A 144,179-nucleotide genomic window follows, 5' to 3' on the forward strand; every position below is an offset into this window, starting at 1 on the left:
CAATGGTTCACAATTATTTTGCAATATCTAGATCCTGATACTACCACGACACAAAATTTTAACTATGTTCACCTAACCTAACCACATGTCAATGGTTCGCAATAATTTTGCAATTTTTAGACGTTTTATCGTCACATTCGTCATTAGCAGGCCTCAATTAGTAAGTATGCTATATATGAAGAAAATCGGAGAGGGGTCCGGTCATCTTAAGTCATACCAATTTAGGAATGTAATACCCCTCTATACTTATGTAATGCTACATTACCAGCACTAATGTGCACAGAAAATGTACTTGTTGTCCATATGAAAATAAATGCACTCTGTTTCAAGCTTGATAATAGCATGCATCAACAACTAAAGAATGCACACATACATGTACTAGGCCAGGGTGAAGATCATGTACATGCGCGGTTTAAAAATCCGGTGAAAATAGTTTGCAAGCTAACTTCACCACCTAGTGAAAATAGTCATTCCGATTTAATAGACCAGCCAGCATAGCATGTAACTGGTATTCATATAGTTTGCAGGAAACTAATATATTTATATAACTGTGTACTTTCTTGTATGTGTATAACAATTTGGATATAATCTCACCCAGTGTACTCACTGCAAGCAGCAATTAGATCTACAATATCTGGATGATACGGCAACAATCTTGACAATATTATCAAGGCAACCTTTGCATCTTTAAAGTACAAGCATTCATTCCTATCAGGGATCAAGACCAGAACCCTTCATTACAAAAAAAAATATTATACAGTCCACTTTTATGATGAAAATATTGTTGGTTATCATGGGTTATTTATTTTTAATTTTTGGGGAGATTCAAAAAGTGCAATATAAAATTCAGAACAATAACAACAATAAGAACATAGTTATACAAATAGTTTGCTTTTGCAAACTGTAATTGACTTCATTATATATCCGAGAACGTAGTTTTAGAAATTTGTGCTATTATTATATCATCATACGATGTTAAACCGGCCAGCAATTGCACTGCCTGTAAATCGTTCATAAATGCTTTCCCATAAAAAAAATAAAAAGAATAATCCAATGAAATAAATAAAAAATGAATAAATACAACAGTGGACTTACGTTAATTTGCAGTTTATTTTCATCAAGTACAAGGTAGACATTTTACAGCCAAGTCACGATTAAAAATGCACAGTCCTTAACACCAATGTTCTACTTACCAATCGACACGAATGTAAAGCAATTTGTTGATAGAGATGACAAGGTACATCCTAATCGGCTATTTGAACTCCATGGAATATGAAATTAAATTTTTTTCGAATATCTGCATTTTGGGAAAATGACTTCATAATATGTACGCCAGCAAAATTTTTTTCTCTTTCATGACACTATTTCAATTTTATTAGTATACAAAAATAAACTTGTGTACACAATCCAACGTTTGACGTCCAGCCGCACATGCGATATGTTGATGCTCATGTTGCGTTGCACATAAAACGTATTTATGTTACTTTTCTGTGTAAATTAATGCCATTTCGTGACTGTAAATCACTCCACAAATATAACTGTTTACATCAATTCACTTACCGCCTTTCTAGAGAAACGAATCTACACAATATATTCCAAAAACTAACTAAGCCGCATTACTTTCATAACAAAATTAGCACCGGGGTCGATCGCACTGCCATCTACTTGTCATCGTCTCGGGGAACCAGTTTCTTGGGTTGTTTTCCACACTACGTTATTCAAGGCGCTCATATAGCATTACAACACCTTAAAATGTCTTGTGACACTTGGTTTTATTTGATGTGAACTTCTCTCTAGACACAGAGGATGCAAATAAAAGTTTTTGAAATGTTGCAAGAATTTTAAAAGTGTTGTAGTCACATAAAAAATCGGTGGAATGTGTGCCTCCTTCAATTTCATGTAAACACTAATTCTTCATCTGTCTGAAGAACTCTGGGAAGCATCCAAATTGGCAGCAGATGCCACCTAGAGCATTGTTCCACCAGCAGAATCTGCCTACCAAAATTGTTTAAATTGGCAAAATACATGAAGTTGGAGGGAAGAGCTGAAAGGTGCATGTTTAAACTTGCTGTTGCCCTGCACTTGGCAGCCATACTGCAATTGCAATGTTTACTTTGATGAAACAACATTTACTGAATAGACTATGTAAAACTCTGTGCTACTTGGACATTTTATCAACAACACTGTACGTAGAAAAGTTGTAAAAGAATAAATCACATGCCACATATGTAATATGAGTACTACATTGGTGGAAATCATTGTGATGTTTGCTTCATGTTTGCCTTCTGCTTCTGTAGTGTACGCCTGCACCCCAGATCGCTGTAGGTGATGTTAGAGCTGACACCTGGTGGGGAAAGTGGCAACTGTACTTCAAGGGGACACGTAGATTCGAAGGACTAAATGGGAAAGACCGTTTGTCAATTCGAACACAGCCCTGCAATCATCTGGCCAGGAAACAACCCAGCATGATAGTAATGCTGGTTTCAGAAACTTTCACCTTTCTTACTGCAAGAGTGTGTGAGCAGGAATTGGAAATTAAAGCTTTACTTTATTTACACACAACCTTTACATGTCAAAAATAAGTTTGGTTGCAGCTTTTGATCTTGTCAATCATCTGGTTCCCACAAGGGTGGGGATTTGTTCAGCATTTCCCAGATGTCACAAGGAAGGGTGAATGAACCTTTGAAACGGAACACATGTTGCTCTTGGACAAGCTGCTAATGAATCAAAAACAATGGTATCAGTGGAAAATTTCAACGGATAGATTGGTATTGGCTCAGCCCTAGTTCTGACACAGTAATGGTTCCGATTGATTCATAATTTCTCCTAGCACAAAGACTAATTATCGTAGAATTTTGGAAATCATTTTCACACGAAATTTGAACCTTTCTTAAAGTAATGAGCACTGTTTGGACTCAAAAAAAGTTATTGATGTTGAAAAAAAACAACTTGATAATTACCTTACACACTTCTCATGGTCAAGATATCCTCTGTCAAGAAGCGACAGTAAATATCATAGAAGCGTGGGAATGAATGTAGAAGTAAATCGGAATGTTAGTAGAATGCATTTAGGGACTTTATTTTAATGCTAAGGGAACCAAACCTAACCTGCCTAACCTAACCACGAAAGCATATACCTTACAAAACCTTAAGTAATCACTAAAACTCTGCAGTATGTGTTTACAGACGTACATCGAAATCGAACCATGTAAAAATTGCATTCATAGCATGATGAAATCGCAATAAAACAAAAGGAACTTGGGCCCACACAGGTTCTTCAAATTTTCTGTTTCCAAAATCACTTGGGCTCAGAACATATCCTCCTGCACAGTGTATTATTGTTTTCATTCACTTTTGTTACAAGATGATGAGCCCTTATGGTCTTTTATATTTGCACATCGTACAAACATACATGATGTTCCCTTGAAATACACACTTAACCCAAGCAATTTACTCATACATAATGTCATATAAGTTATGGAACCTACTAACAAAGTCACATAAATTTCTATCCAGTGTCCACACTTTATTTAACCTACCTTGTAGGGAACTGTCAGTCACTCCTGTCAATTCAGCAGCTCCAGCATATCTCTTGAAGAATGCAGTTGCAAAGTCAAAATTTGAAATGCAAATTTAATAACTGTTATCACTGGGTTACAAGGGGCATACGTTAACATGCAGAAGTGATACAAACATTAGAATGTGTTGTAATATGTAATTTGTTCAGGGTGAATTTCGTATTTCAACATGAACAAAATGTTACCACACTATTTTTTGCGTGACATACCATATTTATTAGCACCAAGCATTTGGAAACTGACACAATATGCACACAATTTTCAATTGTGTTGAAAGATAAATAATTCACACAATAGTATCCAGGCTCAAACCATCCATTCATCTCATTGGCACGTATTTGCATGTGAGTGTATGAAGCCTCTATTGCCTATACACACTACATGGTTGTTTGTGTCAAAACAATGCATGCACATATGTATGGGATGTATACATGCATAAGGCGTCTTTTCTACAAAAAAACTGAAAACTTGCTAAGAAAAAATATGATCCTTTCCAAGCAAGTATTCTCTTGTGTTTGTTTTGAAGCTGAGAAAAAAATGAAATAAGGTTGCACGAGCACGCGTTTAAACAGGAATATACGACAATATTTTACTAGTATTTATTATTAACTTTTTCACAATAATCATCTAAATGATCGGAATATCCCTCCCCTTCTGATTATAAAAAAAACTCTCTTCTTAAACAGTGCATTTCTTGATATGGCGCAGCACTAAAAATAATATAATGTATTTCGCACAGGAAATAGTCTCGATATGTGATGTCAATCTTCCTTGCAAAAGAAGCTGGACACATACATGAAGGGACATTCACAAATGATATCCATGCCCATACTGGGACTCGGGCCCAGGAACTTGGGTAGCAAGATCTCAAGTCGACCACATATTACACTCGGCCACAATATGGACACGTATTTGCATGAGCATGCTTAACCGTTTCACAAAAAATTAATGTTGTGAACAGTGCTGGATTCATAAATTATTTAACTGCAGTATTTGGTTGGTGATAACTCCGAGAATAAAGTGGCGGGAAAGATGCTACTATTTAAGTATACTGTATGCGCAGCCTGAAGGTGCACTTGATCACTCGTGAATATCTTCCAGCTCCGTTACTGAATACCTTAATCCATCAAATTCTTATTCAACGCACATAATTTCCATCATCTTACTTGCAACTAGCAGACGTCAGAGGAATATGTTGACCAGAGGCAGTGAGAGAATTTTATGTTGAGTGAAGCCGCGATAGCTCCGTCTCGACAACCAGGTAGCAAGCGCCTCCAGGATTCTTGCTACTCAACACTGTTGGGTTGCTGAGTGATCCTGGAGGCGCCCCTCGATTAGGAGGCAATTGACCTCCTTGCGCCCCAGTGTGTATACCTGTCCACCCCCACCCACAGAGAAAGTTGTTCATCCACTACTTGCAGATCTTATGGTTCCCCAAGGAACAATCTCCCAATTATTTCAAGTCTGATCCAGCAACACTGTCCCGAGAATAGTGGGGAAGGTGCGTGAATACTTTTGGCCAAACGTTCTTTTTCTTGTGGTCCGTCTATAGCTAACAACATACGTACACTTATACTGTTTGTGATGTTCCTTATTCTGCTTTTCTGCTTAAAAGTGGATTCCGAAACATCCAATGTGCCAGAAGGTTGGCATGTTTGGAACAAAAGTGTTTGAAACAGCTTGTGTTAATTATTAAAACACACTACTTCACTTTTTAATGAAAGTTTAATACACAGCATTTTAAACATTTTTGTTAGTTTCAAACACATTTTAATACTAGATATTTGATAGTCTGTTGTTATTTGCATGTTTTGTAACTTTGCTTTTTTATTCAATCTGTGTTATTTTGTAATATTCACACAAATCTGTTCGTGGATAAATATGTATATTCAGTTAACAAAGAAGCCTATCTTCATGAATACCCATGGAATAACGTTCAGGGTTGGCAAATTATCTTCATTAAAGAAAAAAAAAACAGTTTTTATTGTTGTAAACAAGTTTTAAATGTTATAAACGGGGTTTTAATCAAGAACAAAAAAAACAGGTTTTAAACAAATCAAACATTTAAAACATTGTGCCAAGAAGACTTATTTTCTAAGAATAATAATGATTCTTGTATATTGTATATCTTTCTTGTACATCCCACCAAGATCATTAGATATTTGATTGATTGATTTGCTATATTTTACTTCGCTTCTTGTGTCACTTCTAGCTAATTTGCGAAGTTGGGGATAAGTGACGATATTTGTGAATGGACAATCACAAACATCCATGCCCAAGCCAGTATTTGAATCCGGGACTCCTGGCATTGTAGCGCAATGTGCTAACCACTGCAGCACAAGGGGCGGCTATTAATCAGATGAAACAGAAATAAAACACCAATGCAGGCATGCTAGTAAAAAGAAAACAGAAGTTCCACAACTTCAAATTTTCCAGCAAATTCTAAATTATTCATAAAATCTCCTTTCTTACCTTAAATGGGACTTAACGTTTTCCTGCACCAAGGAACATTTTTCACTTGAGCTCATATCTCATTACACACCCACATGCTTTGGCTCCCTCACCATCCTTGTGTACAATTAGGGAAGAAACCAGGTGACCAGAAGGGTGACAATCAGTGACGCACACAAATGAAGTTCTTTAAGTAAGTTACTTAAATTCTGATTTAGAAGCTTGTTTCAATAGTTTGCATAATCAATAGTGAGCAATTACTAATTTGAAAAATATAATTTTTAAATATGTATGAAAAAAGTTGGTTTACCAATGGTAAATATGGTAAGATGGAGAATACACCACTGGCGTAATACAAGTGATGAGTGGCCACACAAAGACTTACTACGGCTTGTGTAAAGGTCAAGGGAAAATGATAGGTGCTTTAAGTTCACAATGCATGAATTATTACAATATCTTAAAATAATCTTCTGTTATTTAATTTAAAACCTTTTGACAGTATCTGTGGTAAGACAAACAGAAGTGTAATATCAACTAATCAGTGATGCAAATTTAATGTAAACTGATGATTTTCACTGAGAATTTATTACATTTTTTAAATTACCTGAGATTTCCAGGTTCTATAAGTGGGTGAGACCTTCCCAAATAGTCACAATGTTATTTCATGAAGAGTTTTAGGCAGTCTTTCTTGTTGCAAAAATGCTTATTTGCCAGCATCGCAGCAATCGTGAAGTGAATATGCATAATCACATAACACTATATGTAGTCGTAATCCCAAAGCTTGTTGACAACCAGATTTCGAGTTTTCTCTTTCGAAATATGTCTTGTTACAAAAAACCAGGCAGTGAAAACTATTTGACAACAGGATGGAAATTAAGATCATTGACAGTTTCTACAGATGCTATGTCATAAATAGAGGACAACAAAGAAATGACTTCACAAGATTTCTTTTCTTTTGAAAAATGAAGACTGGAAGTGAAAATTAACCTAAATAACCTTCTATGACTTCTTGGAATCTTGTGCTTTAGTATAATACTACATTTTCTTGGATTTTGATGTAATTTGGAACTAATAGAATCCTATGTAAGCTGCAAACTTCTACATCACTTGGCTATAGAAAATAAACATTTCCATAAAATGGCTCATTTACTACTTGAACAGTGGGTCGAATTAAATATTTTTAAGTTTGTACATTTTCAGTCAGTTTTGAGCCCCATTAAAATGTTCTCAATATGTTTACTTCAGTTTTGCAATCCGTGTCTCAGGAGTAATGCACAAGATAAGCTATTTTCAATTATGCATATATATGTATAACACAGTTTTATGCATTTACGAACATAGCAAAAATTGGCCTAAAGACTAGTGAAGTTATAGTTTTTACTAGTCTATGAAATGCATAGTGTTTAGTACAAAGGAACTGCATCTCATCAGAAATAGGAAGGTATAGTATCAGGGTGGCTACAAACAAGCAGAAATTAAATTCCCTGACTTTTCCAGGTTTTCCAGGACAAAATTTACGTTTTTCCCTGACAATTACAAAGTAAACTAAATCGATCTTTTTGCAAATAGAAATAATAAACTCACACAGATCCACGTATGGTTTTGTTAAGTACCAATATTATCGTCTATGAAATTAACTTAATTTCTCTATTCTCTATGATTTGAATTCAAACTGCAAAATAGTGAATTTGGAAAATTATTACAATTCACAAGCTAGGGAACAATTACGGAATTTTTCATACGCAGTAAGTTTAAAATAAAATACTTGATTATTTTCAAAGTTACGACTAAATGCGTTAAGAGTGAAGAGCGATTGATTAAGAAATACAATTTGTAATTTATCAGTCTCCTTAGCTATACATTCTCCGTATTATATGTTGATATTTCCACTGAGATTTGGAACCCTCTGCTTGCAAGAACCATGAGTGCGGACTCATTTTTCAATGCACAAAGCTACTTCTGTCTTCTCTGTAAAGCAAACAACTTAACTCTTGCATATAAGTGAAACAATTGAATCGAACAAAGTAAAGTGTCATATTTCCTTACATTATCAATGGGATTTCTGCTTCAGTACAATGTATCCAAGTGAAGTACTGTGAAACACACAATATGCAGTTATACCATTAATACTGACGAAAAGGGTATGTAGGTATTAGAAATTGAACGCAAGGAATTTATAGAATTGCATTGTATAGGTACCTGATTTAGCTAACCACACATTAAAACAGGAACACTCTAATAAAAAGGGTTCTGAAAGTTCATATACGAGGGGCATCCTGAAAGAAACTCATCCAAAGGTGCCTATACGCAGCACTAGTGGTTGGAGAGCTACACACACACATGCAGGCAGGAAGAAGTGGCATGTAGCTGTAATCTGGTACAGTTGCAATGCAGCCGCTTTAGGACAGTTCTAGGTTAAAGATTGCAGCTCTCATACAGTCTCCCACCGACTGCGATATAGCCTAGATTGCACGCTCAGAATTTGGCACAAAGCCACCAGCAATCGTATCAGGTGGGCAGACCGGAAGTCGTGAGTGATAGTAAGGTCAGAAGATGGTGCAGACAATTCACGGAAGGCCAATCGAATGTGCACAACCCCATACAGCTGAGTACCCACGGGTACTTTGCATCACTTCGGGTGAGAGATCTTGGACAACTCCCTGTACAGCCCTGGCCTTGAATGTACCAACTTTCATCTCTTTGTTTAACTGAAGAGGTTTCTGGCAGGGCAAGGATTTGACAGCTACACTGCGGTAGAGATAGTTCCAGGCTTTGCTGTCAGACACATATACCATGGGAATACAAAATTTAGTGCCATGCTACGACAAAAGCCAGAACAACATTGGTGATTATGCCGAAAATTAGGTTAGGACTCACTGTTACTAATGCAATAAATTACAACTGATATTCTTGTTTTATTTATGCCTAATCGGTAGGGAACTTGATATTTTGTTATTTTTTTAAAATTGGTGAATTTTCTTATTTTTTTATTTTTTACTACAAGGTGTTATTTTCCCCAAAATTCAAATTTTCATTTTAGCCCATTTTCTGGCAAATATCTGAAATTATACCTTCATGGTGTTTTAAACTACTGTTTCAAAGTAAGTCAAATGGCTTACGCCTCTTCGTGAGAGTTTGATATCTTGAAAGTTTTTTCGGGAAAGTTATTTTTCATACCCCTTTTTTAATTTTAAGGTAAGGATTTTAGATAATGGAATTTTCCCCATATATACTGAAGGGTGCATAATGATGATAAGTGGCAACGCACCCAAAAAATTAAAATCAATCAATCTCACGTGACAGATACAGATATATTATGGCACCAAAAATTGGCATTATCTCTTTTTGACTTGTTAAGTTTAAAAAATTGTGGGAAATGCATGATTTAATGTGGCTGTCGGAATTATTCCATGTACGTATAACTCTATAGTTTACTCTTGAGTAAAATGTTGGAAACCTTGCATGTTCTATGTACACAAACATGGTCTAGAAAAGACAAGAATGTTGAATTTCATTGAACTTTTCGTTGATTTAGGACATTTCTTTTAAAAAAATCGCTAAAAATGCCAACAATTTGCATTTTATGCCAAATTCATATTATTTCCAACGGGCGAAAAATGTGTCCAGACATCATCACTGCACATTCCTAAACATAACTTCGCAGCAATTACCATTTTTCGAAAAAAAATCAATGTTCCTACTAATTGGAAATTACTTTCTGGCCACCCCTCGTATAAATCAGTAGATGGAAAGTGAAAATTTAGCAGGGCTGGCAGAGAAAAGTCAGTTCTTGAAGAAAGTGATTTGCTTTTATGATTGAATGATTCGAGTAAATATGATATTAAAATATTTACGTATCTATTATTAGTATTTTATTTCATAATATTGGACATTAACCTTACTCAGTGAGAGATTAATGACCATTTCTCATGAGTTTAAACAGACAGGAATTATTTTCTTGTAGTTTACGGTTATTACAAGCATAAGAAAACAGTTTTTTCTTTGTGACGTTTCAGGAGAACACACGCTCCTTTCATCAGACATTTATTTTCATTTTGACTAAAGATACAGTTATAACAATGGTTAGTAATTTTTAAACAAAAAGAATCCGTTATATAATGGATGTTGTCAATGTTACATTGTTGTAATATAGCAACTTAACTGTGAAAAAAGCAGTCTGTTGTATTTTTATTTGAGATTTTTTAAATTATGAATCCCAAATATCATCAGGCAATTCAAATTCATCACTGTTTTCACAAAGTCTTTTGATGTTTTCTGTTACATTAAATTTCAAAGATGGTGGCTTACGCCATTTGTGAAAAAGAAAACTCCATACTGGATCTACGTTACCATTTTCATTATTTAATTTATTCCAGTGTTCTTCTGCAATGAACGAAGCTTCCCAGACATTCAACTCTGTGTTTCCCGTTAATCTTTTTAAAACCCTTCTCTTTTTAATCAAATGTTTCTCTTCGATGATATGAGTTGACAAACCTGTTCTTGAGTTTAGGTTTATAATGTCCAAATCGTGTTCGTGCCATCTTATTGCCATTTTCCTTGCTGTTTGTCCCACATAATCCTTTGAACATGAACAACTTATATTATATATTCCTGTGGTTTCCGCATCTGGTAGAGAGTTTCTCATTTTGAATTCATTAAATGTACCTTCCAAACTTCTTGGTGATTTAAAAACAAATTTGAAATCAAAACTTCTGAAAATTTTTGCAATTTTATGTGAGAATCCCTTGTGGAATGGAATGCACACAAATTTCTTTTCAACAGATTTTTCATCTTTGTCTGTATATCTCTTTTCCTTTAGTTTTCTTGCTACTTGTTTTTTGATTTGGTTTATTCTGTTAGTGTGAAAGCCATTTACTTTTGCTATATTAAAAAGCCTTTCTTCTTCATTTTTGATATCCTCATTATTAGAACATAGTCTTTGTGCTCTCAGGAAAAAAATTAAAAATATGTTATCCATTGTTATACGTGAATGTTCTGAATTGGTATGGATGTATTTTTCCCCCGCTAATTTTTTTCTATGGACTGATGTTTGAATTGTTGAGTCAGTTGTCTTAATTTGCAGATCAAGGAAAGAAATTACATTGTTATTCATGGGTTCACAAGTGAATTTTATGCGACGATTTGATTCATTTAACAATTTAAATACGTCCATGATGGTGTTATCATTTTTAGCAATAATTAGCACATCATCTACATATCTGATGTAGAGTTTGATATCCGCACCTATTGCATTAACAATTGGAGATTCTATGTAATGAAGGAAAATGCTGGAGATGATTCCGGATACTGGGTTTCCCATTGATAGACCATTACTTTGCTGATAGATTTTGCCATCAAATATAAAGTAATTGTAATTTGCACATACAGTAAACCATCGAACCATTTCCCATGATTCTACTGGGTTAACCTTCATCTCAATAAGCCATCTGCGTAATGCATCTGTGGCACCTTCTATTGGGACACTTGGATATAAATTTTCAACATCAAAACTTGCAATACGATACTCATTATTCCAAACAATATTTTTTAGTTTCTTTTTTCTTTTTCACAAATGGAGTAAGCCACCATCTTTGAAATTTAATGTAACAGAAAACATCAAAAGACTTTGTGAAAACAATGATGAATTTGAATTGCCTGATGATATTTGGGATTCATAATTTAAAAAATCTCAAATAAAAATACAACAGACTGCTTTTTTCACAGTTAAGTTGCTATATTACAACAATGTAACATTGACAACATCCATTATATAACGGATTCTTTTTGTTTAAAAATTACTAACCATTGTTATAACTGTATCTTTAGTCAAAATGAAAATAAATGTCTGATGAAAGGAGCGTGTGTTCTCCTGAAACGTCACAAAGAAAAAAACTGTTTTCTTATGCTTGTAATAACCGTAAACTACAAGAAAATAATTCTATAATGCAAGCAATGCGTACATACAAGAAAAACTATCAGACAGGAATTTACAGTGTTGCAGTAAATTTGAGGTTGGGAGCATGTAATTGCCAATTTTTATAACGTTCACTAATGCAGATTTATGTTTCACTTTTTCGTGATAGTATTCAATATATATTCCATTTGGTTGGATTCTTCTTGATATCTAAGAATAGTGCAATGTCATTGTAAACGTATGTTAACTTGTGCGAAACCAGTAATACGTCAGGATGATGAAAGAAAACCTTCGTAAGCACTGCTACATTTAATAAGGTGAAGTGAGCCAGAAGAGTAATAAACTTCCAGCAGCATATTTGCAGTCTAAAGCTCTTCTTGTTTAAGCATTCAATATTTGTTGGATGTTGCAGTCCATGCAATTTCTGTCGCATGTTGTAGTGAGATACTTTGTCGGGTGGCGATATTCGAGTAAAATCGTATGTATCAATGGAACCTATTTGTTTCCATGTTCCTTCCGTTTGCCCAACAAAATGCCTTACTACGACGTCCGACAACTATCGGACGGCGCCACCCGCTCTTATCCCCTCCATCTGTTGACAAGTCCCCTTACTACTCCCATATGGACAAGAAAAAAAATGATAATTCAATGCATTTTCCGCGTAATATTTAGAGGCTTAACATTTACTCCCCCGATGATACCATATGGTACTAGGGACGTTCAATATATAAGTTTCCCTGTGCTATAAAATATTGTATAAAGCAATGCCATTAAAAAGAAGCACATGGTTGACAAGAGCCATCCTTCGTCTACAAGGAACAACAATCAATTCACTATCAGACGTGAAGGCGCATGCGCTCAAGGGCGAAAAGTAAATGCTTGTTCGGAAAACGCGGGCTCGCGTCATAAGGAGTTCAGAAGCATGGATGCTAAGAGCGTTCTGCTTATTGACTTTTTGGAACGAGGAAGAATAATTAATGCTGACCGTTATTGTCAACCATTGGATAAACTGAAAAATGCAATTCCGACACAAGCGACCAGGTCTCCTGTAAGCTGGTGTCATTCTTCTTGACGATAACGCTCGCCCCCACTCAGCAGTGCAAACGCAACACAAAATTGAAGAATTGAGGTGGAAACGGCTGCCCCGATTTAGTGCCGAGTGATTTCCATCTTTTTCCGGTGTTAAAGTCTGAATGGCAAGGTTACCGTTTCGAAAGAGATGAAGAAGTGAAGCGGAATGTGAGAATAGTGCTCAATAGCCAGAGCCCTGATTTTCTTGCAAAGGGTATGGACAAATTGGTGCAACGGTGGGACAAATGCCTGAATCTCTATGGGGATTATGTGGAGAAGTGAGGAAGGATCGTCCTACACATGTATGTATGTATAGTTTTCTCATGTATCTTAAAAATATTTTTTTTTTACAGCATAGGGAAACTTATATATTGAAAGACCCACGTATCATGGTGCTGATTACGAAATGAATGTGCTTTTTGGACCTTCATACTCTTATGTTTGGGTGGAAACTCTGACACAGGTCTGGAGCAAGGCTGGGAAATTCATATTGATGACCAACCTCCCCCTCTCTGCAACATATCCATGCCACATTTCCGAACAGAGTTTCACATTTTGGCTCATTATTCAACTTGTATGGCAACAGGAACATGAAACATGTTTCAATCTCTTTGGAAACGTCAATTCTTTGAAGAGAATACTAAGGTTTGCACCTTCTTCCCAAAATAGCGGCAGAAGAGGGGGCAAACTCCAGATTTTGTTTCTTTTTTCATCAAAATTCGGTGGTCGCGCCCCCAAACCCCCCTTCCTTGGTTCGGCATTCTGAATTATACATGGTTGCATGCTATGATGATTTAGCTCCAAACAAAACTTATCCGAAGTAGATTGCTTCTATAGTGCCCAAGTTATAACAATTTTACTCCAAAAATGCAAATTACCTATATTTTGTAAAAAAAAAAATCAAAAAAAAAAATCACATTTTGGCTTATTATTCATCTTGTATGGCACACAAGAACATGAAACATGTTACGTTCTCTTCAGAAATGTCCATTCTTTGAAAATAACACTTAAGTTCACGCCTTCTTCCCAAATAGCAAGGAAGAGGGGGCAAACTCCAGATTCTTATGGTTTCTTCATTGAAATAAGGGGGCTGCGCCCCAAACCCCCTTTCCTCGGTTCAGCGTTCTAAATTGTACACGGGTGCATGCTCTGATGTTTTAGCTGCAAATTAAAACTTATCCGAAGTAGACTGCTCGCATAGTGCACGAGTTAAAACAATTTTCTGAGCAATATGCAAATTACCTATTTTTAGTAAAAAAAAACAACAGTGTTTCACATTTTGGCTTATGGCACCCAAGAACATGAAACATGTTTCATTCTCTTTGGAAACGTCCATTCTTTGAAGAGAATACTAAGGTTTGCGCCTTATCCCCAAAATCGCGGGAGAAGAGGGGGCAAACTACAGATTTTTATGTTTTTTTCATTGAAATTCGGGGGTTGGGCTCCCCCAAACCCCCTTCCTCGGTCAGGCATTCTGAATTGTACACCGTTGTATGCTGTAATGTTCTATCTGAAAAACAAAACTTATCTGAAGTAGATTGCTCCCATAGTGCCCGAGTTATAACAATTTACCTCTAAAAATTCAAATTACATATTTTTCAAAAAAAAAAAAAATCACATTCTGGCTTATTATTCAACTTGTATGACACCCAAGAACATGAAACATGTTTCATTCTCTTAAGAAATGTCCATTCTTTGAAAAGAATACTAAAGTTAGGGCCTTCTTCCCAAAATAGTGGGAGAAGAGGGGGCAAACTACAGATTTTTGTTTTTTCTTTTGAAATTCGGGGGTCGCGCCTCCCAAACCCCCTCCTCGGTCCGGCGTTCTGAATTGTACATGGTTGCATGCGCTAATGTTTCAGCTGCAAATTAAAACTTATCCGAAGTAGACTGCTCCCACAGTCCCCGAGTTATAACAATTTTCTGTTCCCGTGCAGAGTTCCATAACGATATCTTTAAATTTAAAAAAAACAAAGTCAATGAAGATGAAATTCCCTGACATTTCCCTGACTATTTTTGACACCTCAAATTCCCTGACTTTTCCCGGTTTTCCAGGTCTGTCGCCACCCTGAGTATGTATTTTTACTTACATATTATTTTAAAGTTCCACATATATAAGTCGTTAGCGTTGTGTGAAATACAATGTTTAATCAATTGTGTATTGGAAGTATTGAAGTATAATGTACATATAAAGAGAGCTGATTCATGGAAGCCTGCTAGTTACTCAACTTATGTATCACTCACAAAATGTATTAATGATCTAAAATTACAAGAGTTGTTAAATTTGATTAAGAGTCCATTCTTACTGTTTCCTAATCTGAAGATATACAATTCTAAAACAACGTCACATAGTTGTAATTATATTTTATCTGTCATGCTAGATGTTGGGTGCCCCGAAAACTAATTCAAAATTCCTCTTTCTAGGAAGTTGGTATCTACATGCTGGAAGTATCAATCAGGACAGCCAGAGAACTAGGGGTTCCATGCTTAAGGTGGCATAGTGGCTGTTGATCCTCGAGTGGTCCCAGCCAAAGAAGATAAGTTGCAGTCTGATGAAAGAACCACTCAGTAAGGTGAAAGAACTAATGGATTGGGACACAAAATTCTTTACATTACAAAATCTTTTAAAATTTTTCATTCTTCAAATTATTTATTGCACATGAAATGCATGCCAGAAAATAAAAGGTTTGCATCTAGTATGAAACCTTGAATATCTTGAAATAATTGGATTCTGTTGAAAAATTTATTAAATGTTGAATAAAAATGGGACTTTTAAGATATATGAATTTCTGAATGTCGTCTAAGATCTCCCTTCTGTACAAATGATTTGTTACATGTTGAACTCACGTATATGAATTCTTAAATGCCTTGCAAGATGCTCCTTCTGTGTAAATGATTTGTTACATGTTGAACACATGTAGGTCCTCTCTCCAGTATGAATTGTTAAATATCTTGCAAGATTTTTCTTTAGTATAAATGATTTGTTACATGTTGAACACTCAAAGGGTCCCTCTTCAGTATGAATTCTTAAATGTCTTACAAGATCTACCTTCCGTGTAAATCATTTGTTACATGTTGAACGCATGTAGGGCCTCTCTCCAGTATGAATTCTTAAATGTTTTGCAAGATTTTGCTTCCGTATAAATGATTTGTTACATGTTGAACACTCAAAGGGTCTCTCTCCAGTATGAATTCTTAAATGTCTTAAAAGATCTACATTCTGTGTAAATAATTTGTTACATGTTGAACACATGTAGGGCCTCTCTCCAGTATGAATTCTTAAATGTTTTGCAAGATCATCCTTCTTCATAAATGACTTGCTACATGCTGAACACATGTAGGGCCTCTCTCCAGTATGAATTCTTAAATGTTTTGCAAGATTATCCTTCAGTATAAATGATTTGTTACATGTTGAACACTCAAAGGGTCTCTCCCCAGTATGAATTCTGATATGTTTTGAAAGATTTTCCTTCCCTGTAAATGATTTGTTACATGTTGAACACTCAAAGGGTCTCTCTCCAGTATGAATTCTTAAATGTTTTGCAAGATCATCCTTCTTCATAAATGACTTGCTACATGCTGAACACATGTAGGGCCTCTCTCCAGTATGAATTCTTAAATGTTTTGCAAGATTATCCTTCAGTATAAATGATTTGTTACATGTTGAACACTCAAAGGGTCTCTCCCCAGTATGAATTCTGATATGTTTTGAAAGATTTTCCTTCCCTGTAAATGATTTGTTACATGTTGAACACTCAAAGGGTCTCTCTCCAGTATGAATTCTTAAATGTTTTGCAAGATCATCCTTCTTTATAAATGACTTGCTACATGTTGAACACATGTAGGGGCTCTCTCCAGTATGAATTCTTAAATGTTTTGCAAGATTATCCTTCAGTATAAATGATTTGTTACATGTTGAACACTCAAAGGGTCTCTCTCCAGTATGAATTCTTAAATGTTTTGCAAGATCATCCTTCTTTATAAATGACTTGCTACATGTTGAACACATGTAGGGCCTCTCTCCAGTATGAATTCTTAAATGTTTTGCAAGATTTTGCTTCCATATAAATGATTTGTTACATGTTGAACACTCAAAGGGTCTTTCCCCAGTATGAATTCTGATATGTTTTGAAAGATTTTCCTTCCGTATAAATGATTTGTTACATGTTGAACACTCAAAGGGTCTCTCTCCAGTATGAATTCTTAAATGGTTTGCAAGATCATCCTTCTTTATAAATGACTTACTACATGTTGAACACATGTAGGGCCTCTCTCCAGTATGAATTCTTAAATGTTTTGCAAGATTATCCTTCAGTATAAATGATTTGTTACATGTTGAACACTCAAAGGGTCTCTCTCCAGTATGAATTCTTAAATGTTTTGCAAGATCTTCCTTCTGCATAAATGACTTGCTACATGTTGAACACATGTAGGGCCTCTCCCCAGTATGAATTCTTAAATGTTTTTCAAGATGTTCCTTCCATATAAATGATTTGATACATGTTGAACACATGTAGGGCCTCTCTAAAGTATGAATTCTTAAATGTCTTGCAAGATTTTCCTTCCATATAAATGATTTGTTACATGTTGAACACACGTAGGGCCTCTCTCCAGTATGAATTCTTAAATGTTTTGCAAGATCATGCTTCCTTACAAATGACTTGCTGCATGTTGAACACATGAAGGACCTCTCCCCAGTATGAATTCTTAAATGTTTTGCAAGATATTCCTTCTGCGTAAATGACTTGCTACATTTTGAACACATGTAGGTCCTCTCTCCAGTATGAATTCTTAAATGTTTTTCAAGATTTTGCTTCCGTATAAATGATTTGTTACATGTTGAACACATGTAGGGCCTCTCTAAAGTATGAATTCTTAAATGTCTTAAAAGATCTACATTATGTGTAAATAATTTGTTACATGTTGAACACTTAAAGGGTCTCCCTCCATGAATTCTTAAATGTCTTCCAAGATCTTCCTTCTGTGTAAATGATTTGTTACATGTTGAACTCATGTAGGGCCTTTCTTCAGTATGAATTTGTAAATGTTTTTCAAGATCTTCCTTCCATATAAATGATTTGTTACATGTTGAACCTTCAGTGTTTGAAGATTTTGTAGATTCTCCTTCCCTTGTAGATTCTAGATTAGTTTCACTGGTCTTTGATGCAGAGCAGAATGTTGTTGCTAGTGTCAAGCTGGAAGAAAGAAATCCTATTTGAAGCGATTTGGGTCTGAAATTTTGATTTGAAACATAATGAGTGTAAGATATGAATGTGTAGCATTATCTAAGAATTTTTTTTTGAAGAGCACATCTAATTTCTAATTGATATATATACATATATACCAGTGATAACCTGTAAGGAGATATATATGTTATTAACCCTTAAGTAGGCATGTGGGGGTAAATTTGACTTCCAGGTAGATCCTCCTATGCCCCGACATTTGTGGGCTGGTGACACTGCTAGCCTACTAGTACCTTCCTAAATTAGTCTAATTCACATGTCAAGATCACTTCCTTCAATATGTGAGTAACTGAAGCAAGGTGAAACTGTTCCAAAGTTGCTGGGGGTCAAATTTACCCCTGTGTGCCTGCTAACGTGTGTGACTTTTTTGTTGCTAATACCTTTAAAACTTTTGCTTACTGTGCTTTATGAGTGAATTATTTTAACAATTTTTTCTTGCTGTGTTTGGTGACCACATTTTAAATTTGATGTTTCATTTTTTAAGAAATCCATCAAAACAATCGCTTATAAAAGACAGGTGGAGTGTACACGGTGGCAGTTGGTCGATATTTCAAACGAGGATGAACATACTTCATCTGAAGCATTTTAAGATGAAAAATTGACTCAAGAATCAGATCGTGATGCAAGAGATCATGTAAGAGAGTCAGAACATGATAGTAATTATGAGACAAGTGGAGACAAGAGAAAAATATCCTGAAAGAAGATGGACATTACTTACTGGGAAACGACAAGATAACTCGCTGGGAAAAGTTTCCTGCTCATGTTCGAATGCTTGTACATAAAGTATTAACATTTTTTTGGCTTCCTGGACCATGAGTAGCTGCCAAAATTACCAAGTCCACTATCAAGACTTTATAGCTTTTCATAAATGGCACTACTGTGAGAATCATTGTAGAAAATGCAAATTTGTACCTAGAAATGATACAGAGAGAGAATTTAAGGAAAAGGATGCCAAATAGACCAAAGCAACAAAGTTTATGTGGCGTATTATACAGGGTGGCACACAAAATGATCCCTATTTGTATTTTTTCACATCTGAGATAAAGAATGGCATCATGTGTGTCAACAGCAGTTGCAATAGCCATTGGAAATGTTGGATCATGAAATGTGAAGCATAATACAAGGTGCTGTCACTAGGGATCTAGGGTAGACAACATGGCAGACTAAGGAAGACTTGCAAAAAAAAAAGCGATCTGCAACTGTGCTATTTTTTTCTGAAACAAAAAGCATTGTTTTGACTAAGACGCATATTCATGCACATTTCCATATTCGGTGGGCACCCTCTAGAAAAACGATCCACAAACTGCATGAAAAGTTTCAAATGGAAGGACCAGTACTGGAATCGAAGTGTGATCGTTCCAAACATGTTAGCCTTTGCCTGAGAATATTGAAGCTGTTTGAGTCACTATGCAGAGGAGTCCCAGCAAATCAAACAGCAAGCAATACAACTAGGGATATCAAGACGTTTCGTTCAACGGATTTTTAAAAATAATCTCCATATATATATCCGTAAAAGATTTCCATGTTATAAAAATAAACAAATGAAAAGAAACAGCAGAGAATGGTTGGGCTGAGGATAACAATGCAACACTGAACATCTTTTTGTTTTCTGAATAGGCACACTTTCATTTGGATGGTGGGGGAAAAGATTTTACGAAAAAAGCAGAAATATTTAATGGTAGTTTTTCTTGTATGTAGACATTGCTTGCATTGTAGAATGATTTTCATGTACTTTACGGTTATTACAAGCATAAGAAAACAGTTTTTCATTGTGGCGTTTCACGAGAACACACGCTTTCTTCATCAGACATTTATTTTCATTTTGACTAAAGAGAAAGTTATACCAATGGTTAGCAATTTTTCAAACAAAAATAATCCGTTATATAATGGATGTTGTCAATGTTACATTGTTGTAATATAGCAACCTAACTGTGAAAAGAAGCAGTCTGTTTTATTTTTTTTTCAGACATATATTATTTTTTACAATGTAACATTGACAACATCCATTATATAATGGATTCCTTTCGTTTAAAAAATTGCTAACCATTGTTATAACTGTATCTAGTCAAAATGAAAATAAATATCTGATGAAAGGAACGTGTGTTCTCCTGAAACGTCACAACGAAAAACTGCTTCCTTATTCTTGTAATAACAGTAAACTACAGGAAAATAATATTTAATGGCACTGAGAAGACTTATGGTTCAAGCTTGCAGTGGAATTATGGAACTCATGTGTCATAAGGTAATTGGTAACATTGGTGTTTCCATGACTGAGGTTACCAATAACAAAGGTGGTCATATTGAACATGTATTGCAGTAGTATATTTTTCCAAAATGTAACCTTCTTGTGATGTATGTTTCACTGAAAGCTTCTTTACAATATAGGTGCTATCTAAGAACAAAATGGGGAATCATTTCATGCGCCACCCTGTATGATGTAGGAAAATAATACAATTGTCACATTTAGTTACACGTATTTAAAAAAATGATTGTGAAAATTGATATGCATTAGAAACTCAGTTTTTTCAATGAAAAATGTTCTAATTAAAGACGTGCATTATCTTCTTTAAATTTGAACATTGCTAAATTTACACAAATATTTGATGTGTATGATGATTTTTTGTTCTTGCATTCACTATTATATACTTGCCTCATTAATAGTGTTTGGTTTCACTATTGCAATGAAAGATTATGTGCTGGTGAAAACACAATATCTGTTCATATTATATTAGGAACTAATTGCCACCCTTATTTACATTTGAAAACTATTTTAAGTTGTTAAAAATGGTAAATTTAATCACATAAAGATTCTCTATTATCCATATGAATTTTACTTTATTACACATAATATTTTATGTTTAGGGGTCAAATTTACTCTCAAAAGATGAAAGACACGTACCTGGTTAAGGGTTCAAGACAATTTATGACAGGATATTTGAGAAAAAGTGTGCTACTACTTCACACGGTTTTAAACTTTCTTATGCCAATTCCACAATGAAAATTACCAATTACTAAGTATAACACAATTATTCGACATTTGAAAATGATACAAATGATGAAGAATGAAATATTTTTTGAAAATAAAAATACTGTTTGTATAACACTAACAATACCTTAAAATACAGTATATATTGATGAAGGAATTGGGAGCATAAAAGTCGAAACATTAATTTTCCTCAAACATCGCTCAGAAGCTCGCAAGTTGAACGCTCATTCACCCCACATTCCACCGGATGCAGAGCCGAGCAACTAGAATTTTCCACTCGGCTCTGCACAGTCAGCAAGGCAACGGCCCTCACCAGCGGTGAGTGCACCTCCACTGTAAATTTCCATCTCCATCCAGGGATACCCCAGGTGCACAGTGGAGGTGCAAAGTCCACCAACCTATGACTCAAACCCAATGTATAAAACCGCTGGAGACAGTAAATCGATCTCTCACTTCGCTCCAATATCACCACCAAACTGATCGACGAGAAGAGGACGACGGCCTGCTGAGAGATCGCGACAGTACGAGGCGGCAACAAGCGAGAAGTCCATAGCAGTCCGGATTAAGCCAACCGAAGAATCTGCAAGAATAAAACAAGTCGCCGAATTGCCTGCCGTCTCTTATCGTCATCTTCGATCTCTCCAGCGGACACCTGTCACCGTCGCCGACGCCAGAAGCCGAGGGCCAGACCAACAGCAAGGGGTGAGTAGCGTTCAACAACACAGGCTCCCAACAATCCTTCATCAGCCTCCTTAAGGGTAGAGGTGGTTAGCCAAGTCAAACTTAAGACCTACTGTATTTATCTGAGCTACGTCCCGGCGTGACTCGATCCCGTACCTTACCCGACGTCACGCTACATGGTGGAGATAGCCGGCTCCACTCCGTGGATTTCCATAAAATTTTAATTTTTTTTTACGTCACTCAAAACCCCATAATCTAAAATCCCCGCCGCACACAGCAGCAACCCTAGAAATTCTTCTTTTTCGATAATACACTTCGTATTATAAACTCCCCACTTCTAATTTTTTTTCTTCCGCTCACTATCTTTCATTTCTTGTGAATAAGTGCATAAAAATTCCCCCTTCCTAAATTCGCATGAACGAATCCCAAATTATTCTTCACGAAGAGCTAGACCGTTCTCTTGACCAGATTCTCTCCTTAGCCTCCGCTATTAATTCGCCCGCTCCTTCCCCCAGAATAACCAGATCCAAGGCTCAACATCCCGATTATCCCCAGTTTCTAGGTGGTCTAGAAACACCCAAACGAAAAAAGAAACACCCAGAACCCCAAACCAGTACACCTAAAACTAACACCCCTACCATCAATCCATCCCCGTCAATAATGTCCGTAAATATACCCCATGGTTTATACCCCGCCCCCTTCACAGGAAAAAACCCTCAAGAAGTTGAGCAGTTTTTTGAAAAGTTCGATAGCATTGCGGGCGCTTTGGCGTGGGAGGAAAATAAAAAACGCGAAATGTTGCCATTGTTCCTCGCAGACATAGCGCTCACATTTTTGAACGATCTCAAGAAGCAGCCAAACTTCAACACCCTCACCTTTCCGCAAATCAAAAAAGAATTAATTTCATTATTTAAAGGCAGTCACTTAGTCAGCATGCCAATCCAAATTTTATTAGAGACAAAACAGGAAATTAACCAGCCCATTCATGATTATGTCATTCGTAAGAAAAATCTCGTCCTTCAATTCTTCCCGCAAGCGACGAACCCTCAAATCCTTTCTTATGTTGTGTCGGGACTTCGATCTAAACACATCGCTGCGATAGGAGACAAAGAGTTCACCGACACAAGTTCTCTTATTGCACATCTGCAGAATCAAGAAAGGCAAGACATGCTGATTCAAGCTAGACGCAATGAGGAACAAAGTGAAGCGATGAAACTGATAGATGCCGCTAAGTACATGCATTCCATTTACGCATCAGCCTCCCCTCAGTTTCCCAGCTGTACGCAACCACAGGTCAGCAACACTCATCCTTTCCCCACACCTCAGCCTGCTTCGTCATTTGTGACGTATTCCCCCCCACCCCCCTCCCGCAGATCTCTCAAGCTCCATACAACTTTCTTCCGCAGCAACCTTATCAAGCAACAGCAGCTCTCCCGCCCAACTCGTGGCAGGTACAAACCACGCCCACAGTCTCTCCTTCCCTCCCCTCAAGTCAAACTCCAAACACGCAGTCTGCTAGTTCTCCCAGCGCGGCCGTTTCCCAGTCTTGCAACGCAATTTTGCCATCTGGCGGTTCAACAGCGAATCAACTAGATACAGTCACAAATCAATTGCAAACCTTGACATTAGAAAATAAAGTTGAAGCGTTGTGTCACACTGTCCAGAACCTGGCAGATCAAATACAATCGAATAACAGTAATCAATTTCAGACCCGGCCTACTTTTTACGGCCAGGGGAATGGTAATCGCAGAGGTTCTACTCGCGGCATGAGACGTAATTTCAGATCTCGAGGTGGAAATAATAATTCAGACGGGGGGCGACAAAATTTACAGTTTTCGCAATGCCAGATCTGTTTCCGTTCAAATCACTCTACCAGGGACTGTTTTTATAATCCCAACAATGAAAACAAGGGCGATTTAAACTGAAAAACCGTGTGAATCGATGGGACGGATCCACACGCAAGACAAAATTTGACACAGTTCCTATCCTTGAAAAAAACAACCTATTCTTCATTCAAGCTCATGTAAATAATAACCCCCTAGAAATTATGATTGACAACGCAAGCCAAATTAGTATTTGTCCTCAGCATTTAATTCCACCCAATGCAAAGAAAATTCAAATGCACAGCATTATTAAAGGCGTCACTGGCAACAGACTTCCTATCTCAGAAATTGTAATACTCCCCCTTCACATAGGAAGATATAGGTACTCCCACCCTTTTAGAGTTGTGCAATCCAAAGAATTACCTCCTCTCCTTGGCAATGACTTCTTGAAGACACAAAATTGTGACATTTCACTTAGTACTAACCTGTTAACTCTTAGACGCTTAGGCCATATTCCGAACTATAACCTTCCCACAAAATCACACACCTACACCATCCCTGATGTAATTTTTTCTAAACTACACCCTACTAGCAACCAACACAGTTTAGTAACAATCCCAGAAAATGTAACCCTAAAACCTAGAACCCGAACATATGTTCCAGTTTCCATCACTCCCCCCCTCCCCCACAATATCCTACTCACACCCTCTCAGGAAACACTCCTTACATACAATATCCTCATACCCCATGCTCTCCTTAACATTTCTTCCCCTCTGTTACTAATTCATAACCCCTCAGAGAAACCAGTCACACTCAAATCCAACACCCCACTTGGCCAAGCAACCCCATGTGACATTCTAGTAGACATGACAGACACATCCAACACTGATATGACTACCACGACATACGCATGCACAGAAGACAATACAGACAACACAAGACTGAAGGAAAGTCAGAAAAAATTTGACCCATCTTGCATCAGTATTAACCCTGACTTATCAGAGGCAGACAAACAGAAAATCATACAGTTAGTATTTGATTATGCTGATGTTTTAGCTTGGAAAGGCGATAAACTCACCACAACCCCAATTTATGAGTACGACATTGACATTGGCAACAATCACCCTCCTTATATGAGACAATACCCCATCCCTTTGAATCTTAGAGAGCAAATGAAAATTGAGCTTAACAAGCTCTTACAAGATGGCATCATTCGCAGGTCAGAAGGTAGTCCATTCCGACACCCAGTTCTCTTAGTGCGCAAGCGAGACAATTCGTTCCGCGTGGTGTCTGACCTTCGGGCACTGAATAAAATTATTCAGCCCTCTTCTCTCCCAACACCTAACATTGACAACATTTTAGCAGACATGGCAGGCAAGAAATATTACACAACCCTTGACCTTAAATCGGCATTTTTTCAGGTAAAATTAACAGAAAGGTCAAAGAAAATGACCTCATTTGCAATTAGTAATTGTGGAAATTACGAGTATGAAGTACTGCCAATGGGATTGAAGACAAGTAGTCAGGTCATGAACAATGTAATGTCTATGGCTCTATCTGGCATAGATAGTTCCGAGATATCAGCATATACGGATGACATAATTTGCTACACAAACTCAGTTGATGCAATGCTACAAGTTTTACATAAAGTCTTTGCTAAATTACGTGCAGCCAATTTGAAACTAGGGCCAAATAAATGTAAATTTTGCTTTGAGGAAATTCCAGTCTTAGGCCATCTTGTGTCGCAAAAGGGATTTAAAATTTCTGATCACATCCTGCGTGCAATCAAAGAATTCCCTCCACCTAAATCTAAGAAGAATTTGAAATCTTTCCTAGGCATATGCAATTTCATCAGACGCTATGTACAAGGGTTTGCGGAACCCGCAGAATGTCTGTTCAAATTACTCAAAAAGAAAGTAAACTTTCATTGGCATGAAGAGCATCAGAAAAGCTTTGAGGCATTAAAAGACAAAATTATTTCCGCACCCATTCTTAGACCTTATGACCCAAAGCAAACTTCATGCGTATACATCGACGCGTCCTACCAGGGTATGGGAGGTTGTCTTATGCAGGGGGATACTGATGGAGTACTACATCCGATAGCCTTCTGCAGCAGACACCTTACAGACACTGAGAAAAAAGCAGACGTCTTTTCTCTTGAAATTGCAGCTGCCTTTTATGTCCTGAAATCATTCAAATTCTTCTTAATCAACACACCTTTTATAGTTTTCACAGATAACCATGCATTGTCTTACCTTAGAACAACAAAACAGTTGTCCGGGGTCCTTGCTCGAAGATCACTCTTCTTCCAAGAGTTCGACTTCCAAATCCACCATATCCCATCATCACAGAATGGTATTGCTGATGCATTATCGAGGAATCCTGTAGACCCAGCCCCTTCCTTGCCCAACGACACAGCACAAGACACTTCACTTGACACAGACGAGGAGGACATACTAAATCAAGTCTTCATGTTACAATCCGATGACTTTGACATAGGTACGGCACAAAGAGAGGACCCATACTTACAAGCATTAATCAAAATTCATGAAAACCACCCAGATGCCGATCACAAATTAGAGAAAACAGCCTACTCATTTGTTCTTGACAACGGAATCCTTTATAGGAACACTAAATTTTCACCAGGCTATAGAAGACAGTTATGTATTCCCCAAAAACTAAGAAAAGAAGTGTTTCAATTAATTCACTGTAACAAAATGATGGCCGCACATCAAGGTGCTGCTAAAACATACTCCCATCTCTCTTTACGCTACTATTGGCCTAATCTAAAGAAATATGTGTATGCTGCAGTACGCAAATGCAATGAATGTCAAGTAGCAAAAAGAGCTCACGGAGCCGTACAACATACACTGCAAACGAGCCCACCCGCTAGTCATCCCTTTAGCCAAATACATATTGACGTGTGTGGACCACTGACTTCAACCTCTGACACAGGACACAAATATTTTCTATCCGTTGTTGACAATTGTACCAGATTTGCCATAACTACAACCCTCCCCAACCATGATGCCAACTCAATAGCTAACGCCCTTGTCTCGCATGTTTTTCTCATTTTTGGTCTTCCAGAGACGATTATGCTTGACAGGAGCTCCCCCAACTGTAGCAAATTAATACAGGAATTATCCAAAATTACTGGTGTCACATTAAAATTTGTTGATACCGCTGCCCACTTCAGAAATGGTGTAGTCGAATCATCTTTTCACTACTTGAAATCCATCATGAAAACTTATGTGGTACAAAAACAAGGTAAATGGCATGAACTTTTGGCTAGCGCGACCCATGCTCACAATGTAAGTACACATCTTGGTATGAACAACTCACCCTATTTTTTGCTATTTGGACAACACCCTAGATTAATTGCAGATGCTGTTCTCCCTACTAATCCCAACACCACTATCCACTCTAATGAACAGAGAATAGAACAACTCCAGGCCGCTCGAGAACTAGCACACAAACATTTAGCAAAGCGATTTGAGCAGCAAAAACAATGTGCCGACAAAAAGACACAACAAACAACCTACTCCCCTGGACAATTAGTGTATATTTTGGACACTACCCCTCATCCCCACGTACCCAAGGCATTTTCCTCCTCCTACAAATTTCAAGGGAAAATAATTTCACAAAACGACGCCAATTCCTATTTGGTGGAATACACCGATGGTCGTGGCAAACTGAAAACCGATGCTATCACGATTCACCGTTTGAAAACAAGGCACCTTGACTCGGACGAGTCTGTCACTTAAATATTCAATTTTTCCATTTTTCACCGTTGCATAGTCCATTCACGCTTTATAACTATACTTTTCGCACCCACATGTCAATATAATACTTGTATTTTCGCATTTTTTTTCGCAACGTGATTTTTTCACCAAGCCGCACACAAGAACAAGCACATGTAAAAACGGAAGTTCCGCCATTTTGATTCACGTAGTACCCTCTTCTTCCTGTTCCCTCCTCCTCAACACTGTACACATAAAAGAGTCGGGAATTAACTTTAAAAGCAAGTTCGAAGACTAAAATAAACTTTTAATATTCCACAAAGTATTAATAATAAAGAAGTAGAAAGTAAAAACGGTCAATCAGGAACGTAGTCTCTCAACTGACTACTGGTTGAGTACGTGAATTTTCCACTCGCTAGAGACAACGCGATTTTTTTTTCTGTCTGCAGCAAGCAGATTGTACAAAAAAAAAAACTCGCACAAGTATCTGCGCATGCGCGACCTACCCGTAGACGAATCTCGCACAGCTGACGATTTAGTAATCGCTTCGGCTCGAGCAAATACATCGCGGAGCGCAAAACTTAAACAAATGGTAATAAAATACAAACAAATAAAAATGCAGAAGTTTATATTATAAACTATTCAGTCTCGAGAATCTCTTGCATTACAATTTGTTAATCCTTCTCTTTTATAATTTTTCATTAGTGATCTTTTACCACTTTATTTGAGTAGCTTACTCGGAAAACAATTTTTTTTTTCATCACAAATCTCATGCTTAATACATGATATTTTTTTTTTATGCAAACTCAGTTTTAAAATTGTATCTTTGTCCCTTTCAGGGTTCACTAACGACAATGGCAGTAATGTTACTACTTTCCCTTTTTCCCCTCATTTTTTCGGTCACCACGGCGACTGAACATGTGAAAATTATCTCGGGAATTTATCTGAAAGAACTACCAGGCACCATCCCTTATCATTATACCATCCCCATCTACTATAATGTGAAATTAGAAATGCCTAAACCCCAGCACTTCCCATCAACACTACATAATGCCATGTGCAACAAAGGCGAAGAAGATTCCAACCAATGTAAACTTGCGGTCCAACTCCAAAATTTTCATTCACACCTTTTTTCACACCTTTCCCTCTTCACACGCCCCACCCCCAACACTTCCGTAGTTAGACAAAAGCGTGCACTCCTTGGCTTTATCAGTAGCATTGCTAACTATTGCTGTGATTTTGCCACTACTAAGCAACTAGAACCCCTATTCCAAAATGCTCATGAAGTAAAACAAACGATATCTAACATTAAATTACAACTGCAAGCTAATCATATTTTTTATCAAAATTTAACTGGTGAAATTCACTCTTTCCAACATCAAATTGAGGATGTTTTTACTGAATATGCTAACCACTCTGATAGTTTGGCTAGAAATCAGGAAGCATTGATTAATAAACTCAAAAATTTAACAATCAAAGATGCGCATCAAGCACAGGCATATCTCATCGAATTTATGACCCTAACCTTGCAGCTTAGCCAATTTTTCACCCTTTTTGAATATGAGAATACCATTAGCAATTGTAAACATCATTTTCTCTCTGAACATGTTGTATCTAAAACAACACTGCACCGAGACTTGAAAAAGATTCAAAAAAATATTCTTCCTACTGGATTTGATATAGCGATTCCTCTCACACTTATTGACATGTATTATCAGATACCACTGTCCCAATGCAGAATTTCTGCTGATGCTGTCAGTATTGAGTTGAAAGTGCCTATCACTTCCACTCAGAAGAAATATAAACTTTATTTAGCAATCCCTGTCCCCTTTTCATATCAAAATTTAACATGCGTAGTGTCGCATAATCCATCGTATATCGCCATCGATGATACTCATAATGTTGTCACTATTAGTGGTACAGACCTTGAAAATTGTCAGGTCCATACACAGAAATTGTGCCTTCTGCCTTCTCACACAGGAAGACACGATGGGCTCAATTTCTGTTTTTCCAAATTGATTCAAGCAACAACCGTGGCTGATACGATGAATGGGTGTACCTACACATGTCACGAATCCCACCTCACTGATGTGGTCAAATTAGATTTAAATATTTATGCAATAATTAATCCTCCTCCTACCATCACCTTTTTTTACGCTAATGGCTCCACTTTACATTATAATCTTACCACTTTTCACGAACCCGGTGCAGTATTGTTACACGTGGCTTGCCGTACAGATGTACTTATCACCCCCGATATCAAAATTCATGCTATCTTTCCCTGTGGTTTCGATCATTCAACAATCCACCGAACAATTCATATCCTTCCTGCTGCCTGGACTAACAATCCCAATTTTCTACTCGACACCCATTATAAAATTTCCCCCCTTGTGAATGCAACGGCTCTTTATCATAAACAATGGACATTTCATATCCCTCACCTTAACCTCTCCCAATATAAAGTTCTTGACATCCCTCCCATAACTCCACTTTACAGACATGCGGATTTTCCTATCATTATAATTTTTGTCTGGCTCACATGTCTCACTCTAGGTGTCATATACCAATTTAAACTTCTCCACATTCCCCTTTTCTTATGTTTTACTTCTAAGGCTCGTGCACTTACCCCTCATGACCTTGTAAAATCTCCTGCACATACAACCTCCTATCTCTTCTTAATTTTCATAGCTCTCCTGCTTCTTTGTATTTGCATCACTTACATGTACTTACGTCTAAAACGTCACACTTCTTGCTGTTCATGTTGTCACCGGCGAACCCCATCTCCTCCTAAGACATGTTCCATCCCTATTATTAGTCCTCCTATTTCCGTAACTGCTATATCTCAACGTCCCGCACATTCCCCACCACCCCCTCCCACTCTTCGTCAACTTACAACTCCCACTCGCTTAGCTCCTCCTCTTCCCACACGTATCACTTTCGATGATGGCTACTGTCTACCCACCCCTGTCATTTCACTTATGTCACCTTCGCCTCCAACCTTTACTCTTCCGCACTTAGGCGAACACCTTTTATTATAACTTCCCCTTCCCTACGCTTGTCGGCTCCCCCTTGCACAACGTCACCATCTGGCCATACTACACTCACGGCGTTCTCAAGCATCTCTTCGGCAGTTCCGCATACAGCCAGACACCCAGCAGTCGGTCAGTAAGGAATCATCATGGCGCAGCAGTCATCCTGGAGCAGCTGTACAAGCAGCCAGCCAGCCAGCAGCCATCTATTCCAGACATCATGCAGCCCGCCAGTCGGCCAGTAGACATCATGCAGACACCATGCAGCCAGCCTACCAGCTGACATCTATTGCAGACATCATGCAGCCAGCAGGCATCCTATTGCAGCCAGCCAGACATCATGCAGACACCATGCAGCTAGCCAACCAGCTGACACCATGCAGACATCACGCAGCCAGCAGATATCTTATTTCAGCTCATCATGCAGCCACCATGCAGCCAGCCCACCAGCTGACATCTTATTGCAGACATCATGCAGTCTTCATGCGGCTCATCATGCAGCCAGCCAGCCAGCAGGCATCCTATTGCAGCCAACCAGACACCATGCAGCTAGCCCACCAGCTGACACCATGCAGACATCATGCAGCTAGCAGATATCTTATTTCAGCTCATCATGCAGCCACCATGCAGCCAGCCCACCAGCTGACATCTTATTGCAGACATCATGCAGTCTTCATGCGGCTCATCATGCAGCCAGCCAGCCAGACACCATGCAGACATCATGCAGCCCGCCAGCCAGCAGGCATCATATTGCAGCCAGCCAGACACCATGCAGACATCATGCAGCCAGCCAGCCAGGAGACCTCCTATTGCAGCAGACATCATGATGCAGACATCATGTAGCCAGCCAGCCAGGAGCCTTCCTATTGCAGCAGACATCATGCAGCCGGCCAACCAGCAGATATCTTATTGCAGCACACCATGCAGACATCATGCAGCCAGCCAGACACCATGCCGCCATCCTGCAGCAAGCACATAAACATGTAGCAAGCAGACCACAGGCAGCCTGCAGCTCAGCATACCACCAGCGGTCAGCATTCCAGCTGAACATGCAGCCAGACCCGTGCAGTACCAGCTATACCGACAGCTCCAACTTTTTTTTTTATTTTTATTTTTACACATTATTATATACAGGGTTTTTATTTTTCTTTACTCAATGTACCTTCAATTATTATTTCAAATATACTCTCCATAACCATCTCTACTCTGCTTCGTAACCACTCACAGTGGATACATCTTGGCCAGGGGAATGATGAAGGAATTGGGAGCATAAAAGTCGAAACATTAATTTTCCTCAAACATCGCTCAGAAGCTCGCAAGTTGAACGCTCATTCACCCCACATTCCACCGGATGCAGAGCCGAGCAACTAGAATTTTCCACTCGGCTCTGCACAGTCAGCAAGGCAACGGCCCTCACCAGCGGTGAGTGCACCTCCACTGTAAATTTCCATCTCCATCCAGGGATACCCCAGGTGCACAGTGGAGGTGCAAAGTCCACCAACCTATGACTCAAACCCAATGTATAAAACCGCTGGAGACAGTAAATCGATCTCTCACTTCGCTCCAATATCACCACCAAACTGATCGACGAGAAGAGGACGACGGCCTGCTGAGAGATCGCGACAGTACGAGGCGGCAACAAGCGAGAAGTCCATAGCAGTCCGGATTAAGCCAACCGAAGAATCTGCAAGAATAAAACAAGTCGCCGAATTGCCTGCCGTCTCTTATCGTCATCTTCGATCTCTCCAGCGGACACCTGTCACCGTCGCCGACGCCAGAAGCCGAGGGCCAGACCAACAGCAAGGGGTGAGTAGCGTTCAACAACACAGGCTCCCAACAATCCTTCATCAGCCTCCTTAAGGGTAGAGGTGGTTAGCCAAGTCAAACTTAAGACCTACTGTATTTATCTGAGCTACGTCCCGGCGTGACTCGATCCCGTACCTTACCCGACGTCACGCTACAATATATCTCTCGTATGGTTTTCATTGTAGAGTCAGTCAAAATTTGTGTTGTGCAACTATTTAAACACATTGTATAAGGCATTCCATATCTGGAGTACCCCACTATGCTTGCAAGGTGAAGCACCCTAAAATATAAATTTGCGTTTGATGTTTTAAAATGTCTTAAAACGATTGCCATGATGATAATAAAAAAAACGTTGGTTCTTTGCAGTAACAATATTAAAGATGATGGAAATATTCTAAGCCTGCTTTCCCTAGGTCTATTTGAGACTGATTGCTTAATACTACGTTATTCTATGTTGCCTTTCTGCCAATTTTGGAAATTCACAACAATGAGGATGAGTGGTGATATTATGAAATTGCTCAAGCAACACTCACGAAGAACAATCATCTCCAGCCCAGGATTCAAAAACTCGGGACCCCTGCCATTGTGGCATGCTGTGGTAACAAGTGCACCACGAAGGTTCGCAATTAAGCCTACCTGAATTGAAATTGGTATATTTTGGGAATCTTGTACACACAGCATAGTGCCAAGTACAGTCTTTTTTACAATAAAGTTATGTTATCTTTGGTACAATAATACAGAATCTTTTACAAACACACTCTTATCACAATACAGATATTGGCGTGTCCAAAGAGGGTTGGCTGGTGGGGATCATAAACCCACTTTTGCCCAGAAAAAAGAATTTAAAAGGCAGGAAAAAACTGCTAAGAGATGGCTGGCTACTAAAAAAATGTATAGTCTCCCTCCCCCCTTCGAAAGTCTTTGGTATGCCACTCTATATAGAGGTTGGTAGAGCTTTTTTTCTAAGCCCACTTTATGCACATTAAGGCTAATTGCGACTGGGGACTTGCAGTTTAAAGTGGGATCAGAACATTTCTTACCTCAACCTTGCATCAAACCCAGGACACCTTGATTATAAGGAGGCAACATTACCACTATACTATCCGTCAAAGGAAGAAAAACTAAAAATGTTCCACAACTTCTCAAGGCATGGACTGCTCCACTGGGAACAAAGAAAGGGAGGAGAACGGGCTGTCCCACATTCTGATAGGGGAGGAAATGTGATAATTTACATTGATATTTCTTAATATTTATTTTTTCTTAGGAATGGAAAGAGGCCTCAATGGTTTTTTAAATTTTTTTTTTTCCATTTCCATGTATTAGTACAATTATTCAGCTACAAGATGGCATACTTAGTTTAATTTTTGCTTGATGCTGTTTTGGGATATGACTAATTCTGGAGTTGAGGATTTCCCAATTTTTTAGTATTTAAAGGGTTATATCTGCTAACAGCATCAATATCCAAGTAATGTGCTGTTCTAATAGTGAGCTTCAATCCCAGTAAACAATCTTTGGGGTACTGTTGCTTAAGATAATAAGAACCAAAAACATTGCATTTTGGACCCTCTTTGTTGCTACATAACAATGGAAAGCCACAATGTCCCATCAAAACAATTGAATGTATATAAGCAAACAGTCTTATATTAACAGTATAGCAAAATAAATGTTTGGAATGGTGTTGCTTTGCAAAGATACAGCACTCCAAACTTACTCATGTTTCACTTTTCATGAAAAATGGAGCGTGTGACCTTGAACTTCAACATTTTCTACAGGGGAGGGAAAATTATTTCAGGGGTTCAAATTTGCACAATATTAATTTATCATTACCTACTTCTTCAACATGTAAGGAAATGAAGCTAAACAAAAAAATACAACTATCTCACTTAGTTCGAATTTCAAAATAATGGCTCCTCACAACATATATTGATTGATTGATTTGTTGTATTAAGTCCACTTTATGCACTGAAAGGCTAATCGGGACTGGACCTACAGTTCAAAGTGGGATTCAAACTACTTGTGCCTCCACCGGGCATCAAACCCGTGACCCCTTGATTACAAGTCAACGACGCTAACAACAGATATCTATGTCATAAATTCTTAATGTATATTAACATAATTTACGACAGCTGAATTAAAAAAAAATGGTCTAGCCTAATTCCTTCAAATCACTGAATAATCATTGAACTTGTGATGAGTACTGCACAAGAGAAAAATCAGGCAAGCTGAGCAGAAGCATTCCTTGGGGAATGCTTAAATACTTACAGATTTAACATAATCTTACATTACATTATTGCTACACTTTGCACTCGGTAAAGAAGAAGAAAAAAAGAAACAGGAGAGGGAAGGACATGAACCTACGATGTACGATTGTATTGTATTGTGCAAGATATCTTTACTGATATCTCACCTAAAATTGTACGAAATTTGTCTCATTGCAATCAAATGTAACAACAATTATTTCCAGGTGGAAGAGAACCTGTTCAGTGTTTCAAACTGCACAAATTTTTGTGCCACTTATTTTATATTTGTGAAATAGGTAACACACAGCAAAGGGACTGACAGACTGGTTTATGATTTATTTGATAACATCCACAATGTGTTTCCACAATTCTACCCCCAACTAATCATGACATATATGTATCAAATGATATTGCACTAAGCATGGAAAAAAAATCAACTCCCAAGTTTAAAGAAATTGGTGGCATACAACAACATTCCTCTTGAAACAATCTGTTCATGAAATAAGTTTTCTTGTGTTGTATTAATTAATTCAAAACACGTTTGCTGTTGACTAAAAAACTGTTTAACATGTTTACAATAAAAATAATATTGCTCTTTCTTTGGAACAAACAAAGTTTTACCAACACTAACCTTGAGTTGTAGCTACAGAACATTAGCTTACAAGCTAATGAAAGTATCATTTCCAAGGTTGATGTTGGCAAAATTCAGATGTTTGCAGTAGAAGCTAAAATGGAATGCTGAATCTTGTGATGCATTTGCACATTTTTTTTATTTGCTATATTTTAGTAAAGTACAAAAGTAAAGTGCTCCCCTGTGCATAGCACCACGCCATGAAGGCGTATAGGGTGTGTGGGGGTAACACCCCACACTTTCTTGATCCAGTCGTGAGTGGGGGTGATGTGATCAGCATCAAGCCCTTGACTGCCTTTACCCCCCAGGTATCCATGTTATTCGACACTGGGTGGGCGCCGGGGCCACTTCTAACGTTAGAAAAGTTCCCGGATTTGAACCGGCTGGGGATGGAACCTGGGACATTTAGCATGGTAGTCAGACACGTTACCGACTGAGCCACAGTGGCCACTTTTATTTTGCTATATTTTAGTAGCAATTTAATCTTACAATATTGAGATACAACTTAGGGGCCAGTGATCGATTGTTTCTCCTAGAACAGTGGTTTCCAAAGTGTGCACCTCGGTGCCCTGGGGGCATCTTGGCTGGCTGACAGGGGCACCGCAAAATGTTCCAATATATTCAATCAATCATGTGATGTTTTCAAATATGTGGTTATTTAGTTCTTTTTACACATAAAATGTTTCTGAATTGTAAATATGTGTCTATTTCTGAACTTAAGGCAAGCAACCTAACCACAGTAACTGAGCGTTGCAAGTATTAGATAGGCATACATTCTGATTTGGGTACCGTGGGAAAATCTTCAAACCGTAATGGTGCCATGAAATGAAAAAGTTTGGGAACATGAGTCCTAGAATATAGTGATGAATACTTTTAAATCAGTGAACTTAGATGTGTTTTTTAAAATAACATTCACCTAAAGGAACACAAAGCACAATTAGCAGAGACAATTTATCCAAATGTGATCCACATAGGAAAATGTATTCCAGAATATTTTCACCTTTTTTTAAATCTCAAAACCTGGTTCTATACACACTCAAAAGTGAAAAGTAGTGTAAATGCAAATGGCACAAAACCAAATATTAGAATCCTAAAAAATATATAAAATTAATCAAACCTAACACACCTAACCTCATATAAAGTAAAATTATGATTGGCATTGAACATAACAACATGAATGTGTTAGCACTTTTTAATCTAACACTCCCTAAGAAGAGAAAAACAATTATATGTTAGAAGGGTATCTTTCAGTGACACGCTGAAGGATATTTAAGAATATCTGCCAGTGTCCATGTGAGAAGAAATTGACAAATTAAGTTTATCTGAAAGCACTTTCACATTTCTTCTGAATAAAATATCATTGCATGTGCATGCTGAACTCCTAACAGAATTATACTAACATTTGTGAATAACATGAAAGTACTATCAGCACTGCAGTCACTCTAATACAAGGAATTTGCCTGCACAAATAAATTCCTTTGAAATCAAGCTTACTGATGCAAGAACAATAATCCACATTACCACCTACAGCATGTTTGAAAATGATTTGAACTATAAAAACATGTTTCATGAACAATGCAATATAATACCCAATTGAATATCCTGAGAAATACATGAAGCACATCCTTAAGTATTTTTTTAATGGCCCCAGCAGTTCTAAATTCTGAATTCTGCCTACAAGTTACAAGCTGACGAGTTGTGAAATGGTTGCCCGTGGTGTGGAAAAACCATCTTGCGAGAGTAGGTTGGTCGTGAGTGTGCAACATGTTTCATACACACTTTCATTAAGATCCAATATCTCAGAACTCTATTGTATTAGTGCTGAGGTGCAAACCATTGAAGAGAACATCCTGAAACCTGTCTGGATGGAGTTAGATTACCATATTGACGTGTGCAGAGTAATGCACACATTGAGAATTTGTAAGGTAACTTTGCAATAACCATTGGCACTTAACTTGGACGGTTACGTAACACTTGTGTGTAATGCCATCTTATTTTGAAAATTTATGAACAAAATATAATAAGCTGAAATCATTCAAATAATTTTGAAACACAGTGTATAATAAGTAATAGTCCACACGCAGAACATATCACAAAGATTTGGCAATGATGTCATGACATGATAAATAGTATAACATAAAATAAAAACACTCATTGCTTTGCTACAACACACCTCCGTGAACTAAAACAACAGAGGCAGACCTCCGTGCCGAAGTGGTTAGTTAGGTCCCGGGTTCAAATTCCTGACTGGGAATGGGCGTTCATTGTGAGCGTGACTTCATCATTCATCTTCACAATTAGCCAAATGTGGAAAAAAGTGATGTAATATACCAAATCAATCTATGAAAAACAACAGAAAGAGTTCATATGCAACAAAATATTCATAAAACAACCATATTTTGATCTTGAAGAATGGAAACCGGGGGACTTGGAATCCATGCTTCATTGTTTAAGTCCTACATGTAAGTATTCATAACTCTGTCCATATACAAGAAGCAATTCTGAAATTTACAAAATATTTAAGTTGAGGAAATTTGAGGAGGAAGTATAGCCTCCGTGGCAATTCAGTCTAAGTTTCTGTGCTTTGGACTCCAACTGTGGGACAGCATGGGTTGGAGTCTACCTGGGTTCTCGGTTTGTGTACAGGGACCAGTGGCAAGCCACCATCGTGACGAAATTGGGGAGTTATGAGTGAGTAGCATAACCAAGTCCCAAATATCTCCTTTAACCGCTGAGGTTTCAATGTGCCGACCACACGTCACCCCATTACCGGTTAAAGATCACAACACCTGTAGGTATGATTGTGGGAGGGAGACTGGCAGTCAGGATAAATGCCAAGGCCCTTCCAGTCACATGTTACATTATTTTATTATTATGATTCAAGTATTGTGGTACTCAATTTCATTAATTTGAAAATACTTCATGCACTCACCTTTCTGTCTCTGCAGATTGACCTTCATGTTCAATTGTGAGCCCACTCTTCACATCTTCAGACTCTACATTAACATTGTCACTCTCATCACTTTTGCATCTAACAGCAACAAACTTTGCAATGTCATCACTCGTATCCAAATCTTTACTATCCTCCTGCAAAAATGCATTCATCCCAGCACAAGAGTTCAAGTAAATGTGAAATGAGCTGCGAGCAAAATCATTTGGCTCTTCGACTTTCATTTGTCCCTTCTCTGGTTCAGATTGAATAACTGATGATGATGATGCTGGCTGCCAAGTGTTTTCGGTTGACTCTTCATTTGGATCACTCTTGACTGAACAACTCATGGCGTCAGGTTCTACCTTCAGTAGGTTGGAAAAAGAGAGATTGTGAAACTCCATTAGTGTTGATGAAGTAAAGGCACTTGCTATCTGAAAATACATTTTACACACAAATATCAGATGGTGTTCTAATTGAAGGTAATATACAATACATACAATACAATACAATATACAATACATACATAAATATGTATGCATGTGTGTGGAAACATGCACCAGAAACTGGAAAAATTCAAATTTTCGCAGCTGCGAGTGACATCTTCAGTGGTAGAAAAAAAAATGAAGATTTGTTAATGTGATGGTTAGGAAGGGTTGGCAACTGGGTGTGGTCGCACTCATGGCTGATGTGTAGTCCTTCTCATCCTTTTCATACTGACGTGTTGGCAGATTCGGATAAGGAGAGGATGATCGCTACCCGGAAACAATAATTGAAAGGCATATTGTGATGGTTGGTATGGATGGCAAAGGTTAAGTCCAGGTTGTGGGTGGAGTGACAGTTGTTGATCCTGATGTTTGAGTGTTGTGAATGATTCACCCAGGAAAAAGACACCACACATGTTCCAGGTGAGGACATAGAGAAGGTTTGAGGTATGGTAGGTCCCTTTGGGGTGGAAGGTAAAGGACCAGGTTTCATGAAGGCAGAAGTTGTAGTTCTGTCAGGAGATTGGTTAAGTGTTCAGGTGTTGCCTCCTGAGGGACATATATAATGGGATGGCTTTCTTGGTGTGGAATGGGTGGGAACTGGAGAAGTGTAGGTGTTACAGATGCTTGGTGGGTTTGGCATGTATGGGTGTTTTCAAATGACCTTCCTCAATGTGCATATGCAGGAAGGCAATTTGGATGGTGCAGTGGGCCCAGGTGAACTTGATGGAGCAGAAGTGGTTGAGTTGGTCCAGGATAGGGATGGTTCTGCATGTGTCCAGAGCATGAAGATGTTCTCTATAAAATGGAGCCATATGAGCGGGTTTTAGTGGTTGGGTCACTAGGAACTCTTGTTCGAGTTTGACCATGAAGAGGTTGGCACAGGATGGAGTCATTGTAATGGTCATGGCTGTGTCTCGGATTTATAGGTCATGTTGGTCTTCAAAGGTGGAGCTGTTGCACATGAAGACAAGGTGGCTAGATGGATGAAGAAGTTAGTGCTGGGGTTGTGGGGGTTTTCGTCTGCTCCTGAGGAGGTTGAGGGCTTTGATTAATTTGGTTTATTTTAATTCATTTTCTGTCACTTTTGGCTAATCCTGACAATGAATGATATGTTGAAATTGACACTCACAAACGACATCCATGCCCAGGTCTGGATTCAAACCCAGGACACTTGGTGTCATAACACAATGTGCTAACTACTCCACCATGGAGGGCAGCCAGAGTACGAGGGAAATAGATATGTTGGTGTAAAGGGAAGTTACATCGATTGTAGCAAGGATTGTTTTGGGAGGCAATAGTGTAAGGATGTTGATTTTTGTGGAGTAAATTGTTGGTGTCATAAAGATAGGAGGCAGTTCGTTCGCAAAAGGCTGGATATGGAAATCCACAAATACTGAACTTTCTTTGGATGGTGAGTTGTAGCTGGGACCTAAGTTTTGATCAGTGCAATCTTTAACTTCTTACAAACTTCTCAATAAAGGTCAATGAATACCACTAAATGTAGTCTTCACTCTTTCATTAATGTGTAAGGTAATGGAGGTGCAAAAGAAAATGACTGGAAACCAGTTACAGGAGGGGCACCTACCAAGTTCATTAAAAGCAGGATGTACTGACAAGATAAAAGCTCCATAAATACATTATGTTAGTAGATGTTAATATTACTGTGTTTGAACACAGTAGCAAGGACAATTGGGATAATTGTGTATGGGAATTATGTACACAGTGTATTGTGAATCGTTCGCATGAGATACCTAATAAATTGAAGACTTGGTGCTATTTTCCTCTTTAATGATGATTACATTGTTCATGTACTTTGTAAGAATTAAATGTACACAGTGTTGACATCTTTGCAGCATTATTTCATTGCTAAATAAAATAGTACTGCAAAATATGTAGTAATTTGATACAGGTATGAAATGCATCCTAGATAAAATCAGGGTGGATAAAAATCATAAATTTTATTTAAAAAAATAATTTTTGATTATTTCTTATATCTACTTAAAAAAACAACTTAAAATTGCTTGTATGATATATGGCACCATACACATAAATATATGTTTTTTTTTATAGAAAAGCATCTTCTGGCCCTGTAACATATTTGAACAGTTTGATAAAAACAAATAAAAAAAATATGTTTAAATATACATTTATCTGTTTCTGATACTGTATATACACTGCGCGAAATATCTTCGAGGGCATCTGTGTATGTGTCGAGCACACGGAAAAGAAAAAAAAAAACAAAGGTAAAAGTAAACGACAGGCCCCTAATGAATTTAATGAGTTATTGTTCGTTTCGAAAGAAAGAAATTTATGAAAATCTTGGTTGCTTCGTACGCAATACATATGTTACTATAAGATACATGCCTTTCAAGTTTATACTACCAAAAAAGCATGATTTGTTATTGGTGATATATACAATGTAGTGAATTGTCTGCTATTATTTCTCTGGTTTCAATTTATGAATCACTTCACTAAACTAGGAGCCAAACGTTGGTCTGTCCATTTCTTGGTGATAAACACCCTTCCCTTTCTTTGCCCAGAATAGTAAACATGTCTCCAACAAAGCCTTCATTGCCGCAAGTGCATGAAACAATAAGCCTACCCCTTCCACGTCGTTGGTTACTTCAGCCCTGGTGGTGGGTTTGCATGCTCCCACAGTTGAATCAATGTACGACCCAGGTTGATCGATGTCTCGTCCTTTTTTTCTTTTTGCAGCTTTTTTTGTCTTAAAACAACAAACAATCATTTTCTACTCCTAAACTCAACCGGAAATCATTCAACATCTGAGACAGTTTGTGCGTGCATTGACAGCAAACCACCTCATGGCCTGTTTTATTTTGGTCTTGTAGCTGTAAGGAGGAATATGTATTTAAAACAACTAGTTTAACTTTGAAGAACTTTCTCCTTCAGATGATGCTCAAAATAACACTCGGGCAAAGTCGGAAACTGAACAGGAGAACTCGATTCAGCCATTCTCGCCGCTGTACAGTACGAATAGCACTGAATCACGATAAAAATAGGGTTAAAATAGTGGGATGTGCAACACTGATATAACTGATTCCACATGCTTTGCAACATATTCAGTCTCACTCGACTCGCTCTTGAGCTTTTGTATTCCTTCAGTGCTACCGGACAGGCCAGTTGACGAATCTGCAGATTCAAGTTCATCTGCACAGTGATTGCAACCAATCAAGTCCATACCTGCTAATGGGTGTATCATTTTGTCTGTGTATTAGGCTAACCACACACCAGATCTGAAACGATGCAATGCACCACGACGAGTCACAACGCGATGATATGCAACATGATGGGACACAAAGCGACACAACAAGAGAAAATGAGGAATAAAAAGTTACATCAGCGTTTCATTAAAAAATGTAAACACTGATGAAGTTTTATAGTGGATAAAAGAACCTAATTTGCTTGTCAGAACCTATTTTAGGTTTTTGTGCCCAAATCAAACCTTTTCTTAGGTTTTTGTATATTTTTAAGGTTTTATATTTTTGTTACATCACACAGAGGTATTTGTTCTGTTTCGTAATGAAAAAAAAATCAATGACTAACTTGTTTGACACATACTCTAGAGAGCAAAATTGCTAATGATACAAGTATTAGTTTTACAACAATTAGTGTATCATCTTGAAAATGATGCATAGAAATAAACATTTGGTTAGAAAATTAATATTTTTGATGGTTATATATCTATTACAATTTCTCACGGTCCCTTTGAAATTTTGTTTTTAACAATTGTATCTAATTAGTACTTTTCAGGAACTATGAACAATTTTAAGTTTTTTGGAACCTACTTCAGGATTCTTTTAGTCTAATTTAATATTTTTAAAACCTACTTTAGGATTTTTAGAACCTATTTTAAAATTTTTCGAACCTATTTCAGGATTTTTTGAACCTATTTTAGGAACCTAAAAGTACATTTTGGAACCTAAAAATCCGAGGTCTAATGATCATGCATACATGTACTCTCTCACACACACACACACACACACACACACACACAAACACACACTTCTTTCATTAAAATAAGATTCTTTTACTTTCATTCTCACATATAAAGGTTACCAGTATGGCGTGCTGTTGCATACCGTCTGAAAAAAGCATTGATTTTTATTACTACTGCATCTAAAGTAAATGTATAAACACAAGATCTATGACATCTGTCATTTCAGGAATTTAGGTTCTTATTTGTATGACTCGAGTCAAATGTTTCGTCCGGTGTGCGGCAGCTCATAAGAGTACCATGTTAAACGTTCCCTCGAGTCGGTTTGCAACAAAATGAGTCGTCGCGTCGGATCCGGTGAGCGGCTGGCCTTACACATTAAATTACTGTTTTGTTGCAAGTGTGCAATTGTGTAGGGAATGGATCCCATCTCAGCGGATCTATATTCTGCGCGCACGTTTGGATCTACATATGCAAAAACCTGCTGCAAACTTTACCTGACGTGAGGTTTAGGTGCTTCATCTGTGCTCTTGAAATAGCATAAATGCGAGGATTTCGTGCAAGAATCATCACACTTTCGTTGAAGACACCAGCATTCTGAAGGATTTGAGGTGCATTTAAAAGCTGATATTAAGTGTTTATAACTTTTGTAGGACTATTTTTAATAATATTCTTGTTTCTACGATTGAAAGGAAACAAATGACAGATAGTGAGCGCTGGCGTGCTCTCAGATGCATTGAAGCAGGACAGTCAATCAAAGATGTCGCTGTTTTCTTTGGCGTTGATCATTCGGAAAATTCTCGATTATGGAAACAATTCCAAACAAGTCAAATAGTTGTCCGGAGACCTATGCCCCGTGGTCCAAGGTTTACCACCCCCCTCTGATGATCGATATATTGCTATAGTAGCCAAGCGGAATTAACGAGCGACCTCCACAACTGTTACATCCATGGTTGCAGTGGCACTTGGTAAGACAACATCTGTCAGTACTGTTCGCCAAAGGCTCCACATGAAGGGATTGAATGCCAGAGTGCATTGTGTTTGTGTTGCACTGACCATCCAAGCCAGAGAGGCAAGATTAAAGTGGTGTCGCCAACATGTCAATTGGACTGTCTCGGATTGGTGCATTGTTCTGTTCACGGACGAGTCCAGATTTGGCCTGGAATCAGATGATAAGCATGTAAGGGTCTGGAGAGAATGAGCCACGGGCAATCAGGCTAAGAACATAATTGAATATCACACATTCAGAGGTGGGAACATCATGGTGTGGGCTGGAAATTCAATGGAATATCGCACAGATCTGCACATCTGTAAAGGTGGTTCTGTGACTGTTGCATGGTATTGGGATGAAATCTTAGTCTCTATTGTGAGACTCTACATTGCAGCAGTTGGTGCTGACTTCCCCCTTATGGACGATAATGCCCATCCCATCGAGCCAAATTTGTTGACAAGTACCTGGAAAGTGAGGGCATTTCTCGTATGGAGTGGCCGGCATATTCCCCCAACATTAATCCCATTGAAAATCTTTCAGATGCCCTTGGGTGTGCTCTTTCTGCATGTTTACCTCCTCCAGCAAATCTCAGAGAGTTGGAAACTGCCCTAATAGAGGAATGGCCATTGCTTGCATCTGTGATGGTTGATCACCTCATCGAAAGCATGGAAAATCATTGTAAAGTTTGTGTGAAGGTCCGGGGTGGTCACATACCATATTAATGTAAGTTTTATTTTGGTCACATACTATATTACTGTAAGTTTTGTTTGGTTTGTTTGCCTTTAAACATCATTATGTTATTGACCCAAATGTGACGTCATCATATAACTTTCGAAGAGTAAATATTTTTTTAAAAATATTTGTACACAATTCTTGTTTTCTTTAATGCACAAAAACATTTGGTACCTTCATGTGCAATTTTCTGTTAATCAAAGCTTTACTATTACATGTTTGTTGATTTTACCATCGCATGCTTAACTTTTGGCAGAGTGTTTATAAATCTACCATGAAAATGTTTATTCAGTGTGTTAATGGAACTATAATAAATATTTGAGTAACTTTTTGCTAGTGAATATAAGACATTCTGGATGTACTCTATAATTGTAACCTAAAATATTTCTTTATAGTTTTTGTAACTTAATTTTGGTGATTTTTTTTATTTGAGATTGTAAAATATCAGCTGGCATGCTTATTTACAGCATGTTTACCTGGTAACATGATTAGTATTTTGTATATTATTCTGCACAAAATATTGGCTATTTTACATATTATTGATTTTTAAATCAAGATATTTTAAGTGTGATTACAGTTTACATATTAGATTTCCTTTCATATGAGCTTCACCCCATCAGTACATATATGTTGTTTCCTTTCTTAGACCCTAATATACACCATTAAATGATTACGAGATTAATGAACTATCACAAAAAGTGATTTGGATGTCGACAAATTTCTTGTGTACATTATTCAGTAAATTATTTCTTTAAAGTGATTAAATCAGTGGATTTTTATTTTCAAAAAAATACCTGATTTAAATCAATCCACCTTGCATAAAATATACTCTACCCATGTAATATAAAAATGTAAAATAACGATGCTGCACAAAAGTGAGTTTATTTTCTGCAAGATATTGTCCTGCTGTGACGAATTCATGAAATTATGGCAGTTTATATTTCTTCAATTAGGCTCCACTTCCATATGTAAAGTATGTTCACCGTGAAATAAAATATTGCACATGGCATGATTTGTAATGGAAAGATTTTAAAGGCAAATCAGAGACTACCTCTAAGTTGTTGTAGTTTAAAGCCAAGGATATCAAACGACTCCCTCGAATTTCGAGGAAAAAGTTCCCACAGAAGATTAAATGATTATAAAATGATATCAGATGTTTCTGGGCATGGAAAAGACATTTGCAGAGTAGCAGGCATTAGAATCAATTCAGAGATGGTATTCTTTTTATTACAATGGGACCATAAGAATCAATTTATTTAATATAATTCTTGAATAATTTCACCACTTGTCACAAAATCATAACTGTATTCATTTTTATGTTGGACATAATGACACAAATTAATTTTCACGACAGACTTGCAGCCTATCTGCCTAATCTAAGAAGCACCAACAAAAGTGGTTGAAAGTATATTCCCTTCATTCCCCAGACAGTGGAGAGAGAAAAAAAATATAGCAAAAATGTTGAAGTAATGTGTAGGTGGGAGTTTAGTATTCATAGTTTTGCCAGAGTCTACCATACGTTTTAAGGGGGAAATAATTTTCTCTAGTTAACAAAAGCTAATCAGCATAATGTACTGAAGGTAGCCCAAGTGACTGCTGTTATATAATGATACAGTAGGAAGGAGAGTACTCCAATGAGCATTTTTTTGCTTAGTGCCAAACAGTTCACATGGACGATGCTAGATAGCATACAGAATTGAGTTTCTTCGCTCGAGCGAATAATGCTCCGTGGCAAAACAATTGGTAAACATTTGAAGCCCAGTAGTAAACATATAACCATAACTTGTCTGTGATAGTAGGCCTCAAATATGGAAAATGAGGTGAAAGATACAGTGAAATTTAAGTGAGCACAGTCATCATCTCCATGTTAAAATATAGTTTAGTCTATCTTACCAATACATGATGAAACGTGAAAATTAATACACACTTATGGGCTGAAACTGCAATGTAGATTTTTACACATATATTTGGTCTAGGAATTAATTCGTGCTGTTGTTACTCACCCATTGAAGCTGTAGTTCAAACACAAAATACATAAATATCTTAAGAAAAATATTGTCCATCGTGAGCCACCACTTTCGCCCATCTGGCAGGCAAGTTACGGATTCCGTGGCGAAAGAAGTCCTCATCCTTTGAAGCGATGCAGTCAAAGACCCATTTTTCGATATCTTCTGAAGAAGTGAACCGCTGCCCAATCAGATTGTTATTCATGCAATCAAACAAGTAGTAGTCCGAAGGAGCAACGTCTGATGAATATGGCAGGTGGGGTAAAACTTCCCATCCGACATTTTCTAAATCGGTTTTGACCGGTTTTGAGACATGTGGGCGAGCGTTATCATGTTGAAAAATAAGTTTATCATGTCTGTTCACCCATTCTGGTCGTTTCCTGGCCAGAGCTTGCTTCAAACGCATTAATTGTCGTCAATAACGTTCTCCATTAATAGTTTCACCCGGTTGCAGCAGCTCATAGTACACCACACCCTTCATAGCCCACCATATGCACAGCATAACCTTTGCACAGTGAATATCTCGTTTCAGTTGTGATGGACCTGGTTCACCTGGCTTCACCCAGGTCTTTTTTCGTTTCGGGTTCTCGTAATGGATCCACTTCTTATCGCCAGTAACAATGCAATGCAAAAACCCCTTTCTTTCCTGTCTTTGAAGCAGCAATTCACAAATGGTTTTTTGTCTTTCAACGTCTCTGTCTTTCAATTCATGTGGAACCCAATGTGACATATTTTCAATCATTCCCATGGCTTTGAGGTGTTTGGAAACTGTTGTTTGATCAACGCCTAATGCTTCTGCAAGTTCTTCCTGCGTTTGACAGTAATCCTGATCGAGCAATGCTCTCAATTCTTTGTCTTCAAATGTTTTTGGCTGTCGAGGTCGCTCTTGGTCTTCCAGGCCGAAATCACCACTTCTAAACCATGCAAACCACTTCTGACACGTTCGCTCAGCTAGCGCATGGTCACCATACACTTCCACCAAAATATGATGACTTTCGGTAGCACTTTTCTGCATGTTAAAGTAATGAATCAGAACACCCCGCAAAAATACTTTATCTGGCACGAACTGCACCATGTTCAGTTGACTTCAAAATGCTGTTGTTGACGCGTCAATCAACTGCCCTATACTATGAACGATGCACGCTGACAGGAGTTTTCAACGCATGTGTGGATACACGGAACTGTGGAACGATATGCTCGTTATGCCATCTCTTGTCCAGGTGCACGAATTAATTCCTAGACCAAATATTTCTATGATTATTGTGACATTGAAATGTGCGGGACACCCGATCAAGTATGTATGAGCGAAAGTGGTACCTTGAAGTACTCTAGTGGCTAGCATGAAGTCAATCTATGCATGAAAAGCATTTAGTGGAAACTGATAACACCCAAGTAACCAGAATAGATTTTACGTGGGGAAGGTTGGCAAATTAAAGTTGGTCTTAAGACAACAGTTGTTGCCAATGCTTCACCAACCATGGAAAAGTGAATCAAAATCAGTTATAAAACAAACTTTCTCCTGTCAAGGCAACTTTCTAGGGTCTGCTGTCAATTCTAGAGTGTAAAATAAATTACATGTAGCTGCTTCATCCAGAATATTTCAGTCACAGCACATGCTGAAAATATATTTTGTTAATGAGAGTAGAATCTGATTGTAACTTGTCACTCACCTTCTTCAGTTGTCATGGATGGAGGATAAATCTGTGTTGGGAATTGCTTATGGTTTGCCTGTTTAGTTGTAGCAGAACAAGAACATTCTTACAGGTCTTCTTCTGAAAGTGATTCATTACCTACAAGTATATAAAAAAACAAAAAAAAAAAACAATGCTATGTTGCAGACTAGAGTACTGCATCGAACCGCATTTGCTTTCAAATCTACCATGCTCAAGCGTGCAAGCTCAATCGTAGCACATCCATAGTGGAATGATTGGATTGTAATATTTCAGAACGTAAAGAGCAGCATTGTCAACCTAAAACCCATACATGGAAGGAAGCTACTCTATGCAATTACAATTCTAAATCATAATAGGCACATATGAAAGTATGCAATATCTACAGACCAAATCGTAAAATGGATACACATGCTCGGAGACCTGCCTAACCAATTACAAATATCGTATCACAGTGCAAGAAGTACATGTACATCAATGTTCACTTACCGAAAAGGATAATCATATTCTGTGAAAAAATAAAATGCAGTTAGAACATTTAATCGAACATCATTTTAATGTGACGATAATCATAGAAACATAAAATGTCAGCCTAAGCAGTTTCAGCCTATAATCATCAATTTTATTTTCCCATATCTCGGTAAGACACACAAAACTACATATTAACATGGAGATGATGATTATGTTCACTTCACGATCCATATTTGAGGGCCCACAACCATAGAAAATTATGGAAATATGCCTACTAATAGGCTTCAAGAGTTTGAATGTGTTTCGCTTGAACGAAAAAAATATCAATTCAGTTTGTGCGAAATATTTGCTGCTCGAGCGAAAAACACTCACTGCAGCACTCTAGTGCAGACTAAATGTGTAAAACTGAGTAAACTCTAAATATATATATATATATATATATATATATATATATATATATATATATTGTGCTAGCAATTGAAGGTTCCTTGAAAACAATGACAGGGTGGCTACAAACAAGCAGAAATGAAATTCCCTGACTTTTCCAGGTTTTCCAGGACAAAATTTACATTTTCCCCTGACAATTACAAACTAAACTAAATCGATGTTTTTGCAAATGGAAATAATGAACTGATATGGATCCAGGTATGAATTGACTTAATTTCTCTATTCTCTATGATTTGAATTCAAACAGCAAAATAGTGAATTTGGAAAATTATTACAATTCACAAGCTAGGGAAGTATTATGGAATTTTATCTAACGCAGTCAGCTTAAAATAAAATACTTGATTATTTTTAAAGTTACGACTAAATGAGACAAGAGTGATTGATTAAGAAATACAATTTGTTATTTATCAGTCTCCTTATACATTCTCGGTATTATATGTAGATATTTCGACTGAGGTTTGGAACCCTCTGCTTGCAAGAACCATGAGTGCAGACACATTTTTCGATGCATAAAGCTACTTCTCTCTTCTCTGTAAAGCAAACGTATAAGTGAAACAATTGAATTGAACAAAAGAAAGTGTCAAATTTTCTTACATTATAAATGGGATTTCTGCTTCAGTACAGTAAATCCAACTGAAGAACTGTGAAACTGACAACATGCAGTTATACCATTATTGCTGAAAAAAAGGGTATGTAGATGTTAGAAATTTAACGCAAGGAATTTATAGAATTGCATTGTATAGGTACCTGATTAACTAACCAAACATTATTAACTCTGTTAATAACAGCTTCTGAAAGATCGTATACGAGGGGCATCCTGAAAAAAGCTCCAATGGTGCCTAGACGCAGCACTAGTGGTCGGAGAGCGACACACACACATGCAGGCAGGAAGAAGTGGCATGTAGCTGTAATCTTTTATAGTTGCAATGCAGTAGTTTTAGGACGGTTCTAGGTTAAAAATTGCAGCTCTCATACAGTCTCCCACTGACTGCGATGTAGCCTACGTGTAGTAATCAGAGTTTTGTCCCATCAGAATTTGGCACAGAGCCACTAGCAATCGTGTGAGGTGTGCAGACTGGACGTCGTGAGTGATAGTATGGTCAGACGATGGTGTAGACAATTCACGGAAAGCCAATCGAATGTGCACAACCCCATACAGCTGAGTACATGCGGGCCCTTTGCATCACTTCAGGTGAGAGATCTTGGACAACTCTCTGTACAGCCCCGGCCTTGCATGTACCTACTTTGATCTCTTTGTTTAACTGAAGAGGTTTCTGGCAGGACAAGGATTTGACAGCTACACTGCGGTAGATAGTTCCAGTCTTTGCTGTCAGACACATATGCCATGGGCATACGACATTTAGTGCAATCCTACGACAAATGCCAGAACAACGGTGGTGATTATGCTGAAAGTTAGGTTATGACTCACTGTTACTAATGCAATAAATTACAACTGATATTCTTGTTTTATTTATGCCTATTTATACCTAGGGACCTTCATTTTTTGTAATTTTTTTTCAGATTGGTGTATTTTTTTATTTTCTACTATTTGGTGTTATTTTTCCCAAAATTCACATTTTCATTTTAGCACATTTTCTGGCAAATAAACCTTCATGGTGTTTTTAAACTACTGTTTCAAATTGTAAGTCACATGTCATACGCCTCTTTGTGGGAGTTTGATATCTTGAAAGTTATTCTGGGAAAGTTATTTTTCAGATATATACCCCCTTTTTAATTTTAAGGTAAGGGCTTTAGATAATAGAATTGGTATTGGTAAATGTCTGTTATATCGGAGACACATTAAAATCGGATATTTTGTGTTTTGGATGGTTCGTACTTACCAATTATGTATTGCAGGACATAGTTGAAGGTGCCATTATGCTTTTACATGAAAATAACATCGATTTTTCACATTACGAGTAATTCTTTTGGTTCCTTTCTTCCATGGCGGAACACACAATATGGTACGCACAGCTGTGGATCATCGCGCGTCGTGCTTGTGTTTTGTCGATTTGGAGTGGGTATGCAGTGTTTCAACCTTCTTCACCGAAAATACCTACTTTCGTGTTCATTATGTCATCACAAACCATTGACGGATAGCCCCAAAATCATTCACGACAGCCCCATGTTCCATTGATGGATAGCCCCACGAACCGTTGACGGATAGCCCCAAAAACCATTTACGATAACACCACGATCCATTGACGGATAGGTAAGCATAGTTCAAAAAAATCTCGTAAAAAAAAAAGGCATGTTTGGAAACACTGGCGAGACCGCGTGACTTTCGACAATTGTGCTATCTACAGGTACATAATGGAAACAATGGCATAATGTCGCTTTGCACAAAATGCAAGTTTATTATATTAAAAATGCTTACTTCTTGTTGTGCAGCATTCTACGTTGAGAAAATACCTCCACAAACTTTCAAAATGCTACAGAAACTCATTTCCGTAAGTAGTTTCTTCTGTAAAAATGAAGAAATGTGTCTCAAATATAACAGACATTTACCATGGAATTTTCCCCATATATACTGAAGGGTGCATAATGACCATAAATGGCGACACACCCAAAAATTTAAATTAATTAATCAAATCAATCAATTTCATGTGACAGATACTGATATACTATTGCATTTTTATTTCAGCCTCCGATGGTGATGCCAGGATGCCCATGAAGCACTAGAAAGCATTGGCATCTCGCCTGCCACTACCACCACCACTGCAAAGTCCAATGCTTCAGTTGAAGCTGAGCGACGGGCACGTAAAGATGTCTGCTACAATGGACTCTTCCGCCAAGTCCGAGGTGCATTGTGTGATACAATTTCTACAGGCAGAAGAGCAAAATGCAGAGGAAATTCACCATCGAATGAGCTGTGTGCCGGAGAGGCATGCTGTCTTCGGGTATTGTCTTGCGTCATGACAATGCACGACCACATGTTGCTGCATCAACCCAAGGCCTTCTTTATCGAATCCACTGGGAAGTGTTTGATCACCCTCCCTACAACCCACACCTGGCACCGTGACTTCCCACCTTCGCCAGGCGATGAAGAAGTGATTGGGAGGATGGTGCTTCCAAACCAATGCGGAGCTTCGGCAGACCTGGCTCAACAGACAGGCGGCACTTTACTTTGCAAAGGGTATTGGAAAGCTCGTGCATTGGTACGAAAAATGTCTGAATCTTCTTGGTGATTATGTTGAAAAGTATATTATACGTGTATGTAATAAACCCATTTTGCTATTCACTTTGGTTATGATTTCATGTTCCATCGGAGGTTGAAAAAAAATAGCCCTCGTATTATGGCACCAAAAATTGGCATTATATTTTTTGACTTGTTAGTGTTACAATTCCCAAAATACGCATTTTTGTTTTAGAACATTTTTCTGCCAAATATACCAAAACTTAATGCTCCATTGTGCTTTTAAACTATTATTTTAAATTGTAGGTCACATGTTCTATGTATTTTCATGGCAGTTTGATATGTTGGAACAGATTTTTGAGAAAGTAAATATAAAATGCTCCCCTGCACTTTGTATAGGGGGTGTGGAGTTAGGTCCCTTCACTTTATTGATCACCGCTGAAGGTGGGGGTGATGTGATCAACACCATGCTCCAGGCTACCTTTATCCCACAAAGTTTCCTCCAGGTACCCACTTGATATGATGCTGGGTGGGCACCGGAGCAATTTGAATAGGTGGAAAAGATCCTGGTTCTCCCCGCAAAGGATCAACCCTGGGTCTCTCACATGGTAGTCAGACACCCTAATGACTGAGCTCCATTATTTCTTGCTCGACAAATGCCAATGGTGTGCAGTTAGCTTGGTAATTCAAAACACATCTCGCACAACAAATACTGCATGTTGTATGTACACAAACATGGCCTAGAAAAGACAAGAATGTTGGATTTCATGTAATTTTTTGTTGTTTTAGGACATTTCTTGAAAAAAATCACTAAAAACGCCAACAATTCGCATTTTATGCCAAATCCGCATTATTTCGATATTTCAAAGGGACGAAAAATGTGTCAAGACATCACTGCACATTCATAAACACAAATTCACAGCAATTACCATTTTTCACGTTTGCAAAAAAGCAATCTCCCTACTAATTGGAAATTACTTTCTGGCCACCCCTCTTTTAAATCAGTAGATGGAAAGTGAAAATTTAACAGGGCTGGCAGAGAAAAGTAAATTCTTGAAGAAAAACATTTGATTTTATGATTGAATGATTCGAGTAAATATATTAAAATATTTACGTATTTATTATTAGTATTTTATTTCATGATACTGGACATTGAGAGATTAATGACCACTTAAATCACAATAAATTACATACATTATACAGGTTGTCACAAAACTCTTTCAACGCTTGGGTGCTGGTAGATATCATGAAAATAAGTAACTTTTCCCTATAAAGTTTACCTCGAAAGTGCTTAGTTTCTGTGCTATGCGGGCTTAAAATCTATCCTGTACATATGCAACCCAACACAGCAAATTCTTACACTGACATAACTACCAGGGGCGCATGGCAAGGTTGCCACTAGTATTCCTCGTTAAGAAAGACGAATTCAAAACAACAACTTGGGAGTCTTGCCTGAGCAAGATCCAAAACATTAATGATACTTACGATGTTGTAAGATTCATTGACAGTATTTATAAACTGACCAAGACAAATAATGGACAGACTGAAATTCAAGATTACTCATTCTACAATATTTCCATAATTGATTGATTGATTGATTGATTTGGTTTATTTGAATTCACTTTTCTGCCACCTTTGGCTAATCACGAAGATGAGGATGATATGATGAAATAAAAAATTATACCAATGTCTAGGCCAGGATTTAAACCCGAGACACCTAGCACCATAGTGAGCTGTGCTAACCACATCACCACGGAGTGTTTCGTGTATCATGTAATATCAACAATTGCAAGAGACAAGTGAGATAGGGGAAATCCACGAAGGAACAAATGTAAACATGATGTGTTTGCTGCCTCGTTTCAAAAACGCAGACTGTAATGTTAATACAATTTATTTGAAAATTATTCCTATCTGTGCTAGCATTATTGCTAATCGTGTTCGTGTCATAAAGAAATCATTGCAAGGCTCTTTTAATTTAATGATTGATTGATTTGCTTTATTTTACTTCATTTTTGGTGCCACTTTTGGCTAATTTGCGAAGATGGGAATGAGTGATGACGTGATGAAAATTGATGAATGGACACTCACAAACATCCATGCCTTCGCGACAAATCCAACACCCTGGAAAAATTTCAGAAAGGTACACCATCGTGCTGGAACCACATTATCTGTCTAATGTTTAACGGAACTTCCTCAAGGCAGCAAATAGGGACCTACTAAATGGTTGTCAATGATACCTGCCCACATATTTACACTGTAATGATGTTGATGCCCATGTGCGAATGTTGCATAAGGATTTCTTCTTGCCTACATATGGCTATTGTGCATGTTAAATATGCCTTCCCGCGTGAAGATTGCCTCGTCAGTGAAGAGGATTCTTGAAGGAAAATCGGGCAATAGTGCACATTGATCTAAAAACCAAGAATAAAATCAAACTTGATTACCAAAATCTTGTGGACATATTGATACGGGTGAAGTCCTTCGTCATGAAAAACTGTCCACACTAACCAATGATCCAATACAAACTCGTACTAGTCTCGGAGTTATCGCCAAATCCTCATAATATACTCTTTTCATGTGTGGGAATTAGTTCTCTCATTTTGTCTTTGTTTCGCATTCTTATCATCGAACATGAAAAAATATAATCAAAAGGAAACCATTGAATACACGTCATAAATTGTACATATTTATCATTCATTGTAGCAACTCGATATGAACATTGAAATATAAGAGTAACATTTTCAGTAGGCACAGAAATGTGAACTTTTAGTTCACCCGGGAAACAATGTTTTGTAGCAAATAAGCGAGATTCTGACATCTAGATGAATTTCCGGGATAATTCTTGTGAATTTCTATTCTTCTCATTGTACGTAATTTTGCTGCATTTTCAGGCAAATAGTAAATACGAGGACAAAAGATCCAGCAACATCTCTGTCCAGGTCGGAACTTGTGCCCGGAACATTCCGTAGAGGGATCATGTGTTGCTTACTAAACATACTCAGTCACCGAAGGGGCTCAAGAATATTCATCTGCCTGAGATTTTTGTTTCTCTTCAGTATAGAGGTTTGCCTGCTTTTTATAATAAACCCGATTCGGCATAAAGCTAGTTCATAATTTTCCAATAAATAAATAACAATAACATTACAGTCTGCATGTTCGAAACGAGGCAGCAAACACATCATGTTTACATTTGTTCATTCATGGATTTCCCCTATCTCACGTGTCCCTTGCAATTGTTGATACTGAATGATAGACGAAACACTCCGTGGTGATGTAGTTAGCACAGCTCGCTACGGCGCCAGGTGTCTCGGGTTTAAATCCTGGCCTAGACATTGGTGTCATTTGTTATTTCATCATATCATCCTCATCTTCGCGATTAGTCAAAGGTGGCAGAAAAGTGAATTAAAATCAACCAAATCAATCAATCAATTATAGAGATATTTTAGAATGAGTAATCTTGAATTTCAATCTGTCCATTATTTGTCTTGGTCAGTTTATAAATACTGTCAATGAATCTTACAACATCGTAAGTATCATTATTGTTTTGGATTTTGTTCTGACAAAACTCCCAAGTAGTTGTTTTCATGTCCTCTCTCTTAACGAGGAACGCTAGTGGGAACCCTGCCACATGCGCCTGGTAGTTATGTCAGAGCAAGTGTTTGCTGTATTGGGTTGCATATGTACAGGATTGATTTTAAGTGCTAATAGAGCAGAAACTAAGCACTTTCGAGGTAAACTTTATAGGGAAAAGTTACTTGTTTTTATGATATCTACCAGCACCCAAGAGTTGTTGAAAGAGTTTTGCGACACCCTGTATATACATACGTATACTTTAGTTTTCAGTACATTGGCCCAAAGCAAAAACCACCCATTGGTCTAACGTAGGAACCGAAGACAAAATCACCATTCCCCAATGATATGGCTGAAAGATAGGTCAACCACTTTTTTTTATTTGGGAAGTTTCCTTGTCAAAGAATTTATAATTTTTATCTGAAATAATTTTCTAGTGCAAGCAGCTCTCAGTCTTCACATGAAGTTAGCAGATGATTACAGGCCAATATTAAGTTTTCGGCATCAGCCAGAAATCCACCAGCCATCATTCTCCTGTGCTCACTGAAAATTGATCTTCCAGTATTAATAGAGAAGTCTAATTTACTCACCATATATCTGCATGACCTCCTTTCAAAATAATACCTACCCATCTAAATCTATATAAAGTTAAGACACAACTACCATGTACATCTTTGAATGGGAAAGGTTTCATTCTTACTGACCATTTGTAACATTGAAAAACTACATTAATTACGAAAATAATGTCCTTGACCTTGGAACAACTGTAACCTGCACGGAATGGGAGAAATAAATGGAAATAGATATATTGTTCATTGACAGAAGCCTTTCAATTTTCAAGATGTTACGTTTTGAAGTGCGATGCATGGGACACAAAACTATTTGAACTTGTGTTTCAGTGGCTTCTATGAAATTGCATATCACTTATATCTCCAAATCTTTGTGCTATATATTGAAAGAATATTTTACCTTTACTTTCAAATTCAATATGCAGCTAAGTAACCCTATACTTGATAAATAAAAGAGTTTTTCACTTATAAAATGACATTCAAATTTACAGATGTTTTAAAAACATTTGTTTTACATATTTATCTGTTCTTTCTCTTCATGATGGTTTAGATTACACTCTAAATAGTGTATAAATACCATGAATAAAAAATTATTATTGTAACCTCAATTATTTTATATCCTGGTTTCACTTTTCGCAGAAATGCCCAAATAACTTCAGACTGTGGTAAGGACAGACAATTTAAACTTTAGGGGAAATCTGGGCAGGACAGACACCATGTGACTGGAATTAACATCGCACTTCTTCAAAACTACACATAATATTTCAGAAAATTTTCTTCAAATTAAGTTTTTCAAATGTTGCATAATTTTTGTTTTTGGGGGCGGAGATCTGGTGGCCTAGGTTACAATTGTTTATTCCGATTTCATCATGGTACACAGTTGAGTACTGCATTGAACCACATTTGCTCAAAAACACTCGATCGAATCTCCCACGCTCAAGCGTCATTCGCTCGAATATATAGAATATCAAATATCTTTTTAATGGGACAATAATCGTACAAATATATGCGAAAAAATCCATCCTGGTAGTTTCAGCCCATAATCATCTATTCACTTACATACATTGCTATGTGTTGTAAAGATGGACTAAATTACATTTTAACATGAAAATGATGACTATGTTCACTTCAGTCTCAATTTCACTGTGTCTTTAACTTTACGATCCATGTTTGAAGGGCCAATACTACAGAAAAGTTACGGTTACACGTGAACTACTGGATTTCGAGCGTATACTGATCGTTTTGCCTGTTCGAGCGAAATTCGCTCGTGAAGTCATGGTGATCGAACAGCTGTCAGTTCCTAATGCTATCTAGCGTCGTCCGTGCGAACTATTTGCCGGTCGAGCAAAAAATGCACATTGCAGCACTCTAGTACACAGGCACTTTTTTTTTTTTCATGGTTCGATTTCTATTGATGTCTGTTAACATATACTTCGGAGTTTTAGGGATCACTTACTGCAGGTATGCTTGAGAATGTTTTTCACTTCTTCATACTCCTACATGATTCTTCTCTTGCAACTAGGGCCTCCCCGATGGCGCAGTGGTAGCATCTTCGCCTTGTAATCAAGGGGTACTGGGTTCAATACCCAGTGGAGGCACATAGTGGTACAGATCCGACTTTAAACTGTAGGTTCAGTCCCGATTAGCCTTACTGTGCATAAAGTGGACTTAAATTACCAAATCAATCTTGCAACTAGGCACTTCTTTACTGTCTTCTTGGTTACGGACTGCTATTGCCATCTAGGACATATGTGTGGCGAGAAGGGGTTTCGTAGTTAGGTTTAGTGTTCTTAGTATTAAAAAATCATCTGTAAATGCTTTCGTGGTTAGGTTAGATTTATCCAGGTTTAGTGCTCCTAGTGTTACAGTAATTTTCTTAAATGTTTGCAACATCTTACCATGTTGGTCCTGGTCTCAAGCACAACATCCCTTCGAGCCTCATGTCTTTTAGTAGTGTGTGAATGCCTTGTCGATGGAAAGCGGGGATATTTGCGTAACGTACCTTTTACAACATCATTTCACCAATAAATAAGACTTTTTAGAACTGCAAACAGTGCTAATTACTTTCAGAAAGCTTCGAATTTACTTTTATAATCATTTCCACTATTCTGCGATACTTTCTCTTTCTTCCGTGAATAAAAATGCCTTGTCAATAGGAAGAGCAGATCCTTGCGTACGGTACTTTTTAGATATTTTTCTCACTGATAAATTGCATTTCTTGAAACTCCAAGCAGTGATAATAACTTTCACCAAGGTTCAAATTTGCTGCAACAATTATGTTTACAATTCTACAACAATTTGTCTTCCTACTATAAATCTTTGAAAAATCATTCAACATTCGGAACTTTTACCGAGCTGACACAAAAAAAATATGATTTTTTAAAAATGTAGCTAGAAGATTGTTGTACTTAACTACTGATTTCAATCTGAAGAATTTTTAATAAATTGTGAGCATTGAACTAGTCATGTTTTTTTTAATACAATACAATTTCTTCCACTGATTGAAAAGGATAAGATATAACCCTTTTGCATATTAATTAATTGGAGAAACAAGAGAAGTAAGGAAATATACACTCCATTACTTATTTCTGAATATGTCCACACAATATTTTTCCTGTGTCATAAACTGCTGGTAAATATTTTCCCATCAGGTAAAGCATTTTGCTGTTGAACCAGTCTTCACTTAAAGAAATTCATTTCATCTAGATGGTGTACTCTCTGTTAAAAGGTATGGATACGCATCACCAAGTTTTGCTCTGTTACATGTTTGCAATGGAGGTTAACAATAGTTATTGAAAGAAAGTACACCTGCCACTGAATAACTTTTTATAACTACACAGAAAGGAGCAAAATGGCTTTTGCCTATAACTACTTCTACCCTGTGTACGTACAAGTGTCCCATGAAGAGAATTTTAATTCCAAATGTAATTCTGAATGGAGGACATAAACAAACACTCATTTGTTATGTTTGAACTGGGATTCTTAACTGTCTTCTTGGTAAACTGTTAAGATCAAAATCAAATGATTAAGATGCCTACCATTTTTAATACTGAAGAACCAGTTAAGGTTGGGTCAAAAAATGAAAAATAAGACATGTTCTGAAGGTACACATACCGTGCGTCCATTTCGATCTTCAGCCGAGAGATCGGGAGAAGCGTGGCGGGCGGCGCTGACGGAGATGCCGACATTTGCGGCCTGTAATGCCCGCTTATTTTTATGGACATATACAGACATTTATATAAATATTGCAAAACGAGCACTAACCTGTGTTATAAGAGTTGTTCAAACTGATATCCACCTACATTCACACATTCCTGGCATCATTTGATGAAATTTTGATACACACGCAAAAGTTCTTCTTCCGTAATTCTTCCAAGTTCTGCCCTTATATTGTCTTTTAGTTCGTCGATGCTATGAGGGTTATTTTGGTAGACTCTATTTCTTAAGGTTCCCCACAAATAATAGTCACATACAGTAAGATCTGGCGAACGTGAAGGCCATAAACCTCTAAAAATTATTCTGTCATTAAACACCTCCCTTATAGCGTCCAAAGAATCAGTGGCGGTATGGGCTGTGGCCGAATCTTGTTGAAAATACCCACATTGTCTCTCATTATCTGATAACTGAAAAAACGGCATGACTATTTGTGTGCGGTACCTTTTTCAATTTATTGGGTCTTCAAACAATATAGGCCCTATTATTCTTTTTGCACTTACAGCACAGCACACACCAATTTTTGCATCATGTAACTGAACTTCGTGTATTATTCGGGGATTTTCAGTGCTCCAGTATCTATTGTTCTGTGAACAAACATGATCACGCAAGTGAAACCATGCCCCATCCGAAAAAAATATTAACTATGGATCAACAATACCATCTACAATATTCTGCTAAACCCAATTACAGAAATTTACTCTACTTACGTTGTCAGAGGGCCGGAATTCTTGCACTATACAAACTCTGTACAGTTTTAATTTTAATAGCTTAGTGACTGTATGATTTTGACATGCCCATCTCCTGTGAAACACGGTGTACAGGAGAACGTTCTAACGCTGCACCAATTTCATCGAGTTTTGCTTCGGTTAGAATCTGTTGTTTTTGCTTAGGTGTTTTACAATTTAACGATCAAGTTTCTCGTAATTTAAGGACAAGATGTCTAACCGTATCTCTATGTGGATGTGAAATGCCTGGGAATTTCTGTACAAATTGCCTACACACGTCTCGACACGAGTCTGTTTTCACGTAAGTGTCATACATAAAAATTATTTGTTCTACGAGGGGATGGGGGGCTGATAAGTTCTCAGCCTGACCCCCTTCCGCACTTGCATCCTGAAATCATGCATTGCATTTGAACTATTGATCTTTTGGAAGTTTAAGTGCCAGCTGGGATGATCGTATCACTTCCTTTACAGGCCATTGATTGAAGCATGGAGCAGTCAAATGTGGAATATACCAAGGTGGAGTTGCCAGGTGTCATGAAGTTCTTCTTCCTGTATCAGAAGTCGCCGAAGGAAATCCATGATGGCATGCTAGACACATGGGTGTACATTGACCTTCACACTCCACTGTGAAGAAATGGTGCTCAAACTTTAAGCGTGGTGATTTTTCCACAAAAGATGGTGAAAGGTGTGGGAGGCCAGTGTCAGTGGCAACTCTGGAAAAAGTGGATGAGGTTCATGACCTGATTTTGAGTAACAGACGAATTTGTCTTCAAGCGACAGCTGAGACCTTGCACATATCCAAAGAACGTGTCTGGTCAATAAGCCATTATCAGTTGGACATGCACAAGCTTTCCGCGAAATGGGTGCTTCAACCTATGATGCCGATGAGAAACCCAAACGTGTGGCATCTTCTCAGGTGATTTTGCGAACTCTAAGGACGATTTTTTGAATCGGCTTGTTACCCAGAATGAAAGTTAGTTCCACTACTTTGATCCTAAAACCAAACAGCAATCATGCGAGTGGCGCCACTCAGGATCTCCCAGCCAAAGAAATTCAAAGCACAGAGGTTCACAGGTCTGCTTGCCTCAATATTCTGGAATAAGGATGGTGTTTTGATATCAGAATACCTTCCAAAGGGACAAACCATACATAACATCAGAGTATTACTGCAGTCTTCTGGCTAAGTTAAAGGATGCTATTAAAGAAAAGCGCCAGGGAAAATTGAGAAGTGTGTTGTTTCTGCAGGACAATGCTCCCCTTCACAAGGCTTTGGAAGAACAATAAACTTTCTGAAGGACCTAGGGTATCAGTGCATTGACCACCCACCTTACTCACCAGACCTTGCACCCTCTGATTATTATCTCTTCCCTAGACTGAAAAAAGTTCTGAAAGGACAGAAATTTAGAAGTGATAACGAGGTTATAGCAGCTGCCGAACAGGTTTTTGCAGACCAGGAGAAATCTTTTTTTCTCTTTCTTTTTTTTTCCGGAGGGGTTAGAGAAGTTGGAGCAACAAAGTGCCACGGGTGTAGACTTTCAAGGAGAATACGTTTAATAGCCTGAAACTTTCGTGCCTGTAGCTAAAGTACTTCTGGGTCAGGCCGAGAACTTATCACCCCCCTCGTAACGTGAACCTTGCAGCTAGCATTCCAATCGTCTCACTGACAAAACACACATACACACTGCAATAACACAAACAAGTAACAGCAAGTAACCAAGAATAACACTCTTGCGCACAGTATGAAATTAACACGCTCTTGGTTTACATCTGCTTGCCACTATATTCACAGCTTTGTCTTCACCTAGTCGCGAAGGAACAAAAAACTCGAGCTCGGAGATTTCGGATAGCAAGGAAGCTCACGAACACCATTGACTTATAACGGTTTCGTCTACAGCGTAATCTTGATACAGTGTTGCACATTCGAAACCTCCAAACGATCCCCATTGACACAAAACTCTTTTAAGGATATAAACTTAAGCAGGACATTACTGGTTAAAAAAAAAATATTAAAATGTTTTACTCTCTGTGGCTCTTAACATCGTTTCTAAAGCGTATTTTTTTTGTGTATATAAGGGCAGAACTTGGATAAATTACAGATGATAAATTATAACACACGTTAGTGCTCGTTTTGTAATATTTATATAAATGTATGCATATGTCCATAAAATAAGCGGACATTACAGGCCGAAAATGTCGGCATCTCCGTCAGCGCCGCCCACCACGCTTCACCCGATCTCTCGGCTGAATATCGAAATGGACGCACTGTATTATCTCCCAGTATGCAGATACAGTCCATCACAAAAAAATAGCACCACTCTAAAAAATTGCATGTTTAGCATGATTTAATAAAAAATCATGATTTTCATTCACACTGTACGTGACCATGGCTCCGCCCTAATTCTTGTCTGGTTTACAGGCTTGCAACAAAATTAATTGTTTTCTATATCGTCCAGTTGCCGGAAGATCACATAATTATTCATAGCGGAGCACAAACACAGTAGTGCTAGTTTCTTGTGATGGTATGTATATACAATTGGAAAACGAATACACCTTAAATGTCATGGTTATGATTCATCCAAAGAAGAAACACAAGAGATATATAATTATTGGTACTAGAAAATGAAAAATGTACTGCAGTCATAAAGTATTACTGCTTTAAAAATGCATTGGTTAGGTTTGGTTAGAATGTCATAAGAGTTTCTCTCAGGTGCTACAACTCACTTTTCTCATGTCATATTTTGCCAGAATTAATGCTTCCTGCAGCTTCATTAAGGTGTATTAACTTTAAACAGAAGTTCAAATCCCTTTGCATATTTTGTAACACTTTCTCTCGTCTCTCTATACATGTAGTAAATAGCAACCAACACTCACAACTAAAATTATTTCTCTTGCTGTTTCAATTTCAATGATCTTTATTCTTGGGCATGGTTTAGTAAATGCTGAACTTTTACAAGCACAAATATATATATATATATATATATATATATATATATATATATATATATATATATATATATATATATATATATATATATTATAATTAATGTTATGTTTAGCAAAGCATTCAGGCTGGTTTGTATCAGGCTAACTTAATAGTAGTAACATTCATTGCATTCACTTTTAACGTGAATACGTGATATAACTATAACATTATTCAAACTAAAAACAAATGCCTGATCAAAGGAGCATGTGTTCTTCCGAAATATGACACCAAAATTGTGTTTATGTGTTTCTAAAAACAGTAAACAGCAAGAGGAATAATTCTGCAATGCAAGCAGTATGTACACAAGAAAAATTATACACAAGCAAGACCACTTCATTCTCACTATTCAAATGATTATTACTCTATACTGGAATGCATGATAATATAACTTACAGTTGAGTATTTTTCATGAAATGTCCTTCGTAGTTCTTGCTATTCATAGGTTTCAATTTCTAGATTTCACATCCTTAGCATCTACATAATGTTTGTAATTGTTGGGGTTATTTTGGGCTAGAATCAATTTGCCGTTCTTCTGTCCTTTCGGTGGTAAGCGATGGGGGTTAACGCCACTGCAGGCTCATGTTTGCTGCGTTGTGAATGTGTGTGCTTCGCTCATTTGCGTTCGGGATGGTGATTGGTTTTTTGCGTTCGTTGTGTGTGTACGTCTGGTTGGATGGCTTCTGGAACAGGAAGCGCTTGGCAATTACTTTCGGAACCAGAGATAAGGGTCTGACATGGTGCAAGGAAAATGCATTGTTGAAGAAGGACAAAATTTCCAGAATAGATAGGTGCGAGATGATTCTGGAAGTAAATTATGGATCTGTAGGAAGGTTTCGATGTCAATAATTAGGGCATGTTACAGGATATGTTGTGCACAGAATACACAACGGACTGAATCCATTTGGCGAGTGGCTAAGGTTTTCTTCCAAAACAAAAAAAGATCCTTCGAATTCTCTTGCGGACCACATAGTGGAGTTCTAATGGAAATGGAGTGTGAAAAAAAAATAATTATTAAAGGTTCCAAAAACTTGTTTCCAAATACGTTTTTCCCCAGTAACAATTTAGTGCATCGTTGAAAACCATTATTGTTCATTTGTTTCCAGACTGCAGCATTTCTTTTGGTAAGTACTTTTTTTTCCTTCTTTCCGGTTTCTGTTTACGATAGCCCCATGAACCATTCACGCTAGCCCCAAAAACCTTGCATGGGTAGCTCCACAAACCATGCATAGGGAAGAGGTATGCCTACATTAGGTTCCATTAGCACTCTATTCATCAAAAAATGCTCTCCATTCATTCATTTCTGCATATCCGGACAACGGTTTATCTCAATTTCCTCCTACATCGTTGTTCTTCCTCGCGTCAGGGATGACGTTTTTTCATTCCTTATACAACAAGCTTTTCAACGATATATGACGTGCCAACCCGATGGGGTAATGGTAGCGTCCTCCCATTGTAATCAAGGGGTCCCGGGTTCGATTCCTGGTGGAGGCACATAGTGGTTCAGATCCCACTTTAAACTGTAGGTTCATTTCCGATTAGCCTTACTGTGCATAAAGTGGACTAAAACAACAAATCAATCAATCAACGATATATGACATGTATCCCTTAGGAAAATAATCTAATATAGACTCTTACCTTATCTTGTTTGAGTTATTTTCCACGCATAGATTAAGCTGTGTCTAAATTTGAATAGCAAAACAAAGATTTTTCCCTCTTTGGACTGTGATTTGTTGTTTACATTTGTTCTCGGTACAGGAAATGTAGACAGATCATCGCTTGCTATCTTGAGTCAGGATTTCACTAAATGTCTTTCACCACATCTCAAAATCATAAATTATAATTTTCTCTCTCACGGAGATTTATAATTATTATTTTTTTTCCTTTTATTTACAATAGAGGACATTTTGTGAAACATTTTGATAAAGCCACCCCAGAGGGATACCAAAATCAATATGTTGTATCATATTACTATATCATACCCAATTTACTACAAGGCCTCCCTGATGGCACAGCGGTAGCGTCATTGCCTTCTGATCAAGGGGTCCCGGGTTCGATACCGGGTAGATAGCGGCACATATTGGTTTGGATCCCACTTTTGACTGCAGGTGTAGATCCGATTAGCCTATCTGTGCCATAAAGTGGACTAAAAACACAAACAGGGTAACATTATCGTATGAGGGAAACGGATTCCTTCAAATTTACAGGAGAAAGTACTTACGGAAATCATTTTCTTTAGCATTGTGGAAGTTCCCAAATATAGATTTGATCCATTTTAATGTGAATGCGTGTTGTTTTCTGCGAAAATCTCTGTCTGACACACTGTTTCTGCTCCTGCCATTTGCTTTCTGCATGAGAGTGCAATGTTCCGTGTGTTAAGACGATTCAACCCCGTAGCCAGTGTTTCAGCCTCGCCGTGTTTTCACTAGAACCACGTTTTTTTAATTTTTTTTGGAACGCGTTTACAATACCGGAACACTCTCCAATTGCTATGAAATTTCGCCTACTCACTAATTGAGACCTCCTAATCACGAATCTGCATGTAATAATTAGCGGTCAAGTATGGAAATCGATAAAAAAATGAAATAAACTATGTTTTCTTAACGTAACGTAACCCTACCATAAGAACAGCAGCTCCACGGAACAAGCCATTTTCCCCGAATGGGTGCCACTTATCGCACAACACTGTAGCAACATTGTGTTCTGACGTCACAGGAGAGACCTTTTTCATGTTAGGCAATACAAGGTAACGTGTCTCTTAGCGAAAATATTAATTTTTCTTTGTATTTATGCTAATTGAACCTAACCACGTAGGCATTCCTCGTCTGACGTCAATATTCAAGGTAGCAAGATTGGTGTGCGTAATGGAAGAGCATTAACACTTATTGCACAACATTCTAGCAACATTGTGTTCTGACGTCACAGGAAACCTTTTTCATGTTGGGCAATACAAGGTCACGCGTTTCTTAGCGAAAATATTAATTTTTCTTTGTATTTATGCTAATGGAACCTAACCTAACCGCGTAGGCATTCCTCGTCTCACGTCAATATTGATGGTTGCAAGAGTGTTGTGCGAAAAGGAAGAGCATTAACGAATTGCGAAAGAAAGATGGTTCCGAATTGCTGTGTATGGACAATGAACGTGGTAAATTGCAAGGTTATTTTACAAGTTCTACACGTAAATGCGACGTATTAGCATAATTTCAAATACGGGCACGAAAGTAGATATTTTCCGGTGAACGAGGTTGCACCACTGCATAAATCGACAAAACACTCTCAGAACGCCCCCTAAACGAGTATGCTATCACGGCCATAATGTGTTACAGATTAGAAACAACAAGTAACAGTAAGTACTCGTAAATAGAAAAAATAAACATTATCTTAGTTAGAAATGCATTATTTCGCCTTAAGAAATGTTCCGCAACACGTTAGCAATGTAAAGAAGTCCGAAATATATGATTCGTAGGTGTTTCCCCCATACGATAATAGTACCCACAAACATTGTTCTTACCTCTGTATATATGAAGGTAACACTTTACTATACCAGAGACGGATTTCTTCAAATTTATAGCAGAAAGTACTTACGCAAATCATTTTCTGTAGCATTGTTAATGTTCGGGAATGTAGTTTTGATCCATTTTAATGCGAATGCATGTGGTTTTCTACGAAAATCTATTTCCGACGCGCTATTGCTGCTGCCGCCATTTGCTTTCTGCACGAGGACACAATACGCTCTCCTATTGTCCGTATATGCTAAATTGAACGAAATGAGGGGTCGGGTACCCTATTCTACACCCTCGATTTTTGAATTTTTTTTTCTTTCATTATGAAGGTTATGTGATCCTATTTCTGAATAAAAAAACATTGGAGCGCGGAAAGAAGTATTTACGACTCTACAGCCGTTTGAAGTGGCGATTTTGTCGTTTGCAATAGTTCGGACGTATTTTTAACTATGTTCGCCGCGCTTTCTTTCTTCGATGAATTTAGGGGTGAAATGAGTGCTAATGGAACCTAACCTAACAGGCCTAACCTAACCTTGTGTGAATGGTTTGTGGGGCTATCCGTGGATGGTTTTTGGGGCTACGAGTGAAAGGTTTGGGCGTTATCGCACATTTACCAAGGCATGTTAGAAATTAGCCGGAGTCACCTGCCCCCAACACTATTTCTCACTTTTGTCGCATTGACACATGAAGAAACAAAAATTAGCCAAATTTAATGCTAAAAGTAAAGCTGAGAAGGTAACTTACCTCTTTTCCCCAAGGCCAGGCATTGCAGGTGGAAGTTGAAACTAAAAGTCGGTAAGTGAAGTCAGTCCTATGCAATAAGTCGTCTTTTTTTCCTTTTCCACAGAATATTGCCCTACCCCGTCGTTCCATGATAAAAATAAGAAGTCGCAAATTATCCCAGCCCACAAGTCATTCAGAAAACGGCCTACAGTTGCCGAAAAGAAATGTGCACGATGTTCCACAAGATAACGTATTTACACACGCTGAGGATACCGTTCAACAATATGTTGAATGATATTCCTCATCGTGTCTCGTCGCTGTTTTCCATACCTGTCAAACCACATGAACTCATCCAGATAAGAGACGCGTTAGCTTGTATTGCCTAACATGAAAAAGATATTTTCTGTGACGTCAGAACACAATGTTGCTACAGTGTTGTGCGATAAGTGACACCCATTTGGGTCGGAACTATCTTTCTTTCGTAATTCGTTAATTCTCTTCCTTTACGCACAACAATCTTGCAACCTTGAATATTGACGTCAGACGAGGAATGCCTACGTGGTTAGGTTAGGCCTGGGTACTATTATCGCATGGGTGAAACACCTACGAATCATATATTTCGGACTTCTTTACATTGCTAACGTGTTGCGGAACATTTCTTAAGGCGAAATAATGCATTTCTAACTAAGATAATGTTTATTTTCTCTATTTACGAGTACTTACTGTTACTTGTTGTTTCGAATCTGTAACACATTATGGCCGTGATAGCATACTGGTTTAGGGGGCGTTCTGAGAGTGTTTTGTCGATTTATGCAGTGGTGCAACCTCGTTCACCGGAAAATATCTACTTTCGTGCCCCTATTTGAAATTATGCTAATACGTCGCATTTACGTGTAGAACTTGTAAAATAACCTTGCGATTTACCACGTTCATTGTCCATAAACAGCAATTCAGAACCATCTACCTTTCGCAATTCGGAACCATCTTTCTTTCGCAATTCGTTAATGCTCTTCCTTTATGCACAACACTCTTGCAACCTTGAATATTGACGTCAGACGAGGAATGCCTACGTGGTTAGGTTAGGCCTGTTAGGTTAGGTTACATTAGCATAAATACAAAGAAAAAATAATATTTTCGCTAAGAGACGCGTTACCTTCGTATTGCCTAACATGAAAAAGGTCTCTCCTCTGACGTCAGAACACAATGTTGCTAGAGTGTTGCGATAAGTGACACCCATTCGGGTCAGAACCATCTTTCTTTCGAAATTCGTTAATGCTCTTCCTTTATGCACAACACTCTTGCAACCTTGAATATTGACGTCAGACGAGGAATGCCTACGTGGTTAGGTTAGGCCTGTTAGGTTAGGTTACATTAGCATAAATACAAAGAAAAAATAATATTTTCGCTAAGAGACGCGTTACCTTCGTATTGCCTAACATGAAAAAGGTCTCTCCTCTGACGTCAGAACACAATGTTGCTAGAGTGTTGCGATAAGTGACACCCATTCGGGTCAGAACCATCTTTCTTTCGAAATTCGTTAATGCTCTTCCTTTATGCACAACACTCTTGCAACCTTGAATATTGACGTCAGACGAGGAATGCCTACGTGGTTAGGTTAGGCCTGTTAGGTTAGGTTACATTAGCATAAATACAAAGAAAAAATAATATTTTCGCTAAGAGACGCGTTACCTTCGTATTGCCTAACATGAAAAAGGTCTCTCCTCTGACGTCAGAACACAATGTTGCTAGAGTGTTGCGATAAGTGACACCCATTCGGGTCAGAACCATCTTTCTTTCGAAATTTGTTAATGCTCTTCCTTTACGCACAACACTCTTGCAACCTTGAATATTGACGTCAGATGAGGAATGCCTACGTGCACGTGGTTAGGTTAGGCCTGTTGGGTTAGGTTTCATTAACATAGATACAAAGAAAAATTATTATTTTCGCTAAGAGAGGCGTTAGCTTGTATTGTAAGTGACACCCATTCGGGTCGGAACCTCTTTCTTTCTTAACCGTTAATTCTCTTCCTTTACGCACAACAATCTTGCAACCTTGAATATTGACGTCAGACGAGGAATGCCTACGTGGTTAGGTTAGGCCTGTTGGGTTAGGTTCCATTAGCATAAATACAAAGAAAAATTGTAAAAACAGCTCTCTCCTGTGACGTCCGAACACAATGTTGCTACAATGTTGTGCGATAAATGACACCCATTCGGGAAAAATGGCTTGTTTCGAACTCGACAGGTGGTTCTAGTGAAAACCCGGCGAGGCTGAAACACTGGCTACGGGGTTGCATCGTCTTAACACACGGAACATTGCACTCTCATGCAAAAAGCAAATGGCGGGAGCAGAAACAGCGTGTCGGACAGAGATTTTCGCAGAAAACAAAACGCATTCACATTAAAATGGATCAAATCTACATTCAGGACCTTCCAAAACGCTCAAGAAAATGATTTCCGTAAGTACTTTCTCCTGTAAATTTACGTCTGTGAAGTTAGCCACATTTTCCTCAGCCACAAATACAAGCCACGCCCACGCCGCGCTCCTTACGGCAGGGTTGCAATCCCAGAAACCAGACCTTCCCAGGCAATATGTAAATGAACATTTCGGATAGTAGTAAATCATAAAAGTTTCATTTCATGATTGAAATACAAAGAATAAACATCAAAGAACACAAGGAAATGAAGTTTCACGATAATTTTCTACAAATAACGAAGATATAACCACCCGAAGAATGACTCTTTTATCGCCATATGCAACCGTGACCGTTCCAGACGTGACTTGCATTTTCGACCCCTAAGACCAATGAAAGTTCCATTTCATGACTTTACAAATAAAGAATAAACACCAAGGAACACAACCAAAAAAAGTTTATACGGTGACTGTCCACAAATAACGAAGATATAACCATCCCAAAAATGACTTATTTCTCGCGATATGCGACCGTTACCGGTCCAGCCACGAATTGCATTTTGGGTTCTTAGAACGAATCAAAATTCCATTTCATGACTTTACAAATAAAGAATAAACATCAAGGAACACAACCAAAAAAATTTATACGGTGACTGTCCACAAATAACGAAGATATAACCATCCCAAAAATGACTTATTTCTCGAGATATGCGACCGTTACCGGTCCAGCCACGAATTGCATTTTCGGCGCCTAAGACCAATCAAAGTTCAATTTAATGATTTTAATACAAAGAATAAACATCAAGGAACACAACCAAAAAAAGTTTATACGGTGACTGTCAACAAATAACGAAGATATAACCATCCCAAAAATGACTTATTTCTCGAGATATGCGACCGTTACCGGTCCAGCCACGAATTGCATTTTCAGCGCCTAAGACCAATCAAAGTTCAATTTCATGATTTTAATACAAAGAATAAACATCAAGGAACACAACCAAAAAAAGTTTATACGGTGACTGTCAACAAATAACGAAGATATAACCATCCCAAAAATGACTTATTTCTCGCGATATGCGACCGTTACCGGTCCAGCCACGAATTGCATTTTGGGTTCTTAGAACGAATCAAAATTCCATTTCATGACTTTACAAATAAAGAATAAACATCAAGGAACACAACCAAAAAAAGTTTATACGGTGACTGTCCACAAATAACGAAGATATAACCATCCCAAAAATGACTTATTTCTCGAGATATGCGACCGTTACCGGTCCAGCCACGAATTGCATTTTCGGCGCCTAAGACCAATCAAAGTTCAATTTAATGATTTTAATACAAAGAATAAACATCAAGGAACACAACCAAAAAAAGTTTATACGGTGACTGTCCACAAATAACGAAGATATAACCATCCCAAAAATGACTTATTTCTCGCGATATGCGACCGTTACCGGTCCAGCCACGAATTGCATTTTGGGTTCTTAGAACGAATCAAAATTCCATTTCATGACTTTACAAATAAAGAATAAACATCAAGGAACACAACCAAAAAAATTTATACGGTGACTGTCCACAAATAACGAAGATATAACCATCCCAAAAATGACTTATTTCTCGAGATATGCGACCGTTACCGGTCCAGCCACGAATTGCATTTTCGGCGCCTAAGACCAATCAAAGTTCAATTTAATGATTTTAATACAAAGAATAAACATCAAGGAACACAACCAAAAAAAGTTTATACGGTGACTGTCAACAAATAACGAAGATATAACCATCCCAAAAATGACTTATTTCTCGAGATATGCGACCGTTACCGGTCCAGCCACGAATTGCATTTTCAGCGCCTAAGACCAATCAAAGTTCAATTTCATGATTTTAATACAAAGAATAAACATCAAGGAACACAACCAAAAAAAGTTTATACGGTGACTGTCAACAAATAACGAAGATATAACCATCCCAAAAATGACTTATTTCTCGCGATATGCGACCGTTACCGGTCCAGCCACGAATTGCATTTTGGGTTCTTAGAACGAATCAAAATTCCATTTCATGACTTTACAAATAAAGAATAAACATCAAGGAACACAACCAAAAAAAGTTTATACGGTGACTGTCCACAAATAACGAAGATATAACCATCCCAAAAATGACTTATTTCTCGAGATATGCGACCGTTACCGGTCCAGCCACGAATTGCATTTTCGGCGCCTAAGACCAATCAAAGTTCAATTTAATGATTTTAATACAAAGAATAAACATCAAGGAACACAACCAAAAAAAGTTTATACGGTGACTGTCAACAAATAACGAAGATATAACCATCCCAAAAATGACTTATTTCTCGAGATATGCGACCGTTACCGGTCCAGCCACGAATTGCATTTTCAGCGCCTAAGACCAATCAAAGTTCAATTTCATGATTTTAATACAAAGAATAAACATCAAGGAACACAACCAAAAAAAGTTTATACGGTGACTGTCAACAAATAACGAAGATATAACCATCCCAAAAATGACTTATTTCTCGCGATATGCGACCGTTACCGGTCCAGCCACGAATTGCATTTTGGGTTCTTAGAACGAATCAAAATTCCATTTCATGACTTTACAAATAAAGAATAAACATCAAGGAACACAACCAAAAAAAGTTTATACGGTGACTGTCAACAAATAACGAAGATATAACCATCCCAAAAATGACTTATTTCTCGCGATATGCGACCGTTACCGGTCCAGCCACGAATTGCATTTTGGGTTCTTAGAACGAATCAAAATTCCATTTCATGACTTTACAAATAAAGAATAAACATCAAGGAACACAACCAAAAAAAGTTTATACGGTGACTGTCAACAAATAACGAAGATATAACCATCCCAAAAATGACTTATTTCTCGCGATATGCGACCGTTACCGGTCCAGCCACGACTTGCATTTTGGGTTCTTAGATTGAATCAAAATTCCATTTCATGACTTTACAAATAAAGAATAAACATCAAGGAACACAACCAAAAAACGTTTATACGGTGACTGTCAACAAATAACGAAGATATACCCATCCCAAAAATGACTTATTTCTCGCGATATGCGACCGTTACTGGTCCAGCCACGAATTGCATTTTGGGTTCTTAGAACGAATCAAAATTCCATTTCATGACTTTACAAATAAAGAATAAACATCAAGGAACACAACCAAAAAACGTTTATACGGTGACTGTCAACAAATAACGAAGATATAACCATCCCAAAAATGACTTATTTCTCGCGATATGCGACCGTTACCGGTCTAGCCACGAATTGCATTTTGGGTTCTTAGAACGAATCAAAATTCCATTTCATGACTTTACAAATAAAGAATAAACATCAATGAACACAACCAAAAAAAGTTTATACGGTGACTGTCCACAAATAACGAAGATATAACCATCCCAAAAATGACTTATTTCTCGAGATATGCGACCGTTACCGGTCCAGCCACGAATTGCATTTTCGGCGCCTAAGACCAATCAAAGTTCAATTTAATGATTTTAATACAAAGAATAAACATCAAGGAACACAACCAAAAAAAGTTTATACGGTGACTGTCAACAAATAACGAAGATATAACCATCCCAAAAATGACTTATTTCTCGAGATATGCGACCGTTACCGGTCCAGCCACGAATTGCATTTTGGGTTCTTAGAACGAATCAAAATTCCATTTCATGACTTTACAAATAAAGAATAAACATCAAGGAACACAACCAAAAAAAGTTTATACGGTGACTGTCAACAAATAACGAAGATATAACCATCCCAAAAATGACTTATTTCTCGCGATATGCGACTTTTACCGGTCCAGCCACGAAATGCATTTTGGGTTCCTAGAACGAATCAAAATTCCATTTCATGACTTTACAAATAAAGAATAAACATCAAGGAACACAACCAATAAAAGTTTATACGGTGACTGTCCACAAATAACGAAGATATAACCATCCCAAAAATGACTTATTTCTCGAGATATGCGACCGTTACCGGTCCAGCCACGAATTGCATTTTCGGCGCCTAAGACCAATCAAAGTTCAATTTAATGATTTTAATACAAAGAATAAACATCAAGGAACACAACCAAAAAAAGTTTATACGGTGACTGTCCACAAATAACGAAGATATAACCATCCCAAAAATGACTTATTTCTCGCGATATGCGACCGTTACCGGTCCAGCCATGAATTGCATTTTGGGTTCTTAGAACGAATCAAAATTCCATTTCATGACTTTACAAATAAAGAATAAACATCAAGGAACACAACCAAAAAAAGTTTATACGGTGACTGACCACAAATAACGAAGATATAACCATCCCAAAAATGACTTATTTCTCGCGATATGCGACCGTTACCGGTCCAGCCACGAATTGCATTTTGGGCCCCTAAGACCAATCGAAGTTCCATTTAGTGATTTAATACAAAGAATATTAGTTTCATAACAGGAATAAAATTCTTCCTAGTTAATCAAACAGAATTCCGAAGCCAAAAAATCTTTAAATAACAGTACTACAACTTACATTAACCAGCTTACGTTTTCATATTGGACCATTGCAAGGAAAGAACATTTGGTTTCACAGTTTTCAAAATTCCAAATCACTTGCCAGAGGTATCAACTACAGGTTCATTGCACAGAGGAGGAAAAAGAAAGAGGCTTACTCCAATCCCCTTAACCTGTCATGGTAATCTCAGTATCTCTCCCTTGTATGCTCCTTGCAGCCACCAGCCCAGGGGGAAATAGGAAAACTGGTGCATTCCTTTCACATGGCAGCCTGTGGAGCGAGTGACCTTGGGGTATTCTCAACTCTTCCCTCCTCTTAACTTGGATGTTTACTTTAGGTTAATTAAAGAGTTCATATACTCTACTTTAAGTGAACGAAATTTGTAAGGAAAATTCACATACCTTTCATCCATGACCACACATGATTTACTGAAAAGGAAAATCATGCATGAGCGACGACAAAACTGGTGATCAGGAAGGGGTTTAGATGAGCAACCGACTGTTACAAAGTTAACAATTAATAAGCGTCAATTTCCATCTCATCTATCCACGTTCGCGAGATTCTGTTGTACCTCGAAAGCAACAAGGGATTAAAGAAAACTCGTTTCTCGCCATATGGAACCGTTACCGACCCAGCCACGAATTACATTCAGAAACTTTCATTTCTTGCTTTTAAAATAAAGAACAAAAATCAAGGAACACATTTAAAAGAGAGTAAGCCGTCACCTTTAAAAATTAAGAAACATAAACATCCCACAAAAAAAACCTCTTTTCTCGTCGTATAGAACCGTTAGTGATCCTGCCGCGTATTTTTTTTTCCGCGGTTGAGCGCAGACGTGATCGGGCGGAGGGGCTGTTGTTAAATGTATCTTTCCATCCTTTGATCAAAATCGACAATATTGGGACAGAGTAATCTGTAAGCTTGTTATTTGTTAGTGTTTGTAAAGTCCAGGATACATAAAGGAAGTTCATTACTTTTTTTCAGGTGTTCTCTTTCTCTTTGCAGCTTTCTTAGACTGATGGGAGGGCGGGGGAGTTCTCTTGATATGTTGCTCCGAGGGCCACCTGCAAGGTGAAGTGACCTTGTGGAATTTCCTTCCCCATGCAGGTTTTCACCTCCAATAATGAAAGCTGTTTACAGACTTTGAGTTTGCTAACTTTATGGCATGTGGCTGAAACTTGTGCCTGTTTGGTGTTTTCTCCTTTATAAGATGAATTAAATTAGCACACACAAATAAATTAAATGAAGCAAGTAATGTATGTCATAGATGCAAAACTTTTCGATTTTCCTCCCTCCCCCAAAGATAAGCCTCAAGTCCTATTCTACCCTCTTCCCTCCAAAGTAAGTTTTCAGCTATGCACACTGAAATTGGTGGCAATTGTAATGGAGGCGGTTGCATCCATCACTTAGTGTTTGTCGATTTTTTAAACCCTTCAGTCCTCCTCTGTGGTGGAGTAGTTAGCACAGTGTGCTACAACTCCAGGGGTCCTGGGTTTGAATTCTGGGATGGGTCTAATGTTCTTTGAAACTTCGTCGCTCTCATCCTCATCTGCACAATTAGCCAAAATAGGTAGGAAATTAAAGGAAAACGATCTAAATCAATCACAGAATTTACTACTACTTTCATTTTAAAATTTGGCTTTCACAAAAACTTCGGGGGGGGGGAGGGTTGTATCTCCATCGGAACTTTCCCAGACGGCCCGCCCCCCAATGGAAGGATGGGATTAATTTGGTGATTGAAGTCCACTTTACGCACAGTAAGGCTAATCGGGACTGGACCTACAGTTTAAAGTGGGATCCAAACCACTATGTGCCCCCACCGGGTATCGAACCCGGGACCCCTTGATTACAAGGCGAGGACGCTACCACTACGCCATCGGGGAGGCCCCAATGGTAGGATTTCATTAATTTTACTTCCATTTTTGTGCCACTTTTGGCTAATTTGCAAAGATGGGGATGAGTGATGATATGATGAATGGACATTCACAAAGATCCATGCCGACCCGGGACCGCTGCCGCTGTAGTGCGATGTGGCAACTGCTCCGCCACGGGGGTCAGCGCCCGTAAGGAAAAAGGGTGGAGGTCAACCTGCGTACTCAAATATCAAAACTAACTGACCACCAAGGGCGTGTCCCACTTTAAACTGTAGGTCCAGTCCCGATTAGCCTTCCTGTGCATAAAGTGTACTTAAAACAGGAAAGCAATCTATCTTTTCTGCATCCTGCCTGACGTAATGGCAGACGAATTCTAAGCACAGAGCATTACAACGCCAGAATCCCGGCATGGATGTTCTTTTAGTGAGTGTCCCTTCATCAATTTCATCATAACATCCTCACCCTCGCGATTAGCCAAAAGTGCCAGAAAAGTGAAGTAAAGTAAAACAAAATTTGTTTGCCAGATTTGGGTCCAAAACTTAGAAGAGGGCTTTAACCCTGTCTGCTCATTCACAGAGTAGTACGCCAGTCTCCCCCCTCCCCAGGACCCGAGAGAATTGGGACAGGGTTTCATTTGCATACTCGGGTGTCATATAAAATGGACCCACTGGTGTCGGGAGGGGATCAAACAGGTACGACGACCCTATCCCCTGGAAATTAACATTGGTTACTTAAACTTGCCAAAACACTACAGTGCATTGTACAAGAAATCGTAATTTCTAGTTTCCATAATAGAAAAAAAAAGCACTGTAATTTACAGGGGCCAGTTTACGTTTTCAATTGAACCAGTTAAACCAAATTTCATTTAGTTTCACAGTTTTCAAAATTCCAAATCACATGCCAGAGGTATCAACTACAGGTTCATTGCACTGAGGAGGAAGAAGAAAGAGGCTTACTCCAATCCCCTTAACCTGTCATGGTAATCTCAGTATCTCTCCCTTGTATGCTCCTTGCCGCCACCAGCCCAGGGGGAAATAGGAAAACGGGTGCATTCCTTTCGCATGGCAGCCTGTTGAGCTAGTGACCTTGGGGTATTTCAACTCTTCCCTCGTCTTAACTTGGATGTCTACTTTAGGTTAATTAAAGACTTGATAATACTGTGCTTTTGATGAAGGAAATTTGTAAGGAAAATTCACATATTTTTCATGCATTACCACACATGATTTACTTAAATGAAAATTCACCCATGAACGACGACAAAACTGGCGATGGGAAAGGGGTTTATGGGAAAAACCCCTGTAAAATAGTTAACAATAAATAAATGCCATTTTCCATCAAACATCGCCAGATTCTGTTGTAACTCGAAAGCAAAAAATAATTAAAAGAAAGCTCGTTATCGGTTAATTTCATGGTCGATAACGATCGGAAATGAGCGAACTGAGTCGTCCTGGTGCATATCCTGAAAGGGATCTCGAAATCATCCACGTCTTAGTAACCGGCAGGTCGGATCCACCTACTCCGGACGGTTTGGCACCCTCGGCCAGGATTCGAACCACGGACTCCTTGATGACAAGGAAGTCACGTTACACACTGCTCTATGGTGGATATTTGCACAGCCGGATACAGTATCACGCTCACGTAAGACAATCAGCTCCGAAATGTTCACAATTCAGTCCGGCGCCAGCCGGCGCCGTAAGCATGTCAATGACTCGTTAGGAACAACAAATGTTCCGGCAGAAGATTTTTCAAGGCCCACAAAGAAAGGTAAGGACCGGGTCTTGTTAAACTGTAAAACGCCAGTCAGTACCTTCCTCAGGGGGCGGTTCCTTAAAAGGAACCTTGTCATCTCTCCGGGGTCAACCTGGGGAAAAAAGAAAGAAAAAAAAGCAGAAAACAGAAAAAAAAAGTGAAGATACAATTGTCAAAATCATCTAACAATACTATTCGAGAATATAGAATTAAGTATTGGAGTCTTTATATTTGTGTATTTTGTATAATTGTTATAAATATAAACTAATTGTCAACTCTCACACACAAGCCTGCATGCATATATATTTTTAGGCAAGAACTCTAATGCAGCAGCACAAAATCATTTCTAAAGGTAGGAAGGAAGGACAGTTAATATTTAGAAAGAATTCTCTCTTAAATGTAGGGGACTGACACAGAATGACCATTAAATGTTATTAAAGTGCAATATAAAATTCCATTCCCTACCAAAATACAGAAACATATTATTTTTTTAATTTTAATTGCTGTATTTCTTTCGTAAATACCTTGTCACATGTATAGCTGTCTTTTTGCAGAGGAAATTTCTCCGCATTGTCCGAATTTCAATACAACCTGTCCCTGTTACTCCTGCTGTTATAGATTCAGTTCTAGAAAGTTTTTCACGGCCAGCATTCCATCCTTATTCCAGTGAACAAAGTCTGTCCTGGAGCTTCTTCCATATCTCCTATAAAAGAAAATCTTTGAATGTACTTTTGAACCCATGCAGGAATTCAGGACTCGATGTTAAGAACAAAGCTTACTTCATATTATATATATTTTCCAACATTATGCTATCTCTTTATGTGATATTACAGTGTCTCTTAGAACTGTTTTTCTATGCCAAGAAACCAATGTTTACAGCAGTAATTTTAGGGCAATATACACAAAAGGGAAGAAAACACCATAAGACTAACCTTTCAAACAAGGAATGTAGCACGTGTCCATCTCTCCTTTGGAATAGTCGTCCGACATTTAAAAAATTCCGGTTACCTGAATAGAGAAACAAGATATGTATGAGGAAAATGCATGAATTTTCTGCTATAATATAATCAAAGTAGTTACAATAAATACAGTTGAAAATAAAGCAATTGCCCAATCTTTTATTGGTTGTGTTCCTTGATGTTTATTCTTTATTTGTAAAGTCATGAAATGGAATTTTGATTCGTTCTAGGAACCCAAAATGCATTTCGTGGCTGGACCGGTAACAGTCGCATATCGCGAGAAATAAGTCATTTTTGGGATGGTTATATCTTCGTTATTTGTTGACAGTCACCGTATAAACTTTTTTTGGTTGTGTTCCTTGATGTTTATTCTTTATTTGTAAAGTCATGAAATGGAATTTTGATTCGTTCTAAGAACCCAAAATGCAAGTCGTGGCTGGACCGGCAACGGTCGCATATCGCGAGAAATAAGTCATTTTTGGGATGGTTATATCTTCGTTATTTGTTGACAGTCACCGTATAAACTTTTTTTGTTTGTGTTCCTTGATGTTCATTCTTTGTATTAAAATCATTAAATTGAACTTTGATTGGTCTTAGGCGCTGAAAATGCAATTCGTGGCTGGACCGGTAACGGTCGCATATCGCGAGAAATAAGTCATTTTTGGGATGGTTATATCTTCGTTATTTGTTGACAGTCACCGTATAAACTTTTTTTGGTTGTGTTCCTTGATGTTTATTCTTTATTTGTAAAGTCATGAAATGGAATTTTGATTCGTTCTAAGAACCCAAAATGCAAGTCGTGGCTGGACCGGCAACGGTCGCATATCGCGAGAAATAAGTCATTTTTGGGATGGTTATATCTTCGTTATTTGTTGACAGTCACCGTATAAACTTTTTTTGTTTGTGTTCCTTGATGTTCATTCTTTGTATTAAAATCATTAAATTGAACTTTGATTGGTCTTAGGCGCCGAAAATGCAATTCGTGGCTGGACCGGTAACGGTCGCATATCGCGAGAAATAAGTCATTTTTGGGATGGTTATATCTTCGTTATTTGTTGACAGTCACCGTATAAACTTTTTTTGGTTGTGTTCCTTGATGTTTATTCTTTGTATTAAAATCATTAAATTGAACTTTGATTGGTCTTAGGCGCCGAAAATGCAATTCGTGGCTGGACCGGTAACGGTCGCATATCGCGAGAAATAAGTCATTTTTGGGATGGTTATATCTTCGTTATTTGTTGACAGTCACCGTATAAACTTTTTTTGGTTGTGTTCCTTGATGTTTATTCTTTGTATTAAAATCATTAAATTGAACTTTGATTGGTCTTAGGCGCCGAAAATGCAATTCGTGGCTGGACCGGTAACGGTCGCATATCTCGAGAAATAAGTCATTTTTGGGATGGTTATATCTTCGTTATTTGTGGACAGTCACCGTATAAACTTTTTTTGGTTGTGTTCCTTGATGTTTATTCTTTGTATTAAAATCATTAAATTGAACTTTGATTGGTCTTAGGCGCCGAAAATGCAATTCGTGGCTGGACCGGTAACGGTCGCATATCTCGAGAAATAAGTCATTTTTGGGATGGTTATATCTTCGTTATTTGTGGACAGTCACCGTATAAACTTTTTTTGGATGTGTTCCTTGATGTTTATTCTTTATTCGTAAAGTCATGAAATGGAATTTTGATTCGTTCTAAGAACCCAAAATGCAATTCGTGGCTGGACCGGTAACGGTCGCATATCGCGAGAAATAAGTCATTTTTGGGATGGTTATATCTTCGTTATTTGTTGACAGTCACCGTATAAACTTTTTTTGGTTGTGTTCCTTGATGCTTATTCTTTGTATTAAAAACATTAAATTGAACTTTGATTGGTCTTAGGCGCCGAAAATGCAATTCGTGGCTTAACCGGTAACGGTCGCATATCGCGAGAAATAAGTCATTTTTGGGATGGTTATATCTTCGTTATTTGTTGACAGTCAACGTATAAACTTTTTTTGGTTGTGTTCCTTGATGTTTATTCTTTGTATTAAAATCATTAAATTGAACTTTCATTGGTCTTAGGCGCCGAAAATGCAATTCGTGGCTGGACCGGTAACGGTCGCATATCTCGAGAAATAAGTCATTTTTGGGATGGTTATATCTTCGTTATTTGTTGACAGTCACCGTATAAACTTTTTTTGGTTGTGTTCCTTGATGTTTATTCTTTGTATTAAAATCATTAAATTGAACTTTGATTGGTCTTAGGCGCCGAAAATGCAATTCGTGGCTGGACCGGTAACGGTCGCATATCTGGAGAAATAAGTCATTTTTGGGATGTTTATATCTTCGTTATTTGTTGACAGTCACCGTTAAACTTTTTTTGGTTGTGTTCCTTGATGTTTATTCTTTATTTGTAAAGTCATGAAATGGAATTTTGATTCGTTCTAAGAACCCAAAATGCAATTCGTGGCTGGACCGGTAACGGTCGCATATCGCGAGAAATAAGTCATTTTTGGGATGGTTATATCTTCGTTATTTGTTGACAGTCACCGTATAAACTTTTTTTGGTTGTGTTCCTTGATGTTTATTCTTTATTTGTAAAGTCATGAAATGGAATTTTGATTCGTTCTAAGAACCCAAAATGAAATTCGTGGCTAGACCGGTAACGGTCGCATATCGCGAGAAATAAGTCATTTTTGGGATGGTTATATCTTCGTTATTTGTGGACAGTCACCGTATAAACTTTTTTGGTTGTGTTCCTTGATGTTTATTCTTTATTTGTAAAGTCATGAAATGGAATTTTGATTCGTTCTAAGAACCCAAAATGCAATTCGTGGCTGGACCGGTAACGGTCGCATATCTCGAGAAATAAGTCATTTTTGGGATGGTTATATCTTCGTTATTTGTTGACAGTCACCGTATAAACTTTTTTTGGTTGTGTTCCTTGATGTTTATTCTTTATTTGTAAAGTCATGAAATGGAATTTTGATTCGTTCTAAGAACCCAAAATGCAATTCGTGGCTGGACCGGTAACGGTCGCATATCGCGAGAAATAAGTCATTTTTGGGATGGTTATATCTTCGTTATTTGTTGACAGTCACCGTATAAACTTTTTTTGGTTGTGTTCCTTGATGTTTATTCTTTATTTGTAAAGTCATGAAATGGAATTTTGATTCGTTCTAAGAACCCAAAATGCAAGTCGTGGCTGGACCGGTAACGGTCGCATATCGCGAGAAATAAGTCATTTTTGGGATGGTTATATCTTCGTTATTTGTTGACAGTCACAGTATAAACTTTTTTTGGTTGTGTTCCTTGATGTTTATTCTTTGTATTAAAATCATTAAATTGAACTTCGATTGGTCTTAGGCGCCGAAAATGCAATTTGTGGCTGGACCGTTAACGGTCGCATATCTCGAGAAATAAGTCATTTTTGGGATGGTTATATCTTCGTTATTTGTTGACAGTCACCGTATAAACTTTTTTTGGTTGTGTTCCTTGATGCTTATTCTTTATTTGTAAAGTCATGAAATGGAATTTTGATTCGTTCTAAGAACCCAAAATGTAAGTCGTGGCTGGACCGGTAACGGTCGCATATCGCGAGAAATAAGTCATTTTTGGGATGGTTATATCTTCGTTATTTGTTGACAGTCACCGTATAAACTTTTTTGGTTGTGTTCCTTGATGTTTATTCTTTGTATTAAAATCATTAAATTGAACTTTGATTGGTCTTAGGCGCCGAAAATGCAATTCGTGGCTGGACCGGTCGCATATCGCGAGAAATAAGTCATTTTTGGGATGATAGAAAATTATCGTGAAACTTCATTTCCTTGTGTTCTTTGATGTTTATTCTTTGTATTTCAATCATGAAATGAAACTTTCATGATTTACTACTATCCGAAATGTTCATTTACATGTTGCCTGGGAAGGTTTGGTTTCTGGGATTGCAACCCAGCCGGAAGGAGCGCGGCGTGGGCGTGGCTTGTATTTGTGGCTGAGGAAAATGTGGCTAACTTCACAGACGTAGAAATAAGTCATTTTTGGGATGGTAGAAAATTATCGTGAAACTTCATTTCCTTGTGTTCTTTGATGTTTATTCTTTGTATTTCAATCATGAAATGAAACTTTCATGATTTACTACTATCCGAAATGTTCATTTACATATTGCCTGGGAAGGTTTGGTTTCTGGGATTGCAACCCAGCCGGAAGGAGCGCGGCGTGGGCGTGGCTTGTATTTGTGGCTGAGGAAAATGTGGCTAACTTCACAGACGTGTAAATTTGAAGGAAATTTGAAGGAATCCGTTTTACCCATACGATAATGTTACCAAATTTGGTGTCGTGTTAGTATCACGATCTAGAAATTGGAAATAATTGCGAACCATTTCAAACGACAAAATTTCAACTTTAAACGGCTGTACAGTCGTAAATACTTCTTTCCGCGCTCCAATTTTTTTTTATTCACAAATAGGATCAAATAATGTTCATAATGAAAAAAAAAGGCATGAGTTTACAATACCGGACCACTCCCCAATTTCTATAAAATTTCGCCTACTTACTAATTTCGGTGTCCTGATGACGTAACTGTAGTTCATATTTGGCGATCGCTTGTTAAAATTGTACATTTACGTCTAGAAATTGTAAAATAACCTTGCGATTTACCATGCTGATTGTCCCTACACAGCAATTCGGAACCATCTTTCTTTCGCAATTCTTTAATGTTCTTCCTTTATGCACAACAATCTTGCTGACGTAAGACGAGGAATGCCTACGACGTTAGGTTAGGCCTGTTAGGTTAGGTTCCATTAGCATAAATACAAAGAAAAATTAATATTTTAGCTACGAGAACTATACCTTGTCTTGCCTGTTGATTTCTTCATGTTGGGAAAATGGCGTCTTCCGTGGAGCTATTGTTCTCATGGTAGGGTTACGTTACGTTAAGAAAACATAGTTTAATTCGTTTTTTTTCACGATTTCCATACTTGACCGCCAATTATTACATGCAGATTCGTGTTTAGGAGTTCACAATTAGTGAGTAGGCGACATTTCGTAGAAATTGGAGAGTGGTCCGGTATTGTAAACTCGTTCCAAAAAAAATAATTCAAAATTCGAGGGTGTAGAATAGGGTACCCGACCCGGTTTTTGGGGCTACCCGTGGATGGTTTGTGGGAAATAAGGAACAACATTAAGTACTCGTTAATGTAAGAAATATACATTATTTTCGTTAGAAATTCATAATTTCACCTAAAGCAATGTTCCGCAATGCAGAATAGTACATTATAGCTCGACCACAAGGAAAAAAACCTTCCGTCCAAAGCGTTCGCGCAACTTCCCTGCCGTTATCGGTGTTCGGGGCAGTGTTGCCAGGTCAGATTTGAAAAATTCGTGAGATTGTTCCTTGGAAACCAGAAGTTCTGATGAACGACGTTCTTGGGGGGGGGAGGGCGGCATAGTTGTGCGCATTGGGGGGGGCAAGGGGGAGTGGCGCGCATTGTTTACGGTGTAAACGTCATAGATACTTTTGCAACAATGGTGCTAAACCCAGCACCCTGTGTTTGGCGAAAATATACCGAAGATCTCCATTTCAGGAGTGGACATGTTTCAAACAAAAGAAAGTAAACCGCCCGAAGGAACCGACCAACATCTTTCATCTCTTCTGCATTTTCCGGTTAGAGGGTGCGTGGAAAACACCCTCAAATTTGCCCTTTCTCAGCATCGACACAAGGGGCTGGGATGCCTCTATTATCGCGAGGAATTTTTATGACAGGAAATGGTAGAAAGTTGTGTTCACAGATGAAGCTAACGTGCCGCCTTTCGTTGTCAGCGATTTTCCACAATCTTTCAAGTCGAATGCTAACAATAACAAATCAATTTGCCTTCTGATGGTGTTCGTGTGCAGCTATCGATACGGGTGGGCACGCGTCCTGCACCATAATGAGAAAATGCATTACGTATGTGAAATATATTTGGTGAATTAGACAGCATGTCTTCCTCAATAATTCAAGATAGCAACGCTTATGCTAGGGTGCCACCCATCCTCCCCATCTGCTAGAAATACACACACACACCCACAAACACATACATGTATAACATAATTTGCCCACGCTACGAAGTCAGTGTTTCTACCTCGTAAGGCAAGGACGTTTCACTGTGTTTGTGTCACTTCATCCATTTCATCAGTTTTTCATTCATCCATATTGTCGTACTTACCCGTAGAGGCACAAAAGCGACGTAAAATAACTAAAATAGAAATAGAGTTTAGGGTGGGATAAAATACAGCCATCTAAAAATAGTAATGTAGTAAAAGTAATTAAAATAATGTCCTAGCACAATTGAGTAGCGTTTGACATAATTTCACAGTTCAAACAGCACTTTTCACGGCTGAGTGGAGTTCCACTCCACATCTCCCCTCCATGTTCAAGTAAAGATGAGCAGGAAACGTGTTTTTGAGCTGGCCGTCGGAGGTGCCATAGCAATAGTTTATTATGGAATCCTACCGAGAAATCAATAGGTCTGGCAACACTGACGTTGGCGACTCTGAAGGCTTCTTCCTCCTGTCTTTTTCCCCCACCCGCCAGCGCGATGGGGTCTGCGCAGGTTTCTTTCCTTGTGGTTCCACTATAGCAATGTAAAAAATTGTGAAATAAATCATTGATAGTAAAGTAGTACGCAATTGATTATTACTCTTTTCTGTAATACGTGTCAATATCACTTACAATTGGCCGTTAATATTTTCTTGGAACTTCTCTTTGTAGTCCAATTCAGGTATGTATGAACTTGCCTTCTTTCGCATCTCCATAATGTTTGGGTAATTTTCTCCGAAGTCGTTTCTTGAATGTTGAATCAAAAATGTCAAAATAGAAACCCTTGGAAACTTGTTTTTGTTTTTGGTTCGGGAAATATATGTAGATCCTCCCCTTGACTGAATGTTTCACAAAATGTCCTTTACTGTAAATAAAAGAAAAACATAATATGCCATTCGGGGAAAAGTCGATAATAGTTAATTAAGTAACTTTGCACGAAATAAGTCGCACACTACCCCTTTTAATATGTTATTCTTTTAATGAATAAAAACTGAATATATTTAAATACGTAAAACATTATTAATGATAAATTCTGCATTGATACGAAATACCGATATTTCGGGAAATCACGAGATATCCGGTGAATAACCCCTGTACAGTGGGATCCATTTGTATTACCGTGCAAATTGTCTATCACCATGTTTGTCCACTCTATTTGACCCAATAAGAGGTTCAATAATGAAAAGAAAACTCCAAACAAGCTGTTGACAACTTCTGTATCAGCATACATAAAAATCTATCGCTTAACACGACATAGGATGTAAGAGAAAAATTAATAAAAATAGTCATAGACAATTTGCACGATAATACTCATCAGTAGGATCCATAAGTATTGCTCAGCAAATTGTCCAGCGGCGCGATTCACGAACTGTTAGTAGTCCGATATGTAGTCTAATATGTAGCCACGTCAGGCTTGTGGTCAAATTTGTAGTCATTTCCTGAATTTGCGATTCTTGAAAGGCCGAGTCTGCTGACACGTGCGTGGCAGCAGTAAGAATAAGCGTCAAATTTGCTGCTGCCACGTAATTCGTCTGCTAAGATGATGTTACAAATCTTAAGAAACAGATTAAGACGAGAGAAATGCAAGTTTATAATTAGTGGGAATGAATGTACAGGTAATTTAGAACCTTTACCTTTAGAAAGCATTTAGCGATATTATTTTAATGCTAACAGAACTTAACCTAACTACGAGAGCATTTAGGTTTATTATTAGAAGAATGCTGAGGGACCTAATCTTAAAACATTTTTGTGAAAGTAGTCGCTACAACTTCACAGTATGTGTTACAGACGTAATTGCATACATAGCATGATGAAATCACGATAAAACAAAGACCGAGTCTACTGCCACGCGCATCTTTTTTGAGGTTCCAGCAGAAAAAGAACGTGGCAGCAGACACTGCCTTCTTGAAACTGTCTACAGGCTACAGTCGACTACATATCGGGCCACAGTTGTAGACAGTTCTTGTAGGACCCTTTTTAACCCTCCTAGAGCGGGCTACAGCGAACTACATTCGTCATGTTCTGTTGTGGCCGTGTCCGAAAGGTGCAAGACCGTACTTGAAGCGAGCATCCTCCGAGTATGGTCTTGGAGTACGGTCTTGAAGTCGTGGACTGGAAGTGAAAGTCTTTCGAATTGCACTTCGACTGCAGCGCCAGATACGATCAGTAGATAAAGCTGAGTACTCGTTGTTTTCCCCACGTTATAAACACTTGTTTTTCACCATAGAAATCACGTTGCATTTTCAAATGTTCTTTCACATACAATTCCACACATTAGAAGCACTTTAACCAAGAACTTGCTAACCCATAACGTATATTTAACCTGTGTTGCTGACCTTCTACCTCCGCGATTTTAAACAAATGAACAACGAGTGCGGAAATCACGTGACCGAGTCAGCTTCCATCTGCACTGCGAGATATGCACTTGCGTACTCGTGTACTTGGCGCTTTCGAACTGTACTAGGTGACGTCACTTCCGCCAAAACCATGCTTCAAGTACGTACTTCGTACCTTTCGGATGTTTGTGTATGACATCCAACTTCGAAGAAGAAAATAGAGCTACCAAAATGGCCGATAATCTGTGTTTTCACGTTTTCGAAAAGCAGACGGAAATGACAGTGGACATTTGCGTGTACTTAAAACACATCTTAGAGATATCAGAAATCCTTTTTTTGTTTCGAAAATATCTTCATAGTAATTTGTCACTGAACAGGAGGTGCCAGATTGATCAAAATTGTGGAACTTCATTTTCCCAACAAGAGGATTGTTTCTCTCTCAACCTCCTGTAATCCAAGTTAGTAATAATAATAATTATCCATATCTTGCACTAATTTATATGAAAATACACTTCCACGAGCAGATTAAGTTTGGTAGGCATAATTTGTTAGCACCTCTTTGCAGGCATTCTTGCTCGTGCACAATACATTTCAAAACACAATTTATCTTGTAATTAATACTTTGTGCAACTTTTAACTGTGCTAATTAGTTTCTTCAAGTTTCTAACTTACTCCCACAATCATTTCCAGTTTTGTAAACACTTCCTAATACTCCTATAAAATTTGTGAAAAATCATGAAACATTCGGAACGGTTACCTAGGATTTCCTGCGATTTTAAAACAGCAATTTCATCTTCTACAGACCATAAATAATAACCACTCATTTTGAATCTTATGCATCCCGTAAGCCATGCCAAAATCGTAATTATACGGAAGTCAAGCCCCAACAGTACGCAGTTTGGTTTTGTATGAACGTGCTTGCAGGCAGACGGATGAGAAGAAGCAGCACAAACTTAAGTGAAAAAAAAATGTGCATAGGTTATCGATGGCTGTAACAGGACAAAAGTAAACGGAACAGTACAAATAGTGAAAACATTGCTGAAAAGAAATGAAAACTCTTGATAGGCTACTTAAGGTTGCTAAATAATACAAACGCATGCATCGAAAATGTTCACAGTACACACACCACTTATCATAGCAGCCTATATTTTTGCCAGTTATGTACAATCGTTGTGATGATGTTTTTATTATTGTTATTTATCCATGCCATTCCATTCACCTTCTCAATTGCCAGTGATGTGGTTAGCACATCGTGCTAAGATGCTAGGGGTTCCGGGTTCGAATCCTGGCCTGGGCATGGCTGTTTCTGAGTGTCCATTCATCAATTTCATCATATCATTCCTCATTCCCATCTTCTCAAATTAGCCAAAAGTTGCTCAAAAGAGAAGTAAAATAAATCAAATCAAATCAACCTAACCGTCTCAATTGTTAACATGGGCTTCAATGAAGTCCCATGAGAGTTATTTTTCTTCTTTGTGCAGTGCTCAAGATTTATGTGAAATATAGTAGTTTTACATAAATTTATTAAGCATTTACTTAATTTATAAATAAAATTCACAGCACAATAATTATGCATTTATTATGAAATAATTTTTATAATGATCATGCATTAATACAAATTGTTGAAACATATGTCATTTAAAAATTAGATGTGGATAAAAATTGCAGGTTTTATTTACACATTGTATACTTAGGGCATAGTGTAGATAGAGCACATATTATCTGCTGGAACAAAACAGTACACTGTACTGACACAAACACATATAAACATTTAGAGTTTGTTGTGACGATTATGTGTTCATTACCATGTGCAAACTATATAGCTATATATTTTTTATTTTTCTCAGGTTCCAAGTTCATTCTGGCTTCCCTGGGATCCAGACTCAGGAGCATTAATGCAATGCACGGTATGGGATTTGTGCTTGGGAAGTGTATTGTACATAAAACTTCTCAGTTCAAATCCTGTATCAGCCAGCATAAAACATCTTTCGATATTAGGGATATCACTATTATAAACAAGAAGCACTATATTTCCTCTATTGGCAACCCCTCAGCACATTCATGTTTAATTATGTAACACTACTTATTTTTTAATGGTTAAAAAATTGTGGTAGCAATTATTGTAAAACAACATAACTTTCAAAATAGTTGATACATGAGAGGAAATTGCATTAGAACATGATTTTTTTTAAATTAATTTGTTGCACCAAAGCATTCTAGTGGAAATAGGTACAGAGGTTAGGGTAACAGTTCGTTATATCGGAGACACATTAAAATTGGATATTTTGTGTTTCGCATGGTTCGTACTTACCAATTGTGTATTGTGAAACATAGTTCAAGTTGCCATTATGCTTTTTACACAAAAACAAAGACAATTTTTCACATAGAGAGTAGTTTTTGTTATTCCTTTTTCGCTTCCGTAACACACAATATGGTGGGCAGAGGTTGACTACTGTTGTAGGTATGCAGTGTTTCCAACCTTCTTTACCAAAAAATACCTACTATCGTGTTCGTCACGTGTGCAAATTGTACATTATGCACGGGTAGCTGATGGATAGCCCCACAAACCATTTCTGATAAGGTTAGGTTAGGCAAGCATAGTTAAAAAAGGGGGGTTGGAAACTGACAGGGGGTTACATCATCAAACGTATGTAGCATCCAGTTCAAGTAGCGAAAGCAATGGCACTTGTGCGTCGGTGAGATGTTTCTCTTGAAAAATACATGATTTCCCGGTCAAATAGATTCTAGGATGAAAGAAAATACCTCGACGAACGTTGTAAGTAGTTTCTTCTGTAAAAATGAAGAAATGTGTCTCCGATATAACGAACTGTTATCGAGGTTAGCAAAGTTTGCTATGATGCCAGGAGTTAAGGGTTCAAATCCTTCCCAGGAGATGGATGTTATTGTGAGTGTCCTTTCGTCAATTTAAACATGTCATTCCTCATCTCATCTTCATGATTAGCCAAAAGTAGCAGAAGACCAATGCAATAAATAAATCAATAAATAGGTTAAAAAAAATATGTGAACAGAGCATTTTTATTTTAAATCTATAATCCCATATGGTTGGTTCTTTCATTATTGTGTGATTTTGGGTATGACTTGAGATGACTGGACCCCTCTCTGATTTTCTTCATATTTGACATACTCACTAATTGAGGCCTCCTAATCACGAATCTGAAGTTAAAATTTGTCGGTCACGTCTAAAAATTGCGAACCATTGACGCTAGCCTCACGAACCATTTGCACATGGTTAGGTTAGTTTCGGTTAGGTGAGGCAAACATAGTTAAAATATGGTGTTGTGGTAGTATCAGGATCTAGAAATTGGAAATAATTGCGAACCATTGGCACGTGGTTAGGTTAGTTCAGTTAGGTTAGGCAAACAGTTAAAATTTGGTGTTGTGGTAGTATCAGGAATATATATATTTGTTTGTGAAACAAAAAAATTCTCGAAAATCGACAAGTTTCCATTCCGAAAACTAACGCCTTATTTTGCAATTTCTAGATGTTTCCGACAAATTTTAACTTCAGATTCGTGATTAGGAGGCCTCAATTAGTGAGTGTGCCAAATGTGAAGAAAATCGGAGAGGGGTCCGGTCATCTCAAGTCGTTCCGTGATTTCCAATCCAAATTGTTACAAATGTCAACATTTCTTTTTTGTTATCAACAGGAATGCAAGGTATATTCTGGAGTGTATCAAATTGTGATGTGTGTAACTTTTAAGAATTTCTTGACATTCTCATTGAATGAAATTTCTGTAAATTTGAGATGTAAGCAAATGTGATGTGAGTGGTTGTTTCATACATAGATAATACATGAGCAGCTAACAGCAGTTATAGCAGCTTGGTGTTACATGTTAAAAACACCAAACCTACTAGCATATGCATCTGATTGCAAAAACAAACATCTGAAAAGGTTAGGCTGGTTGAGTTTGATTTATTTCTGATCTCAGATGCAGGTGTGAGTAGGTTAGGTACGTCAGGGTTTGGTGCTTTTACCATACTCCAAGTTGCTGTCACTAGCTGCTTATAGATAATGCAAATGTATGTGTTTTTTTTGCCAGGTGGTGGCAGTACTAGTCCATCTTCTTGGCAACAAACAATGAATGACTGTCTGCTGAGAATTCCATACAGTATAACATGGGACATGAAAATCGTCCTTAAAGAAGAAAAAAAAGTAACATGTAGGCCTATCTTTTATGTTTCCGTAGTATGTGCATTCAGTAAGAAATCAAATTCATATGTACAAATGTAGCATGTAACATGACAATATTTTATTCATCAATTAAAAGTTTGGCCAAGTTCAAGGCATGGACAATTTTTGAGCACAAAAACATTCAAAAGTGTGTTCTAATAATTATTGACATTTGTAATCCGTGAACCTTGAACTTAATTTTCGCTAGTGATTCCAATTGTTCAGATTCTACTTTACTAGGTTCGATACTCAGTGGAGGTACATAGTGGCCCGATTAGCTGGGAATTTCTATTTACAACTGTTATCAATTGTACTCTACTGTTTTCTTGGAAATCTACTGAAACTGAATGGTTTTCTACCAAACACCTACAGTAGATCTAATGTACAGCCAAGAGAAAAAATAATAGGCAAATAGTTCATTGATCTTTTCATTTTTTCATTCCACATCATATGTTGCTTTAAAGAATGGAATTCTGTTGAAGTGAAGCACATATTGTCCTCCACTTTTTTTACATTTTCATTTAAATTGCACATTGTGTAGAATAGACCAAATCAAAACTGTCATGGACAACTCTCCTATCATCTCTTTAACATATTGGCTGTAAATATAAGTAGTGGGGTTGGTGATATAACCAGGACCACTTACAAGTGTAGAAAAGAAGAGGTTATTTGATTGAACAATCTGATTTGCCTACACTTAAAACAATGCCAAGAGGGGCTTATACCCCAATTCTTCAAGTGTGATATGTTTTTAAATCCCATGAATTCTGAATTCTAGTGTAGAAAGGAAGAAGCCTCAACAGCCCGATTTGCCTATACTTAAAACAATGCCAAGTTCCCATATGATCTTATTGTTTACAGTGTGTTTTTCTGTCAAAATCCCAGGAATCTTGAATTCTAGTGTAGAAATGGTGAGCCCCCCCTCAGATTGATTTCACCATGTATATTAATATAAAGCTCATAGCTCCTGGGTTCTGAGATCCAGTAGAGTGTGGTGCATAGCCCCATGGTTTTTATTGCCTTGCAATCAAGAGGCTTCTGGGTTTGAGTTCTGATAAAATATGAAGCCTCTTCTGATTGCAAAATGTTAATATTGTTGCCTTGTAAACAAGAGGCTCGGGTTTGAGTTTTGATAAAATATGAGATTGAAATACATGTGGCAAAATAATATCTCCACACGTGAGATTTTGAGAATAATTACTGCTAGTTGATATACAACTGATAGCTCCCAGACCTGAAACCTGGTAAAGTGTGTTATACAACAGCATAAAAGAGCAAAATTATTTTATATTGGGGATCACCAGAGCCTAGTTATTGCTGTTGTCTGGGTATAAAAGCACCAGCTCAGCTAATAACTGCTGTTATAATTGTTTTGACATAGTTCTGTTTTTTTGGACCAGGAAATTTTATATAAATAAACAAAAATGCCAAATCAAAAATATTGCAATCAGTGTAATAAAAATATATCTAGTTCTAATTGGTCTAGGCACCGGCATATTTGCGACTGTAAGAAATGCAGAAAGGCCACAAAAATGTGTCCAAGATGCTATAAAATATTAAGCAAGGCATATTACAAATGGCATAAGTGTAATTCTTATGTACAGTCATCAATATTGCCCCCACAACCATCTACATCTGGTCTGAAAAGGAAGCATGAAGCACCTGTTAATGCTAGAGCAGCAAAGCAGCCACGCTATGAACCACCTATACATAGCAGTTTTAATGGCCAATTAAGGGATTATCGGTATGAATCAGAGCCAAAATGTGGTATTAAGAATTTTTTGAACAGTAAAAATTCTGATGTGCAGGCAATTCTAAATGCACAAAATGGCTCTTATAAGCTGTCCCTCAAATTGTTTACACAATATAAGAAACCAAATGGCACAAAATTTTCACAGCCCCACATAACAGAAACTGTACCTGTATATTCAAATGCAAATTCAGACAAAATAATAAGCAGTTTGATAGATCAATTAAATATTAAACACTCTGAATTTGCAGCAAAAGAGTCTGGATGGAGCCTATGCGGTTCTCCACACAAGTTATATATTAATATTTCTGAATTCAGCCCATTACAAGGTTCTACATATTTGCCATTACCTGCCAATATTAAAAACAAAACAGCCGTAGTTAATATAAAAAATAATGATGAGAAATGCTTTTTGTGGTGTATTTTAGCTGCTTTGTTTCCAGTTTTAGATCATCCTGAGAGAATAACTTATTATAAACAATATGAACACAATTTCGATGAAGCAATGAAGGGCTTAGAATATCCAATGTCTGTTCAGAATATTGATAAATTTGAAAAAAAGGCCCGGGATATGAATGGTAAACAATTATCTATTAATGTATTTATTTGTTCCACTGGCCGTGGCAATTGCTTGATAGCACCTCTCAGAATCAGTACATTTGATGATGATTCTGCTGTTCCGATTGATCTGCTCTTAATTGAAGGGGATGATACACACCATTACACTCTGATACATAATCTTGAAGCTTTAGTCAGAACACAACTAGACCAATCTAATAGAATATTTAAGTTGTGCCGAAGATGTTTAACTGTATTTGATGGTAGAAAAATGGTGAAAGGGGTTCGGGAAGAGAATGCAGAAATTGCTAAAAACAAGTTAATTGAACATTTAAAATACTGTGGCAACTATAAACCTGTTCATATGGTAATGCCAATGCCAAGTGAAAATGCAAAATTCAAAAAGTTTGAAGCCTTGTTGGAACACCCATCATATATAGTCTGTGATTTTGAATCAAATCTCAAACCTCTTGCATTCTGTAGCCCAGACCCTGAGGAATCTTCAATTACACCATATCAATTACAAGAACCCTCCAGTTTTTGTTATATAGTTATACGGGATGGTGTAGCTCGTAAAAAAGATTCATACATGGGAGCAGATGCCATCAAAGAATTTGCACATAGAATAGAAAATGAGTGCCATGACATAGCATCTAATATCTTATTAAAATCAAAACCTATGTTGCCTTTAACAGAGAAACAGATTGAAGATTTCAATAATGCAGAAAAATGCCCGGTATGTGATTCTGAATTTTCAGATACAAATATCAAGATGAAACACCATTCTCATACAGATGGTAAATTCTTAATTGCCCTGTGTAATAGCTGTAATATTAAGATCCAGAGACCAAAATTTGTCCTATATTTTGCCATGGGGCATCCAATTATGATTTCCATCATCTGATCAGGTACGAGGGGTTTGAGAAGCAGAATTTAAATATTTTAGCAGAAAATGATGAGAAATATATTGCTATTAGCAAAATAATTAAAGTTAATGGTGTTCCTATTCACTTAAGATTTCTTGATTCCTACAGAATTTTATCTGCTAGCCTGGCTACACTGGCCACTCAATTATCTGATGATCAATTCAAAATCACATGTGCCATGTTTCCAAATCAGGACCTGAAATTAATTAGGCGGAAGGGTGTATATCCATATGATTATGTTACAGATTTTTCTAAATTTGATGAGTGTTCTCTGCCACCACAACAAGAGTTTTACAGCAAAATCAGAGGATCTGGAATCACTGATGAAGATTATCACCATGCCCAGGTGATGTGGAACAATTTAAAATGCCGGACATTTGGTGATTATCACATGGCATATTTAAAACTTGATGTGACCCTCTTAGCTGATATACTTCAGGCATTCAGAAAATCTTCTATGCAAAATTATAAACTGGATCCAATGTATTTTTACAGTGCTCCGGGGCTAGCATGGTCTGCAATGTTTTTGAACACTAAAATGCAATTGGATCTGATCCAGGATCAGGACATGTATCTGTTTATGGAGCATTGTATAAGAGGAGGCATGGTGCAATGTTCTCAGAGCTATGCCAGAGCAAATAACAAATATATTCCTGATTATGATCCAGCACTGCCATCAAATTATATACTGTATGTAGATGCCAACAGCCTCTATGGTTATGCTATGATGAAAAAACTGCCATATGCAGGGCTTGAGTGGGTTGAAGATTTTAATATTGAAGATCTTAAGGATTTTGATGACAGTGACTATGGCCTATTCTTAGAGGTTGATCTGACAATTCCTGATGATTTACACAACATATTTTCTGATCTGCCCCCAATTCCTGAGGTTCAGTGCTCACCTTTCTTGATGATGACACTGGAGCCAAAACAGGGTTATGTCATATATTACAAAAACCTCCAGTTCCTGATGAATCATGTTGTTCAAGTGAGCAAAGTTGGCAAAGTTTTGAGGTTCAGGCACTCAAGATGGTCGAAACCATATATTGATACAAACACAGAGCTTCGAACATCTGCAATGAGCCAATTTGATAAATCTTTGTTTAAATTGATGGTCAATTCTGTATATGGCAAAACTATTGAAAATGTCAGAAAACATACCGATGTTAAAATAATTACTGACCCCAGCCTGAGCAAAAAATTGATTGCAAAGCCTAATTTCAATTATAGAAGAATTTATGATGAAAATATGGCACTCTTCAACATGAAAAAAACAAAAATTAAGTTTGATAAGCCTATTTATGTAGGGGCTGTGATATTGGAATTGGCCAAATTACATATGCTAAAATTGTATTATGATGTGTTGAAGCCTTTTTATAAGGATCGTGTAAAATTGATGTACATGGACACAGATAGTTTTGTTCTTGATATTCAGACAGAAGATGTTTATCAAGATATGTCACAGCCTGAATTGCTTGAATATTTTGATAGCAGTGAACATACAAGGATTCAACCCCACAACAAAAAGGTGCCTGGCAAGTTAAAAGATGAGACACTTGGTGACTTTATTGTGACATTTGCTGGGTTAAGGGCCAAGATGTACAGCTTTGAAACATGTAGTGGTGTTGTTGCCAAAAAGGCCAAGGGTATTGGCAGAGTAACTGTAGACCAAGAGCTTGAATTTAAAGATTATGAAGATTGTCTCAAATCCCAGAATTTAATCAGAACATCAGAATGCAGAATTCAGAGTGTGGATCACTTATTGACTACAAATATTGTAAGAAAAGTGGCTCTGGACCCACATGATGATAAGAGATGCATTTTATCATGTGGCATACATACTTTACCATGGGGTCATTGTGATTTGAAAAATGGTAATCAATGCCCAATTACAGAGCATGATTTGAAATAAATAAACATGCCTATGAACTTATTTGGGTTCAAAAAACAGGCTATTATGGAGCTGCCAACACCATCACCCTCTTCTGATATAATATCTAAACTGAGTGGTTTGTTAATTATTCATCTGAACAGCATACTTACAGATGTTGATGATGAAACAGGTAAAACATTGTACAGATTTAACAATAATTTAAATCATTACCAATTACCTGTAGGTGGACAATTACAATTTATTACAACCCCTGAGGGTAATGTCAAGATTTCAATAGGGAGAAATATTTATAGAATTAAGCACTCAAACATGATTTCTGGCACTGTTTATACTGTTTCTGCTGGTGACTGCTTATATATTGAGGTCCCTGGATCCTATGACAAGCTTATACCCTTTTTTATAGAATTAAGAATCAGATATTCAATAATAAATAACCACTAAAAACAAAATGCCTAATGATATATTTGGCCATACAAGACATGAAGATCACAGTGATGAGATTCTGATGCTTGATGTCAGAGTCAAGAAATTAAGAAGTGATTTACAAGCTTTACAAACCACACTGAATGCCAGTCTTCAACTAGAAATTACAAATTTGCAATCACAATTCATGGACCCTCTTCTTAAAATTGATTCTGAACTCAAATTGCTGCTTGAAAAATATACTGACTTGGCCACATTGGATAATTTTCAAAGTTTAGAAGAAGCTGTAGCAGCTCTTCAAGCAAAATTTAAGACCCAGGCCACCAACTCTGAGCAAATGAAACAACAATTGGAAGAGCAAATAAATAATGTCCAGGCACAGCTCCAAACAATTGTCAAAAGCATAAAATCACAAGAAGATTTTGATCTAGTGATTTCCACTCTAAAGGAACAGATTCAGTCACTCCAGATAGCTAATCTGGACCCCTTGAACAATGCCATAGCCGAGGTTAAAGAAAAAATTGAGACACTTGAAAATTTTATGAACAACTTGCCATCTTCTGATGCTTTGAGTGCAATAACTCGGAGTGTTGCCAATATTAAGCTGCAACTTGAAACATATGAAGATTTTGGAAAAATTCAAAGTACCATAACCCATCTTGAGGGTACAATAGCAGCAGTTCAAAGTGATTTGACAAATGTACAAGAAACTCTAGAATCCCGCCTGCCCGGTATTGTAGATACCCTTGTTAGTGTCCAGCAACAAATCACAAAGCTTGAAAACCTCAACACTGAATCTGAGCTATCTCATTTTCATCACTTGATTGATGATATCCAAACAAAACTTGAAACTTTACAACAATCAACACCCACTCAGGCAGATATAGCCCTGCTCCAAGATGCTATGCAAAGTGTGGCTGATGCTTCTGAATTAAACAATGTGAAATTGGCACTTGAATCTTTGCAAAATACTGTGTCAAATCTGCCTACATGACAGGAACTTAAAAATATTAAGAGGGCAGTGAATCGCATATTGAAATCAGAAGATATCAAGAATATCCAGGCAGAGATCAAACAACTCACTCAGACAGTGGCTACTCTACCAACTAATCAACATATTAATGAACTGCATGCCCTGTTTGAGGATATCAGAAGACAAGTCCATGATCTTACTGCTCAAAATTCAAAATTGGCAGTTGTTGAAAATTTACAGCAAATTGTAGCTAATATCAAGCAACAGCTAGGGGCCATGGAATCCAATCAAGCAAATGCTTTGTCTGTTTTTGCCACCCAGCTTCAAGAAATTGTGCAACAATACAAGAAACTTGTTGTGGACATAAAAATCAAGCCAGGCCATGATGATGTTGTTAGGACTATCAATGAGCACCTTGAATCTGTAACAAGCAAATTGCTTACAGCAGAAAAAGAAATAACAGGCATAATCGAGAATCCAAAACATACAGTAATTCTTGAATTGTACAGCATCCCCAACAAAGAATATGATTCACCATTTACACCAGGTGGCAAAATATATATGCTGTCCCCTGCACAATTTTATTACCAGTTTTTTGTTGGGGGCACACTTAGACCAATCAAGATCAAATATTGGCTACAACCACAGGCACACCACTACCCTACCTTATCAATAACAAATGCTGATAACAAAGTGAAAATCACCCGTGTAGAATTAGAGGATTTTACAGATCCCAATACATTAGAAACAGCATATGTTGAAGATGATGGCTCTCTGGAATTTAAAATACAAATAGGGGACAAATTATATTTAGAAAATCCTGTAGTATCAGCTGCTGAACACCCTATAGTTGCAATATTCTTGTTTACATATTATGTCTAGACAAATTATTGTTGATGAATTACATAGACAAGCCAGACATAATTTTAAGAGACTGCCAGTAGTCACAAAAGGCATAGATGATTTATGGCAGAGCGACTTGATTGAGATGGCAAGTGGACAGCTGAAAAACTTAGACAAAATCAACAAGGGCTACAAATATCTACTCACTGTAATAGACACATTTTCAAAATTTGCCTTGGCTGTGCCACTCAAATCCAAGACTGGAAAATGAGTTACAGAAGCCATCAGAACATTCATCAATCAGAGTGGAAGATCACCGCGCTATTTGCAAACAGATAATGGCAAAGAATTTTATAATTCAGTGTTCCAACAATTTATTAAAAGCCAGGCAATACAACATTACTCGAGTTACAGTGATCTCAAGGCCTCAATTGTAGAGAGATTCAACAGAACCTTAAAAAATCTTATGTATAAACAATTTACCCTCCAAGGTAATTATAAATGGATTAATATTCTTCCAGAACTTCTACATAAATATAACAACTCGGTCCATTCCACAATCAACATGAAACCCTCTGAAGTAACTTCATCTGATGAGCAAAAATTGATCAGCACTGTTTATTATCCTAGATACCAGCCAACAGCAAAAAAAGCCAAATACAGGGTGGGTGATCAAGTAAGAATCAGCAAATATAAGCACTTATTCAAAAGAGGTTTTACAAGAAACTGGAGCACTGAATTATTTACAGTGGTTCAAGTTAAACCTGGGACCCTTAACACTTATATAATAATAGACCACCGAGGAGAAATTCTCAAAGGCAGGTTTTATGAAGAAGAGCTCAGCAAAACTAAACAGCCTGACACATATCTCATAGAAAAAATCATCCGCAGAAAAGGCAAGAAGTTATTTGTCAAATGGCTAGGACTCCCAGAACACAGCTGGATCGATGCAAACAAAATAATAATATGAGCACCTGGGATGTTATAAAAAGGCTGCCAGAACCTGAACAGCAGAATAAGAGAAATGGAATGTTGCTACCTGATAATATTAGGTGTCTTATTGTTGGGCCATCGGCTTGTGGTAAAACTACACTAATGATTGATAATTTTTTATTGGCACCCAACTGGTTAGACTGGAAAAAACAGGCACTTGTATGTCTTCTCTAAGAGCTTGGAACAATTAAAATATCAGCAGCTGATGAAGCTATATGATGGATTGGATATAGCCACTTTTGAACCAGATGTTAAGCCACTTCATCAATGTCTCGATAATTCTGTTGTTGTGTTTGATGACATTATAGTGGATAATCAAAACAAGGTTAGAAATTTCTTTACACAGGGGCGACACAAAAATATTGATTGCTTCTACCTGGCACAGACTTTTTCAAAACTACCCAAGCAGCTGATCCGAGACAACAACAATTTTATATGTGTGTTTCATCAAGACCATACCAACCTCAAACACATACATGATGAATATGTAGGTAGGGACTTGAGCTACAATGATTTTTCTAAGATTTGCAGCAGGTGTTGGAACCAGGACTTATGGGTTTGTTACAATTGATATGACAAGAAAACCCAATAGTGGCAAATATAGAAATAAAATCAACAATTTTCTAGACATTGAAACAAATAAATAACCATGAAAAGGCCAATTATTGATGATCTTAAATTAAGAGATTATCTTGTAAAAAGATTTAAGGGATGGAAATCAGAGAACCGAGGTTTTTATGAGCAACACAAGCGCACAGAACAGCCTATTATTGACGCTATTGGTGAATTAGGTAAAAATATCAAAACTGTTACAGAGCAAAATCAAAATTTGATCACAGAGCTTGTACCTGTAGCTGCAAGAAACATATTAGATTATCCATTCACCCCACTTTCCAGTATTCATACACCTAGTCCTATTGCTCCTCGAAGAATTGAAGCTACTCAATATCCTATTGAATTGGGTCTTCTTGCTCAAAAATCTTTAAGCACACCTAAAGACAACAAAGATGAGGTCTTTGGCTTATATGCTGACACAGAGCGTGATGGTAGCATCATACATAGAATTGGCAATTTCAGAGTAACATTTATGGGAGATGATCTGATTGTATTGCGACGGACTAAATAAGATTAGATTAAATTTAATAGTCTGAACCCAGCAGCAACGACTCAATAATTGAATCACATCAATCTTGCGACGAGCTACATGACATTCGTTCAAATTATTTGTTTTGCGAAAATTTGCCTGGTAACGCGCGCAGCGCACTGCGAAAGAAATTTTTATACCTTTGGATTTCAAAATAATTGATTTACAACTGACAATAACCACTTTCCATGGTAACAACACTAACCCAATTTACACATGCGAAATTCCCCCTTCTGAAAAGAAGAATTAATCATTTAAGCACATACACATCAACGAAATACGAATGAAAGAAATGTTGAAGAACGCAAATAGAAACATAAGAAACAATGAACTTATTTATTGAGTTGAAAATAACAAATGTTTCTTGTTTATGAGAGCATTATGAATCAGTTCTTATTGTACTATGAGACGTGAAACAACTGTCTATTCGTGACTGAAAAAATTACCATTTATGGTCATTGGGCATACACATTTTTATGTTATATAAAATGGGTTACAAAAGTCCATATGATTTCCTCAAATTTACGTAAAACCAATCTGGGAACATACTACTCATTTATTTTAACATGTTTTGTACGTTTCTCGAACGAGAATAGTTCGTTTTGTGTGTGCACACAACCTTATTCAGACATGGCGTCGATGGCCATTTTGTAATTAACACATGGTTCGTAACGAGTACTAGTACCGTGTCAAATAAGTTCCAACACACGCGAGATAGCTATCTCTTAAACGAACTTTGCGTATCTGTAGATTCCACGATTTGCGAGAATTTTCTTCTTCTCAAAGTCACTTAAGGAAATTTAGTTCCCTTACCTTGTGTCTCCGGAACAAAGAATCCAGCATGCACAAGTTCACTCCTTACCTCTCTGGGAACCGAGAGTTCAACTCACTTCCAACGTTTTATCTGCGTTGTACTTTTACTCCATGCTTTTATCCGCCGTTTTATCCTAACAGCCGATGTCAGACTCGTCCAGAAACCACTGAAAACAATTACAATTTCCTCAATCGTCGTGACATAACTTTCTTCACTCCATTTTTCTGTACCGGAAGTCCCGTTTCGATCACCACACACCCCTATCGATAACTACCATTCTTTTTCGCAGAGCACAATTGTCTTTACCAAGCAACAATTTACATGATTTAGAACTCACACGTTAACAAATATGTGTATGCGTTAAAGTACCTATTGTAATGCTTATTAAGATAAACTTTTTGCTGTTAATTAACCAATGGCATCTAGACCAAAACGCTGTAAATGTTATTATTTTGCGCCATTACCGCGAATTGTCCATGCGTGCAATGACCGACACATCAAAATGTCCTTGTGCATAAGGAAACCGCGAGAAAATCGGATATCAAACAAAGGAATTTACAACTTAAACGCGCACAACGGTCAGAGCCATCTAGCGACTCTTCGCGTAAGTACTAAAGCAACAAAGTTTTTATATTGCATAGGCATTCCACCTATCGTGAATTCTCTGCACTAGACGAGTTCATCGTCTTAGGACATAAGTTGGGCTAATTTACCCCAGCAAACACACACAAAACTCAAGTTTCTTGAATACCTTATGACAGTTCGTCATAGTATATTCAGAATCTCGTCTTGGAGAAAAAGGTGCTTTTGTTAAGTATCCTGGAACACCTGGATTGTGGGAACTGATGACTAGGAAGAGACCTGGCAGCTATACAGATCAAGATTATGAGTATTACAAAGAAATATTAATAAAATCAGATGCTCTATACCAGAACAATGATCCCACACAAAAAAGAGTCAAGTCTAGCAGTGGAGCAAAATACAATAATTTAATCAAGCCCATACCCATGTAGCACACAAAGGTTGGGCCAACGTTGGTAAATGGTTACAATTTTTTTGTGCCAACGGTTGGCGAACTGTTGGGGATGTCCGCCTTGCCATCAATCTCCCAACCAACTATTTCCCAACGTTGGCCCAACTACAATGGAAAAACTTTGCCAACCATCTCCCAACCAAATCAATTTCCCAACGTTGGCCCAACTACAATGGAAAAACTTTGCCAACCATCTCCCAACCAAACCTATTTCCCAACGTTGGCCCAACTACAATGGAAAAACTTTGCCAACAATCTTCCAACCAAATCTCTTTCCCAGCATTGGGCTAATACAGTGGAAAAACTTCCCAACCATTAATACTCAAACCAAAAACCAACATGCCAATGTTAATACTTTTGGCAAGTTTCTTTATAATATTAATAAATATTTTACAAACAATTGCATCATTTCTTGTATGTATAAAAATTTATTAAGATTATATTATTAAGACATTTTCAAACACTGGAGAAGAATACAAGGAATGATAAAAAAAACTTATGTATTTATCATTATAAAAGTAAAACATTCCTTAGCGGAGCCAATAAGCAAAACGAATTTTACATATACTATAATTACCGTCATACATTACAAAAAAAGTAGCAAGATGCTATTGTATTTATTGAAAGAAAAAAGGTGCAAGAGGTTGACAATTTAGGTGTCAAAGAACACAATGTCATTTCAATAGAATAGCTTATTATTACAAAATGGAATAGATCCAAATGCTGATGTGTCAGCGAAATCTGCTGTAAGAATATACAAATATAATTTTTATGTAAATAACTTGAGGATACAATAACTCTGTTCTTACATTCTTTTAACTTAAACATAAACAATCTACTGCTTGGAAGAGGTGAAGTGAAAATGTCCAATTTGTTTATGAAAATGTTCAATTTAAATTATATGTACAAACCATCATTACTACAATCCTTTTCAATGGAGTTTACAACAACAACATCACCCACCATCTTCATTAAGAAGCAATCATCAGGTGAGGTTGTTCCCACAATACAATTCTCATTTTCATTCAAAAGTATAGATTTGATACAGTCAAATGAACTTGTAGTCTGAACAACAGAACCACTTTGAATTATGTCTGTAGATCCTGAAACAGAAGGGACTTCATGAAATTCACTCATTATAATTTCTGCAGCTTTAGAAATGACTCGTCTCTCATATCTTGCTGAAAAAGTATCACCAGTCTTTACTTGTACTTATTTCTTGATGTTCCTGCAGTTGCCTTTTCCTTTCTACATTGCTCCCGGCTGCCATTTCTATCATTGACAAAGCGGAACCAGCTTTGTATCACTGAGTGTATTTCATAATCTGATGCATTTGTTGTACATGAATTCCTTCGAACTGAAACTAGAAACAATTCAAACTGTTAGATCCATGGATGAACTCAAATGTAACATACCATATGATATGTGTACTTGGGCCTATCTTTAGTATGAGGATTAAACTTATTCCCCGTCCCATGAAAGGAAACTAATATTGACATATTATCCATGTGGGGTGACATTAATCCTTCACATCTAGACAGTTACTTATACTATATGCATGGACGCCCGCAGGATTTTTTCCAGGGAGGGGCAAGGAAGGTTTTTTTCCCAGGGTAGGGGGCAAACAAGGCACATTTTCCCCCAAAAATAGTGTTGTTTCCTAAAAACAAATTGCTCAAATTTGAATTTATGGTGTTCATGCTACAATTAACAGATATTATTGTGGCTAAAATGAAATTATATGTGTGAAATACATAATTTTTGGTTGACTTTCATTTTCCGGGGGGGAAGGGGCATGCACCCCATCCGGAAGCCCATGACTATATGGTAGGGAAAGGATGAGAAAGGAATTACAGAGATTTGCCACAATATTCATTTCGTGTGAGTCATGTAAAACTGCAGGGAAGAAACTGCATGGCTAGCCTGGCCTCATCTGAGATCTAACTCACTACCTTCTGAATATAAAGTGAAAGCTCAACTAACTGAGCCAGGCTTGCTGAAATGTGACAAATGAGTTTGCACTTATGAACACTGTTCTAGTAAAAGCAGAATACTTCAGTGTTACATGGAATAATATTAGTTTTTCCTATTAAGTAAATAAGACAGCTGAAGTAAAAAAATATATATACCAAAAACAATGGTAAAATTAAACCACAAATAAGTTTTTTTTAAATAAAAATGTTTCTTCTCAGAATACATTTTTGAAATGTCCTTATTAGAGGATTTTTAAAGACTTATGTAAAAGAATGCTTACTGTTAATACTAAATGTTCTAAAACTTTCCATCATGTACATTATTTGGATTTTACATCAACAAGTAATGGCCCTACAGCCAAATTTAGTTACCAATTGAAAAAAGAAAAAAAGAACAGCCTTCTAACTTACTTGGTACAAGTTCCAATAATTTCAAATGTCGGAGAGGTATTTTGTTGTGTTCTCCAGTCCAGTTATGACTTGCTGCCAATGCATTAGAAAATATTTTATCCAGAATTCTTCACTCAATTTGCTGTAGGTTTTTGCCTCCAATGAAACTCATGTATGATTCCTACAACGAAACATTAATTCAATCAAGAAGCACTGACTGCACTGTGGGCGATATAAGGTACACATTTTATCGTAAAATTTCAATCTCCGGGAAACGTATTTCTTCAATTTTACAGAACAGAGCTGAGTTTCTGTACACTTTTGAAAGGTCATGGAAGTGTTTTCTTCCATCGTTCAATTTATTTGGCCGGTAAATCATGTATTTTTCTAGATTAATGTTTGTCTCTCTGATGCACAAAAGCTGTTGCCTCTATTTCCTTCCACTACATAAACCAGATGTTGTGAGCATTTCATGACGTAACCCCCGGTCAGTGTTTCCAACCACACATATTTGTAACTATGTTAACGTTACATAACCTATGTAAATCTGCATCTTAATGTGCATGATTTTTGAGTATGTTAACCTAACAAAGTTAATGTAACCCTTTTTTTAACTATGTTAACCTAACCTACCGTAACTAAGATAACCCTTCTTTTAACTAGGGAAGTAGTTATTTTTTGGCTAGGAAGGTTGGAAACACTGCATACCCACTGACGATAGACAACGCTAGTCAAGATTTGCCCACCATATTGTGTGTAACGCAAGCGAAAAAGGAACGAACAATAATTACTCGATATGTGCAAAATTGAAATTATTTTCGTCAAAAAAGCGAAATCCCACCTTAAAGAATCTTTAGCAATGCATAATAGGTAAGTACAAATGTGAAAAATAACAAAATAAACGAATTTGAGACGTCTCCCGGAGATCGAAATTTTTATGAAAACTGAAATACTTCAATTTGCATGATTTTTATAGTGAAACTTATATTGAAGTAAAAGAAGCACATGGAGTTTAGAATGTAATTGATCTCTCTTAAATTACAACATACCACTTTGAGCTACAGTCAATTATGCTGAAAATGTTAACTGCTCGATTAACACACACAAAAAAAGTTTGACATTAATGATTTCACTCACGGAAATATGTCAACTTACCATCTGCTTCATGTACTCAGGAGAAGAAAGTTACCACTCTTCCACCCTCTGAATGTCATCCTCTGTTTGACAAGGAAGCTTTAGATTTTCAGGCAAGGGCTGATTCGAGGATATCAATGTTGGATTCAAATTTTCCAAAATAAGCTTCTGATTTTCATGTATTTCTAACAGTCTATTCTCAATTTTTGCCCGATGACGTGAAATAACAGATAAACTACTCCCATGAAACTGGCAATTTGCAATTCTCGTCTGACCCAGATGTAGATTGTAGAGCCGAAGTTGCTTTGCCTTCACCTAGAATGAAGATGCCAGTAAAAGTAAAAGATCAATCTCTTGCAATCAGTACAATATACATATTACAAATTGAAACAGGAAAATAGCTACAGTGCATCGTTGTACAGTTACAAACATGTTAGTGTATCTTCCGGTACTAGTTTACTATCCTTCGGACAGATTTCTTCATTTCTACAGAAGAAACTACTTACCGTAATAAGTTCCTGTAGCATTGTCTAACATCTGGAAGGTGTTTTGTGTGATGTGGGAATGTTTCATAGCGGAAATTTAACCATTGATGCATAGCCCCACGAACAATTTCCGGTAAGGTTAGGTTAGGTAGGGTCACAATAGGTTACAATAGTTAAAAATTGGTTTCGAAAAAAATATGCGTAGCCCCACACAACATTCTCGCATAGCCCACACACCATTCCCGCATAGCCCCACAAACCATTTGCGGAAACGTACGTTCTTCAGTTACAAAAACACTTTTTTAAAAAAACAAATGATCAAAAAAACGTGAATACACGTTAAAAAATGATCCGCGAAGCAGATAGGTAAGTAGAAATGTCAATAATTGACGAAACTCAGAAGTTATAGGTGTCCGAAGGATAGTAAACATTTACCACAAAGGCACATATTGAACAAAATCTTAAGCAATCGCTACAACTCTGCAATAGGTGTTAGCAGAAGTAAATCGAAATCAAACCATGTAAAAATTGCATTCATAACATGATGAAATCACAATAAAACAAAAGGAACTTGAGCAACTGGCAACTGGAAAGATACGAAAAATACTCTTTCAACATTCTTCGTTGAGGTTGTGTGATTCAGAGTTTCTCTCGAAAAAATCGTCGATGTTTCTCATAATGCATAACAAGGAAATAATTTATAATTTCAATTGCAATTAAGAGACCCACAAAAATTGAATTTTTGGTCCATAAGAAAAGAAAACTGGCACATGTTCGATCTATTACATCCCGATTTCATGGTGATACTCTCACCAATTTTTGGTCGTAGGTTCCTAGACATGTTTAATAATGAAATCCGGGAGAAAATGTTGATACATACAACGCTAGGTAAATTTCTCGTATCGGACAAACGGATTTCTTCAAATTTACAGGAGAAATTACTTACCGAATGCAGTTTCTTTAGACTTATGGAAGTTCGGGGAAGTGTTTTCTTGCATCGATCTTGAATTTTGCCGGTAAATCATCTATTTGGTATAATTTAACAATACAGGGAATTTCTCCAATTTGTTTGAATTTTCGGTTACTTACTAATTTGGGTCTCCTAATCACGAATCTGCACTTAAAATTTGGCGCTCACGTATAAATTTGGCGCTTATTTGGGGCAGGTGAATCCGGCCACTTTCTAACATGCCCTTAACAGGGAGTCTATAGATATAGGCGGGGCCGCGATAGCGGTTGGGGGCGGTAGGTCGATTACCCCAGGGGCGGAGCCCGGAACCGGCGGGAAATTCGGAAATCGAGGGTGTGGAAATAAGAACTTAATTTCGATTATTTTGCTATTTCCACGTGTGAGCGCCAAATTTTGACTGCAGATTCGTGATTAGGGGGCCAAAATTAGTGAGTATGCTGAATTTCAAACAAAATGGAGAAATTCCCTGTATTGTAAAATCGCTCCATCTATTTTTCGATATAAATGTGTGACCGATGCACGAAAGCTTTTGCATCCATTTACTTCCAGGTAAATGTAGCCTGTGTCTGATGACGTAATCCCGGTCAGTGTTTCCAAACACGTGTTTTTGAAACTGAAGAAGGTACGTTTCCGCAAATGGTTTGTGGGGCTATGTGTCAATGGTTCGTGGGGCTATGTGTCAATGGTTCGTGGGGCTATGCGTCAATGGTTCGTGGGGCTATGCGTCAATGGTTCATGGGGCTATGCGAGAATGGTGTGTGGGGCTACGCATATTTTTTTCGAAACCAATTTTTAACTATTGTAACCAATAGTGACCCTACCTAACCTAACCTTACCGGAAATGGTTCGTGGGGCTATGTATGAATGGTTCGTGGGGCTATGCGTCAATGGTTTGTGGGGGTACGTAGGTATTTTTGGGTGCAGTGGGGTGGAAACACTGCATGCCGAGTATGGTAGTGGAACTGTGACCGCCATTTTGCGTGTTACCGAAGGCAAAAAGAAACGAAGAAAACTTACTCGATATGTCTCAAATAGAGCTTATTTCCGTGAAATAAGCGAAATGCCACCTTCAGCAATGTTTCTCAATGCAGAATACGTAAGTACGAATACTCAAATTAAATGAACTAGCAAATTTCAGCCGTTTGTCCGATACGAGAAATTTACCCAACGCTATTTTGTAAATTCTTAAAAATCTAACCGTTACCAAAAACTGCCTCGGAATGCACAACTTTTATAACTATGTAAATATGAATAACTCTGCAAGTAAATTATAACATTATTTTTCATTCTCTGTACTATTATCGAACTAAATCAGTGTCACTTACCTTTCTCAACGTCGTCTTCAGTAAAAAAAAAAACATTTAACTCGTCAGTCGTCACATATCCTTATCCACTTTGGCCGCCATCACAAAGTCACAATCGACTTTCAAACACACATCGATTATATGTATTTCGATATAAATCGTTATGTGAAATTATTATTTAAAAAATTCTCCGGAGGATGAACAAATCAAAGAGCACACCATCGTTTTTACGTCTATATTTAACTAAATTCATTGAGAATGTTCTTTGCTATACTTTCCGGCAACAGCCCGAGGTTCGTTTTGTCCTGAAAGAATTTCGTTCTTCATTTGGTTGCCCTAAGCTTTACATTGTAGCGCAATAGAAATTGAATTCGCACTATTCGTTCACATTAGGTAAGTGCGGGACAGAAAATTTCTGGTCGGGACGGGTAAAATTCACTATTTTCCTAGTAAATCGGAAAATTTTCGGGACGAGAAATATTTTATTTTTCCCGACACTTCATCAAACTCGAATTTTACACGCTATTTCCAGTGATTGTTTTTACAGGTGTGTGCGGGACAGCATTTTTTGGGTCGGGACGGGGTCGGAAATTTTTTAAATTCCGACATTCTCGACAGGAAGTCGGGAAATTTTCGGGACGGAAAATGTTCAAGCTCTGGAAATATCTAATTCTACACGTCATTTTCACTTTGAGTGATTGCTCTTGCACATTTTTTAACGTTAAACAGAATTTATTTCTCACTGTAGGGTCTTGCTGATCGACAGGGGGAATTTTACTCCCTCTTTCTCGTTTGGCATAACGTCACTGGCCACTGTACCAAACCTTGAATGCAATGTTGGGCCAACCTACAATATGGGCGTAATTGACAACCATGTGTGCCAACAATATTCACTCATTGGGCCAACCTACAATATGGGCGTAATTGACAACCATGTCTGCCAACAATATGAATCATTGGCCCAACGTAAGATATTTGTTGGCAAGAACTACCAACCACTTCCCAACCATGCCGACAAACACCCAACGTTGGCCCAACAATGTGTGCTACATGGGTATGGTCACAGATCAAGACTGGCAGTGGAATCAAACAATACAACACCCTGCCTAAAGAATTTGTGTGGGTTGATGATGTCAGGAAACTTGTAGATAGGTTATTGGTGATAGCTGGGGAGGAAAATGCTGGAAACCACAATTTTTACAATGAAAAGGTTGGAATTATGGACATGATAAGCACAAAATTGTCTAATTTTATAGTGAATGACACTAAGGGGATTGGATATCTCATAAAAATTATTAATACTCTACCACCTAAATTTTGGAATATTTCTGAGGGTCGGGGCTTGGTTAATGATATTATAAACAAGCTGCCATTTGAACTACACATTCCAGGCTATCAGTATTGTGGTCCAGGCACAAAATTGGACCATGGATTAAACAGAGGTGATCCTGGTGTTAATCCCCTAGATGCTGCTTGTAGAGACCATGACATAGCATACAACACACATTCTGATCTTGACAAGAGACATGTTGCAGACAAGAAATTAGAAGAGGCTGCATTTGGTAGATTTGTAAGCAAAGATGGTTCTTTAAGTGAAAAAATAGCAGCATTGGGGACCACCATAGCTATGAACACCAAACAAAAACTGGGGTGGGGGTTGTGAATATGTATATAATAAACCTAGGATGAAGGCCAAGGGTGTTATGTATCAGGTACCTTATGCAGGTCTTAAATCTCTTAAAACTATTGACAGCCTTTTAACTAAAAAGCAGTGCAAGAAAAAAAATTCTTGTCTTGCAAAAGGACATGGTATGAAATTATTGCTTAGTACCCCCCAATTAAAAAAATTACAGCAATCAAGAAAAAAATCACATGTAGGGGGATTCATATTTACTATCCCTGCTTGTCTTAGCAGCTTTGGGGGCTGTTGGGAGCTTGGCCGGGGGATCAGCCGCCATAGCAAAAACAGTAATAGATGCCAAAAAGAATAAGGCAGAATTAGAAGAGCAGAGGCGCCATAACCAGGCCATGGAGAAACAAGGCAAGGGTGTTAAGAGAGCCATGAATAAGTTTAAAAAAAACAAGAGCCGCTTACAAACCAAGATATTGAAGCTTTAATCAAGCCACTGGGCATCAAACATTTTAGAGGTGTGTACATGTCTGATTCTTTACCAGAACAACCACTCAACAAAGAGTGTGGCATTGTTAATTTGGATAAGTACAAAAATCAGGGCACTCACTGGATCTGTTATCTTAAATATTTAAAAAATGAGGCATTTGTGTTTGATTCATTTGGAGGTGTTCCACCTGAAAATTTAATAAAATATCTAAATTCATCTAATCTTTATTACAATAATGCCCGTGTTCAAAATTTCAAAGATGTTAATTGCAGACATTTGTGTTTATCTGTTCTTAGATATATGTCTCAAATAAATAAACCATCAATTGAAAATTTTCAAAAAGCCTTGTGGTATTTAAAACATCATGGGGGTATTCCATCTCACCAGCCAAAATTCAATATTGAAACTCAAATTACATGATGATATAGTGTATCCCAAAACAATAGCTCTCAGAGCATTTTATAGCATGTACTTGATCCCTAATATTACACACCACAACAACACAATTGCAGTAGGGGATCAAAAAATTGTCATCACTCCAGGGCAATATAATCTATCTACTTTAAATGCTCAGTTACCCAGAGGTGAAGTCAAAATTCTGTCACTCACAGAGTAGAAATTGTATCTGCTACAGAAACAGTGGATCTGGGTACTATAGGAGAGCTGTTAGGCTTTGAGAACAACACAAAACTTGAAGCGGCCATCAAACACACTGCTATTAATATACCTAAATTCTTAGCCATAGAGACTCTGAATATTCACTGTAATGTGGCCGAGGGTATGATCACCAAATCAAATGGCATAGACACTCACAAACAAACTGGCATCATTGCAACATTCAAACCTAATTCTGAATTTATGGAGCCCATCATCTACAATCCATCCCCAACATTATATTTTCCTGTGTGTCATAATAGAATAGATTACATTGAGTTGATGGTCACTAATGAAAAAGAAGAATTAGTTGATTTTGCTGGAGCCACAACAACTGCAATCATAGAGATTAATATTTAAATAAAAATACATACAAGAAAAAATGGAAAATATTGAGAGTTATGAGCTACAATCATTCCCCCCAAACAGGAGGACATTTGCAAATTTAAATCAACCCAACACAGAGATTGAGGTTGATCTTGATGTAGGGGATGGCTTTATACACCCCCACAGAGCAGATCTATACATCAAATTTGATGTTGTAAAACTCGATGGTACAGATTATCCGGCAAATTCAAATATAAGATTGGTAGATAATTTTGTGCCGCATCTGTTCTCTGAAATTGAGATCAGAAAGCATGGTGTTGTTATAAACAGAGTGGATTATCCCGGCATTACCTTCACAGCTTTGGCCACACTAAAATTATCCAAAACCGAGGCTTCTTACTACAAAATAGGTGGATTTGAGGCTGGTGATAAAATATTATCTAAAAACCACACAGTGCTGTTCCCCATGCGCCTGTTGCCAGGATTCTTCTCAGATTACAAAGATATTATGTGGAAGGGTGGTTTAAGAATTACATTTAGAAGAGCTGCCAATGATAATAATGCTTTGATGAGGTACAGTACAATAAACTCTACAGGAGAAGCTCTGCCTAATACCCTACCTGATGAAGGCAAATGCATTATTCAGACTATGGAGCTAAGAATGCCAGTTGTTGAATATGAGGCCAGTTATGCTCTTAAATACAAAGCTGATATCCTAAAAAATCCACAAATTCATTTACAATTTTATACATATCAATGTGTACAGAAGCCTGCATCCGGTACCTATTATGAGTTTGATGCTACAAATTCATTCTCCAGTATACAATATGACATGCCGGATTTTGTGGTGGTACTGTTTCAGACTGGAAGACACAATAATCAGGAAAGAAATTCAAGTAAATTTGATAACTGCAACATCAAGAACATATATCTTAAAAATGGCAGAAATGAGGTATTTCCTAGAGAAAATTATAATTTAGACATGTCCAAGGATGATTTCCTCAAATTATATGAGGCATTTACATCATACAAAAGGGTCACTACTGGCAATACTGACATGTATTACACACCAGATGAATTCAAAGCACAGAGACCCATGTTTGTCATCAACACTTCAAAAAGAAAACAAGTTGTGGTTAATGACAGGACAAACATTAAAATTATCTGTGAATTCCATGAGGCATTATCTGATGAGAAATCATATGTTTATGATGTAAGAAATGAGAGAGTCACAGAGCAATTCTAGAGGGCCGACTCAAACACAGAAGCCCCTTGATTACAAAGCAATAATACCAACATTGTGCCGTCAGGGAGGCCCAGACACTCTCCCAGGTTTGAAGCCTGGGGGCCTTTTTGTTATAAAATATATAAGCCATGGAACTATGTTTACAGCACTTCTGGCAAATACAATTCAAAGTGGGACTTTGAAATGTGGAATAAATATCCTTGTAACTCTCTCTCGGTATATATTATCAGAAGAAGGCAAAATGAATTGGCTCGGGCAATAAAGAGTGAAGTTCTGTACTCTTCCAGTAAATTAGAGATTATATCTGCTGGCATGACAATTTTCTCTGAAAGATGAAAGGGCATAGTGTAGATTATATGTCTTGCATGTCAGCAGATATAATCTCCCAGACATGCAAGATTTATTGCTGGCCGAGACATGGGACACATCAAAAGATTAGAAAAAACATGCAAGCAATTAATTATGCTTGCCCGCTCTTGTCCTATTGTATTGATCATGAAGTTTTTTGCTTGCATGCCGGCATATAAGTATATTTTCGCTTAATTTCAAGTATAGCCAATACAATGTCAAAGGGGGCATATTTTTGACGAGCTTATAGAGATTCAGCCTTTGTACACTTGGTGAAATCAATCTGAGGGGGGGCTCACCATTTCTACACTAGAATTCAAGATTCCTGGGATTTTGACAGAAAAACACACTGTAAACAATAAGATCATATGGGAACTTGGCATTGTTTTAAGTATAGGCAAATCGGGCTGTTGAGGCTTCTTCCTTTCTACACTAGAATTCAGAATTCATGGGATTTAAAAACATATCACACTTGAAGAATTGGGGTATAAGCCCCTCTTGGCATTGTTTTAAGTGTAGGCAAATCAGATTGTTCAATCAAATAACCTCTTCTTTTCTACACTTGTAAGTGGTCCTGGTTATATCACCAACCCCACTACTAATATAAATTGTCATTCCTCATGATAAACGATTTTTCATATCTGCTTGAAAATCTAAACACAGTACATGTTTCAAAACACCTGTTGATGTACTGAAAACAGTACAGATTAGAGACTAAAAGTGTAAATAATTTCTTTAGTATTATTTTTAATGTGTATGTAATGTGCTTAGCATAAGATGATGGCTGCTCAGCAGGGCTATTTGTGCATAAAGTTGAGTAAAGAGAAACAGTTCGTACGTAACTGGCAACGTTAATCTTAATGGGTTTGAACAGGTTAAGAAAACGTAGACGTTCGTGCTATGAACGACTAACTTAAGAAAATGTAATGCCAAACAACTAAAAATTTGACATTTGTAAAAAGAAGAAAATTGAGTTTTCACGAGATATTCAATGGGTGGATAATTTAATGGTTTCTTACTCCATGCATTATAGATAATAATGGCAAAGCATGAAAAATCAGCTGCCTTTACATTTTGTATCATTCAATTGCAACATAAGAAAAATAGTATTCCTTAGTTCTGCCGCATATGTTTCAACAGTGACATACAGTAGAAGGTAAGGTAAAACATAGCATCTGTTATTAAATTTCGTGTATTTACACACAATTGCTTTAATTCAACGAGTATTTTCACTTTATACAAATTACTTTACGGTTACGCATACATTACGATTACTTCGCAGTTTTAACAAACTAAACTAGTTTTCTATGCATTCTGCGTAAACAAACAACTCTCGGAATCTCGAAGTACGACATGCATCGATAATGTCAAGGAAATAGCACAACAATCGATAAAAATATCGATTATTTCCATAGATATTGCTTAGTTTCGCCAAGTTCACCACTTTCCTTGTAGCCGTGCGCTGTAGACAATTAAAGATATAGTCGATTCTTAGTAGACGGTTTCGTGAATCGCACTTTACTACATCTTTTACTACTAGAAACTACTACTTCGTTGTAGACTCGATTTTGTAGTCATTTTCGTGAATCGCCCTGCAGGACTATTTTCGATGCTTTGGTTTTTATCTTCATGCTACGTATTTTTAAGAATTGTATTATTACTGTTACTGGTTCATAGGTTGTAAGCACATTGATTAGTGTTTTGTGTCAGTTCTTGAAGCTCTCATTGTATAAATTCAAGGGTAAATGGTAAGATGGCTGTGCCCAAACACGTAACCACAATATCAATGTAGAATCGATCATTATAGTCGACCAATGGGACAGTGGAAAGTGCTGAATACCACAAATCACATTATGATTATTAGGTATTTACACAAGTATTTTTAACGCTAATAACTAAACCTCACCTGTTTAACCTAACAACAAAAGCATTTAGGAATGTATTAAGTACAAGCTCATGCCTACGTCAAGTGACATATTAGCAGTACCCATAGACATACTAGCAGTACCAGTCAATGTCGGAACACCTTGTGGTAATTTTTCCAAACCCATGGTGTACAGAAATAGAAGTACTTGTCACCCACACGAAAATAAATGGTAACGATAGTATATAAATGCAAACTGACGTAAGCTTGATACATACTAACAATTAAAGGTAACGGTAGGGTAAGCCGGAGACGGATTTCTTAAAATTTACAGGAGAAAAGACGAGAAAGTACTGACGGAATTGTGTTCTTGAGGACTTTCCGAAGCCGGAGGTATTGTTTTTTAGAATCGTGCTACGTTTCTTGCCCGTAAATAAGGTATTTTTCGTCAATCATGCATCTCCGTTGTGCGATAGCTCGTGCCGCCATTACCGTCGACTACGTGAATCAAATGTTCCGTGCGTTCGGTTATGTAACCCCCCTCACAGTGTAGCAACCACGCGTTAGTTTTACGAGATGACGTGTGAGCGGGTTTTTTGTTCCAATTTAAGGTAACACTCTAGTTTACGTCCTTTCCCTAAGGAATACGTGTCATATATCGTTGGAAAGCTTATTTTATAAGGAATTGAACAACATAAATCCCAAAGGTAGGAAAAATTTCCTGAAAGAGTAAATCGAGAAAAACCGATGTTGTCCGGATATGCGTAATTGAACATATTAAGGAATTTTTTAGATAATGAAGCACATATTTAGGGGTGAAATGAGTGCTAATGGAACCTAACCTAACAGGCCTAACCTAACCTCGTAGGCATACCTCGACCCCGTGAATGGATAGTGGGGTTATCGTGAAAAGAAAGTGTAAAAAGAAAAAGGTACTTACCCGAAGAGATGCCGGGTGCCGCACCACCATCGCGCACCGCGAGCGCAAAGAAGCAATCACCATGCAGATAAGGACGTAAAGTAGAGTTTAGCCTCGATTTTCGCTTAAAAACCTTTTGTGAATAGTTTGTGCGGCATTTATCGGCGCACCGCGAACGCAAAGAAGCAATCACCATGCAGATAAGGACGTAAAGTACAGTTTAGCCTCAATTTTCGCTTAAAAACCTTTTGTGAATAGTTTGTGCGGCATTTATCGGTTCATAAGTTTGGAAACACTGCACATCAGCTGACGATACTGCATATCAGCTGACGATCAACAACGTGAGTCAAGATTTGCCCGCCGAATTAGCAACGACCAATAAATGATTATAATGTTAAAAGTAACGTGTTTTTCATGGAGAAAAAGTTATCGCCAGCTTCAAAAATCTTCCGCACTGCATATGAGGTAAGTAGCAATGATTTTTATTTGAAAACAACCGAGTATTAAGTGTCTCCGGCTTACCCTACTGTTACCCAATTAAAGAGTGCACGTATGTATATAACAGGCCAGTTTAGGTAGATGATGCACATGTGCAGTTTAGAAACCTGGTGAAAATAGCCACTTCATTTAGAATGGAATGATTTGGTGTTTTAAGTCCACTTTATGCACAGTAAGGCTAATCGGGACTGGACCTACAGTTTAAAGTGGGATCCAAACCACTGTGTGCCTCCATCAGGTATCGAACCCGGGACCCCTTGATTACAAGGCGATGACGCTACCACTCCACCATCTGGGAGCCCCGCTTCATTTAGAATATTGGAAATGTGTGCAGAAGTAAGCTTCAAGTTTGGAAAAAGCAATTTGCTAATTTGTTCATTATATGCCTGACAATGATTTTCTGTTGCTTTTGGCTAATAGTGGTGATGAAGATGAAATGGTAATCACATGAAATAGATTAAGGATACAAAATAACTTCCATCTGCGGGCTAGATCTCGAGCAAGGGAATATTGGTAGCAAGGCTGTGATTTGACTGCTCACCATGCATAGCCACCTAGGTGGTAGGAAATGTAAAGTACATCATCTTAGGTGTTCTATGTAGCATAGTGTTTCTAAAGTATAAAGTAGGATGAAGGTTTAAACAGCATTCCATTCATGTTACCATAGCCATTGCCAGATAAACTGCCGCAAAGGATTTATTTATTACACACATAGCCTACCAGTTCTATCCATTATCTGTTTTAACAGTGTGGTATTGCCGGCCCATGTGACGGAGTGGTTAGCACATCGCACTATGATTCCAGGGGTCCTGGGTTTGAATCCTGGCCTGAGCATGGATATTTGTGAGTGTCCATTCGCCAATTTCATCATATCATCACTCATCCCGATCTTCGCAAATTAGTCAAGAGTGGCACAAAAAGTGAAATAAATCAAATCAAACAGTGTTTTATTCAAGTCTGGTTTCAATTTCTATATTAGGCATGCTCTTAATTTTGAGTTATTATGTTTAAATATATCATACCAAACTAACATTAGAACAATAATGGTATTTGGTTTGCAAACGATGTCATAAATTGTGCAAATAAAAAAGCAGTCGTACAATTTATTTTTAGCTAGTTAAAAAAATATTATAAGTGTTACCATTGGAAAAACTAATCTATTTCCAAATATATATATAAAAGAACTACATTTGACAGATCTCATTAAATCCATTCAATATTTTTAAATTAACAAAGAGAAGAACTTTAATTTTAAATAAACTTCTGATTTTTAACAGCAGTGGCGAACACTCCATATACCCAGGGTTAGTGTATGCTAACCTGGTGTAATGGTTGGGTGTTTAACACGTTGAGTGTGAAAACAATGATAATGTGTCATGAGATGAATAGGCTTGTTCCCGGAACAGCTGGGAGTCTCCCAGAATTGAACTCTCTCTCCTGGTCTCCTTGACAAAATTTATTATCTCTTGGAATGACGAGATGTAGTATTATATTTTTTATTATAGCTATATGGCCACGGTGGCTCAGTCGGTAACGCGTCTGACTACCATGCTAAAGGTCCCGGGTTTGATCCCCGGCCGGTTCAAATCTGGGAACTTTTCTAACGGTGGAAGTGACCCCGGCACCCACCCAGCATCGAATAACATGGGTACCTGGGGGAACCCCTGGGAGGTAAAGGTGGTCAGGGGCATGGTGCTGATCACATCATCTCCACTCACGATCGGATCAAGAAAGTGTGGGGCATTACCACCACACCCCCTATATGCCTTCATGGTGTGGTGCTAAGCACAGGGAACACTTTACTTTTATTATAGCTATATTCATTATCATCATTTATGTATGCAAAGTTCAATAAACCAGTTAAAGAGTTTCATCTCGTGTTCTTTGGGTGTTTTAATTAGGATGGTCATTTGTCAAGGGGTGGATAAAATGTTAACATTTCAGCTGCTTTGGTGATTGTGTTTATGTCTGTTAGAATTTTGGTACCAGTTTCATAGATCGGAGACACATTAAAATTGGATATTTTGTGTTTCACATGGTTCGTACTTACCAATTGTGTATTGCGGAACATAGTTCAAAGTGCCATTATGCTTTTTACACGAAAACAAACACTTTTTTTCCCCTAAAATAACGCATTTTTCTAAGTGCTACCGAACATGCGTAACGGTGCGATATCGCTTACTTTGCGATTTATATCGCTTCTTTTGTTTTCGAATATCAGTGTTTCCAACCTTCACCGAAAAATGCCTACTATTGTGTTCGTCACGTGTTACGGGGGTTACGTCATCCAACGTATGGAGCATCCGGTTCACGTAGGAAAGCATTGGCAATTGTGCGTCGGTGAGATATTTCTATTAAAAAATACATGATTTCCCGGTCAAATAGATTCCACGATGAAAGAAAATGCATCGACTAACGTTGGAAACCTTAGAGAAACTCATTTCCGTAAGTAGTTTCTTCTGTAAAAATGAAGAAATGTCTCTCCAATATATGAAACTGTTACCAGAATTTTAGTGTAAGAGTATATTTAACTTAAAATGCTAATTTTTGTCACCTTGAAATTTCTTACATTCGCTCTTTGATAAATCTAATCCAGTAAAATAATTAATTCCCCACACCCCTATTCCAATTCACACTACTAACAAAAATTTAAAAAAAAAAACAACCTGAAGTGTGCTACTCTTGAGACTTTCACTTATGCATAAAATGTACAGCCACTCTTCTTAATCATTATAATATTTTTGGGGAAAAGTTTACTTAGTTCTACATCTTTTTGTTCTTTGCTTATATAGCATGTGGTCTCAGGTGGTAGATTGTTACTAGCGATATAGGGTGTCCATACATGATGCCGAATTAGAAAATTTAATAAAAATAGGGAAAATATCATGAAAATAGTTATATTTCACATATATGTAAGCAGTAACATCTCCCATTTATGTATGAAAGAAAATGTCAGGCATATGTCCACCCCTACTGAGTCTGCATGCATTTATACGCTCCACAAAATTATTGATAACCCTCTCGCAGATGTCTGTCCAATGCATCCAATCACCCGTATGATTCCCGCCTTCAGTTCCAAAAGGGTTCGTGGCTTGTTGGCGTATACCTGTGACTGGCCAATCCTGGTCACCGTGCAAAGAGATCACTCGTTGCAGGAATTTTTCATGGAATTCCATATCTTAACCACAACAAATGAGTCAAAACAATTCAGGCTACATTAATTGGCATAACAGGTCTGCCAACCTCGAAACAAAACAACAGCACTTGATTCAAATTTTGATTCAGCCTTTATTACCTTCAAATTATTGTTGTATTGTTATTTAATTTCTCCTCTTGTGTCATATTGGCTAATCATGATGAGGATAAGTGATTATTAGATGAAATTGATGAACAGGTTGGGATTCAAACCTGGGAATTTCAGTGACAATTTTGAAATCTGATCACCTAATATATTCAGCAATCGAATCGACTATAAATTGCCGTTCATTCCCATTCATAATAACTGTAATCCTAGAAACAAAGATTGATGATAAATAATATAGAAAATATCTTGCCACTAGTGATCCTCCCGAGTCTCCCTATCATCAATGCTTGAAGTGGAAATTCCTAGCTGTGCTGGTGGAATGCTTGGGGATAGAAGGGTGCTTGTATGAACGAACATGGAAACAATGCAGTAGGTGGGAAGATGCCTGTGCAAATTATCCTAACTGAGGGATGCTTTATGGAAATTTTTCCATGTTACCCGCCACTTGTAACAATTATAGTCACAAGTGATCCTGGATTAAATACACCCATGCAACAGTCTTGTTAGGTTGTAAATGAAAGTAGTGCAAATGCTCCTCTATTGTATTGAGTTACAGAAACATGTGTTTTTCTTACTTAAGCATAATGCAATGATGCTTGAAATTTGAAACCAATGAGGGATGCATACAAATCTAGAAGTCCTTTACAATGCCATTTCATGAACAGGGCTTAAAGTGAGTTGGAACTCCGTTCTGGTAAATCACTTTTGTTCCAGAACTCAGTTCCTGCCGGTCATCCATGATATTTATTTACTACACACTACAAAAGTTTGTCCATTGTTACATTATTTTTTGCAAACATAGATGAAAAGAAAGTTCTTGTACTAAATTTGTCTCCCGTCAGTGAGCAGTACGGAAATTTAGGAAAATATATTATACTTGGGCAAGTGCTGTCATATTAATATCCAAATGACAACTTAATTTTTTGAAATAACAGATGTGATAGTTTGTGTTTGTATTTACTTTGTATGCAATAATAATAACAATACCAATCACCATTATTATTGTCATCATTAGTAGTAGTACTCATGTTGATTTATTTGTGGTTGACATTCTGGCTATTGACTGAAACCACTTAAAGCACTGGTCATGAAGGTATGTCTACAAGCAGCACTAGAAATCAGTGCAAGAGTAAGAGCAAGCAGTTTACAATACAGAAGTTTGTAATAGCAGTAAATTGTATTTGATATGCTGTTTCTTCTATTCTGCACTGTGAAACCAGGGATGCTGACTTTCAATCCTCGACAAGGCATGCATGTTTCTTCTGGTTTGCAGATGTAGAAAATAAATATAGATACAAACTTTCTGTGTGTGTATGTGTCAACCTTGCAGGCTAGAATATTCACGATTGGGAGATGATGTGCGTTAAGAGGGGCATATGGGCTTTTAGGTTACTGCCCTGTGGGCAAGGGCATTCAGGATGGCGAGGCATTGTTCCTTGTGATGGAAGCTACGGATGGGTATGGGGAATTTATTTCAAAAGGCTTGTATTTTACATCACATATTAACACCATAAAACAACCAAGACAAAGTTGGTTTTGACTTTGCATTGCTTGTTTTTTTAGAGATGTTTTTTTACACTGCAGCAACATGTGTCAATTGAGGATGAGCCAATCCAATGTTGGCTTGTGCAGTGGATCAGTGTGAATTGTTGCTCTTCGTTCAAAGTGACATGTCATTTTAGTGTGAAGTCTCTCTTGAGTTTCCATATGTACCAATGTTTCAGAAACTGGTTCTGCTCCCGTTTTCTGGGTAGTGTACTGTATTTGCTTCCATCTTGTCCCATGTAAGAGTGAGACAGAACCAGTCTCTGAAACATAGGCACATACAAACACTAAAGTCAGTGGTTACATGTAGAAACAATTCAACATGCCACTCCTGACCACTTGACTGGAACATTTGGTGGTGAGATCATGAGTCAACTTAACTTTGCTTCATGAAGAGGCTAAATTAAGTCATACGAAGAATGTATAATGAAGTTTATTGGTCTGTACAGCATGTTATCTTTTGAAGTTTCTTAATATAAAATCTTCTGTGCTCTCCATCCTCATGCCTTTTCTGCATGGCTTAGTATTTTCAGGATGTTCATCATTAACACACATATTATATTACCATCGAAAAAATGCAATTTCTTTGCTATTTTGTTTTTTAAACTTTAGGTGGGAGTTTTTCAGTTAATGAACAAGTGTAAAAAATAAAATATAGTGAAGACAGCAGAACCACTTGGAGTATCATTTAAAATCAATCATTTTTATCCAAGATAAGAATCATTTCTAAGTTCACATCTATGAACCAGGATATTTGAATATTAACATTCGTTGCAGTTAGCTTTCTTCTTTCCATGGTATATTTGTTCACCAAATAGATTCTGTATAAGACTCAAAATCAGTTTTTTTATTCGTGAACAAAAAATTATGAAATGCAAAGGTAATAAACCTCCAGTACTTGTGGACATTCTGAAATTATATAGTTGCAAACTAGAAATCAGCGGTGGCATGTCAGACTTTCTGGAGAAACCATTCTCAAATCTTGGTATGTAAGGTATGTTGAACAAGTAATAAAAATAAATAGCAAGCTATAACATGGATACATTTAATACATAAAATGAGTTTTTTTTTTAATTATCAAGTTCTGCCTGTAACCTCTGCCACTTCTTGAACTTGCAATTTTACATATGCATAAATATACAAAGAAAAATTGAACTGTACTTTTATACCGGGACATGGTCTACTTTTAAAGGAAAAGCAGACAGTCCTCACATAACAATATTCAACCTAAGGAGGCAGATATAATATTCAAGTTGTTGAAATATGACCGTTCTGTTTTAATCTATGATTGTTTGATTTTGTGTTTTAAGTCCACTTTATGCACAGTAAGGCAAATTTGGACTGGACCTACAGTTTAAAGTGGGATCCGAACCACTATGTGCCTCCATCGGGTATCAAACCCGGGACCCCTTGATCACTAGGTGATGAAGCTACCACTGCGCCATTGTGGAGGCCCTGTTTCAATCTACTTGAAATATTCAATTTGTTTACAATTGTGTGGGAAATGCTTTTTAATATATATTTATTTATTTACTGAGAAAATTTCAGATACAGCATGGATAGCCATTTTGCGCTGAAATTGTCAACAATTTAAAGAGCAAAATTAGAAATATCACAAATATGATTGACAAATTATCAAAAAATAAGTAACACTACTTGATTATTTACAAGCATGTCATGTGATGGAAGGCCGAAAGGTATACGTAGTGTAGGTTTTTCTGTGTAAAATATATTTGTGATACGTGCTATGTGCATAGGTACTCGAAAGTGGAATTCCTGAAGGTGTGTGTTGCAAGAAATTTTGCCATTGACAATTTTGTATAGATAATTGATGTTGTTCAGCAAATGGTGCTGATATGGAGTGTCTAAGTTTAAACACAAGAAGAGATGCAGTGTTGAAAGTTTGTGTAATGAGGGAACCCTGTAACGAACTATAGCTACATAAAAGTGAATCGATTCAAAAGGTTGTGATTACTTCCATAAGACTTTTCTTTCCACTACTACTCGGTAGCACATGATGCTGAGATGTTAACGTATCATCATTACATATTTGGAGGAAGATGCGTGACATGATCGTCATTGCACATGAAGCAAAGGTGTAACAAAAATTATTCATTCTAAGAGCACTGTTCAATGTTCTTGTCCACATATGAACAAATTAGTTTGCTTAAAAACTCTCTAGAAGTAATTACAAAGTATTAATACAAAAATTCTTCCACATATGTTTGTTTTAAGACAAGACGCATTTTTTTTAAAAAAAATTTGTCTTCTATGAAGTGTACATGCCATATCATGATTAATTATTATTGATATTGTGATTTGGATATTGAACGATAATATCACAGTGGATAGGGATTTCATTACTTGATATTTGGGTAGACTATTATTTCATGTTGGAAACCATAATTATTTTTGTTTACATCTTCAAACAACTGATAACATGAAATAAATAATGTTTGTGTTTGCAAACATATTATGCTATGTCATACTTAGGACAAATAATAGATATGTGTAGTAATCAAATGGTCCCAGGTATTCCTGTACCAGGTACAGGGCCTCCCTGATGGCGCAGTGGTAGCGTCTCCACCTGGTAATAAAGGGGTCCCGGGTTTCATACCCGGTGGAGGCACATAGTGGTTCAGGTTCCACTTTAAACTGTAGGTCCAGTCCCGATCCGATTAGCCTTACTGTGCATAAAGTGGACTTAAAACAACAATTTAATGTACTAGATACATTACACACTAGTAATTAAAGATCCGAAAAGGAACAGTAATTTCAGTGCCGATTAGCCTGTCTGAGCATAAAATCAACTTTTTTAAAAAGATAATCGAGAGCTCTTAGGGGTGCTGCAAGTTTTTAATTAATACAAAGTAGTGAAAAAAACATGCTTATTTTTTATTCATTTTGAATTTGTTGTTTTACATATATCACTTTCAAGGAGAAATGTAGGTAGTCAGATGCATATGTAAGATTTCTCCTGCAAATGAAACAACTTATGAGCAATGCTCACATTTGATACAAAACTATCCATTGTGTACAAATTCTGAATAAGAATTCACTAAATAAACTTCAATACATTTTAGGAACATTTTTCTACAAGGTTCCTATAAATTTTTGAAGCCGCTGATTTTTTTCCCTGAAAAAACGTACAAATATGTACAGTCATGTTCAAAAAATCTGACGCATGGATTTTTTCTAAGTCCAACGTCTTACGAAATTATGTTGGTAGCTCTGAAACAAGGAAGTGTTGTGAAATATACGATCCTCCAATCAGAGTGAAGTTCGATTCGGAGAAGCAGGAGGCGTGACTCACGGTCTCGTCCACAGGAAGTTCAACCAATGCAGCATTTCCAAATATGAGATAACGTCCCCATTGGTTAAATATTGTTTCAATAATGCGAATCGGCAGAAAGATTGCGCAAAAGTTTACTTTGTCGTTTTAATGCCTTTAATCGTTTCAAATTAGTATTAAATTGTCCCAATTATAGTTCATGAGCTTAATATAATGTATTCATGTATGTGTTTGACAATCATATATCACTCATTAGAACAATTTTCACATTGTTTTCACTACGTGAGATGACATTTCATTTACATTTACGATAAAATAGTGGTTTGGGTGTAATAACAGTTTTCATTAATTAATTTAGAGATGCATTTTTATTTGTTGAGTTAATGATTAGGTTAATTCGTTATTTCTCGCGAAAAGAGGGAACCACAGCTGAAAGAAAATACACAACTTGTATTATTGAGGTCAAGAGTTCGTTTTAACATCACTTTTTGCACACATAGGCTAATCACGACTCGGGATACATTTAAATTGGAATCTGAAACATTATGCGACCTGACTGGAACTCGGAAAAGGACACACTGATTACAAGACGTCGATACATTACCACTTGGTCTAGCGAACGCCAATAATAATGAGGGGTTGTGGGAGTGGGAGAGGGGTGACGGAAAGTAGAAAATAAATAGTATTTTGGGGGATATTTAATGTTATATTTATACACATACAAACCTAAGAAAATATTTATTTTGATACATGTGTGGGGGGGAAGGGGGAAAAGAGAGGGACAGAAAGATATTGGGAGAGATGGGACGAAGAGGTGATTGTGGAAAATGTTTTATTTGACGTTCAGTAATAAAAACAATCAAATCAATGATGATTATCTTATAAATACCATATTTCATGTAAATTTGTTTTAAAAATAGGGGCGGGGAGCTGTTTGTTTTACGTTCAGTGCAGGATAACAAGTGGAGACACATAGTGGTTCGTATCTCACTTTAAACTGTAGGTCCAGGCCCCATTAGCCTATCTGTGTATAACGTGGATTTATAATTCAGTAGAAAATAAAGTCGATCTAGGATTTTGGATTTTAGATGCGTTGAGACCACTAAAATTTCCAATTCTTATAATAAGAAACCTGTCCTCATATTACCATTTTGAAAGGGAGAGAGTTAATTGTATAATCTTTCGTTGTTAGTTTCAAAGAAGACTAATTCAAATAGTAACAATGGGAACGAATAAAGCTTACTAAAAGTTTTTACCACCGTGGGGATTTGAACCTACGACCATTAGAGTGACAACCCAGTGCGATAACCACTACCCCACGAGTTCGTTCCTTCTTACGGCATAATTATGAGTAAAGACCAATTCGTTCAATATGCATTAGAAATATAATCCCCACCCGCCTCTTTATAAACAACACACCCAAACGCTCCTTTGTAGCAAATGAAATAAAGGTGGTATGAATGTCACAAGACATTTAAGCAAAATCTACTATATTTACGACGCAATCGTTTTACATGGAGAGACTACAGCTTCGAAAATTGAGGTTGTGGTTTGACTGTAATTGTAGGATACCCCTTAGGTATCGATAAGCCAAGGCTCTAGTGTGCACTAGATTGGTTCATTTGTAGTGACGTGCTCAGGAATTTCTAAAGAGGTATGTGAATAAAAAAATGTGTTAATGCTTATTTTTTAAACAGTGAACTCATAATTTAATATATCTCTGTGCATCTCATTATCTCTCTTAGGAACTAATTAGTATTGCAGGAGTCATACTGAAAAGAAGTCTCACGTGACAATGACAAGAAATTAGATTTACGGAAGGAATAGTTTTCATATTTTAAAACCTCGAAGGTGCCTTGCGCTATCTCCCGACTGTCAGTCTCCCTTCCACAATCCTACCCAGAGTTATCTTCAACTGGCAACGAGGTGACGTTGGTCAGCACGTCGAACCCTCAGCCGTTATAGAAGATATCTGAAACCAGGTTACACCAGTCACTCGTAGCTCCCCAATTTCCTCACGATGGTGGGTTGCCACCGGTCCTATACAGATAACAGGCCGAGAACCCAGGACTACTCGAATCCATGCCGTCCCGCTGCAGTCGGAGTCCAAAGCACAGAGTCTTAGACCGCACCGTTACGGAGGAGGAGAGTTTTCATATTTTGTTTCTTATAAATGTCGACAATACATTAAATATATTACGCAGTGTCAAAAAATAGCCGGTTCTATAAGAGATTCGAACCTTCGATCTTCAGTCAACTAGGCCGCTATTTTTAACAATTTCCCATTTTCTCACTCAATAACCTTCGTTGAACGTTTGTCTTAAGAGTCGTTAGCAATCTTGTAAACCTTGTTAACCTATCTGCTGTCTATCACAAATGTACTTTACAACCTGAAGTAGATTTTGATGTCTGCAATTTAGAACTTGACTTTCGTGGTAAGTAATTCTCTACCGTCTACTATAATAAATAAATCAAAGTCTACACATCTCATATTTTGTAAATGCGAAATGTCATTGTTAAATGTTACAAACTATTTCTTATTCCCCCGTTAGTTCTAGATTTAGCCACAGCATTCTGGAAACCAGCGTGAAACGTGTTTCCCACACTTCCAAGGTCAGGTGAACCCTTATCAGTTGGATTGGATGCCTGTGAACATGTTACTTCATACGTCATGCTACTGTGGTGGATTTCTTCCCCTTCCCCTTTTACCTTGAACGGTAGTAATCCCCGACCTGGGCACGACGAATCAATCACAGAAAAGCAGACTGTCTAGTAAATCGCATCCATGTATTATTTCGAGCTCCTAGGTTTTGGAAAGTGAAATAAAAAAAGTATGTAACATTAATTCATAATGGTTGACTTCTTTGGGTATTATTTCATGACTCTTTTCTACTTAATCCAATGAAACTTTTGTCTACTGTTTTCAGTAGATCAATAGGTGTTTTGAAACATCTACTGTGTTCAGATTTTCAAAAAGATATCAATACAAAAAAATAATAAGGGGGTATGAAATTAATATTTACAGCCAAAATATTAAACTTAACATATTATACACTATACTGAATAAATTAATTTCACTTGCAGTTTCTCTACTGTACTTGTTTCAGTAGATCAATAGGTGTTTTGAAACATCTATGGTAAGATTTTTTAAATTTGAATTACAATTTGTGTGCCTGAAAACTTAGGGTATTTTACACCCGTCACGCTATACGGGGTCCAGCCCCTTATCATGACAAAAATAAAAGCGTGTCTGAAAACTAAAATATCCTTACCTGGGTTAAAAGCTGACCCTGTAAAGCGACAGACAGTCAGCACAAACAAGGACAACACACACACAGTCCTACAAAGATTATACTAACAGTAGGTCCAGTCACCAGAGCCTCGTTAGTCTGCAAAATGCAGTTCAGGGTGTACTACATGGAAGTGAGGTTGGTTTAAATTTTAAATAGATATAAAAACAAATTGTTAGTGAGGAGGAATAAAAAGTTATATTTACAGCTAACATGCTGAGCTAAACACACTACAAGGGTGTAAGGGATGACCTTCCACGAAGTATGTACACCCAATTGTTGCTTCCACGTAGTACACCCTGGACTTCAGTTTGCAGACGAACGAGGTTCTGGCGACTGGCTCTGTGTTGTCCTGTGTTTGGTCCTTGTGGGTGCTGAGTGCCTCTTTACAGCCTCAGCTTTTAACCGAATTCAGAATATTTTAATATTTTAGTTACAACACGACGTTACAGTTATGTTATTTTAGTTCAGGTAAGGGGCTGGACCTCGTATAAAGTGACAGGTGCAAAATAGCCTAAGTGCTGACGCACCCAAAATTTTGAATTCAAATTCAAATTCAAACACACTACATGCAATATTAAATGTAGTACTGAAGATAATATTTCACTTGTAGTTCCTCAACTGTAATTACACATTAGGCCTACTGAAAGTGTTCAGTAGGAAATCATTGATTTTGAGTAGATTTCCGAGAGACACAGTAGAGTACTACAATTGTAACAGTAGATTCTGTCTACTGTAAACAGTAGAAATTACGTAGGTTTATAACGACGATGAGAATGAAACAGAGGTAAAAACAATGATAATGAAATGCAGAAGCGACCTGGAGCAAACAAGAACGTAGAATGTCTGGCAGCGAGACGCAAGAGTTGATCAAGCTACTGTAGCGTCAAATTTAGCTTAGAGCTCATAAATGATATTTCTACATGAGCTCAACATACAAGTTACATACAATGAGAGAATTGAATTGAGTTTACATCTCACGTGATATGAGTCGAAACTATTGTTGCACATTGAACTGTGAAGTGAATCAATATTCAATTCGATTAACTAGTGAATGGTGATATGCTGAGATTTTGTAACGAGATGTGCCAAATGGCTGACATTATAATAACTTATGGACACATTGATTTAATATATTTGAACAATCTTATAACGTGCGATTTTGCATGAAATTTTATTACTTGAATCTACATCACTTCATTGCAAAGGCTACAAGGCATTTTATGGGTTGTAAAATTCTGTGTTCGATTCACCGTTCGGTTAACTCTGCGATTTTTATTTCTTCTTAAACCGAAAAATTATTTATTGCATTTTACTTATTACGAAAATTCGTATATTATTTGCTTTGCGAAATGTAGAGAATATATTGTTTTTCATGCTTTTTACAAGAATACAACTATGCATGGTGAACAAAAAATAATGTAAAATAAATACTATTCACAAAAAGATGTCAAGAGTATTTATTTGTTTTGTTTCTTGATAATTTTCCCTAAAATAAAAATGTATAACTTTCGCTGTACATGACATTTCGTCGAATATGACACATGGATCATTTTTATGCAAATCCTAGTAAAATGATGAGAAATTCAAAAACATATTCTGAAAAATTATTTTCAAAAATAACATTGAAAAATCATTAGAAAGGAGTGTTATTTTTTTATAAAAATATATAATATTTTATTTATTTAAATTATTAATTAAATACAATACTTAGTTGCTATATATAATAATAATAGGCGTAATCGAACAGAAGTCAAACCTATAATCTTCGGCGTGTAATACTGATAGCCTATCACCGAACCTAAGTTTGTTCGCTGCGGGACGGCGTAGGTTCGAATCCGGCTCTAGTCGGAATTGATTCGGCCTACGTATAGAGCCGGTGGCAACCCACCATCGTGAGGAAATTGGGGAGCTCCGAGTGAGTGAGCGTACCCGGTCGCGAAGTCCTACAACGGCTGGGGGTCGGTCGGGCTGACCACCCGTCCCCCTAGTCTGGCTGCAGATCTCCACGCCCCCTTGGTGGCTCGCGTGGGAGGGAGGCCAGCAGTCGGTAGATAAGCCTTGGTCCGATATTGGGCTGTTGCGCTATTGGATTATTATCACCGAACCACTTTACCATCATAAAAAAATTTGAAGTTTTTTTCTCGGAAATTACTGGCTAGTGCACGCTGGAACCTTGCCATACGAATATCTACCCTACCACTACAAGAAGCCACGTCACTACCTCAATTTTCGAAGCTGTAGTCTCTCCATGTAAAACGATTGCGTCGTAAATATAGTAGATTTTGCTTAAATGTCTTGTGACATTCATACCACCTTTATTTCATTTGCTACAAAGGAGCGTTTGGGTGTGTTGTTTATAAAGAGGCGGGTGGGGATTATATTTCTAATGCATATTGAACGAATTGGTCTTAACTCATAATTATGCCGTGAGAAGGAAGAAACTCGTGGGGTAGTGGTTATCGCACTGGGTTGTCACTCTAATGGTCGTAGGTTCAAATCCCCACGGTGGTGAAAACTTTTAGTAAGCTTTATTCGTTCCCATTGTTACTATTTGAATTAGTCTTCTTTGAAACTAACAACGAAAGATTATACAATTAACTCTCTCCCTTTCAAAATGGTAATATGAGGACAGGTTTCTTATTATAAGAATTGGAAATTTTAGTGGTCTCAACGCATCTAAAATCCAAAATCCTAGATCGACGTTATTTTCTACTGAATTATAAATCCACGTTATACACAGATAGGCTAATGGGGCCTGGACCTACAGTTTAAAGTGAGATACGAACCACTATGTGACTCCACTTGTTATCCTGCACTGAATGTAAAACAAACAGCTCCCCGCCCCCATTTTTAAAACAAATTTACATGAAATATGGTATTTATAAGATAATCATCATTGATTTGATTGTTTTTATTACTGAACGTCAAATAAAACATTTTCCACAATCACCTCTTCGTCCCATCTCTCCCAATATCTTTCTGTCCCTCTCTTTTCCCCCTTCCCCCCCACACATGTATCAAAATAAATATTTTCTTAGGTTTGTATGTGTATAAATATAACATTAAATATCCCCCAAAATACTATTTATTTTCTACTTTCCGTCACCCCTCTCCCACTCCCACAACCCCTCATTATTATTGGCGTTCGCTAGACCAAGTGGTAATGTATCGACGTCTTGTAATCAGTGTGTCCTTTTCCGAGTTCCAGTCAGGTCGCATAATGTTTCAGATTCCAATTTAAATGTATCCCGAGTCGTGATTAGCCTATGTGTGCAAAAAGTGATGTTAAAACGAACTCTTGACCTCAATAATACAAGTTGTGTATTTTCTTTCAGCTGTGGTTCCCTCTTTTCGCGAGAAATAACGAATTAACCTAATCATTAACTCAACAAATAAAAATGCATCTCTAAATTAATTAATGAAAACTGTTATTACACCCAAACCACTATTTTATCGTAAATGTAAATGAAATGTCATCTCACGTAGTGAAAACAATGTGAAAATTGTTCTAATGAGTGATATATGATTGTCAAACACATACATGAATACATTATATTAAGCTCATGAACTATAATTGGGACAATTTAATACTAATTTGAAACGATTAAAGGCATTAAAACGACAAAGTAAACTTTTGCGCAATCTTTCTGCCGATTCGCATTATTGAAACAATATTTAACCAATGGGGACGTTATCTCATATTTGGAAATGCTGCATTGGTTGAACTTCCTGTGGACGAGACCGTGAGTCACGCCTCCTGCTTCTCCGAATCGAACTTCACTCTGATTGGAGGATCGTTTATTTCACAACACTTCCTTGTTTCAGAGCTACCAACATAATTTCGTAAGACGTTGGACTTAGAAAAAATCCATGCGTCAGATTTTTTGAACATGACTGTACCATCTCACGATTTACATCGAAACTTGTAATCAACTGATTTCATTTAGGTGTCTTGGCATGGGAATTGAAAATTATTCAAATTTACCAGAATTATTCCAGTAATTTACAGTACTAGTCATTGATAAAATATTCCAAGTATATTTATGTTGCTTTCTATCTCGCAGATAGAAAAACAAAACGCAAATCAAAGGATGTACAAGAATTATTTTGCTTACAAAGCTGCACTAAGTTGGAAAATTTAAAGATTCATTTTACGATTTAAGTGAATGGATTTTATTTTCTACTAGCTACAGTTACCTTCAGTTACCATCAGAATAAAAATATGCATTTTCATTACTTTTTTAGAAAATAGTGTACATTTTACAATTCTCATTAGGCTACATTTTCAACAAATACATCGTATGGCTACAGATTACGTGGCTTGCTTTCAAAATACCAGCAGAAGACAAGTGATGTTACGTCACTTCCGCCAAATCGACCAATCAGGAGAAAGAATTGTTTCTCCTATGCTGAACTGAGTGGGATGCGCGAATATGCCATCTGCACGTACATAATGGAAACAACGGCCTAATGTTACAGAAGATGCAAGTTCCTTATGTAACAACTGATTATTTATTGTTCTGCAGCATTCTATGGTGAAGTTTTTAGTTTCCGCGAAAGAAAATACCTCAATGAACCTCGACAATGATACAGAAAGTGATTTCATTAAGTAGTTTCTCCTGTAAATTTGAAGAAATCCGTTCGAGCGATATCAGACAGTTACCAATATATTAGTTTCCTACAAACTATATGGATACCAGTTACATGCTATGCTGGCTGGTCTATTAAATCGGAGTGACTATTTTCACCAGGTGGTGAAGCTAGTTTGCAAGCTATTTTCACCAGATTTTTAAACTGTGCATGTACATGATCTTCAACCTGTCCTACTACATGTATGTGTGTATTCTTTAGTTGTTGATGCACACTATTATCAAGCTTGAAACGGAGTGCATTTATTTTCATATGGACGACAAGTACATTTTCTGTGCACATTAGTGCTGCAAATGTAGCATTACATAAGTATAGAGGGGTATTGCATTCCTAAATTAGTATGACTTAAGATGACCGGACCCCTCTCCGATTTTCTTCGTATATAGCATACTTACTAATTGAGGCCTGCTAATGACGAATGTGACGTTAAAATTTGTTGGAAACATCTAAAAATTGCAAAATAATTGTGAACCATTGACGAGTGGTTAGGTTAGGCAAACATAGTTAAAATTTTGTCTCGTGGTAGTACCAGGAATATATAATTTGCTTGTGAATCAAAAAAATTCGCGAAAATTGACGGTTTCCATTCCGAAAACTAACGCCTTATTTTTGCTTATTTTGCAATTTCTAGACGTTTCCGACAACTTTTAACTTCAGAATCATGATTAGGAGGCCTCAATTAGTGAAGAAAATCGGAGATGGGTCCAGTCATCTTAAGTCGTTCCCCTAAATGCTTTTCTTATTAGGTTAAAGGCTATTAGAATTAAAACATTAAAATTATTTTTGGAAATACTTCCCAACACCTGATCATGTAATTTCTGGTCTTCAGTACTTCTGCTATTCTCACCACCTGGTGACAATAGCAGTCACACAAATTTGTAATTTTAAATTGTCTCAGTAGTAACTCCAGTAATACTGCCAATGATATTTTAAGTCCACTTTATGTACAGAAAGGCTAATCTGGACTGGACCTACAGTTTAAAGTGGGATCCAAACCGCTATGTGCCTCCACCAGGTATCGAACCTGGTACCCCTTGTTTACATTACTGCTATGCCATCGGGAGGGCCCCCAATACTACCAATGAATATAAAAAATTATGATAAAATACAATGTTATGGTTATGCAATTACTTTTTCTGGTGAAAATAGCCTTATATGCTATTCTCACCACGTAGTGAAAATAGTTGCAGCCTTAGTGTATATATTTAAACTTAAACACTTTGTAATATATATGGGAATTTAAAACAAGCCTTTTTTCAACAAATAATGTTATTTTACACATATATACATAGAGCCAACATAATGAATGACATTGTGCATGTAACTTTTCAATATTTCTTACAAGCTATCACAAATTCCATCATGGTAGTGTGAGAAAATATAATATACACTTTAGTTGATATCTTGCTTCTTTAACTCTGCAGTTTGATAACGTCATCATGTTGTTGTTGTTTTTTCTTTATATATTAATAATGCTGAAAACATTATTGCAAAACTTGCACATGCATCAGGATTTGGATACAACTATATAATATAGCCTATTGGTTTAATGGTGTCTTCCAGGTCCAAGTGAAGCAAAGTCACTTTTTAGAAAATGATAAGAGACATTTACAAGTACTTTCGAGTAATTAAATGCATTTTAGAGGAGAATTATTATCTTCAACCATATCCACATATCACACAGTATCATGCAGAACAGGAATTTCACAAAATCAAAAGACACCAGGACATGACACTCAAGATGAAATAAGTACTGTTACTGTTCTATCTGGAATGTCACATTTAACATACAACAATTACTTTGAAATATTTTACCTTCCTCATTTTCCCAGTAAACATCTAGAATAATATGTGTAATTAACTTCAAAACCTGTACATAAATTAACCATTCAGAGATAGAATATGCTATTGACATATATTGCACGCTGATGCAAATCATATGGATAATATTTAAAATACCTTTTACATCTATGTTCTTAGTAAAAGTTCGCATAATAACTCTTGTAGATGTATAGTTATTTCCAGTGGCTAGTGTTTTTTCTGCGAGGTTTCATCCTGTTTTCCCAGGACTTTTTCAAGCTTTCACCAAGATAACCAAGACACAATAGCCCCGTCTAGTTGGCTGCACTTTTTGACTCTGTTTGCACCGAAGCGTCTATTTGGTTGCACGGTGCAACACCGAGTCGCCTAGTTCGTTGATTTGGAGTCAAGTAGTGTATTTGGTGTCTGCACTGCCTTCCGAACCGGTGTATGTTTGGTGTATGGTCAAATAAATGACTGTTTAAAGCAGCAGACAGGTATTTGTTGAATATTCTGAACTTGAACACCGCTTTCCGTGTAGTTGGTTGAACGTCATATCCTTGCACCACCCTTATACCAACCTGACACTGGATACACCTGCACTGCACCGAGTGTCAAAAGTGCAGCCAACTAGACTGGGCTAATGTTACATGACTAATTGCTCTGCACTTTAGAAGTAATCATCGCATAAATCTAATGCAAATTGAAACTGCTATGAGAAGATGCACACATGCTTAGCATTCCAATTATTTGGCAACAATGTTTTCAAAGCACTTTCACTGTACAAGAACAAAATTGAATCTCAGTGTGGAAGTATATGTGCAACTATCTATTTTATATCTTTGGTACATAAACCCTGTCCCATACCCATCAATGTAATAAAACAGTGAGATGGAATGAGGCTTTTCTTTCTATGAGTGAACTTGTTTCGTTTCTGGACTTCCTTCAAGTTTAGGAGAAGTATGGCTGCTGAAATAAGGGAGAATTTTTAAGTGCAAGTACAGCTATGGGCTTTCAAGTAACCATGAAAAGTAAACTCTCTCTCTTGCATACACACAGTGATATAAATGGGTATGTTTATTTATTTTTTGAAATTTCCAGTACAGCAGAAGCCATTTTAAACCAGAAAGAAACAACAATAAAACAATAGACTAGGATTAAAAACAAAAGAACAGATAACATAAAATAAACAAAAATAAAACAAGCCAAAAAAAGTACCAAGGTAAAAAGATCAGTTTCACAAAAGCATTACTTATGTACAATTTTTTCTATGTTGCTGATAAAAAATGAATATGAAGTAAATATATCTATTTGGTTTGAAATTATATTGAACTGATTCGGTAGCCTTCGGAATAGTGATCGTTGTATGAGTGAGAGCCTGGGAGTTGTAGTGTGGAAAGTTTCCTTGCTCCGTGTTTTATGTCTAGGCACTCTGAGTGAGAGTTCGTGGAGTGGGATGCTGTATCTTAAGTTTCCATTTATAATCTTATATAGCAATTTCATATCTGCAATGTATCTACGAGTTTCTGGAGTATTAATATGCAGTTTTACAATAAGATCTCTCTTAGGCAGGTGTCTTAGGGCAGGCACTCTATATCGAACGATGGAGAGGAAAAAGCTGAGAACACTGTCGATCTTGGAGGTATGAGAATGGGCAGCCATGTTCCAGATTGGTGAACAATATTCTAGAATGGGGGACACAAATATCTTGAAGTAAAAGGAAAGTGCTTTCGGGTTATTGATTTCGGTGAATCTGTAAAGTAGGCATAGCATACGCATTGCCTTTTTTGTGATGGTTGATATGTGATTATCGAAATTTAGTTTTGAATCTATGAGCATACCTAGATCTTGGTGTTGTGCTTCTCTTGCTAGAGGGAGGTCGGTGAGTGTATAATTGCCTTCAAGAATGTTTTGTTTCAATGAAATTGTTATGCATGAGCATTTAGAAGGGTTTGTGGACAGTTTCCATCGCTTACACCATTCAGAGAATCTGTTAATGTCATTTTGGAGAATTTGCATGTCTGATGGCTGTTTTATTTCTCTCATAATCTTGCAATCATCGGCAAACATTAGAATTGTGCTTGAGATGGGGGAATTAAAGAGGTCTGTGAGATCATCCAGATATAATACAAATAACAGAGGGCCAAGAACGCTTCCTTTCGGCACACCAGATATAACAGGAAGCCAGTTAGAATGAGTTCCAGGAAGTATAACGCGTTGTTGTCTATTTCTTAGATAGTCTTTCACTAATTTTAACGTGTTTCCAGTGATGTTAAATCTGTTAGATAATTTATGCAGTAAATAGTGGTGATCCACTGAATCAAAAGCTTTGGACAGATCAAAGTAAACAACATCTAACTGATTACGATTAGTAATTGAGTTTATGGCACAGGATTGCATACAAGACAGATTGGTAAGGCATGAAGAATTTGGAAGAAAGCCGTGTTGTGCTGGGTTAATGTAAGGGGATGTGAATTTCAGAAGTCTTTTTTTCAGAATTTTTTCACAGACAATAGCAAGTGTGGAAAGGAGAGAAATGGGCCTATAACATGTAGTATCGTTTGCATTTCCAGATTTAAAAATAGGAATGATATTTGCTTTCTTCCATTGAGTGGGAAAGCAGCCTTCAGAGAAGCACCTATTGTATAACATTGCAAGAGGAGTAGCTAGTGAGTGAGCTGTTTTTTGAAGGAAAATAGTACGAATATTGTCTGGTCCAGATGCTCGGTGAGAAGAAAAGGAGGTAAGGAAGGAAGGAAGTATTTTGGCGTAAGCTTGTGTGTGTGTGTATATTTATATATGCATGCATAATGTCATTGCACACTTAACTGAAAACATGTACATAATGTCATTAACACTTAACTGAAAACATACAGTATATATAAGGCCATTACACACCTAACTGAAAACCTGTGTAATTTAACATGTAATGCTTAGTTGTTAGTATTTTTCACATGGGGAGATTGCTTCCCAAATTATACCTTTAACATAAAATTTTATTCTTGTGGTTGTACAGTTAATACTAAGTTCCTCAATATTGTCCAGCATGAAGTAAATAGTGATTTTTTATCTTATACACTAAGAATATCTGTCAGAATGAAACATACAGCAAGCTAGATAACTAAAGGCACGACATGTGATTGTACTTTGTGTTGGGTTCATTTTAAAAAAAACTTGCCATATTTTTTTATACTCTTCTACATTCAGATATTTTTTACACTCTCCCACATTCAGATAAATGTTTCAGATTAATAAGGAATGATTATTTCTCTTGTATTCTACGGTTATTACAAGCATAAAAACACAGTTTTTCGTAGTGAGGTTTCAGGAGAACACATTCTCCCTTCATCAGACATTTATTTTTAGTTTGACTAAAGATACAGTTATAACAATGCTTAAGAATTTTTAAAATAGAAAAGAAAATTCCTTATACAATGGATGTTGTCAACGCTACATTGTTGAAATATAGCAACTTAACTGTGAAAAACAAGCAGTCTGTTTTATTTTTATTTCAGATAAAAATTTTGATCACATTATTTTTTATTTATAATTTTTTTTGAAGTAATTTAATTTTATGCTTGTTATAACCGTAGACTACAAGAGAAATAATTCTAGAATGGAAGCAATACATACAAGAAAAACTATAAAGAATGATGTGAATTAAAATTGTTAAAACTTTTTGGAAGTATTGTACATTAGGCACACACAGGAGATGTACTACGTAGAAATTTTCAGTGAAAAGTATAGGCTCGACCTGGACTCGAACTCTGGTCTCTGGCATACCGTGCCATTGCTCTTACCACTGAGCTACCGAGCCAGCCTGACCTCGCCTGACTTTATGCTATTGCTGTATTACCTGGATCCATGCAGGTAATACAGCAATAACGAAAAGTCAGGCGAGGCCAGGCCAGCTCGGTAGCTCAGTGGTAAGAGCCATGCCATGATATGCCAGAGACCCAGGCTCGAGGCCTGGTCGAGCCTGCATTTTTCGCTTAAAATTTATTTTTGAAAGTAATTTGTAGGTACTGTTGCTCATTGAATGGAAGAGATTGATTGATTGATTGATTTAGTTTATTTTACTTCGCGTTTTGTGCCTCTTGGCTAATTTGCGAAGATGGGGATGAGTGATGAAATGATGAAATTGATGAGTGGACAATCACAAACAACCAAGCCCGACCGGGATTCGAACCCGGGACCCTTGGCGTCACAGCGCGATGTGCTAACCACTCAGCCACAGGGTCGGGCAAAAGAGATTGATTATGTGAGCTACTACAATGGTAACATCGGAAGTTCATTTGCAACGTCTTAGTTTTAAGTATTTCATTTTATCTGCCTGTGCATTGGTTGATTTGTTCAGTGCTTTTACATAGAACCGAAGTCTCATTACAAAGTAAAATTTGACCAGTTTTGCGGTGACAGTTTCTCTATGATTGGTACACCCTACATATCCTGCATGTTGACGTTTGAAGACAGACATAATATCATTGATGATGCTACTGTGGAGTCTGTGTGTTGACAAATAAGATGTGAAGGTTTGTTCTAGGTATCTTACGAGCTGCAGGAGGTGATCCGAGGGGTAACATAAACCACCTCTATCAAATTCCTTAGTGTGGCAGGATGAAGAAGCTACAACTTTCTCTCTTGTTGTGATGAGGTTTTCGATGCAGAGTTGACATTGTTGTTGCCTCCTATGTAATAAATTAGCCTTGCATCACTGTTTTTCTGTACATAACTTTCATGATCTTTTCCAATATATGTGTGTGCCAGTCTGTGCAATTCTTTTTCATCTTCTTTCCTTTCCTCCAACTGCTCTTTTATGAAATTTGGATCCAAATTATCAGCACTTAGCAAGGAATTTATGACTTCTGGAGGACAATTTCCATTTTTGGGGGGACGGGCTAAATTATAAAAGGAAAGACACTGAAGAATGTGGAGGAATTCTGTTGGTGTAGGGTGGTCATTACAGCCTGACGACTGCCTAACTATCTCGAACAGGCATTCAATTGCATCCTGACTTAGTCTTGATGTCATGATGTATTTATATCCGAGTGTATGCAAGTACTGTAACAGAGAGAGTGTACTTTTGATTGTTACTCGAAAGCCCGTAGCTGTACTTGCACTTAAAAATCCTCCCTTATTTGAGCAAGTATACTTCTCCCAATCATCAAGGAAATCCAGAAACGAAAGTAGTTCAGCATATTCTTTTGAATTGGGTTTTAAAGCCTTGTTTGATGTTCTTGAAGTCATTATAACTATGATCGCATTTATCAAAGTTATAAAATAGACAATAGCAGATATGCTTCCATATTGTGATTCAATATTGTCCTTGTACAGTGAAAGTGCTTTGAGTACATTGTCGCCAAATAATTGGAACGCTAAGCCTACTCGCATCTTTTCAAAGCTATTTGGATTGATATGGGATCTTGTTATTTTAGGCATTGCCTTGAGTGTTATGTTTTCTGAATCAATTATCCAGGCTGCTTTAACATGTTCCATCCGAACCTCTCCCTTGTGTGTGTCAAATCCCCTCTTTATAAAGGAATTCTGTAAACATTTCAGTAGATGTGGGAAGTCTGACACAAAGTGTAGATTGCTTGTGGGATTGATAGGGTGTGCCACATGTGGTGTAGTGCTTCCAATTCCAAAAATGTGCCACTTTTTCCGATTCCAGGTTGCTCCATCACATGTAATAAATTCCACAAATAAGCCAGCATTCTCTACCAAGATAATAGCTTCAGTGATTACCTTTGCTAGTACGTTTCCCTTCATATTACTTGATGTCGTAAATACCCCAATTATCTGTTTCCAATCCCCAGATAATGGCTGGAAGAGAATAACCATGCCATGATAACTCAAAGCACTACCTGACCCTTCCTCCTGAAATACTCCATAGTCTACAAAGCCCTCAATATTTCCATCATCACGTACGTGCAATTTTTGAGTCAACTTCATTTCATCTATTAGTAACCCCACATGCTTTTTGAAGTCATCCATAGATCTGACCTTCTTCTTTATGCCTGTGAATATTTTTGGATTGAATCCAAAACCACTCTTGTACATTTTAAGATATTTGTGTAATCTCCTACTGCTGGGTACAACCATTATTTTGTATCTACGTATGTGTTCATACAGCTTGGGGCTTTTCATCCTCATAATAATACACTCTAATACCCAACTCTTATCAAAAATCATGCACAGTGACACCTCATCGTCTTGCTGCATTGAAACAGTGTTTAACACACAATTGTTGTTTTTTGGGCAATGTTTTTATCTTGTCATCAAATTTAGAAAGTTCAATTTTCTGGTTCATATCTTTTAACTTTTGAATTTCGCTTTTCATTTTGTGAATTTTTGCCCGGAGCTTATTGGCTGAACGATAGTTTATTTTTAGTCTTCTCCTTATGTATATCTTCTTACCTTCAAGTTTTTTTTCTCCCCCGTGGTTTCATGTTCAACATTAGCTTTCTTGTGTACTTACATGCTATACACTTAGATATATTGGGTGATTTAACAACACTTACACAGTTTTTATTGAAAATCCTATCATCTATAATTGTAGTACTTGATTGAAGGACAGAAGAAAATTCACTTACAGTTCCAACACCTTCACACATAGTAAGTAGGTCTGTTTGCTGTAATATATCTTGGGCTTGACACACACTTTTGACACATTCTACACTTTCAATCCTGTTATGTCTTACATATACATTGCAGGAGAGGTTATTATTACTTCCACCTTTAAACACTACTAACCTCTCAACATGCAAAGTGTTTGATCCTGCATTGAGTTGACACTTGCTGAATGCAATAATATCAGGACAATTTTCAAATACATGCCTTCCCCAAAATTCTGTGGGTACCGGGAGGTTTTCTTTAAGCGAGGGAATGGACAAACTTTCATTAAATGTCAAACTGTTCTTTGGCTTTTTTGCACTTGATCCACACATTTCTCTGCATTTTCTCTTTCTAGGAACAGTTTTTGTGAAATAATTTGGCAGATTTTAAAACTTCGTAGGCACTGCATCCTTTGTTAATAATATCCTCCCCCTTGGCAACCTTACCTCCTTACCATTTATTACGTGAACATAATCTCTGATAATGTATTGTTCATCGAAATGCAATTCACAAACACCAGCTGTGTCATAGAGTTCCTTGTCAGCTCTGGGAATTGCACGATTCCACTCGGCTAATTTATCTTCTTGTGTGGGAACACTAAATATACAAATACCCTTTTCTTTACTTGAACGATATCCACTAGAACAACCAGGCACAAAACAGTGGCGACAGTTTCCAGACATGGTGAAAATATAACTCAACCAACGCGTTGTTTAAATTTTTCCAGTAAGCGGGAAACGAAAATTGTCATATTTCACGGTTGCGAGTTTTTGGGCGGTAAGTTGGACAACACGCGAGAGGATGTAAAATAATCTTTGAAAAATAAACGAGTATTGTCTGTGTGAATTTCCATAAAAATAATGTTTGTGACAACGACAATATTAATGAACCTTTCAGGATAATGCATACACAATACTAATTCTCGCAGCAATTGTCATGTTACGAGTTACAATCCATACCTATGTTTTCTTCTCTATTGTTAATAAAAACTCAAGGACAGGTCATGATCGACGGTTCATAATATTCTTTAATATTTTCGCGACTATTGTACCAAATATCATAACAATTTTCTGATACAAAGAAATGTTACAAGGAAAAGAATCACACGTTGCAGCAAAAACTGCATTTACTTCCATTATAAGCAGTCGAACACCAAACACCGGGATCAACACCAGCGCCTCTAGCACTATCTTTTCTGAGTGGAACCTACCAGAGACGCCAAAACCGTCCATTTTCCACACTACATTATTCAAGGCATTGTAGTGATAGCTTACCCGTTCATCTTGCGTTGTGCCAGTCTTTTGTCGATTTGGAGTGTGCATGCAGTGTTGCATCTTTGTTCACCGAAAAATACCTAAATTTTAAAAAAAAATTAAAAACATTTCACGAAATTTTTTCACCAAAAAAAATTGAATTTTTGACATAAAGAGTAATTATTAAACCATTGACGTTAGCCCCACAAACCATCCATGGGTTCCCCCAAAAACCATTGACTTTAGCCAAAAAATTCACGATAGCCCCACGAACCATCACGGGGACGAGGTATGCCTACTAGGTTAGGTTAGGCCTGTTACGTTGGGTTCCATTAGCACTTCTTTCGTTCAATTTAACATATACGGACAACATCGGTTTTTCTCAATGAAAAAAAAAACACTGAATTCTTTTAATTTTAACCTTCCACGTCCTGCATTCCACTTCTTTCTTCAAGATTCCGTATTGAATTATAAATTCTGCGGCATCTTTCACACCCTGCAACAACTTCACGACACATCCTCGACACACCATCTTGTAGCAATAACACAGTGTGGTTTGAAACACAGACTATGGGGTTTACGCATTATGCTCTCATGCAGAAAGCAAATGGCGGCAACAGCAATAGCGCATCGGAAATAGATTTTCATAGAAAACCACATGCATTCGCATTAAAATGGATAAAAACTACATTCCCAAACATCAACAACAGTACAGAAAATGATTTGCGTAAGTTCTTTCTCCTGTAAATTTGAAGAAATCCGTCTCCGGTATAGTAAAGTGTTACCAAAAAAAGTACTTACCAAAAGAAATGCCGCAGTCTAGAAACAAGTGAACAATAATGGTTTTCAACGATGCACCAAATTGTTACTTGGGATAAATGTATTTTACACTATCTATAAGTTTTTGGAACTTTTTTTTTTTTTTTTTTTTTGCCAAATCCGTACTCCTTTTCCATTAGAACTTTACTAAATGGCCCGCAAGAGAATCCGAAGGAAATTTTTTGTTTTGGAAAAAAACCTTAGCCCCTCGCCAAACGGAATAAATTCGTTGTGTATTCTCTGCACAACATATCCTGTACCATGCCCCAATTATTGACATCGAAACTTTCCTACAGATCCATAATTTACTTCCAGAATTATCTCGCACCTATCTATCCTGCAAATCTTGTCCTTCAACAATGCGTTTTCCTCGCACCATATCAGACATTTGTCTCTGGTCCCGAAAGTAATTGCCAAGCACTTCCTGTTCCAGAAGCCATCCAACCAGACGTACGCCATTCGGATAATACACATGCACAACGAACGCAAAAAACCAATCACCACCCCGAACGCAAACAAGCGAAGCACATGCATTCACAACGCGGCAAACATGACCCTGCAGTGTCATTAACCCCCATCGCTTACCACCGAAAGGAAGAAGG

General features: G+C 37.3%; 1 protein-coding gene across 2 annotated transcripts; it reads right to left on the minus strand.

The window, feature by feature from the left end:
• Positions 1-15,903: 15,903 nt before the first annotated feature.
• Positions 15,904-85,691, minus strand: LOC146001329 (uncharacterized). Of its 2 annotated transcripts, XM_083138644.1 has the most exons (3): positions 85,529-85,691; positions 38,126-38,487; positions 15,904-18,209 (listed from the first exon to the last, which is right to left on the minus strand). In XM_083138644.1, exons 2-3 carry the CDS (start codon positions 38,470-38,472, stop codon positions 16,076-16,078), a joined length of 2,481 nt encoding a protein of 826 aa, XP_082994770.1. In that variant the 5' UTR covers positions 38,473-38,487; positions 85,529-85,691; the 3' UTR covers positions 15,904-16,075. The 2 variants fall into 2 exon arrangements, with proteins under 2 accessions (XP_082994770.1, XP_082994769.1); XM_083138643.1 differs by lacking the exon at positions 85,529-85,691 and having other exon boundaries at positions 38,126-38,531.
• Between the last annotated feature and the right edge of the window lie 58,488 nt (positions 85,692-144,179).

This window comes from Lepisma saccharinum, chromosome 17 (assembly GCF_977018435.1).
Source record: "Lepisma saccharinum chromosome 17, izLepSacc3.1, whole genome shotgun sequence".
In the NCBI taxonomy this organism is placed as follows: Eukaryota; Metazoa; Arthropoda; class Insecta; order Zygentoma; family Lepismatidae; genus Lepisma; species Lepisma saccharinum.

Bases quoted from the DNA above. Each gene is read 5' to 3' on its own strand.
- LOC146001329 (XM_083138643.1), bottom strand. From the start codon at position 38,526: ATGGAGTTTCACAATCTCTCTTTTTCCAACCTACTGAAGGTAGAACCT. The intron at 18,210-38,125 runs GTGAGTGCATGA...TCTTTCTTCCAG, and splicing joins CAATCTGCAGAGACAGAAAG to CTTGACACTAGCAACAACAT.